The following is a 124,129-nucleotide window of genomic DNA, read 5'->3' as shown; positions in this document are numbered from 1 at the left end:
GAGACCATTTGGCAGCCCACACTGCACGGCAGCAGAGAGAAGGGCCTGGCTCAAAGCCCGTCTCTTTTTTTCCAGCCACATTCTTTGTTCAAATCAGAAGTATCACCTCTCCATACAAACCTTTCATCACTTAAGATACTTTCCCATAGAGATGACATGAGAGGAATGATAGGGAAATAAATGATCAAAGAACATTATTATCAGAATTTATGGCAGCTGAGCTATCATTCCAAACATAGGCACAGCAGACACTGCTCCAACACACTGTCAGGCTCATGACTTCATAGCAGCCCATGCAAGGCAAGGTGTCCTTAGAAAGCAGAGATCCTGTGCAAAGAAATCAGTGCTGGAAAAAGGAAAACTTCCCCCATCCCAAAATAAAGATGCCTGGACTGGGGTAGTTATGTGAGCTAGCCTAACAGAGAAGACACCATCATATGCATTTTAGCTTGGTTAAGTAACCAGCATGCAGCCCAGCACCCTCTGCAGATGAAGCTAACCTTAGGTTATCTGGACTTCGCAGATGTTTAACCCGAGGTTATTGCTCTTGGACTGGGGTCAGTGTACTCTAATAGAGCTTCAGAGCTGTGCTTACAGTAGCAGCATGTTTCTATTAAGTAGGAGTTAGTGCTGTAGCATGGAGCTTTCTCTTGCGTTTTCAAGTTTCCGTGGCTCTCGTGCTTCCTTCTTGCTGAGGTGTTTGTGCCAACCAATCCATGAAAATTTGGCACTAAAATGCTATGGTGCTGCATTGTTTTCTGACTGTATAGCTCAGGAACCCTCCTGTCCCTCACAAATCACAGTAATTTTAAGGACTGCCAAGCCTCAAAGCCAAAAGCAGCTTTGGGATATTTATTCCTCCTTGCTGTTTGACATCTTGTAGTTGATGTTGTAGCTACAATGGAAGTGGCAGTGAAGGCAAGCCTAGAGAATGAGGGGAGTATGAAATTACGTACTCAGGAGCATAAGAACTGCTGTAACAAAGGGTGGGTCTCATGTCAGCCATAAGAATGTGCAATGAGAGACATCAGGAGACAGGTTAAAATGGCTATGGCTTTGCAAACTACGAAGTTCTTTCTGCATTTCCATTTTGCAGAAATCAAGATTCATGCAGATGTGTTTCACTGGAAACTCAAAATTTCAGTGAGAAACCTGGATATAGGCAGTGTCAAATTTATTTCCTCTATGTTAAAAGCATCCATGAATGAAACCTAATTGTTGCCATGGATCTTTATATTTGTTTTATTTGTTTCCTTATGATCTCAGAAGCGCTAAATGTATTTGACAGATGAAGACAAGTATGGTGGGCAAAGGGCTAGAGATCACCCATGCCCTGGAACTAAGTGAAAAGTGATAAAATATTCTCTGCTAAGCAACCTCAGGTCCCCACATGCTGCCCTCTGGCAGCATCCCTACCACTGTCCTCCTTAATATCTACCTACAGATAGAAATGGGCAGGACAGTTCCTGTCTTGAAATAACTTGCTCTCCATCTAGGGCAGTCTTTCCAACATGATGCTACTCAAATTAAACCACAAATCTTCTCTTCTGGGGTTAATACCTTTGCTGTCTTCCCAAACCTGTTCTTGTTTTCTTCTGCTGTTTTGACACCATTAGCCTCCCTCAAGTGCCAGCACACACATGCACACAGAGAATACTGCTAATTTTATGGTGCTTGCAAAGGCACAGAACAGCCTAAACTCGGCCAAATGCTTGGCTTTGCCTTTTCCCTATTGTTTAATATCCTTTTGTACAGAGCTGTGCATGGCAACTCATTTATATCAAATCTTACCAGCTAAGGGTGGGAGGAAAGCGAGGCAATCAATAGTTATTTTGCCAAAGAGCTCTGAAGTCGATAGCTTCCTGCTTTCCTGCAAGCAGGGCTGGTATCAGAGCCTGTGCTGCATTGACATGGTGAGCGTGCCATGAAGCTTGCTACGCGGCAACCCAAAAGTCAGCCAGGAGACATAAACCTACAGAGAGGATAGTGCAGGACAGCCGGCTGCCTGCAGAGTGCTTTGCAGTCAGCTGCTGCCTTGGAGCTCCCTGGAAAACAAGAGAGTCTTGGGGCTGTTGTTTGTGGCTGTGGGTTGGAAACATGAAATTTTGTAGACCTCAGGGTTAGGGGAGACAGCAGAACAGGAGGGAAGCATGCACTTCCACAGTTTTAAGAGCAAGGGCTTTCCGGGAAAGAAAGAATGCTTTGTATTTAAGCCACAGGTGAGGAGCTGCTCTTCAGACACTAATTTCTCACACAGATTTTCATGCAGTCCATTACCCAGCCCTCATCAGTGGCTCACTGGGATCAGCCAACGAGGTGAATGCACAACGCAGCATCAGGAGCCATCAGGCAATGCTGAAAATGCTGCTGAGTGTGCTCCCAGCAATGGCATGCGGGGATCACTTCAGTGGGACTGAGGGCCCTTGTCCCAAGGTGGGGGACACCAGGTCATACAGGGATTTCAGAGAGCACTGGAGGCCACTTCCCACCACAGTCAGCCCCAGTGGGAGAAACAGGAAAAAAACAAACATTTGCCCCCCAGTCACTGACCAAGATTTTTTTAAACTAGTAGATCTCTTCTCTAAGCACAGTTTCTACTTCAAGCACTGAGTAGGGAAAAAAAAAATTGATTTGTTTTTCTCAGTCCAATTCCCTTCTGTCTAATAGGACTGTTGTAAATGCCAATTTTACTGTCATTTACACTGTGGTCATCTGAGCTATTTTATCAATAGTTAAATAAGAATACTTTAAAGTAATGTGAGCTTTTATTTGAATTCCAATTTATGTTCAGATAGTTTGACACAAATCTAGTGAGGAGGGCTCACTATTTTCATAGAACAAATTAAATTTTATGTTATATAGCCACACAAGTAAATACGTTACATAATTGGATAAATAAATACTTGGGATTAGATACACTATCTCATCCTTACGTACACATAATAGCAATGCTAGTGGAAATATTGTACAAATCACTGTGCTCTAATAGTTAGCAGCCCATGAAAATCGACCTGGAAGACAATAAGCAAGAACAACCACAAAAAAAGGCTAAACCTAGTTATCTTCCTGCTTGCTGTTTAAATGCAATTCAAATCAGCTTAGAGTAATTTTCACTTAAGCCAGTGCATTTGGCCAGGGAGGTCAAAGACTAATTACCTGTGCAGAAGATGTCAGTGGTGGATGAAAGGAGATGACGGACCCTGCCAATGGCATGGATGGTGGGGATGAGGATGGGGATGGATGAGGGGGATGAGGATGGACAGTGGGGATGGACAATGGGGATAGACAATGCAGATATGACACCAATTATGGGGCACAGTTAAAGCCTGCAAGAGCTGAAATCAGTACCTGGACAACCAAATGGTTGAAATTGCCCATTTGTGGGGAGTTTGAGAGAGAGCACTGATGGCAGTTCATGTTGTCAGACATGACATTCCTCCTGACTGTAGCAAAGAAAATCAGTTCTTTTTAAGCTGATAAGCACAGCCCAGCTGGAACCCAGTTTGTTGTTTGGATATTACAGACTGAGAGACAGACAGGAGTCCTGGCATGCTTTAAAGAAATTGCAGCTCCCTCGTGCAGCTAAATTAGTAATAGATAGCACATGGCTGAGATGGAAAATGAAGGCAGCTAATGGTAATCATTCCTCTCTTCCACTCACCCTCTGTCTTGCCCATGTTTTGCTTCAGATGAACCTGCACTACTTTTTAAGTGTTTCTACCGGGTTTTGTCTTCTAAAGAACCTCCTTCTCCTTCCCACAACTCCTGCAACTCGACGTCATAGTAAAGAGACACACTAAAAAATGGAGCAGTTGAGCATACACAAACATTTATTAAAGCAAGACAATAGCAATCCTGAAACCAAGCACCACACACAAGCTCTCCTCTTCCTGCCACCACCAAAATTATTCACTAATTAATGTTTGCTAACTTCTCACATGGAGGAAAGGCAGCCAGGGAGGCACAAGGTTTACATTTTCAAAGTGTGAAAGTCCATCTACATCATATTCTCTATATGATAGGAACTGACTCAAAACCAGCAGGCTGTGCAATGGGGTATTTACTGGCAGAGTGAAATAGAATATACCACCTCCAGCAGGTACTTTTAAGATGAAATGTAGGCATTCAGAGCCAAAGCTGAGTGTATTTCCAAGAATTATTCCCTAACAATTTTCACTGCTCTTCCTCATTTCACTTTGACAGTGGTTACTGACTTTGGTTCGGTATTTGATTTCAGCTTTGACTTCCACTGTGCCTAATCCAGCAGCTTTTTCCTCCATGTATGGGAGATGAAATCCCATTACCATTTGAAGAGAAAAGCTCTCTGACCAGTGGGTTACTGGGAAGCCTGAACTTCTTTTCCCTCATGCACAAGTCCAAGGTGGCCTCATGACAGCAATTGCTTCATGGCATGCAGGGTCCCAGGTGTACCCACAGCACCTGTCTACACCAGGTCAGTACTCTATGTATATTACATTTGCCATGCCTGGTACTTTAATGAGTGCTGATAATATCAATCATTTTTTCTAGCTTTTAAATCAACAGAAAGGTTTTGAGTAAAACCAGGTGCACAAGCCATGAAGTATGTGATAAAAGGGCTTAATTGGCAAGAAAAAAGAAAAAAGGCAAAAAAGCTCACACCATTGTTTGGAGCATAACCAGGTATTTATAGCATGTCTAAGTCCCACCCTGGTGAGCAATTCATTCTCTCTTCTGTGTGACAGTCTGTCACATGAAAACACAAGATGCTCTTCAATGCTTACATGACCTTTAGAGGTTCAGCCCAAAGCAGTTTTGATGACATCTGGCACACGAGGGACTTGCCATAAGACAGAATAACAACAATAACCCAGCTTCTTTAGGGCCATCATCTGTCAGTCCCAAGGCAAGGAAAGCAGCAGAGAGAAGGAGGGAGGCCAAAAGGCTGTACCTGAGCTTGCAATGCAGCACTGAAACTAACTCACACTTTTGCTAAGCCATGGTGGGGATGGAGCTAGGAGTAAAGGAGGCAGCCTGGAGAAAAGAGGGTTTAGTGGGAACACAATTCATCATTGATCTTTGGATGAAGAGTTGTCTCCTGCCCATTGCCATTGTGACTATATGAGCCGGGATATCCCTGCAATGAGAAGACGCTTTGTGAAGAATTTGACCTGAATTTGCAGTTAACTGGGAAGGGATTAAAAAAAAAAAAAAAAAAAAAAAAAGGCAAACCCAGAAATGGTTAAGCAAGGATTAAACAGAGGTCAACAAAGGTGAGAAGAAAGTCAGCTAATGAGAAAGACAAAGAACAGTTAAGCTGTAGTGGCAAGAAAGCAGTAACTTTTAAGAGGCATTTTTCATTAACTGACTGGAAAGCCTAAGACTCTTTCCTTGTCTGTAGTTGTTCAGATGGTGGGCAAGGCTGGACTTGCTGCAGTGTACTCAGGGAGCCAGAAGGCTTGTTTTTCTAGCTATGCTTAGAAAACATAACACATAGTCAAAGCATCTAAAAGCTGCTGGTGCACGTCTATTCCTGCAGTCCTACCCTCGAAACATCCCCTCTGCTTCAAGGGGTGATGATATTTGATAATTCAGAAATTATTTAGCAGAGAATATAACCAAAACTGTTTGTGCCTCAGAAATTAATTGCAACGCCAGCCAGAGAAGACTGATGCTGCTGCAGCAGCCTGCAAGACGGTGAAGCTCCTCTGCTCCACACAAGGTGAGGCATGGAAGGGAACTCGCTTGGGGTGGGGGATTTCCCCTCCCTGGTTGCTCTGTCAGTGGAAGGAATGTGATCCTGCTCCAGCAGGCTGGTATGGCAGTGAGGCTCTATATTTCAAACGGCAGGGGTTAAGCAAAGTGACCAATTTCCTTGGACTAATTGAGCATGCAATCTGCCTGCTTGTAAAGCCTGTATTTGGCCAGGAAGATTTATTACTTTTAGCAATGATGAATGTCCAAGAGCAGTGAGGGCAGACCTGAGCTGCAGTTCATTAACTGTATGTGGGATGATGTTGAAAAACCGTTTCTATTTTTGGTTACTTTGTTCTGAGTTAACTGTGAATTCAGACCGATTTCTGTAATAAAGTGCTCAGGGAGACCAGTGAATTTTGTTCTCTGTGGCAGATACTAAACCAGTATGGTTCTGTCCTTATCTTGATGAGTAAGCAGTGCTGGCTGGTCCTGAGAGGCTACAAAACACTAGAAGACTGCTCTGTACAGGAGTTTGAAGTTAAGCCTCCATCTATCTCAGAAGCAGAAACTGAAATGGAGGAGTGACATGCCTTTGTCATTGGATTTCAGACTAATACCTCTTTATTATCTTCAACTTCTCCCTCATATTCTCTGAAGTCACCATCAGTTCTGTACATTGTCTGTGCTCCTGAATGGCCATATCCATCACAGGGGTATGGTGGTATCTCCTAATTTCCCCTACAGGTGCTTTAAAATCAGTTCTTTTCATTTGTATAGGATGTACTACTCCTTACACTGAAAAGTGCTGGATGCTTTACTAAATTTAACGTAACCTCTGTCTTCTGCCACATTCATTATTTGTATATACTCTCCTTTTCTCCCTTTGCTTGGGATAATAGCCATTAGTGAATGTAGCTGCAAAGTCCCAGAGCGCACACAGTCCTCTTTTCTCCCCAGCAATAGTTGTGCTTTATGTCATACTTGTAAAGAACACACTCTCTGTATCCCTACACTTCAAGACCACACTGGTCCTCTAGAAATTGTCAGCAAACGTTTGATGCTGAAAGGTTATCTTGTTTAAGTCATTCCAGAGGTAGCTGTGGCCTGCAAAGCATACTTCTTTGTTGCTATTGCTCTCTTTACAGCTATGTGTAGACTGCATGTGTAGCTGTGTTTCCTTGCACTTTACTGGTGTCAGCAGTGTCAAGTGCTCCGTATTGCACTGTATGCATCCTGGCTCTGCCACACCTTACAGCCAAGTGCAAACCTTTCTTGATCTATATGGCACCTGTTCGCCCCTACAAACCCTAGCCCATGGGCAATAAACCTGTAGTGCTGCATGTCATCATAGTATCATAGTATCAGTCAGGGTTGGAAGGGACCACAAGGATCATCTAGTTCCAACCCCCCTGCCATGGGCAGGGACACCCCACACTAGATCAGGCTGGCCAGAGCCCCATCCAGCCTGGTCTTAAACACCTCCAGGGACAGCACCCCAACCACCTCCCTGGACAACCCATTCAGGAGTCCACTGCCCAGGATAACCAGCGTGGAGGCTGCAAAGCCAATGAATTTGCCTGTGTAGCTTAATTGTAAGAAAAGTAATTAATCTTGCTGGGTTTCACTCACCATCAAGCAAACTTTTCCTGATGAAGAACACTGCTGAGCACTCCAGTCCCCTAGTCAGCTTCCCCCTGTTGGGCTTGGTGGGTAATTGGCACATCATTACTATTCTATTTTCTACAGATTCCCCAAGAGGCAATGGTTAAAAAATGGGTGGATGTCAGTAATAGAAGGGTGCTCTGCAGCTCAGACTTTCACTCCTACTCCCAAAGAATTTCCAGTTTCCAAAACCAAGTAACAAAAAACCCACCACACCCATATGCAAAAAACCAGCAAAACCAACCAACCAATCAGAACCCCACCAAATAAAATCCAAAACCTGTATGAAAAGGAGGAATGTGTAAAACAGCTGTCAGAATGTTTCACAAGAGTTGTGTATGAGATGTTAACCCAGCCCAGCCACTGAGCCAGCATGAGTCCGGGATGAATCCAGTTCCCATCCATGTATGGTGTAAGCATCAGCGACGAGGCAAGAAATGAAGATGCCAAAGACACACAGCATTGAGCATAATCTCAAATTACTTCAGGCATCTGGCCTCTCCGAGGCATCTGTTGTAATTTGATATGAATTACTCTCTTGAGTTCTCTGTTATATGGAGAGCCTACACTGGCTGGCAGAGAAGCAGCAACTGCTGCCAAGATACCCTTTGCAAACTCATCAGTGAGGAAAGACTTTCAGAGAAGTGCTGAGGAGCTGGACAGAGAGTTGTGAGTGAGAGCAGGGGCTGGCAAGAATCAGCAGGGTGACAGACTATCATCCCTAAATGGACAGCAGGATCAGAGACATGCAATGAGCTGCCTAGCTATGAAACAGCAGTCTGGCTGATCTGAGGAACTAGATGCAATTCAGTACCACCAGCAGCACTCTCATCATTTAGGTTGAAAGTGCTGCCCAGGTGTCTGCTGGGAGCTGTTCATTAAGATCTGGTTAGTGCACTTTAGTTGCCTTATGAGGATTAGTTTATTCCCTAAAAGGCATATTGCTTGATTCTTTAGGCTTGATGCACAAGGGTGAGCAATCCAGTTCTAGGAAACATGCACGGGTGTGGAATGATATGATTTGGGGGAGCAAAAGCAGCTGATATGACACAAACATTAACACAAAGAGGAAAGAGAAGGATAGGAAAACAGATAAAGAAATGCATGAGTCAAACAGGAGACACTGAGATGGCTGCATTTGTATTGCTCATTATGTACTTTCTTACAGAAAGTATTTTACTTCTCCTAAGAGGAGCACAATAGCTGAACCTTTACACTTTTGCCTCAGAATCACTCATTGAAACACAGGAATTTTATCAAAATTCAAAATCCATTGTTTAGCTGAATTAAAATATCTTGAATTACCTGGTTTGATTTACATCTGCATATGGCAACCAAATGCATAGAAGATACTTTATTAAACACATTAAAATATTAAAACTCTGTGCAAAGGGGCTGGAGTTCAATTGTCAAAACATTATCAAAAAACAGTCCTCTACCTCAATATTTAGTGAAGTGAAACGAGAAGGATGTGATTGTGAGACAAGCCTTTTGCAACTCTACTGGTGAAGTGAAAAGCACTTCCATTTACTGCAAATAGAAACACTGGGTTTAAATTTCTCACCTTCCTCAAAAGCTTTAAATAGCAGAAAAATTCTGCTCCCAAAGGGACATGTAAAAGACTTCTTTAGTTGATCGAGCTTTCATATACTATCAGACTCTAAAAAACAAAAATAATTTCCAGAAATTATGTCAGTTGTACACTGCAGCCAGGATCAGGTAGGAGCAAAAAGCACAGTGCTGGCCCACAGCAGCCAGGGGAGAAATGGGCACGGGGAGAGAGGCAGCTGAGGCTACACTATGCTGCAGCCTTGAAGCTCCTGTTTGCAGGCAGGGCAGAAGAAAATGTACAGCTGAAGCAGAAAAAGAGCTGTGGTCCAAGCCGTAGTATGTGTTGCCAGTAAAGTAATATTTCATCACTTTAACTTGAGCTGCCCCCACCCCCTTTTTTTTTTAATGTCAAAAGTGTTTTTTCGGTTTATGTCAGAATATCTGTAATCAACAAAATAAAATGCAAAGTAAACCTGTAATCACCCTCTGCACTGTCTCTTGTAATTTTTGAGTGACTTAGATAAAACTCTGCATATTTAAATCAGTTCAGTGTGAGAAAACAAGACAAGAGCAGAACTAATTTAAACCATGCACTGGCATCCTCCAATGTAGCATCTGCACCAGTTAGGACTTCCCAGTGGAGTCTCTTGGGGTGGCCCTGCTAGGCTGCCTATAGAAATAAACCAGATTTAGAGTTTCAAATCTTGTTGTGTAGTGCCATCTTGAGGCTTTGTGAAATTAAAAGTAGTTTATTCAAGACCATTTATAGTTTTTATCTGATTGCTGTTTGAGCAGTTAATTCTTCAGGGTTTATGATTGGGTACATTCAACTGTATTTGTGAACTGGAGAAGATAAGGCTGGACTCAGCTGACCAGAGCATCACTGGCCTGTTACCTGCTCCTCTTTGAAATTTTTTTCCTAGAAAATGTTCACCTACCCAGCACATAAAACCTCTAGTGACAGATATCACTGGACATGGCACTGCATATGGGATTAAGGGCCACAGCACATGGCTGCTCCGCTTTTGATGAGATACAAACCCATAGCTACATCCTTATTACAAGAAAGATATTGAGGTGATGGAATGTGTCCAGACATGGGCAGCAAGGCTGGTGAGGAGTCTTGAGCACAAGTCCTGTGAGGAGCAGCTGAGGGAGCTGGGGTTGTTCAGCCTGGACAAGAGGAGGCTGAGGAGAGACCTCATTGCTCTCCACATCTACCTGAAATGAGGTTGTAGCAAGGTGGGGGGGCCAACCTCTTCTCCCAAGTAGCAAGTGATAGGAAAAGAGGAAACAGCCTCAAGTTGCACCAGAGGAGGTCTAGACTGAACATTAGGGAACATTTCTTCACCAAAAGGTTATCAGGCACCGGAACAGGCTGGCCAGGAAAGTGGTGGAGTCACCATACCTGGTGGTATTTAAAAGACATTTGGATAAGGAGCTTAGGGACACTGTCTAACAGTTTTGTACATGTAGATGTTAGATTATGGTTGACTCGATGATCTTAAGATCTTTTCCATACAGGCAATTTTATGATTCTGTCTTGTCCCCTGCCCGGTTGTGACAATGTCTGTCCCTTCTGAGAGTCGTCAAAGCTTAGGACTGAGTGCAACCTGCCACCTTGGCCACAGCTGCTCTGAAAACAGTGGTTTTACAGGTGTGGTGCCTGTTCTGCACTTCTGCCAAAACAGGTTTGTCCCTCCAGCATCAAGGAAAACCACCCGCTTAGGGTTGGAAGATTTAATGGGGTATTTGTGTCATGATGGAGCAGCAGTCACACCACACCTGTTTTTGGGCAAGCATGGGCCAGAGAAAGCAGCAAGCAGGATGGGAGTGGTGGCCCAGTGTAAGGACCTGGCAGGAGAGAGGTTTAGAGGCATGACCTGAAGGATGTGGGGTCTTCACTGCACAGGGGAGTGATGGGGGGGGGGGGGGGACATCAGGCAACCAACGACGTATTGAGGAGTGATGGCATGGCATTGACACCTCTTTTGCCATATAGTGCCTATGAAGAGAAGGGGTGGTCGAGCCTTGGGGTGAAAATTTGGGCAGAGAGGAAAGGGGTCTGGGAAAGGGGTCTGTGCTCATTCCCGGGCAGTGAGACGCGCATGGAGGGGATCGCCACTAGGGAGAAAGTCCTCCAGGGCCGGAGGCTCCAGGTTCCCCGGGGCGCTAATGCGTGCGCGGGGACCGGCGACTCGGAGGGATAGGAGCCCTCATTGTGGGGGACGCGGGTCTCTGGGGCACGCCGCTCAGCTCTCGGCCGGCAGCCTCCAGTTCGACTTAGCCGCTTCCGTGCGCGTTCGCGGCTTTCCTGCGGCCTGGACGTCGCTCGCGCACCCGGCGGGGTGGGGGTGGGGTAAGGGGGCGCGCACGCCCCCCCGTAGCCACACTTAGAGCTTTCCGCGCGGGCCGCCCCAGGCGGAAATACTGTTCGCGCCTTCCCGCGGCCGTTCGGCTCTTTTCGCCTTCCCTCCGGGGCGCTTCGTTCGTTTCCGCAGTCGCTCGGCTCTTTCCGCGGGGGCCGGTAGCGCGCTCGGCCGTTCCCGCCGCCTGCTGGGCGTTCGGCGTTTTCCGTGAGCGCTCGGCGTTTTCCGTGCGGGCCGTGGCGCGCTCGGCGCTTGCTCCCTGGCTGGCGCTCCTCAGTCGGCCGCTGCCTGCCTGTCGCCGGGCTGGGAGCGCCTGTGTGTGTGAGTGACGCGGCGGAGGTGTAGTTTGACGCGGTGTGTTACGTGGGGGAGAGAATAAAACTGCGGCGAGATCCTAGGCGCGAACGAAAGCAGTGACGGAGCAGCCTGGTAACCGGTAAGAGGAGGAAGGCGCCCAGCAAACAGGGGCGGGGGGGAGGGAAGGAAATGGAGCCCGGCGGGGACCAGGGGAGCCGCCGGGCGGCAGGACGCGGGGGCCCGGCCTTGCACCGCCCGCGGGAGGGGCGCCCGCTTTAAAGATGGAGCCGAGCCCTGCAACATCCCCGCCGCCGACGCGCCGCGAACAAAGGATAATGGCGGATGGGAGCCGGCCCCGGCGGCGGCGGCCGCCACGGCCGGGCGGCGGCGACTCTGGCGGCAGCCAGCGGCGGCGCTCACCGCGGTGGGGAAGGGGGATCGCAGCCCCCGGCCCCAGGAGGAGGCGGCGGCGGAGGAAGAGGACGAGGGGGGAGCGGCGGCGGGGGGGGGGGGGTGGCCGCGCACCCCTCGCGCCCCCTCCCCGCGCCGCCCTCCGTGTGCGCTTCATGCTTCCGCGCCCCGTTTCCTCCCCCTGGCGCTGCTCTCCTCGGTCGGCGGCGGCCTCCTGGCCGGCGCGGCCTCACTGGGCTCCGGGGACGCGGGGCCGGCCGTGGCGGGCGGGCAGCCCTCCTGCGGGGCCGTCCCGGCCCCTTGCGCCCGCTGCTCCGCGCCCGCAGAGTTTCGCTTCCCCGGTGACCCGACTGCGCTGTATAAATAAATAAACAAACTCTTGCCATGATGGGAACGAGTACGTGGGGTGCTCGTAGGTTCTGTAACATACCCCTGGGCTCTGTAACGAGAAGTTTTTAATAAAATCTGTGCACAGAAGCTCGGGCCAGCGCATGGTCTGGTGGTTTACTTTTATTTGCAGCGTGGGGCACTGCCGTCTCCAGGAGGTTGTAAAACGGGTAATGGTACTCGGTCACAGAACACCATCCTCCGGGGCAGTATCGGAGAGAAGAGCTTTAAGCCAGATGCGCAGATCACGTAGCAGAGATAGGGTTCCCTTTTGCTGCGTTATTTCTTTCCTGTTAGTATTTTTAACCCAAAGCGAACTTGAACCTGGCAGTGGCTTGTAAATCTCGGTTTGAGATTCGCCTTTTCCAGTTTTCCACAGACCCTTAGGTGCTGCACGGTGGGCAGTATTCGACCTCTGTCCCAGCTTTAATAGCAAATGTCAACTCAGCTGCCTTTTTCATCTTATACCAGCCTTGCCTTGCTGCAGTTATGGGGCTTTTTTTCCCCCCTTTTGTTGCCTAGAGCAGAAGACATTATTTTGACTTTATTTCTGGTTTCAAACCTGGATTTCTGCATTTTTGTGTACAGTAATACGTAAAAATTATGTGACAGTCTATTAAACTTATAACCAAAGATTGATATACAAATCGAATGTATATGAGGATCAAAAATTTTAATAGGTCATAGAACTTTTCTTCCCAAAACCATGCTTATTTTTTTTGTAGATCTTGTTTTCTTTTCCATCTTAAATATTGAAATGCCTGCACATAATCAGTTTCTGGAATAACACCTGTTGTGGATTTTTTTTTTTTCCTGGTCTTAGACACAAGTTTCTTAAGGGGCTGGAGACTTGCGTAGAGATACCAGATATTTGTTTATTCCCACTGTGACCACCAAACACTATTTCAGAATACAGCAATTTTGAGACTCTACCTGCTTCATTCACCACACCGACAAGTGTGGATTTTACAGTAGAATGTCACTGAAAAAGTTTTATTCAAGATTCATGTTTGTGATGCACATGTGTAAATAGGCCTGTTCTTATTTGTGAATTTCTGTTTTCTACCACTTTCACCACTGCTTTTGAAATTAAGGCCAAAGGTGCTCTACATCACTCTGAATAATATCAACATGAGAAGAGGGTTTCTAAGGTTGTCATGGCTTAATTGACATCTGAGAACTTCAGTAAGCAATGTAGCTGGTAATAGTGATTAAAGAGAGTGCAGTTTTTGGTGTATTTACGTCATTTTTAATTTGATGGATTATGCACTTCATTTTAAATACAAAAAATGCTACCATAAATCCTTGATTGTTGTTTATTTGTAGTTTTAGAGACACGTTTTATTTTATTCTCTTTCATAACAGAGTGGAAGACTCAGATCCATACTTTCTAAGACTGCATATCCATACTTTCTAAGACTGCATACCCTCACAAATTGTAGAGAAAAAGTAGAGAGGTGGTTGTATATTTGTTAAGCATCACTTACAGATGACCTAAAGCGAAGTATTTGCATATAGAAAAGAAAATTGTAGTAATTTTTAATGCTTTAAGACCACATGACCAAAAGCCAAGACCACAAATCTGACAGAAAGGGGTCTGTTGATACAGAAAATTTCAAAACATCTCATTTAGAGTACAAAGCCATCAGTCTGTTTCTTGGAAGCCTGCACCATTATCTGGTGTTGGTGCTGATGTCAAATATAAAATATTCTATAGAAACTGATCTTATTCTAGAAAGTAGCTGTTCTCCTGCAGTAAGAAGCAAACAGCTTCTTTTTGCATAAGTGCAGCTAGAGCTATATAGGTAGTTTTTGGTAGCAGACTAGGCCCTGACTAGGAATTTCTGTTGACACCGTTCTGAAACAAATGGGATATTCACACTTCACTTCTATTTTTGGGTCTCTCGAAGCAAGTGGAGATCACTTAACTCATGCCACACCTTTCACAGCTTTTATATAGTGAGAAGGCCATGCTCGCTTTCTGCCACTTACCTAAACTTAGTTTCTTGGGACATGACAACAAACCTCAACTACAGAAACACCATAATGAATTAAGTTTGAGCTCTCTGGTTCCCAGCCTGCATACAGTTGAAACTTCATAACAAGGCAATGATTTCTTTCTGAATTAAAAATAGTGTTGCCTCATCTGCAGACTGAGGTCATATTTCATGGTGCTTGTGAAAATCCGAGCAATATGGGGGTAGGGATCTTTGTGTATCACCCAACATGAAGACATTGATACCTGTTTTATTCTTCAAAACATTTAGATCATTTGGTTATACTGCAATTAAAAAGGTGAGTGAGAACAAATTTGGCACCTTTTTTTCCCTCCCCTTGTTTCTAAACCAACCATGTCAGTTGCTGGATTTAGAGTATCCTGTGCAAAGTGGAGAGAACAGAAAGCTAGATGGTGTAAAAGCCAGTTAAAGGGGAGAGGGTAAACAATTTTGAGGAAATGTATTCCTGTTTGGACGCATACATAAAAGTTTGAAGCACTATTGATGCTTGTTGGGTACTTTAAATTGACCGAAGTGAATGGGTACGGCATTTCTTTCGCCACTTAAGATAATAAGCATACCTGGTTTTCTTCCAAGTATTGTTAGATTTGACGTTTGTCATAGATCAGGGCTATTAGGTGAAATGGAAAAATAGTCCCAAAGACAGGAGAGTCCCGCCACTTGCTGTACTGGATTTCATTACTTTTCAGTTGGTCTCCAACACAAGACAACGCTAGCTAGTTTAGACAAAGCTGCATGAAGCCTTATAATGAAATACTTTGAAGCCATCTTCATGCAGGAAATTGAAACAAAAATGTCTACCCTTGGTGTTTTCACACTTTTTGGAGAGGAGAGTTCCAAGTCATGTAAAAAAATCTCTTGATTCTCTCAGTGTTGTTCCAGCAATAGCTGGAATGAGGTTATCAGCAAATTTTTTCCTGTGTTTAGAAGAACTGTAAAGGTGTTTGTATTTGTGTGTATTTTCCTCTTTTGGCAGAAACTTTTTCAGACTTTCCTAAACTTAAAAAGGAGCAGGTTCTTTTCTTGAGCAGACTCAAGAAAAACAAACAAAATAAACAAAAAACCCCTAGCCTGAGACATCCAGAAATTTCCAAAGTTTATCTACTGCCTGATAGACTGGAACCACAGTTCCACGTACTTTTGACTGTAATAGTGGCTGAAGCATCTTCTATGTCTGATGATTCATTCACATTGCATTAGCACAAATATTTGGGCTGCTGCATAGAGGACCTGACTGGGGAAATAATCCAGCAGGATGAGGGATGGGGAGTCTAACTATTTTTCACCTGGATCATTCCCTCCCATGAGTTGCTCATACCAGCACAATCAGAGCAAGGGATGAGGCTGGAATGAGCAGGAAGATAAGGGCAGCTCAAACAACAGTGCTGCTAAATGAGAAAGCATAGCCTACTTTAAAAAATTAAAATTATTGCTGTGTTAATGATTAAGATGGATGGCATAGATCCTGTTGTGTTTCTTCTTGCTGCAGCACTGGATCATTTAGCTGAGTTTCTATCTGTGCTAGATATGAGCAAATAAACATGAGCAGCAGCTGTTAATCAGACTTTGATATCATGTAGTTTGTTACATGATACATGTCTGTTTGTAGTATCATACTGCTTGTTATGTTAGTTATTTACTTGGCTTAAATGCCATTCGAGTGGGGTCCTTACCAGCATTATGTTCACTGCCTCAGTCCTGTTCTAGCATATTTTGTTCTAACTTGTATGCTTCTGTTGCCATTCTCTACATCTCCCTTTGCTGCAGTCTTAATCTTCTCTCCAGCAGCTCCTCAGCGTCCTGTGACGTTATGTCTCTGATACTGCGTGCATTTTCCTGATAGATGCTACCTGAAGTCTTCTCTCACTCTCTCCTGCTTCTGGCTTCTCTTACACCTTTCCTAGAGTTTGAATGTAAAATCCCATTTAATTTATCTTATACCCTATGGAATAATGGCTGTGAAGCATTATTTTTTATCTAATTATTCTTCCTGTTGCTTTACATAGCTTGACCCAGCCTCAAATTCTGCTGGTGTGTGTCCATTCCTTTAAGTGACATGCAATATGAGCAGGGTTTGCAAATGTATGCCTTTGTAAATAGATTTCTCTTGGAAAAAATCCCTAGGGCATTGCTGTAGAAGTAGGACCCCTGCCCCTCTTTGTGAAACAACCAAATTTTTCTCTGTTGTGCTGATAGGAAAGTTGTGAGATACTAAGGGAGGGAAGATGTAGGAAAGGGCACTGTGTGCTATTGCCACAGCATAATACCAACAGATGAAGTCTGTTGCTGTTGTTTCATCTGAGGTGATACATTATGTGGCTTTCAAGAGACAGGCATCTTAGTCCTTCCTTCTCTCCTGATCCTGGTTGGTTGGTGTTGGCCCTTACACGGGCTGTAGAGTTAATTGTATGTAAAACATAATGACCTAGTTCAAATCACTAACCCGGGAGAAAACTGCTTTTTTGCTAGGTTAGTTTTCTTCTGTGCAAGTGAGCTGAGTCAATTGGTGATTGAGATGTTGGTAGCATCAATACTGGTGCAAATTCTCAGGGAGAGTAGGGAAGGGAAGGAGGGGGATCCAGCTTTCTCCTTTCAGCAGCAGGGAGCTGGGTCAGCAGGGTCATCTTGGGGAACTACTGCACATCCATGATTTGGAGTGAAATAAGGAAGAGTCTGACTCTGTCCATGGTGATCAGAAGCCACATCAGTTTGTCTTTTTACCTAGGAGAACTGGAACACAACAAGTATCTCAGTTGAAGAAAAGAAAAAAAGGAAAGTTTCTGTCTTTTGAAAGCCTGGTGACACCTGTGTGGTTGAAATAGCTATTCTTATCAGAAGCAGATTTCAGTCTTCTCAAGTGGTTTGATCAGTATAACTCTTAGGTCCCTTTATTTATAAGGAGCCCAGTCAGATGGGGAGAATTATATATAACATCTTACCAAGCCCAAACTGAAAGGGTCTAGGTTCAGCACTTCATCATAAGTCCTGTCACTTGGCCCAAGGCCCTTACTTTAATTTTGGTGTTACCTCAAACTGATAGAGGACTTGGCCTGTCTTCAACATTTAAAAATAATAATTATGGCTGAAACTACTAGCATGAAAGGTGTAGCATAAGGTTACTGTGGAGTGTGTAACCAGTACACATTATCGTGGGCTGGGTAGGGGAACTATGTCACCTGCTGCAAACAACTGCTTTGTCAGTGACGTGGCCATTTGAAAAATGCATCTCTCTGCCCAATCCTCAGAAAGCTAGTGTTCCCTGTGTAACAAATAATGGTCCTGTTTCCAGCTTCTCACTCTTGGGCAGAGTCACCAGTAAACCAGTCAGATTACAGAATATGGATATTTTCTTCTCTTCAGCATCAATGTTGACTTTCAGCAGTCTGGACACCTATACCCATGATTTCCTCTACCCTGCTTTCATTGACAGGCCTGGCTGCAGCAGGGTAGACTGTTCCACCTTTTCCTGTGCTTACTCCTGTGCCAGTAGCACTGGTATGTGTCGCTGAGGAAGTGACATGAACTGGATTGGAGAACTGGTCCAGGATAAAAATAATTGAATTTTCCGCATTTCTGCAATTATTCTGGTCTGTCTAGTCCAAGTTGCTTGCCTAGCCCTGTTCACTACACCTCCTCACAGGCAGCTGTAAAGGTGTAAGTAAGAATCTGGAGGAAAGCAGAGCCTGAGCTGGTAGTGCTGCCAAGAGAAATGCTTATAAATAGTTGCTGAAAGCAAAATGGAGTTTGTGTGTGCGTGTGTGTGTGTGTGTGTGCGCGCGCGCGCGCGTGTGTGTGTGTGTGTGTGTGTGTGTGTGTGTGTGTGTGTGTGTGTGTGTGTGTTCGCAGCACAGTGATGCAAAATACCGGTTCATTCTTTCTCTGGCCCCTTCTGGTTCATCAGTGGCTCTCACTGCTTACTCAGGGTCATTGTTCTGACTGTCAGTATTTCCAGCAAGTTGCATCTCTGTTCTGTGGAGACATCTGTGTTGCCCAAACTCAAGTTAAGTGTTGGAGAACTAAGATAAATTAGTCTCTGTTCTGGAGATGTAGAGTAGGTCAGCCTGACAGGCATATCATAGATCTTTGTCTTTTAAGAATCTCTCCTGCACTGTCCTGGTAAATTGAAAAAAATTACAAAAAATTAACTAGAATCTGCTCAGCTGGTAACATTAGTCAAAATTACTACAAAATTTGGGCTTGTTTAATTTCAGCATGTTTTTATGGAGAGGATGGGTCATAGATTAAATTTTGGTGTATTAAACAAGGTAACATGTCTGCTGTTGCTTCAAGACTAGTGCTAATTGACAAAGCAACATGATTTCAATATAACTAGTAAAGCCAGAGCAATTTTAGTACTTAAAATATTTGTAAGTCTGAGCTGTGGCTTAAGCCCCAAATCTTTTGGTTTTAATGTTGCAATAAATTTTGTGAATAGGATGCATTCAGGAGTTGGACAAGGGCACAGTTTATAAGGAAGTGCTGTTTTTCTTGTGCATATCTGGGCATACTCTCTACTGTAGCACTCCAACTGCAGAAAGAATTCAAAGGTTGTCACTTGTTTGAGAGTGTTGAAGCAAAAAGTACTCTGTACTGCCTTGTTAAGAAAGAAAGAAACCCGTTAAATCATAACAAAGTGTGTTGCTTGTACAGACACAGGTTATTTTGAATTTGTTTCAGACAATTGACTACATGGTAATTGTCAGCTTTGTATATATAAATCAAGTCTTTCTTGCTTCCAGATGATCAGTTCTAAAGATAATCTATTAATAAAACAGTGAAAGCATTGGTCTGAAATATGCATTTTGTTGTGTTTTCTTTCTAAACTCAGGAGTGTTGTGTTGGGTTTTTTTAAGCAAGACTTTCTGATATTTGCCAACTTGTAAAACTTCATGCTCTCATACTATGGGTTGAACTCTAGAAATACCACCTATGTTCCAATTACTAAACAGAGCCATGTTTGTTTGAGTAGTTTATGCCTGAAAGCTTCCAGCATAAATACATGAAGTGGCATTTTTAATGAATTAATCCTTCAGCCACTGGCATTCAGAAGTGGGTTAGAAACATTAGCAATGGAGATGTTCCTTCTCACCAACAGACAAAATGTCAGTACAGGCATAATTTCTATCTAAAATTCTCTTGTCAAATTCAGCTATGCTTGAGATAATAGCTAAAATTCCACACTTGCCCTGAATTTCTTAACTGATTTGATAGTTCTCTGAAACAGAAGGCTGTCAAAGCACATGGTCTGTATCACTATGGGATTCCAATATCTGACCCTTTTCTATCTGCATTGTTTTGCTGAGGTCACCTACATTATTCAAACCTCAGGCTTCCCCCCCCATTTTTACATGAATAAGAAAAAAAATGAAGGATGATGAAATTCTGGTATCTAATTTAACACTTCAGACCAAACAGTAAATTTAAATACTGATAGTTGCCCTCCCTCATTATAGGATGGGAAAGGAGACATTTACTTCATTCATGGGGAAGTCCCCTGGATTTCTGTGACTTTACAGGAGATTATGTTTCAGAATATAAATTTACATTCAGATTACATTAGAATGTCAAATCTAATCTAAGGACCTTCAGTCCAGTCTTACAGCATTCTACCCTGATAAATGTGACATGTCTGTTGGTATTTTCACACTGCAAAATTATCACTCAGGCCAATCACTATGTAATAGAAAGATTTCAGGTAATAATAAACATGTTTATATAGTTATCTGTCTTTATCACATTCTTGCATATGTTTCCATTAAATCATATCTGGTATTTAAACTTTTACAGTCAAGGAAACATTTGTATGGAGGTAATTCCTTTCTCTGTTCCAGGTATACAATTACTATATGTTGTACTCTCGGCTCTTGGGCTTGGAGCGCTCAGATTAACTAGGCTGATGTGAAGTCTCTGTAATGCTCTGGAGTTTATTTTCATTTTTTAATAAGTTGGTCCTGATACGCTCTGAACATTAAAAGAGAGCTGGGAGATCTAATATATAATTTGAAAGTAGCTTTAGCATTCCCTGAAACACTGGTCACAGGCCCAGTGATTGGAGACTATGCTAAGCTCTGTACCACAGATAAAGAGCAAAGCCTGTGCAGGAGACAATCAACAACCTCATTTTGACATAATAGTCCACTCTCTTAAGAGAGTAGTTCTGTGAGCAGTCAAGTAATTGTTCCTGCAGTTGTTCAGTGTTTACAAAGTTTAAGTAGTTGGCAAGTTTTAGGTAGTTTCTCCACTTTGGAGTTAACCATTTATTTAATACAAATGTGTAGAGTCTCCCCTCACAGAGTTGCGTGCTGCCACAACTTTGGGATTGCATCAGTTCCTCCAGCTGATGCCTCTGACCTGGGACGTGTAAAGATTGCTTGGCGTGTGGACAAAGATCTTTACAATGTACCAAAACATTGCCAAATATTCCATGCAGCATTTAGGTAGTTGTGGCAGAATTCTGCCAGAATAAATGACGGGCCAGTAAAAGGCTGTAAGACACAGAAATGCATAGGGGGGAGAACAAATACCATCCATCTGAATGACTATGGCAGGTCATGTGGAAATCGCAAGTCCTGACAAGGTCTACCCAGTAGAAAAAAAAGGACACATGCATCTTCTTAGATGGATCTTAACCTTGCTAACTTGGCATTGTTTTCTGCTCTGAATACTCCTTTCATTGTTGGTAGGAACACTGTCCTCTTCTAACATCTCCTGTCTTCTCCCTATCATTGAGGAAGCCGAAGGTTTCTGTCCACCTGCTTTAGCTTTTCTGCTGGAACACCTTCACATACCAATGTTTGCTATGAAAGGTGGTGGCCCAAAACATCCTGCTTGTTGACCAACATAGCAGGATAATTTATTTGGCATACCTAGATGCCTGGGTGGTGCCAGAGCACTGTGACAGCGAGGTACAACCTATTCCCTTAAGCAGGGGTCGTGTAGCTGCTTTAGCATGGCACTAAGCCCGAACTAACAACACATACTAAGAGGTAGGGTGTATCGCCTTGTGCACGGGGCCTTGTTAGCAGAACAGAGATGTTAATTTATTGTACTTGTTGCTGTGCTCACATTACTTGAGGCTACATTAATACACCCCATGGCTTTTACATGGATGCTGGTTCCTATCCAGCAAGCTTTCATCGCAGGCTGAGCAGCAGCACTGCAAGGTACCTGCTGTTTGCAGAGGTGAGCACTTCAGAGAACTGCAGCATCTGGTTGTGTCACAGGGGCTCCCTTTTGCAGACACACACACAAAGAGAGATCACTGGTCTTGGTGTACATGTAATTGTATTTTCCTTTTTAAATTGTAAACTGCCACCAGACTAGTGAAGTGCAAATATGGGAAGTGCCTGGCTTCATGTCCCTGCAGTCAGTTATGCTGAGAAGTCAGCTTCAGGTCTCATGGGGTCATTCCTCAGTTTTCCACCCGCTGCTGTCAAAAGTAAAAGGAGCATTTGACTAGGGCCAGGAATTAAACCTCATCATGAGTGGCTATGCTAATTATTTATTTGCTAGAACTGTACCAATTGCAAAGATCCCATCCCATATGATACGAAAAATAATTTCATGTCCCTACTTGTGTTAAAGATATCTGCATACAAATGGTACAGTTCGGACACATCGTCGTGTTAATTTTTAACCAGCAGCTACACATTGTAGTGAACCACAGTATTTTGAGCAGACACGTGGAGAAAAGAGGCATGTGTTTTGACACTTCCACTTGGTTTCGTTTTTGTAGAAGTTTTCTACAGTTAGGAGGAATTACAAGAAAATTAGGTGCTTAAAATAATGTCAGAGAAAAGATGGTAAGAGGTAGTAAAGTGGTCGGTTTGTATGTAAAGGCACTACATAAATATACTAGCAACAAAATGTGTAAGGACTACAACGTGCTGAATTCTCAGAAACAAGTTCTTATGAAGTCTTTATGAATAGACTGTATATGCTGTTCAGGACATTCTGTTAGAAAACTTTTTTTTTCTCTAAAATTCAGTTTGCAGGCATGTTTCAAGATGGGGGGTTTTGTGCATCCTTTCCTACACTTGTTCACAAATGTTCATAAGAAGTCTTCACAATTCTCTTGCATGTTAAGGATCGCAGGCATAAAGCATGGGAGCTAGTCTTTTAATACTCTTAAGTACATTTGATACGAGGACAGCATTTATAAATAGAATATATTTATGGATTATATTTTCAATAGTGACTTTTTTCGGTGGAGGTAGTTGTTGAGGCCATTCTTCCACTCGGCCCTTGCACTGCCCAGACCCAGACTTGGCATGATCATTGACTGAATCCATGTGGTGAACCCATTCAGAAAAGCGATAAAAGATAGATTTAAGATGAAGCAGCAAACACAGGTTGTGTTCACAGTATGGTGCACCACCTTGTCACCCCGAGGAGAGGGTGAGGAGCAAATACCCAGGGGGCAGCAGTATGGGCATTGCTGGCTTGAGATGACAGAGAATCTGTGGTGTAAATTGCAATTCCTGTGTCAACCCCCTGTAGTTATTAGTGCCAGAAAGAGATAATTATGGGCCTCTCCTGTCCTGTTGAGCATTTATTACTGGTTATTTGAAGTCACATGTGTTAGCTGTAAATAAAATTATTTTTCTCTGAGCATTTTCAATCAGGCAGTCATTGAATGGAGTTCATAAAGCAGCTGTTGAGCTGTGGCTGAGGGGACTGCCGCACTGCAGTTTAACAGTGGAAATGTTACAAATTTTGTGTGAATGTTTTCGGTACTTAGCACTGGAAATGTGAAAACAAATACAAGAGTTGTGTTTGATGACCTTTTCAGTGCTTTCATGGTGGATCTGTGGCTTTATAAAGCCCTGTGTAGTAAATACAGAGTGAATCAAATTCCTGGAACTTTGGACAGTGGAGGTGTGTTTGCTTCCTGAACAACCATATTGGCACACTTGCTATGAACCAATCCAAATAATGCTCTAGAGAAACAGGCATTGCCTCTAGGTCCCTCCGCTCAGCCCCCTCTCTGCCCCAGTCCTGAGCAGCTGGGTGGCTGGGTATGGAACTGCATCAGGAACCTAATGGGACAATAGAGAGGGCCTTTGCAGATGATGCCTGACTGGATGTGACACAAGTCAGTCTCAAAATAGGCACAGGTTTGGGGGGGGGGTCTCGATTCTGCACTGTTCTTGGAGGCTGTCATGTTGTTCTTCAGAATCTTGGTGTGCACTTTAATAAAATAAAACCAGAAGTCATCGTTTAGCCATGGAAGAGAAGGAGACTGTAGAGCACATCACTTGTTACTTCATGTACAAAAGGATGGAAAGTTGGATGGAAAACTACCTCTGCTGTAACAGCCACAGGGAAGTATTTTAATTTTTGGATTTGGTCATGTTTGGGGAAGTACCTTCACTCTTTTTTTTTTTTTTCCTCCAGTCCATCCTGGGAGACAAAAAGCAGTCTTGTTTGAGAAACAGGAAAGCTCTATGGCTCCTGTGAACAAAGAGAGATCAAGGAGCAAAGCTTAACATCCAGGGGAGATGCTGGAGTTTGTGGGGATATTTGAGATAGGAGGTAGAAAAAGAAGTAAGAAAACAAGATAGAGCAGGTACACCACAGACTGTCAATGGGCGGGTACTAAAGAGTGAAGGGGATGTTATGAAAGCTATAGGAAGACAGACTTATGTCTTCTTGGCTCTGTAAGCAGGTGAGAGGGGGTGTAACTCTACTCCTGTTTTGAATTCGCAGCACTGATGGTCACAGAGATTAAAGGAGTTACCAGTATCTGTAGTGCACCTAGCTCAGCATCCTGTCTTTAAGGTACTGAAGATCAGACTGAGTATTACTAGTTGACTTTGCCTGTTACTATTTTAAATACAGTATTTTAGTGTTTGAAACATTTCCCTCCTTTGTGGTGACCCCACCATGACACTTTCAGATCCCCACCTCCATTGGAGAAGTCCCAGTGTGGTGGCTGCCAGGGAAATGAGTACCAGGAAGCAGGATGGACCACTGCAAATGGAGCAGGAGGAGTGGAGTGGTGAAGTGGTGCTAAGCATTCATAAGAACTGAAAGACACTGGGGTACTGCTCAGAAATGTTTGTCTGCACTAAGACTATATGAGATCATAGAAAGTAGGTGTGGTGTGAAGATTGGCACTCATTTGTCTATGTAGGGAGGTTAAGGTTTCAAACAAAACATCAATTCATCTGTTACATTGTAAATTGTAAGACCTAACAGGAATTTACAAACTTAATTTCAGCCATCACGGTGTTACCCGGGCACACAACTTAATCAGTATTTATGTTCCAGGTGCCTGGTGTTGTGTGTCTTGGCAGTCTTAATCATACCTACTGTTAAAGAAAACATGAAACAATGTAGCAATCAGTGTATCTGGAATATGGTGTCCTGACACTCAGAAATCTTATTCCTGCTTTTTCTCACAAGTTACAGTAGAAGGTAGTAGTGAAGATGTTAGAATGCAAATACTGTGATGTGCAAGTGCTAGGTAAATTGAACCAAACTCAAGGGTACTCGGAAGCTGCAAATAATAGGAGACTAAAGCCTTGTCCAAAAACTAAAAGTCATGTTGGAAACATGCTTAAACCATACGAGTCAAGGTGTAAATCTTAGAGGCAGCTTCCTGCATTGCTTGGTGCTTACTGTATGCTATGAGGAGGTTCCTTTTACATGTTTTGCAAGTAATGTTAAGAGTTTGATTTTCAAAATGTTGGTATTGGTGGAGGAGGAAGCACCTCAAAGAGTTAATGGTTTTGCTGATTAGATATGCATAAAATGATGCTGCAAAAGATGATGAAAGTGTGGCAATTAAGCTTGTAAACCTTGAAAATACTTAGCAAATTAGGATGTGAGAGGATTGGAAATTCTTTCCAGGAAAAGATTTCATTTATCAGGAGGCACTTGGCAACACTACTTCAAGAGACTCCTCTCACATTTCTTTGATTTTTGATCCTAGTTACGCCATATTGGAGTCAGACTTTCTGTCAGCAAACAAAAACCTTCTTAGTTTTGCAACATACTTGTATTTGTGTCTGAGAAATTGTTTCTTAAAATTCTTTACAGCTGCTTGGGTGGGAGATGCTGCTGATGCAAATGGTCAGCTTCTGAAATGGTTTCCGATGAGGTACTCTTTTGGCTGGAGTCTCCACGATACATTCATAAGGAATCGGGGGAAAAAAGTTGTTCATTTGCTTACCTTGGACAAACTGACTGATACTCAACCAAAAAAAAAAAAAAAAAAGTGATAAAACTAGATACTGCCTTAAAAATTCTAAAAACCAAAGGGAAGCCTGTGGTAATCTGGTTTGTAGTTTGCACTTTGGAAAATGCAGAGTACTTTTTAAAAATTTGTGTGCATAATAGGGAGAACTAAGACTGCTGAAATGTAACTTGTGTTAATGCTGGGATACAAAACCACTTAAACTGTTGTCATGAATGAAGTCTTTAAGAACTCTTTGATAATGTATGTTACAAATAGTAACAGTGCATGTGTTCTATGCTTTCGGGAAGATGAAATGCAACATTTGGAAAAGATACTGTAGAAAAGAATGAGGCTATTATATTTGCATGGACACGGATTATTCTCAAAATTCTTATAAAAATTGTAACATCTAGACTGTTTAAAATGCAGTGAGCTTACAATTAATTTCTTTTATGGCCAGTTTGCCTGTAGGGGAAAACATTGTTTATCTTTGAGCAGACTAATACCTGGTTTACGTGGGACAAAAGTCCTGGCAACAGGAGAGGCATAACAAAATTCCAGGTGCTTAGAAGAATTTAATTTGCTTTTTTTCCAAAGATTTTTTTCTTTCATTGTTTGTTTTTAAGGGAATTGGGGTTTAATTATTTTCCTTCTTTTAATTTCCTATGAAGTTTTAAGCTGATATTGGAACAAAATATTTGGTACTTAAATTTATTTCCATGTTCATACACACACACAAACGCAAAAGCTCACTTGAACCATCACTTTCCATACTAAATGTACAGATTTTGATATAGATACACTGACATGCTTTCTTTTGATGTGACGCAGCTACTATTTTGAAATGCTCTTTTATTTTTGTTGACAAGCAACAGTTTACTGTAAGACATAGATTTCAAGTTATACTTGGGCCACTTTAGGCAACACATCTCAAAGAATATTCTCTTTCCTTTAATACTGAAGCATGGTTTGCACTGAAATGGAGGTTTCCCTGTCTTTGTGTTCAGAATGAAATGTCTTGAATGTGGTCATGGTACCACCACCTCTATTGACACTTCTAAGTGTTCTCCTCAGGGGGCTAGTAAAGTTGAGCAAGGAGAAAGGCATTTCTCCTTTCTACCTTTCTTATCAGAATATCCTCTGCCTCCATGCCCTTTCCCAAAGAGAAATGCTTTACTGGTGGTTTTGCTCCAGCTCTGAAGAAAGGTATGCTGCCTTACAGTAGCCAGAAGCCTGACTAGATTGGGCAGCATGGAGTGGTGCACAGGATTACTATTGTGGCTATGAAAGTAATATCCATTCTTAATGTTTGGTATTTGGAGTTCTGTATAATACAATAGTATTGCTGTATCACTGTTGGGAGCATTTCCTTGTATTTTGATGTTCTTTTTTCATGTGTATATAGATTAAAAAAAAAATCATATCAGTGTTTTAAAAAGAACTGAAAATTTATTTTCACAGATTGGTGCAGAATTTAACATTCATTTCACTCTTCCTACATGCATGATTGTGGAAGTTATGCAACCTCTTTTTATAGAGTTGTGTGTTGTGGTGATCTAGGCTTCCTCAGATTTTGCTTAGACATACAAGTATATTAGGAGTTATATATGATACAAAGCTTAGATCATGGCAAACTACTATGTACTTCTAAATATAAAAATATTTACTTGCAGTGAGGTTCAAGTAGAAATGGCCTCTATCATTATGTATACTGACCTTAAAACCACTGAGTAGAAAAGACTGTGCTGTGCTGTAGGGCCATACACAGTCTGGCTGTGGAAGGAATTTGCATGTAGATCTTGCATATTTAATTCAGACAAAAGAGGACTGAAAACTAAGTGCCCAACGCAGAAGCAATTGCTATTGGTTATCTGTAAACCGCAGTTGCAGGGGAGAGGGAGGGCTGTAGCAGGGCATCTTGTCACCTTGGCACTGAGGGAGTGCCCTTCCTGACAGGCTGCTGGTTGTTATCCCAAATTGCGGAGGTACTGGATCATCATTATGCAATTGCTCAAGCAATTTTTTTGTAAGATGAGGAAACACATTTTTTTCTGATCTCATTACCGGAGGAGACTGGACCTGTTTTTCAGAAACATTGCACACAGAAAAGTCAACCTGAGGCAGACACCTGGCATGAATAAAATTTGCCTGAATGCTAATAGTTTGGCAACATTTTAATAAGCAAATGAAAACAGTATGTAGTAATGGGAATTCAGCTGCAGTGATTGCTACCAGATCCACCAAGAGTAATGGACTTGCATTCCAACCCAGACTTACAACAAATATTGTGATTGTAGGTAACTAAATGACCATGGAATCTGGAGCAGAGAACCAGCAGAGTGGAGATGCAGCCGTTACAGAGGCAGAAACCCAACAGATGACAGTACAGGCACAGCCACAGATTGCAACGTTAGCCCAGGTATAAAATCATATGGTGTAATAGTTGTACATATTGGATAATTTCTTTAAGAGGGATAATGTCTGCTTGTGGGCCTGAGAGCAGGTTCCATTAACACTATTCTAAACCAGGTGCGATGTATAGTTCCTTTAATATTTGTCTTCACATTCCTAAAGCTGCAGATATTTTTAGCATTGCATCACACTAGGCTGTGTTAGTTCTGAAGAACTGTATGTGTGTAAACTGTGTAAAGTTACCATAATAATAAGTTTTAAGTGTTTCTAGCATTCTTTACCACAACCATACCACTGAAAGGAATTTTTTTCAAAACATTTAATTTACTGTGTTTTGTAATTACTAGGTTGCTTTACTATTTTGTAACTGTTATGTTTTCTGTTAGAAACTTGTCCATAGCAATCAGTTTAATTCTGAAGAAAGCAAACTGAAAATATAGATAAATAATGCAGCAAACACAGCATTTTATCAGGTGGGATTAGTGTTATAGACATTATAATCAAGTGGAATAACCTGGCATTTGACAGCTCACGTTCCCATGTTGTCTCCAGGATTACTAGCTGTTTGGAGAGACAGTAATAGATTGTTTATTATCCACAAAGTATTTTGGAGAGTGAAGATATGTGATCCCATCTACATGTCTCATTTTGGAACCTGGTTTCATTCTTAAATGCACTGATAGTTGGCAGAAGCAACTCCGTTGCATAAATGAGGACAGAATCTGTCTTTCTTCTCTAACCATTCCATTTTAAAACTGCAGTCTGCAAAGAACAGTTTTTTAGATATCATAGTTTGGGGAATTGTGAATCTTTTAAGTAGCAAAAGCGTTAAATCACACTTTCATAAATTATTAATCTTTTAAAAGTCATCATACCTTTTGGTAAACCAGAGATAGAGACTTCCATTCAAGTGGTAGTACAGGGATTGAAGCTGTTAAAATGCAAAGGATGATTTTGTTGAGTGAAGCTGAAGCGTGAATTTACAGGCCACCAGCTGCCCTGCACCAGCTTGCCTCTTTGGGCAGTTTTCTCACTGTCTAAGTTAGGCACAGGATGTAGGTGGTGCGAATAACACTTCGGTGTGAACTGAGTGGAAGTAGTTTATTTCTCTTGCAACACCAGTAAACTGCTTCTCACTTGGTATGCATTAAGATTTGGTCCAGAGAAGCAAGAATGTTTTAAATTCGTGTGCTGACATACTAGCCTTCAGGTAGCTGAACTTTCAAGTGCGTAGTGGATTGAATGCACTTTACTCAGTTAAAATTGCCTTGAATGATAATTTTTTCCAAGTAGAAAAAGCTATGCAGCTATGGTTAAAATCCATGTATGTCACTAAGAAATGTTATGTTTTTCCCAATTCTTCTGTTGTCACTCACGGTATTGTTTGCACTTTAGCTTTCCCCCAGATTTTATATTCCTTGTGGAGGTGATATAACAATCTAAACATAACTTCTTGTCGTGTTCACATCAGTGTTATGTTATTCTGATATTTTTAATATGTGAATTGTCAGTATTTGGCACTTGAGGGTGCCCTCAGGGGCTTAGGAAAATCTAAGTAACTAATTACGTCAATGTAATTATTTCATTATCACTTGTAAGTTCACCCCTCCTGGAAGATTAGTTTAATAGCTGCATTTTTACTGAGTTCAGGGTAGTTTTCAGAGTCAAAAGGAAACTTGTTCCGGTTCCACAAGGTATGAGTCAGAGACATCTGCGGAAGTTGCACTCTGTTGTTGGCTTAAGCCAGCCACAGAGTGGCCTCCTGTTGATCAGCTTTGCTGTCATTGCCAAGGACTTAGTCAGACATGCATTCTTTAAAAAGGTTGCTTGGTAAAGGAATATAATTTGCCAGAGGAAAGTACACTCCTGTTAATCTCATCTCTGGTTTCTCTCAGATGCGAGTTAAGTACCACCATGTAATGCTGCAGCTGTTTCCTGAAAAAGGAAGGTAAAGGCAAGCACAAATTTGTGGATTAGGGTGAGACAGGTGTGGAGGAGAGAGGTCTAAATGTAATTCTCTTTAATTTTGTTGTTAAGCAAGATATCCTTGTAAGTGGTGGATGTTTATGGAATTTCAGAGATCGGCTCCTGCAGCTTTAGCAAACCACGTGTTCATGGGGATGGCAGAGGGTTTACTTCTGCATCTGGCACATAGCTCTTTGAGATTAGGTAGGACAGCAGTACAGCCCCTTCTTGTATTGTAGCTGCGTGGATCAAATTTTTTGAAAATGCCATTGAACACTGAAGGATTGTTAAATTTTCCAAACTTGGATGTCTAGAAGACAACTGGCTAGTCAGTCACTTGGCTGAGGTCTGCCAGAGCAGCTTATGCTTGTTTGCAGTCCTTCCCTGAGGGCTATGATGGTGCAAGGTGGGCACAAACTGAGGGCCATGTGTGCTGGTACAGCAGCTCTGCTGTCCTCCTGCCTTTCAAGACCCTCCCAGCCATGAACACATGTATCATGCCTGCCACCACACACTTGCTGAGTACTGGGCGTGCACTGGGGCATCTGTCTGGCCTTGGTGCATTGCCCTTCAGTTGCCCATAGTACTTCTTATGATCTGCCAGGGTAAAATTTCCCCTTGTGACACGAACAACTTTGGATATCAGTCCTTGGAGCCTGAATCCCTGTGCAGGATACACATAGCTGCACATGCAGCGTTGACGTACCATGATGAAGTTGTTAGCACATCCCTGTTGGCATAGTCACTATGCCTTCAGGTCAGTACTGCAGAAACAAAGTTGTATTTAGGAATGAGGGTTTAAAATGGGAGCAGCTTTTCCTCTTAAGGCTGGAGTTTGTGTTGACCCGTTATACTGAATTACAATAACTGCCTACAAACCATTGGTCTCCACTGCAAATCCATGGGTTTTCTGTCTGAACACATGGTCATTTTTCTTCATTTAAATGGACATTGCCAGATAATCAATATGGTCTAGTCTCCAGAAAGTCTGAAAGGTATGACTCCCTAAAAATGTTAACTTCTTACATCTGGCAAACATTTTGCATTTTCTCGAGTGCGAACAAAAATAGCTCCACTCCCATATGTTTCTGCCTTTGACTCAGCAGTGTCTGTAGGAGTACACCTAAGTCCTACCAATATCTAACTGAAGCAAGAGAAAGGTAATAATGTGGTTTTGTTAGGTTACCTGAAAATAGAGGCAGTTATGTTTTTCTTATTCTTGTCAGTGGTTTTACAAGCCATGTTTTGAGCCTGCAGAATTTCTGAATTAGATTAATTTATAAAGTAGGTCAGATATTGGGCTTAGGCAGTTCGAGGGGGTTTATATTACATAGAAGCATTTGGGTCATCTAACTGGGGTTTAGAAGAGACAGTTTTTTCAACAAATTGGTATCGAAATAAGATTTTGCAGTAACATAATTTGTGCTCATTGTCTCTTCTTTGCAGGTATCTATGCCAACAGCTCATGCAACATCTTCTGCACCCACGGTGACCCTAGTTCAGCTGCCCAATGGGCAGACAGTTCAAGTGCATGGAGTAATTCAGGCTGCCCAGCCATCAGTTATTCAGTCTCCGCAGGTCCAGACAGTTCAGGTATTGACTGAAGAAATTCCTAATACTTAGGTCTTCTGAATAGTCCTAGCAGTTCACTGATTTCTCATGTGTTTATGGCCCAAATTGTGTTTTTGTTGTATAAACATTAAGAGCCTGTGAAGGCAAAACCTGCAGTGTTTTCTTGTCTGTGACTTTTTTTTCTGTTTTGATATAAACACTTTTCACTTTCAAACATTGCTTAGTTTCATTTCCCTGTAGAATTTAATTGGTAAGTTTAACAGCTTCATGTTTTTTTCTTACAGTATTACTATAGTTCTTCTTTCTGTTTTCATATCTTTATTGAGTAAGCGTTCATACCAGACTGGAGTGAACAATAAGACTATTTTTTCCTAATAATGTGATCTTTAATCATTAATGAGGCTGATACTCTGGGATGGGAGTCTTTGCTACTTAGAAAATGTTTGCATTGATGTACAAAACAGATACCTGTATTATTATTGGTCCTTAACATAAACTTATCAGACCTCTTATAAAAGAGTTTTTTAAGTTTGTCTGTGGAATGTTGTTTGCTTTGTAAAGCCTTCACATCTTCCTCAAGTAAGACAGATAATGCAATATGATGAGGTAGCTTGAAGACATGGGAGACAAGTAGTCTGAAATCATTAAAACCTGTAGCTTTGGGGTTTTTTGGAACCACTCAGTGTTTCTGAATGCAGAAAGAGAGATTGGTTGGTGTACAGCATTCCTTTACTGTTAGTACACTGAGCTGAAAAATGCTTAATTTTTAAAAGTAGACATTGTGGCTATTTGATACAGATATTTAGCTGGGTATTTAAGAAAATGATAAGGGCATGCATGAATTAATACTAGGCCATTTTGATAATAATATTTGTTTATACTTTGTCAGCTTTAGTGCTGAGTTTCTGGTAGGCTTGCCCTCCTCAGCCATTGGAGTCAAAAGTTTAGGATTTTAATCTATCTAGGTGAGCGGTTTCCGGATAACTGCACAAGTTACTAGCCCAGAGGTGGAAGATAAGAGTCTGACAATGAAACCATGCTTGGAATTCACCTGGATTAGTGCAAAGCCAGTGTGTCTGGATGTTCAAAGCCCAGTAGTTCACAGTCAGCCTTGGACCTTTTCGGCCCCTCTATCTGATAACTGAGATTTAGGCGCCAGCAAGCTTTCTGAGCCTCTGGGAATCTTTCCTACAGTGCATACAGGCTGTGAGCTGTGTTTCTCACACAGGCACTTGTCTGTTCACTATCATTAGCTGTTGTATATTTGTCTTGTGACTATAGTCTTTTGGAAAACAGCCTCCATTTTTATGCATTGAAAACGTTTTTTAGAATTTTGGCACACTTTGAATTTAAAGTTATTGAAATATGATTGACATAAGCATTTTCTTTTCTTCATTAATCTTTGTCTTTTACTAGCACAGATGTTCAGAACTGCAGCACTGCATTGGTTTTTTACATCTTCATGTATTACATTTTCCTGACAATTCCGCCCCCCCTGCCACCCAAAGACTGTCTCTCTATAACATCTACCCAGTTATTTAAACTGATGTTCCTCAGCTTCAATGGTTTGCTCTTTGTTCTACAGGTTTCCCCTATTTTGGCTTTGTTTTAGTTGGTCTCTTCCTAAATTTTACTAAAAACCCCTTTGTTTCATTAAAATCGATGGAAACAAGGAATCATAGAAAGCCAAATGTGTGTAGAATTATTGTTTACATTTTTAAGATTGGGGCATTTAAATTATAAAGGGCATTCTCACAGGTAGATAAATGACTGTGGTCATTCTTCACCATATCTGTTACTGAAAAAGCTGCCATTTCTGTTCATTGCTGAAGTAGAAGCACTGTAGAATACTTGCATTATAGTGTTTTTCACAGGATGTCAACTTATGCTTAAAGATATTGGAAGTGTCATGTTAAGTCTGATTGCTGTTCTTATTTACAGATCTCCACTATAGCAGAAAGCGAAGATTCACAGGAATCAGTAGACAGTGTCACAGACTCACAGAAACGAAGAGAAATTCTTTCCAGGCGACCCTCCTACAGGTATGGAGGTCAGAACAAGCATTTTGCTTGATGGATGTGTTCTTCAGTTGGGGAGGCAGCGTGATTGTATAGTTACTTTCACATTTACCACTTAACTCAAATCTCTCTTCTGCAATGCCTTTGGTGGAAGAGGATCTAAAGAGGAAGATACTTCAGCTGTTACCTTGGGTTAAGACAGAAATGAGCTGAGAATAAGCTAATTGTCACATTTTTGAACCTTCAAGGTATCATTGTGCTAGATGCCTTAAGATACAGTTTTAATGGATACTTAATACATGAAACACACTGAAGCTTTGCAAGAAAGTCACTTTTTCATAATCTGTAGTCTGCAAAAAGTTGTTTTTCGTTATTGTTGAAATGCTGGCAGCAAGCTTACTTCCTTTCTCCCATGAGACTTTCAATGAACACGTGTTCTGTGGCTTAAAGAGAATTTCTGCCTGATCAGAATTGATAGTGTTTAAGAGCTCAGGGTATGAGTTGCATGTACTGATAGGCATCTAGTATCTTTAGTTGCCATGCCGAATACTTCTGTGGTAAGACCAACTGAGGTGCTCCTTCATATGGTACTAGTAATATATTAACTTTATTAATTAAGCCCTAGCACAGCTTTTTCTGGTGATACTAAATTTCAATTTTCATTCTTAAAACATCTAAATAGTGTTAAGGAATAGCTTTGGAGTTCAGCACATTTTAAGTGATTTGTGGATTCCAGCTGTTTCAGAAAATCCAGGTGTTCCTTTTTTCTGTATAAGCTTAGAAATATAATCTAGACTCTAGATCTGAGCACATGCAGATTATTTCTACTTTCTCCAGCAGCCTTCAAGGCTGTTCTGCTGAAGGTAGTGAAAATCATTGCTGAATATCCCTAGCCATAATAGGTCTGGGAAAATCTTATTTGTGGGGAGCAGTGTTGCTAAATTCAAACCTGCCAGACTTCCTTGCAGTCTACTTCTGCCGTGAGATGCTTGCTCTTACTGTGTATGGGAGAATGGCTGTATATTGTGAGACAACAGAGCTAAGTAAACAAGCAAAAACTTTGAGAAGGGAGTACTTGTGCATGGTAAATTCTCATTAGATGGACTCCTTTGCATGCGCTGATGCCACACCCCAGCCTCTGTCCTCAAAACAGAAACTGGTGGCTCAGCAAAACTTTGTAAAACTTGTATGTGCAGCTCATATTCTGTTGGCCTAGGGGTCACATTGGCATAGGGGTTATGTCAGAGGCTGGGCCAGACTACTGTTGCATTTAGTGACTTGCTAGTTGGCATTATTCAAGCTCTGTAACAGTTGTCCCCAGAGACAAGATAGGTTCATGGTGTTTAAAACTGCACTTCTTCCTCAGAAACTTCACTTTGATTCTACTACTCAAGTACATTATGTATTCTCCATGTGAGTTCATAACTCCTATATTTGTAAAGATGCCACCTTACCTTCTGTCTTAGATCTATCTTTATGATGGCAAAGGTAGGTTTTAATTACCAGATCATGTCTGACATGAACTTATAAAATGGTGAGCTGTAATTACTTCTATTTTAATCTTCTTAGGTTTTGTTCCTCATTCTTCCTGCTCTGTCCTTGTTTCTTCATCTGTTTTGTCCAGTAGTTTTTCTAGTCTTAAAACCTAGATTGCAAACTCTCTGGATGGGAATTTTTTATTACTCCAAGTGGTGCTTGGCACAATGGAGTGCTTTTGCAATGCTGGGGTCCTTGTATGCACACAGAGTCAAAACAGCAACAGCAATGCTCTGTTTGTCAAGTTGCTTAGCAGGATGACTGCACTCCCCAGATAGCTCCATACAGATGTTCTGGATTCCAAAGCCTTAGGAGCCTTATTTTTAAAAAAACAAGAGTTGTCTTAGAGCTTGACATCTACAGCTGTATTTGCTTCATCACACTTTGAGTTCTAGTGACAGGAAAACATATGAGGAGAATGACAAAAATGTCCTTTATGTAAGTGGCATTTTGCAGTGACAGAATATGCCAGCAGTGAAAGGGGCTTGACAGTCCTCCAAGGAACCCTGTTCGGTCTAAGTGATGCTAATTCCAGTAACTCCTATGGTCAGTCTTACAGTCATGTTCAGTGGGACCTGTGACAGTGATGTTTTAACAGTCTGGGCTTTGGATAATTAACCAAGGGTACTAATTAAACACTGTCCTTTCCTTTACCCATGCTAATCTCACAGTTTTTTAGGCAAGGCAGCATTAAATGTAACTGTATGACTTCACTCAAACACTTGGTATTGTCTCCTAGGCAGGTATTTCATTGCAGACTGATTACTCTTCACTGGCATTTCTGCTAATCTCCTTTATGCTCAGCTCTGTAGTGGAGACCTTTGTGGTCTCTGAAAGCAAGCAGTTTCCCTAGTGTAAGTGAGGAGACAAGTTTTTACATACTTCTTGTTCTTCAAGTCTTTGTGGCTAAAAGCAGGAAACAAGTAAGAATGGATGAGAGAGGAACATGTTTTAAAGAAAAGGGAAGGTTGTGTCAGCTGTATGTTGAGAAGAACTTGTTGACATGCACCTGTATCTTGTGTTGATAAGCACAGCTATTCTGTGCTGGTGCCTTTACCCATTTGTGCATGGCACTTTGAACAATCTTCCCAAAAAAAGAGTTGGAAGATAACGTGTGTTTTTCATTCTGCACCCATATTTTCCTTGTTGGCTTAGTGCACTTTTCAGTTTTCTCCAGCATCATGTATCAAATAGACCTTTTAAATTTTTTTTTCTTTTCCATTTTTATTAAAATCTCTACAACACACTGTCTTTGCCAGAAAAATTTTGAATGACTTGTCCTCAGACGCCCCAGGAGTGCCAAGGATTGAAGAAGAAAAGTCCGAAGAGGAAACAGCAGCACCTGCCATCGCCACTGTTACGGTGCCAACTCCCATTTACCAAACCAGCAGTGGGCAGTACAGTATGTAGTCTGAATTTCTCAGTGGTGCTAGTAAGTGGGGATGAGAAGATGAAGAACTACTATTTCAATAACTGTTTGGACTGGGACAAAGCAGGACATGAAAATAAGATTACTTTGCTAGATAATCTTGCCTTTTAAACACATTCCTGTTGCGTTTGAATTATTCAGTTAACATTCTGGGACTGCTTGATAGTTAGTGCAGCTAAGGCATCTTGAGGCAAAATATGAACTAACCACAATCCTGTTATAAACTTCTTCACTTCAGGAACCAGATGAGGTAATTCAGAAGTTTCTTTTTTTCCTGGCAGATTATTAATACTGGTTCACAAAGTTAGTTAAAATAACATTGTAGTCTGCACTTCCATCTTTAGAAAGTGCTGAAAAAAGGACTCGAGCAACCCTATTTAAAACATGTAATAAATGGGTTTATGTTTTTATTCATTAGATTTTAGATACAGTGCTTTGACTTAGAGGATTGAGGATACAGCAGTAAAGCTAGTATTCACAGCGTGTCTCATGCAAATAAGCACCATTAAACATACAAATGAGAGAAAGAACTACTTGTTCACATTTTTCTCTTAAAATGTCTCTAAAATTTTCTATCTTTGCTTTGCCTAATAGCTCAGTTAATTTTATTGAAACCAACATGGTTAATGCTGCCTTCCTACCATAATGGCAAAAATCCTGCTTCTGCAGGATTTTGAGATCTTGGTGTGTCTGTATGTATGAACATAGTGAAATTCTGTGGAATCATGAATGAGGGGTGATATCTCAGTACACCTGCATAGCAGGATTGAAGGAAAGAAAGGGAATAGAAAAACCACCAAATTAAGACTGAAGGGGTGGGGGGAAGTGAAACTGTGGACCTTCTTGAATTACGGCACTGCTAGGAGAATGCTAAGGAAGTTGCAGAGAAGGGGGGATATGATCAGAATTTTTAAAAAAATATGACCAAGCAAGACAAAGGTGAAACACAAGATAGATAGCAATAGCAGAAGAGGCTGAAGGGTGTAAAGCATGGAAGAGGAAAGGAAATTCAGATGAGAAGAAAAAAGAAAGGCTGAGAAAAAGACCTAAACCAATCAAGAAGAAAATCTTAACTAACAAATCAAAAAAGCATTTCCTGGAGGAGGATTGTAGCTCCTCTGTGTGATACTGTTTCAGCAGAGAAACTGATTTGTGTTTTAGGGTGTGGGGTTTGCCTCCTTCCCCCCCCTTAAAAAAAATATATTAAAATAAAGGTCTCACAAAACCAAGTGAAAACTTACTTTCAAAGCATGACTTCTTTAGTGTACCTGAAAGCCATGTCTCTGATTTAACTCGGATCAATATTTTTCCATATCTAGGTTTAATACTGCAAGTTAATGTGTTTGTTAGTGTCTTAAATGCCGTGTCATTTTTTTTTCTCAGTTGCTATTACCCAAGGAGGAGCAATACAGTTGTCTAACAATGGCACAGATGGGGTACAAGGTCTCCAGACGTTGACTATGACCAATGCAGCTGCAACCCAACCTGGCACCACTATTTTACAGTATGCACAGACCACAGATGGACAACAGATACTTGTACCCAGCAACCAAGTTGTTGTACAAGGTGAGAAACTTCACAGCCAGCCATTCTGTATAACATCTTCTCCGTCTGATGTAAGTTGCCAACCTAAATCTGTCAAACGTGTCAGGAAACGATATTAACAGCTTTGGCACAGATGAATCTCCAAACTGATTAAAGGAATTCTGGCCAAAGCTATTAGTCACAATTTCTTGGAGCGTTTCCCATCAGATTGATTACATTGTGGAAATTTTGGGTTTACTTCTTAGAACATTTTTCATTATTACTTTATTGGTTTTCCATGCTGTATTTACTGTATTTTGTCCTTGATTTATTTATATATATGTATGTTCTGCAAAAACCGATGCCATTTTAGAGTTGAGTTCTCCCAGACAGTCATATGCAACAACAGTACACTTAAAGTGAGGCAAGTCATACTTTATTCATATTGTGGGTCTTGTAACTAGTCACCAAATACTTAATCATCAAGTCTTACAGTCAAAGAATAATTTAGGAAAGTGTGTTAAGAGATCATTTGGTCTAGCCATTCTCTTAGAGCAAGTGGGACTACTTAGCTTAGAATAGGTTGAGGGTTTTATTGTATTAAAATACATGCTTGGATTTATTAAAAATTTGAGGGACAGTAAAAATTGTTTATTAAAAATAACAGAAAAGTATAGCCTTGCTCCTATGGTTGTAAAGCACGTGATTTGAAAGTTACCCAGTGAAGAGGTCTCTAGGTTTCAGTGAAAATACATAGCTGAGAAAAAAAACACATGTTGCATTGATCATGTGTTTTTTGTGTTCTTTTAAGGACATGCAATTTCTTTAGCTGGTATTCTCTTTTTTTACCAGCTCAGATAAAATATAACACACTATAAACACAAGAAACCCAAGACCTTGTTAATTTTACAGAAGTAATAAAACTGAGTGCCTGTTTGCACTGTCACTCTTGTAGTGTGGTAATGCCAGGGACAAGCAGTGTGAGCAATCTGGCAGTGCAGGCCTAGAGCCTGACATGGTGGTAGGCCATGCTCAGCATAAGTGCAGAGCCAGCTATCAGTGTACCAGAACAGTGCTGTCTTGCAGCATGTAACTAAAACAAGGCACTGGTAGCTATAAACACAGCAAGTTATCTTGGGACAACAGGACATGCACCTGCATCAACAAACCTCGGTGTCATCAGTAGTTGGACCAATAATCTATAATAGTGTGATGTGTGGTCACTCATAGGGAACCAATGAGTCCATGCCAACAAGGCACTCCGAGTTTATATAAGTTGTAGCAGTTCCCTTGCTAGGCACTTCTGCCTTTCCTATCCCTTCTTCTTCCATGCTATGCTTTATTGTGCTGTACTCTCACCATAGGCCTGTGCCATAGGCCTGCAATACTGGAACAATAAAGGACCGATACTAGATCATACTGATCAGCTGTATTGATTCCAATCTCCGCTGTCGATATTGTGGAGTAAATGTTACCTTTTTTTTTCTGTGCCAAATACTCACACATGCGGTTTCTCCTTTTGCAGATAGGCATTTGTACCATAGCTAGCAATAATGTCTACCATCCTTCATCTTCTTAAAACTGCCCCAAAAACAGAGAAGCAAAAAGCAGTATATTAAGGGGAAAAAGAAGCACAACAATACAGCAAGACAAATCAATTCATCAAGCATAGCAAAGACTTCTTCAGCAGGAATGCCCAATACCTTGCATATATTAATAAACTAAGACAGAGATAGCAGTGATCACCCCAGTGATGGTCATCCCTCCTGCACTGTAGCACATGGATAGATGAGTAGGTGCTCTTTGCACCACATTAAACAGTGCAGACATCATGCTCCCCTGTGTCTTTCAGCTGCTTCAGGAGATGTGCAGACCTACCAGATTCGCACTGCCCCTACCAGCACCATTGCACCAGGCGTAGTCATGGCATCCTCTCCAGCACTTCCAACCCAGCCAGCAGAAGAGGCCGCACGGAAGAGAGAAGTGCGTCTAATGAAGAACAGGCACGTACATTTAGATCACTTTTTTCCTGTCAGCTCTACATAGAGCTAGGATGCCAAGCACTAAGAATCCTAATCTTTCTTAGTCATTTTATGAAATACTTTCTGAAGAATTTGCCTTTATTTAAAGATGCAAAGCAGAGAAGCATATCTGCTAATGCCATGTATTATAACTGTGGAACCTTACGTGAAGATGTCAAACTCATTCTGTGAGGTGTGTGAATTTGTTTGTTGCATAAGGAGAAAAGTCATTGATGAGAGACTTGTATGACTGTAGATATGTTCTTAGAAACGCCAAGGTGAGTTGTTCTTGAATTAACACGTTCATGTAGTTTCCTTTCCTGGATTCTTTACCTTAGCCTTCTGCATGCATTCTCCTTGCTGCTGGCTCACCTGCACTCTTTGTGAGTACTTTCTTGATTGTCTAGCTTGTTCTCTTCAGCTGCTTGCCCTTCAGGTTTTAACCTCCAGGCACAGAAAGACTCAAGCAAAAAGCTAAATGAGCAGAGACTCTTTTTGAGGTCTTGTGGAGCCAGTAATAGCAGCAAAGCTGAAAGAGAGATAAAGAAGACTTGACCTTATAGTATTTACTGTGTGAGAAGGAACAGCCAAGCCTACTGAGGTGAGGCTTAGGGAGGCAGCAAAGGAAGGGAGCAGTAGAGAGAAATTGGGCATGATGCTCCTTAAGCCTAAGCAGGAAGTGGTGGGCCTGAGCTGACCCATCACAACTTGAACTCCATCCACAGGCCACAGATTTGAGCCCTTATGTTAAGTACACTATGACACTAGGAAACAGCAGTGCTTCCCTCCCTTCTGTGTAGGGAAAGCCCCATGAAATCACTGTTTTCCTCATGTGTCAGTCCGAAAAATGTGTTGTCAGGGGCATTGCTGAGCTGTGAGCTGTGATGACAGCAGAAAGTTACATGAGCAGATCCAGCCCTCATCTGAGGGACTTTAATGAACTAAATAATGCTGAACAGCAGAGCTCACTTTTAAAAAAGGTTTTGTACAAAATGCCACCCATCTCCCATTTTGTATGTATTTGTCAGTGAATAGTAGATGTCATCCTTTCATGCTCTGCATTTGAGGAAAAATCTAATTTGCATTCTGAATCCCTTTATTCAGCAGTTTTATTCCAGTAAAAGAAAGCTTTTGTGTTTGGGAAAGCCAAGAAAACACAACAGGGAATCAACCCCACTTGAGTAAAATTGACACCTTTTGCAACACTATCATGTTGCTACTGGTGCTTTTAAACTGCCATCTTAATAGATATTTGCACATTCAGGCTCCACAGAAAAGTAGGGGAAAGGGATATAGAGAGGTTGTATGAGGTGTGCGTATATATATATGTATAGTGAGCTGGTACTTATTGGAGGATTACAGTGTAAAGATAGATCTTAATGTGCAGATTTTCTGTCTGAATTTTACGTTGTGAAAGCTCTTGTGTAATTCCATGTAACTGTTGATGTTCATAACGAACAACTAATGCACACAGACTTGAGGTGGCTTAATATACAGCCCAAGCTGACACAAAAATCAAAGCAAAAAATGTAAAGTTGTCACCCAAGAGGACAAGTTAGTGGTTTGTACTGGGAGGCACTTCCTGATCCAGTAGTGCATAATATTTTGGTGACATAACTTGACAGCCCAAAATGACTTACATTCTAAATATTGCACCTGGCCCACTGGAATGCTGCAAGTATGTGAAATTGTTTTTGTAGGAGTGACGAATGGACACCTGAGTTCTTTCAGGGCTTACAAACTAGGTTTTCTTCATCCTGTCTCATTTGTGGAGCTGAATTTCAAAAACTACTTTTAGACTCTTCTTCCCAAGTAGGTCCTGGAACAGACATTGTTTTATACCTGGAACTACAACTACTATTTATCTAATAAGGGAAGAGCTGGATTCAATTTTGACCTGATTGTCCCGAATACTGACTTTATCACCAGTCTGTGTAGTATTTGCAATTAAGGGACACTCACAACTCTGTTTTTGAAGCTGCTTTGCACTTAAAGGTTTAGAGCAAACCAGCATGTACATTTATTTACATGTGTCTGGAGTATGCTGCTTTGACAAGCTGAGTTGCAGGAGGAGAGACCCCTGCCTGAATTCCCAAGCACCTGCAGCATTTAACCTTGTGCTTACTTTGCACATTTTATATCATTACACTTGCTGTGCAGGATAGGTTCATCATTAGTGTTACTGCCTTTGGGATGTTGAGCAGAACATTAACACTTTCAAAGGTATTTTTCATTGATGTTCTCTATGTTACCAAGTCATCTACAGGCAGCTCAGTCTTTAAAAGCAAGCCTGGAGGGTTTGGCTGTCTCAAAATCTGCTTCAGTACATTAACATTGCCATGTTATTGGCACAGCAGACGAGCTAAAGATTTATATGGTTGATAGCGACTGTTTATTTTGTCATTTTTGGGAGTCATCTATATTATCATTGTCATGATGCAGACATTGTTAATAAAATGTATTGCTTAAGAGCAAATACATGAATACTCTAAATACAGCTCTTTCTTTTTTGGCACCAATTGAACATCTTGGCCTGTAGTGTTTGGTTGGACTGCAGCAAAAGGAAGAGTTAAGACTATAAGGAGATTAATAGATGAACATTGGTTTTAGCCGTGTTTTCATTATGCATCTTTGTTATAACAAAATCAATTAAATTGTTGCAGCAGCAGCATTCAACTTAGCTTGAAGGTTCTTATGTAAATCTTGCAAGCAGAATGTTGTCATTGAGTAGGATCCTTTTCTCACAGCAGCAGAATTTTAATTGGTGCTGACTTACTGAGATCTGCATGTTGAAATGATCTGTGGATCTTCAGTGTATGTGAGGAGCAATTGTTACGAAGTTAGCATATTTTCCTAACTTGCATTTCTTAACAATACCTCCATATCCTAAAAATGGCAGTGCTAAGTAAAAGTTTGACATGAACAGTAAGTAGCAGATGTCTGCCAGTGATCATTCTAGGTTTAAATGGCCTTTTTTTCTTTGCAGAGAGGCAGCACGTGAATGCCGCAGGAAGAAAAAGGAGTATGTGAAATGTCTAGAAAATAGAGTGGCCGTGCTTGAAAACCAAAACAAGACACTGATTGAGGAGTTGAAAGCACTTAAGGACCTTTACTGCCACAAATCTGATTAATTTTGGATTCCCATTTTCACTTGTCCAGGTGGGATAGAGACTGGTTCTGGCTATACCCAGAAAGACAAAGTAAACTTTTTATTTTCTAAACATTTCTTTTTTTCTATGCGCAAAACTGCCTGAAGCAACTACAGGATATACTTCATCTGTGCTTTGCATCAAACTGTGAATGTTCAAGTATTTGCCTCCACTTCTCCCCCTACAAGATTATTTTCATCATCAGTCTCAGCGTGAAGAAGGAAAACAGGCTTTTTTTCTCGTCTCCCCATCCACTTCAAGGAGCAACAATGGTCACTTGGGAAGTTACTTTGGGGAAGGTTCTTTCCTAACGATTTGAAGAATTTGTGCTGAGCTCTTCCCATTGCCTTAGAGACAGAGCTACCCCAGCCTCTAGGTCCGGAGAACTGTGGGCCACATATGTGGAGCATTCATGGTGCAATGAAGAAGCAATGGTTGCCAAATTGGTTTCACTTGTTCATTATGAACTATAGAAATACACAGCTAAGCAGCATGCCAAATGAAAGGCACTCAACAGTCACATTCTTGGTGTGGAGATAACATGCCTTTTGCAAACTAGCCCAGGAAGGGTTTTTATTTGTATTCTGTATTAAGCCCTCCTGGACTAGTAAAAAACTCCAAACCTCAGAAACACCTCACTAGTTGGTTTCTTCTTGAAGCTTATGTGTTGCAAGCATGTTCAGCATTCTGAATGGACAAAAAGGAAACACCAGCTTCATAGGATATTGGTTGGGAGATTGAGTGGGAAAGGAATTCAGAACAAAAGGTAAAATAGCGATGCTTTTAAAACTGCCACATAATAAGCAAGGGTAACACATGAAAGCACTACCTGTTGGTATGCAGAACAGCTAAGCAATTGAAGCATGGCCAAACTCCACATATATGCTCCCTGATGACAATATAGTCTGTGTCCCAAGTCCTCATTTCCCAACCACTATCTTGTGTAATGGAAATAGTTGTAGTCAAAGGAAACATCAGTCTGGTTTGCTAGATTCCTTTTCAAACTTTGAGGCTGCGTAAATTAACTACCGGGACAACCTCAAACACTGAAAAAGACTTCAAACACAAATATTCCAACTTCTGCTTCACAAGGGAAGATAGTAATTATTTGAACCTGGCCAGGCTAGCTAAATTCTTAATTTATTCTATGGATTTTTTCATGTAAAGGGTCAGATTTACTGAGTAATTTATTTCTCCATGTAGAATTACTCACGCTTCTATTGTTTGCAAGATGGAATGTTTTGTGTGCACTGAGGAAATACAATCTTTCCCAGAGTTGCTTGTTAAAAATGTAGTTCATGTTTAAATCAACTCTGTACTAAGAAAGGACTTAAAAAGAATCAGGCTCAAAAAGAACCAAAAAAAGGAATGTCAAGAAGGTGTCAAAAAGAATCATGTGCAGTTTGTTTACTGCCCTTCTGATGCCAGTCCCTTGATCTTGGGTCATTTGATGGAGTCAAGTTTACTTTGGGCTTCTGGTCAAACTTTTATGTACAGTGATACAGGAATAAGACTCTGGTCTGTACTAATGCCTTGCCTGGCAAAAGTATGGAGAGTATTTTTTTTCCATGTTCACTCTTACCTGTTTTTAAGATAAATTTCAAACACAAGCTTCTAAAATGGTTTTACAATCCATGTGATGTTACAAGAACATTTGGAAAACTCTGGGCAGCTGAGTCTCAAACAGCTAAACAGTGTTAGAAGTTCTACTTTTCTCATTTGAGAGGGCATTCAGTTTCCAAGAGACAAGAGTTTAAAAGCAGTAGGATTGTTGTTAAATCTCGAGTTATCAATAATTTCAAATTATGTTTCTATTTCAGGAAGAGAACGTGAGTATCAGAATTATGAGACAAATAACTTTCACAGGTTTTGAGGGGATTTATAAGTGTCTATTTTTATCTGCCCTAGAGAATTGATGGATTTCATGTTTTTATTTAGTGGAGGAAGAATTTATTAGTTTAGCAATGCAAATTTAAAGAAGACCCTAAATTCTTAGCAGTGTTTTTATTAAAAATGTCTGATTCTTAAAAGCAGAGAATACAAACACATGCAACGGTTACCAGCTTTTCAGATCTAATGCTGAAGCAGAAATGTTGCTAATGCAGGAGTCGCTCTTGTAAAACATCAGGCTCACGATGGCCTTATTTACACAATGATACACAATGGTTCCTCCACCTTTGAGAAACACAGAAAAAGCTGCACATGCCTACACTAAAGCTTTTTCTTTTGCAAAAACTTGTGGTTTTGCAGTGAACCTGAATGAGGCTGGCTGTGATCTGAGAGCTGTTCCTGGTGGGTAACAAGCACTGCGTAGCGCTTGCTGATAGCCACTTGGCACAAAGCCTGGATGCCGAATGAATCAGGGAGCCTAAATTGGTACCCAGAGGGGGTTCTTCTAGTCTAGGGCTGGTGCAGATTTCTGTGGCAGTGAGAGAAGAACCGTGTTACTGGTGTGTCTGCGTGGTCTGCAAGGAGTCCGTAGTGTTATTAGTCAAGACCTCATTAGCAGTTAATGTTTCACTAAGAAAAAGAAAGTTATTTTAAAGTAGGTAGGGATCTGCAAGAATCTTTATTTTTAATTTATGCTGGACTGAGGATTTAGGGACTGGGATTTATTTAATGAAAATTTTAAATCACAGTAATAAAATATGTCAGAGCAAGTAGAGGGCTGGCTAGGGTTACCCATACTTTACTGTTCATATTGATCCACAAAGGGAAGAAATATGACACAGGAATGCATTCACATGTTACTTACTAGGTAGTGAGGTTGGGGTCATCAGCTTTTTTAAACTAAGGCCATTTGGAAGTAGGAAGGAAGTTATGCTGGCAAGGGGAAGGGAGGGAGAGTTAGTTTTATATCTCACAGTTGTGAGTTTTCAAGAATTGATAGCCTGTTTTACCTAAAGAAAGGGTTAGAAAGGGCTAGATCCATTATGCTCATAATAAACAAGAGTTGATTTGAAATATAATTTTTGTAATGTCATTATTTTGCAAAACAACAGCACCGGTCAGGCAGTTAAGATATTGTCAGAGGTGCTCTTTTAATTTAGATATTCTTGGAAAATACATATGTATAATATATGTACATATATATATATATACACACAGTATATAATCTACAGCTCTGAGAGCTTTTAAGTCAGGAATGCTGAGTATTATAGTATATGGAGGTCAAAAAAAAGTTTTTACTTTTCTGTGTGTGTCTGGGTGTGTGTGGATGTGTGCGCGTGTGAAAGCTTCCTCCCGTCACAGTAGTTCTGGGCTGCATTATTCTAGCGCTTATTGCTGATTTGTTTTGTGCTGTTTTTCAGTTACTCATTTTCAAGAATTTTATTTCATTTTTCACAGCTTTTGTGAGGTTTATTTTTGGGTTTTTTTCTTATTGATGGAGGTTTGTGAAATGGTGTAAAACAGTTGTTTTACAACTACCACCCCCCAGAATAATTCACTTTTGTGCTTTTTCTCTTTGGCAGCTATGTTATCAAAGGCAAAGCAATGGGAAGGTTGTTAAGGTGTTATTTTCTAAAGGAACCACTGGTAAGACTTCGGTTTTCCTCCTGGGGTAGTGGCGATGCAATTTTATTTAAGCAGCTATTTCACCGGAATCAGGTAGTTGCCAGCACCATTGCCTGTATCAGAAAGCACATTTTTAGCTTGTCAGGACTGTACAGGTACCAAGAGGTTCTGGCTACTCTGTAGCTGATATTTGCATTGTAGACCACTGTCCTCTTTGGTACTTGTACGTTGATCAGAAAATTTGTGGGGTGTTTGGAATCATTAAGAGGCTCAGGAAAAAAAAAAAATTAGTAAGGAAAAACAGCCCTAATAGTTTCTGATCCAAACCTGTACTACTTTTTTTGGTTTGCTTTTTTTAATCTGGGCTTCCAGAAGACTGTAGCTGCAAGTAGTCACCTGTTAGTGAAAACTGGCCTCTGCTTTTTTTTTTCTAATTTATGACAGACAGTGATGTTTGTGGGTTAAAGATAAGGCTCCCCATCAAAGCAAGTTCAGTATCAGTGGTTGCAAATCTGGTGATAATTCATAAAGGATTTCATGGTTTCCTAACCCTCTGTTTTTATTGTCATCTTTTCACCCTGAAGCTGGTTAGTGATGTAACATTTGCCAATGATCTAACTAAAAGGTCATGTATTTATTTTTGTTACACTATATTGTTTGTAAATGTTTAATTAAAATGTGCACTTTTAAAAATAATAATAAAAAAACAACAACAAACACAAGAACAACAAAACAAACAAACAAACAAAACCTAAGAGCAGTTGCTTGAGAAGCTTCCTGGCACAATTGTAATCCTGCTGCCTGCACACAATTCACTTAATTCCCCACAGCAGTTGACTCCTTTGCAAATTTAACTTGCTGGTTAGCACCTGGCATCCAGCAGGCATTGCTTCAGAAAGGCAGGAGATCCGAATTGGCAGTACCGAAGACTAGAAAGAATTGTGTGGTGTCTCAGAGCAGTATGTACAGGACAGATGTGAAATTATTTTTAGAATAGAACTAGTTCAGTGATCTCAAGTGGGTAAGGGAAGTTAATTTGGAAGGAAAGCTTCAGCCACTTTATTCCTGTTTTCTTAATTTGAGATTTGGTTGCAGGTTTTACAAGCTGCATTCCAAGAGAATAAATCAAAAAGCTTTTTGGTTTATTGATAGCAGGATCTAAGGGGGCATTGACAATGTGTCACTCTGCTTTAAAAGATTTTTTTAAAAAGCACAGCCACCTTTCTTTTGTAGGAACAATGATAATTTAGCTACAGCCCTGAAATCTGTCACTCTGAGCAGGTTTTAAAAGCACACAGTACATTGATGGTTCTCTGTACTGTGCCTGGGAACTCATTTCCCTGTGCTTTTGAATTTGCAAGCTGTGAAAGACACTGATTTTGCAGAAACCTGAATGCATCCTGAAGCTCAGTTGGTCTGGTAAGAGCCAGACTGGTGCTGAAATCCCATCTACTGTGTGCTTCTGACAGATTCAGGTCTGTGGATGGATATGGCTTAAATCTGTACATCTGTGGGGAAGAGGGACCAGATGCAGCTGGTGGAAAGGGTTTGCATTTTTAAGTGTTTTTAAACTTCTTTAAACTCTGGCCCACAAAGAGACTTGCTTGGGCTAGCTTGTGTAGCACAAATTGAAGGCAGTGACCTGTTTGTATTCTGGTACTACAAGTGCAGTTTGTGACTTGCTGTGTAAATTCAGGTCTCACTTTCACCAGCGAGAGGCAGAAGAAGTCAGCTGCCCTCAGGAGCTGTGTGCTGGCAGTAAAAGGGCCAGGGACAAGCTGATAACAATTCAGGGTTGGCACACTTTATAAGCTGACCACTTACTATACTCATAACTTGGGAGCAATCCGTTCACTCAGCCTCAGATACATACTTCTCTAAATTAGGGGACAACTGAGTGAGCATGGGCAAGGAAGGCCTTGTGCCAGTTAGTTATCTGCAGATGGCCACTCATAAGAACTAAGTGTGTTCAGATGCTCTCCACAAGTTGTGTTTTATCCAGGTGCCACTCCATTTTTTGTTTGTGTGATGACATTTATTTATATAAAAACGTTAATTTTAAAATTTTCTAGAACTTTGTATGAGATTAGAAACTGTGCTGCTTATATGGACTTCTAGGGATGGGATGGGGAATGGGGAAAGAAAAGGTGCTAGCTGGCAGCCAACCCCTCCACAGACTTGTCCACAGATTGGTAGTTCACTTCAAATATAAGTTGTTTCTACTCTGGATTTATAATTTGAAATTGTTTTGGAACAACATTTTTCAGGGAAGCTTCCAGAGCAAGGGTTATTTTTCTCCCTTTGTAATGTAAGCTGGAAAGAGTAAGTTCACCTCATCTGCATTTCCAATTCTTTTACCCAAACCACGTTACCACAGAACAGGGTATTTGAGCTTGATTCCCACATACTTGTGGAAGTTAAAAGGCTAAATGAAAATCCATTATTGGGGGAAAAGAAATTATTTACATCTCCCCAAAAATCTAGAAACATCCCTGTTGTTAGGGGGTTTGGGTTTTTTGGGGTTTTTTTACTTTATTTTTTTTGTGCTTTATCTGTGTTTAAAAAAAATTGTACTGGGTTATAATGCATTTTATTAACACTATGTACATATTAGCTGCTTTGTGTTTCAGAATGGTAGTAATTGCTTTGTATATTAAAGTGATTCTTGTGAATTTGTGGATTATTGTCATAAAGAAGTGCTTTTTCTTACTGTAACCTTTGTGTTATAAACTGTCATAACTCCCTTTTTACACAAACATTTATGTGCAGACACATAAACATGCTTTAAAAAACTCTAAAAAGTCTCTTTTTTGAGCAGAATATTCTGTTTACATTAATGTAGTGGCAAATGGTAGCTAGATAGAAATATAGGGAAATGGCATATTTTAAGGAGACTGTATTGTCCTCTCATGATCTGCCTGCTGGAAGTATTCATGAGACCTTTTTCCCAAAATGGAGTTAGTGAAAAGTTAAGTCATGAAAAACAAAGCTTCTCTTCCACTTCTGATATTTTTAAACTTGCTTTCCACAGTATCACAGTATCGCCAAGGTTGGAAGAGACCTCGAGGATCATCGAGTCCAACCTGTCACCACAAACCCCACAACTAGACCATGGCACCAAGTGCCACGTCCAATCTCCTCTTGAAGACCTAGAGGGATGGTGACTCCACCACCTCCCTGGGCAGCCCAGTATCCATTCTGGTGGCAATTAGTTCTTTTAGTTAATCATTTATGAAAGACTTTTCCCTTTCACAGTTCCAATATACTGTCTTTTTAAGCATTCCTGTAAACCATGTACTACTGATGTTAATAACAGAGCAGAAGGCAGCAAATGCTGCAAGGATTGCAACCCAATTATGTAATCTGCAAGGCTGGATCCAAACACTGGGATGAAAGCCAGAAGAACAAATTCAACACTGAGATAAACACACCTCCAGTGACATCAAGGGGAAACTGTAAGGTCAGCTCATTATGCCTGGGATTTTGTGGTTTTCACAATGGAGTGTTTTCATAATGCCATTCATGTACTTGCTCAGAAAAATCTACATCTCAGTAATGAGGGGGAATCCCAAACTGTTTGGCTTCAATTTTGCACTGAAAGTGGAGTAATGCAGATCTCTGTGCAGTCAGTAGGTCAGCCAGTAAACCTCATTCTTCTGACAACTGCTGCGCCTCAAAGTTCATTGTCTGTAAGATAGAGCTGGATGTCACACTCCATGTCTTAATCAGACATGACTTTAGTTGCAATGACATTTTAGAGAAGTTTGTTCCCTTGCAGAATGGTATGTTTCAGAAATGGTTTCACAGACTCCCAGCATGTCCGTGTCTTACCTGGTTACTTACGAATGACTTGGATCCTCTCTCTAGGGTATTTTATTTCACAAGAAACTATTTATGCCTTTCCCTTGTACTCAGGGACTCACGCCCAAACACCCTCCCTACAGGTAAGTTCACATCAGCTGTTAGAAAGTGCTTGGGCAGGGTGTTAGCCTAATTGCCAAGAGCCACTGAACCATTACTATGCATTGTATCATACTTGAGCAGCAGGCTCACCTGGAACCAGTCAGGACATCAGCATTTGCATGTGTCAGCACAGAAGGCTGCTTTCTTTGTGGTCATTCGCTAGGTGATTACACCTCTGCTACTTCTATCCTGCACGTGTGGCATGGTTTACTCCCAACATCTCCCTGAAGGTAAGTGTGATGAGAACATGAAAGAGCTGCAAAGCCTAACATAAGGCACTGCACTGTCTGGTGCAGGTGGATGTTAGCACTGCCCAGCAGGAATGGGCCGTACAGCTCAGTTACATTGTCATGGTTGCTGCTTGCTTCTATACACTGTAGCTTAAAAAAAAACAACCAGAACTAACATGCTTGCGGTGGTGGCCTGCCCACACACAATATTCCTGAGTCCAGTCTCCTGAATCTAAAGGATCACCCACCTCCCTGTAGCAGAGGAGGTGTCCCCTTGAAGAGGTGTCACATGCCAAACTGTGGAAAGGACCACCAAGATCTCGGCTCTGCAGGTCAGGGACAAGGCATGCTGCCAGTGTCATCTCACATTTTTCTTCACAAGTATTTTCTTACAGGTAGCAGCATTTGTTCAGCCAGCTGCTGTACAGCAGTAACAGCAAAAGAAGTAAGGCCTGGTCTCTTCTGGGACGTGTTGGCTCTTGTAGGAAGTCTACAGACTAACAGCAGCAATGAGAAAATGGACTGCTAAATGTTTAGAAAGAGATGCAATTAAACTGATTTGTTTCAGAAGTACAAAATATTTCCTATTCTCAAAGCAAGGCACCCTCCTTGGAAGTATGTAGGTTGCTGGACTGGGCTTTACTTTGTACTACACTGTACTTTGTGCTATTTAAGCAGACTTTTGAAGCATGCTCCTACTATGGCAACAGCACAGACTGCTAAACCACTGCAAAGCTGCAGCCTCTCGCAAGGGCCAAACATAGTCAGGTAACAGCTTCCCCCATGGACCAAATCACGTGCACTCACAAGCCCAAACAGCAGCATGCAGCTTTCTGCCAGCTCCAGCCTAACATACTGTGACTGCAGATGAGTCCAGAGAGAAGGAAACAGCAGTGCAGAGGAAAAGGGAGTGGCAAGAACTTAGATGCTCCAAAAACTAGAGCCAATGAGCATGGGGAAGAGCTTGTAATTTTTTTCAACCATTGTTCATCCAGTTGATAGGGCAGAAAAATCCCTGTCTGGCACATTAAAGCTCATATGATGGTCTGTTTTTAATTAAAGGTGCTGTCTTCTTTCCGTGGAAGGGACATCCACTCTACTTTCAGGCTGCAAATTCCCAGCCAGCTGCGTAAGTACTGTTTTAGTGACACCATGTGGCTTCCAAGGATACTGTTGTAAGCAACTAGTATAGAGTAGCAACGCTCAGGCCGAGTCCAGAGCCAGATGAGGAACTTGGCTGAAAACACAAAAGGCTCACTAGGGATGAAGCACACCACCTTTGGGCCTCATTCATGGGAGCAGTAATGATAAATGTGTCATCTCCAGATTACAGTGTGAACATCACTTCTGGACCACAGATGCACTGCATCTTTTCCAGTTGGAAAGTTTGATGGAAGTAGAAGTGATAAAGAACTGCTTACATCCATGGCATGAAGTAGCTGCTAGTGCTTGCTATAGCCAGTACCAAAGACATGCACACACTTAAAGCCTGAACCTGATGTGGGGCTTTGCAAGTTAAGTAAAACAAAAAAAAACACCAAAATATAGCAATTCCTGCACTTAGAACTGTCTTCTGTTAGCCCACTGTTTTCACCAGTTTCATTCTTCCACCACTAGAAACAGAAGGAAGTCGGCTACTGGTGTGAGCTGGATTCTAGGATAGAGCATTTTTCACATAGGATCTTGTGGGACAAACATACTGAGATGTTTTTTACAAACTCAAGGTATGAAACCAGTTACTTAGAATAGCATCTAACCCACTGTGCACAGAAAGCACACTGAAATCTAGACAGTGCGCCAAGGTTCCAAGTAATACAAGAGTAAGTATTCCCTCAGCTACAAAGACTTTACAGCAGCATATTCCTCTCCTAAAAAGCAGCTCTCAGAGACAGCCACAAAAAAAGGCAGAAAGTAAAACATTATTTAGTAGTACTTTTAAATATCAAATCAGTCCTTGACTTTTAAGAACAGTTTGACAATGTTTTACATTCCCTACTGGCACATGTATGTCTGTATCTGCTCCAAGGAGCCTTGATCTGTGCAAGGGAAAGTTTATCTTGTTGGAAACAACTGAAGAACCATGACTGCTTCAGTACTGCAGGCATAGCCTCCATGTTTGCAAGCCATGTAAAAACACCACTGATTTCTAAGTTAGCTTACCCTGCAATATTGATTCCTAACCCTCCCTAGAGATCTGGTTGTTTCCCTATGCCTCTTAAATTCAGCAGTGACAACAGAACAACTTTATTGCAGCTGCCTTTGTTGGTTTTACCCTTTAAGTGGTCTCTTTTACTACAACTTTTGAGATGCAGAAGGCCTGAAGAGTTAAAGAGATTTAATAGAGTTAACTGTTAACTTACATTTCATCTACTTTTATTCTTGAAGAGTTAATAAAAAAACCCCACTGTAATCTATGTCTCAGTTTTCCACAGAAATTAAGTGTAGTTTGATTTTAAACAGATCTTTTGATGACACTTGTGATGCCTGGAAATTTCTGCAACTTAAATCAGTTGCAATTACTAGTCTTGATAAAATGTCAGCGAAAGACCCTATACAACTTGACTGAGAAATGAAGCAGAGGTTCAATACGCAGAACAATACAGTCCTTGCTGTATCAGGCCAAGTGATCAGACAAGACCATCAGAACAAGAAGCCAGTGGGATAACACAACTGCAGTTACATGCTTAAGAACAAGTGTATTGAGTAGAAACAAGAAGATTGAACAGTACTTTACTAACAACACATAGAGTCAGAACTCATCCTTCCAACTACCCCTCTGTGCTTTGTAGATATGAACATCCTTACTGGCATCATAGTGGACCTCATACACAGAGAAACGGCCACTCAGCATCTTCAAGAATTTGTGGTCCCGTTCATAGCGGATACGACAGGAAAGAAGAATCACAGTTCGCTCTGAGCACAGGTGCTCCAGTGTCTGAAGCAGGTCTGCAAAAGTTTCTTCCAGGTAAACGATGTCTGCACCCAGGATGAAGTCAAATGCTCCTGGAGAGAAGTTACGTAGGTCTTTTCCCCAGGTCAGCTCTTTTACTACAGCTCTCGGACGTAGTTCTGAAGGCAAGTTAGCCTGTACATTTGACTCCAGGAACTCCAGTGCTGCTGCCCTGTCTGTGATGGTAACATGAGCACCTAAGCAGTACAGGAGTACACGTCCATAAATACAGCATTTGGAATACAGGCTCCTTAGTTCCTATTAAACACTAACAACTCCCCTGAGCTGTCCGGTTAAACATAAACAAAAGAATAAAGCCAAAAGTTCACTATCTACATACAGCCTACCCTTCATCAGTCACTTAAGAGTATGAAGATGAAGAATCTTCCATGCAAAGATTAAATTGTGTCTGGAGCTTTTTCTTGGTGCGTGAAAGCAGAAGACTTACTTTCTGTGTTTTCATAGGTGACAACATGGATTATTACAATCAACCTGCTCCAATTCTCTGTTTGTTCAGAAGGAGAGAGGTAGCTTAGTTTCTTTCACAGGTCAGAGAGAAGCTTTGCCTGCGTAATTTTACATTTTGTATTTTACCAAGCTGCTATGTTTCCATCACTTTGAATAGACACCTTCCATAACCACAAGAGCTTTGAATTACAAAGTTAACCTTGGACTATAAGCACAAAATTAACGTAGTACTCAGTCCCTGCTTCAGCCACAGCCAGATTGTTTCTCCAACCCTGCTTTCCTTGTCTCCAAGATAGGCTAGCAAGGCTTATGCAAGCTAAGACAGCAGCTTCTCTCTGTAGCTTTTTCTGTGCTGCATAGGAGAACAAGTGGAAGATAGCAAGTACAGCACCTGCACCCTGGGAGAGAACAGCTGCAGAACTGAATGCTGCTGAGCTGAGTACCATGGTAATAGGCATCAGCCTTAACAGGGTCCCACCATAAACTAAACTGCAGTGGCACCATCTCTTCAATAAAGAATGCAGTAGGCTCTGAAGTCTAACAAGAAGATGACTCAGGCAGGAAGTATCACAGTTCATGTATGTAGCATTGGTGCTAACTTCTACAACAGGCATGTAAAATTGCTAGTTTTACTGGTTAAACAAAGAAAAAGCCCTTACCCAATAATGTGGCTACTATTCCCAGCAATCCAGTCCCAGCTCCCAGCTCAATCACAGACCTATCCCGGAGCTCAATGCCTCCTATCTCCAGGTAAGCACATAGGACAACAGCCTAAGCCAAGAGACAAAGGTGATTAATTAAGCACAGGGCTCCTATCGGTCACACTGAACATAAATTTCTGATTTACACTGAGAGAGATGGTTATACAGATAGAGACAATACAGATAGTGGATGTGGAGAATTGGAGGAGTGAGATATGAAGGTATCTTTTCACTGTAACCTTCTCTTGGTTAATACATACATAGAATAAACTAGGTTGGAAGAGACCTTCAAGATCATCACATCCAACCCACCTAAACAACTAACCCATGGCACCAAGCACCCCATCAAGTCTCCTGAACACCTTCAATGATGGTGACTCCACCACCTCCCCCGGCAGCCCATTCCAATGGGCAATCACTCTCCCTGGATAGAACTTCTTCCCAACATCCAGCCTAAACCTCCCCTGGCGCAGCCTGAGACTGTGTCCTCTTGTTCTGGTACTGGCTGCCTGGGAGAAGAGACCAACATCTGCCTGTCTACAACCTCCCTTCAAGTAGTTGTAGAGAGTAATAAGGTCACCCCTGAGTCTCCTCCAGGCTAAGCAACCCCAGCTCCGTCAGCCCCTCCTCATAGGGCTTGTGTTCCAAACCCCACACCAACTTTGTTGCCCTTCTCTGGACTCGTTCCAGCAAGTCAACATCCTTCCTAAACTGAGGGGCCCAGAACTGGACACAGGACTCGAGGTGCGGCCCAACCAGTGCAGTGTACAGGGGCACAATGACCTCCCTGCTCCTGCTGGCCACAATGCTCCTGATGCAGATCAGGATGCCATTGGCCCTCTTGGCTGCCTGGGCACACTACTGGCTCGTGTTCAGCCTACCATCGACCAGCACCCCCAGGTCCCTCTCCACCTGGCTGCTCTCCAGCCACTCTGACCCCAGCCTGTAGCTCTGCATGGGGTTGTTGTGGCCAATGTGCAGAACCTGGCACTTGGATGTGTTCAATCTCATGCCGTTGGACTCTGCCCATCTGTCCAGCCTGTCGAGGTCCCTCTGCAGAGCCTCTCTACCCCCCAGCAGATCAACTCCTGCCCCCAGCTTGGTGTCGTCAGCAAATTTACTGATGATGGACTCAATGCCCTCATCCAGATCATCAGTAAAGATGTTAAAGAGCATGGGGCCCAGCACTGATCCCTGGGGCACACCACTGGTGACTGGCTGCCAGCTGGATGTGGCACCATTCACCACCACTCTTTGGGCTCGGCCCTCCAGCCAGTCCTAACCCAATGCAGTGTGCTCCCATCCAAGCCATGGGCTGACAGCTTGGCCAGGAGTTTGCTATGGGGAACAGTGTCAAAGGCCTTGCTGAGGTCCAGGTAGACTACATCCACAGCCTTCCCCACATCCACCAGGCGGGTCACCTGATCATAGAAGGAGATCAGGTTGGTCAGGCAGGACCTGCCCTTCCTAAATCCATGCTGGCTGGGTCTGATCCCTTGGCCATCCTCTAAGTGCTGTGTGACTGCACTCAAGATGACCTGTTCCAAAATCTTGCCTGGCACTGAGGTCAGGCTGACAGGCCTGTAATTCCCTGGCTCATCCAACTGGCCCTTCTTGTGGATGGGCACCACAATGGCCAGCTTCCAGTCTTCTGGGACCTATGAGAAGGATCAGGCACATCAGGTCTGTAGCAAGACTCTGTTCAGCTCTTCTCTGCCTCCTGTGTGTACATGTCTTTTTACAAGTTTTATGGAAGACTTTCAGAGAGGCAAAAGAAAAAAATAACCAGAGAGGCTACAGAACCACTGCTTCATAAATCCTCAAACAGGAGGCACAAAGAGCTGTATTTGGAAAGGAAAAGCTTTGGGGTGTGAAACATTGGTGAATGAACACAGCATTACAAAAGTCTAATACTGTGGTATTTCAAAAGGTTGCACATCATGAGCATGTCATCAGGAAGAACACAGGGAAAACAAAGCAGTAACACTTCTAGTTGGTGGTGACTAATGTGTTGTATTTTACAGAAACCTTGATAAGGAGTTCTCTCCATAGCAAGTTCTGTCAAAGCTGATGTTGGAAAAAAACAATGGCTCTGTGCACCAATTCATTTGAGAATTTTCCTAAAATGCTACAGCCAGCTGCCATGCAGCCTTGGGCCTGCCACAAACCTTTCCATTTTGGACAGTTCTTATCCCCAAGATAATATCTATCAGTCCTACATGCTATAAGCAGCAGGATCCATGCTGTGCTCTGAAAGACAAACATCATGGTCCACTGTTAAGAAATGGGTGAGAGTTGAGTAATTTGGAGTAATTCCTATATTTGACAATGGCTGTGCAGGGTTTAAGGTGGCCCTGTTTCCCTTACAGTCCTCCAGCAACTCCTGTGAGGGGAAAAAAAAAGTTAAAAGCAGAGTTTAGCTTTTTGGTTTTAATATAAAATCTTACAGGGAAAAAAAAAAAAAAAAAAAAAAAAAAAAGCTTTTCGTTAACAACTCATTGTTAAATAATTTTCTACGGTGATTCTGAGAGCTAGGGCAAGTGCAACAGGAACCTATAAAGTACAGAAACGTTTGCTGTGAACACCTACCGCATCCCAGACCACCGCCGCCACCCCCAGCTGCCGCCAGTCCTGCCTGATGCGGATGGTGTGGCTGGCGAAGCGGTACGTGGCCGAAGGATTGTGCAGCTGCCGCGCTCCCCAGCCAGCTCCCTCCTCGTAGGGGACTAAAGCCATTCCACTGGCGGCCGATCGCCTCCTGCGCTGCGGCGAGGAAGAACACAGGGAAAACAAAGCAGTAACACTTCTAGCTGGTGGAAATTAATGTGTTGTATTTTAAAGAAACCTTGGTAAGTAGTTCTCTCCACAGAAAGCTCTGTCAAAGCCTCGGCCGCCACCTCCCGCTCACCTCCCCCGCGGCCTCCGCGCCCAGCGGGCAGAAGCAGGCGCCGCCGCAGGGTCCACCCCGACCTGCCCGGGCCCGCGCCGCCCTGCGCCGCCGAGCCCGAGGCCGCCGCGGGGAAAGGCCCGGCTCGCCCCGGCGCAAGGCCCGGCTCGCCCCGGCGCAAGGCGCGGCTCGCCCCGGCGCGGCCCCTCGCCGGCTGGCCTGCTCGCTACTCACGCGGCGCAGGCCCAGAGCCACCGCGGAGCGCCCGGCCCGGCCCCCAGAGCTACGGCTTGGGGCGGGTGCGGCCTCCCCGAGCCGGGGGCGCTCAGCAACCTTCCCCGGTGAGCCGGGGCGGCGATCAAATCATGGGTCAAGAGGCCTGAGGGCGCGGCTGGGAGCTCTCCAGCGCGTTTCTGCTCTGCGGTGGGGTCAGGCAAGGCAGAACGCAAGCCATGGCTGTCCGCAGGGCCATGCCGGCGGCCCAGGGCTGGTGCCAGCCGTTACTGGCTTGGCAACCGGCAGCCGCTGGCTGGGTGCGAGCTAAGCTTGCGCCCGTCCCTGGCAGGCCCTCGAAGGATCCCGCAAGGAAAAATCATCGCGCTGCTTCCTCCAGGAGGCTGAGGCCGGGGAGGAGCTTCAAGTGTTTTCTATGTGCCACGGCAAAAGGGAGAAAGTGTGAAACAACTTGGGGAGCATTGTTTGCAGTCCCCCCAGCTTCTCTGTGTTTCTGGTCTGTGCCTTTCGTTTCATGAGTTTGGAAGTCAGTGCAAAGGAAAAGCATTTGTCCATAGCCTCATCCTCTACTGCCAGCATGGTGAACACCATGCAAGTGCTCAGCAGCAGCCTGGAAGCAGTCCCACAATAACTGAGTAACCACCACAGAAACACAGCACTTCTTGTTCATCTCGGTCAGAGCATTGACCAAAACAGTAAAGCCAAAATTGCTCCCAGCTGGTGGTGTGGCAGTAACACTCCTGTGGCATTGTTTGTGCATGGGTTTCTCTTTACCTTTGGCTCTGTTTAATTTCTTGTTTGGTAAAACAACATAATGCTCCTCTCTTTTGTGTGTCTCCAGTTACTTGATCCAAAGGCAGATAAAGGCCACAGGGAGGGCCAGGGAAGCATCCTGGTAGTGCTCTAGCTGCCTCTAGGCTCAAAGGTGCAGGACCTCCAGTCGTGCTTCTCAGCCTCTGAGAAGCTTGTAGGGGCCACAGGTAGAGCAGCAAGGCAGGGGAGCAGCAAGGCAGGGGAGCAGCATGCCTTTGCTGTACCCATGTCTACTGTCTGTGTGGCTCAGCAGGTCCCAGTGTCACCGCCCATAGGGCATGGCTCAAGGCTAAGGAGCATAACCAGCTCCTGGAAGTATCCCCACTTCCCACAGGGAGCAGCAAATCTGACTAGCAGACGAAAGTTAATGTGGTTACATCTAAAAGCTCTTGGTTTCAACAGAGTGGCTCAAGATACATGAAAGCCTTTGTATTACAGGCTGCACAGGGGTAGCAGGAACTAAAGCTTGGTTTTAGGGCTCTGATACCATAGGGGAATGAAAAACAGAATTTCACTTGCCCCAGACTGGTTCATACTTGTCTTATGGCATCTCAGACTTCCTTCATAAACATGCCAGAGCAGGTGCGATGATTCAGTTTACTGTGGTTTTATGTGCTAATGTGTTGGTCCCTTGCCACCACTCAGCTTTTGAGAGTCTGAAACTGCTTGTGCTATTATCTCGATTATTTTTTAAAATTATTTATATAGGCAGTGTGGGAGAGGCAATGAGAGTGATTACACTTGAAATGAGAACTCTGTTTGGATGAGTTTTTTTATCACTTACATTGTGCCTAAACTACACCATCAGACAAATGGAGGGAAATTCCTGAATGGCACAAAGCTTTTACCTGCACCTCCCACACCACATGCCAGCCCTGAGATCTCCAACCAAGATGTAGAGTGTGGCAGGCCCCCAGTGCTCCAAACTGCCTCCTTTCCCTACTCCCCCCCCAGATCAGTTTTCTTCTGCAGTATTTCATAAGACCAGTGGTTTGGCTGAATAGAGTGAAAAAAGGCTGTATGTGAAAATGCATACATTCCTTCCCAGAAAAGATAGTGCAGCAAGTGCTTTTATCCTAAGAATGTGTTTTGTATGTCAGATATCCCCTGAATCTTTGGAGCCCAGCACGTTCTCTACTGATCCTGCCCTGCTTCCCTTCATCCCTCCTAATGTTACTTTGATGCTGACTTCTAAGAGCAGATCAGAAATTACTTTCCAGATCATGATGGGATAATGAAGTTATTCAAAGGGAAGCAAGTCCCACTAGAAGCTCAGTAAGACCCCTGATTCAACATATTAATTCTAAGCCTACATTTGTCTCCTTTTCCCCTTTTCACATCCATTTTCTAAGAAAATAGAGTACCTGGATATTACAGGCAGAAAAAGAAACTTTGTTTCTTCCAACCCTTCCTGACTTACAGCTAAAACAGTTCCCATGAACTGAAATGCTTTTTCTCCAGTAGCACAACAATAAAGTTTCAAGAACTGGTTCAGCTTTTAAACACTGCAGAAAGCTATAAAGACGCCTAAGCTGGAAATGGCCATGGTGGGCTTAGGTAGATGTTTGGACTTGATGACCTTAGAGGTCTTTTCCAACTAAAACAATTATATGATTCTGTGGGTCTATGAAAGTGGGAAACAGCTGATTTTAAGGTAAACAAGAATGAGGTAAAATATAAACACTGATTCAAGTCCAGTCTTATTTCATTTACCTACTTGACAGAGCAGACATAATATAGTCCAGTTATAAGTGAATCCTGCTACCTGAGATGCAGCTAAGCTGCTGAGGGTACATAAGGAAAAGTGGTTAGGACAATGGTCCTTGTAAAACTTAGAAGATGAAAAAAAAAATCTTGTAGATGAGAAAGAAATTAATAGACATTATTTTGAAGCTATACTAACATACCTCCTTTTCTGAAATCTCTTTCCTGCTTAATATTTAAAATCCTTTCTTAGAAATCAGTGTGATAGTTCTGCAGACACTGCATGTAGCACATGGCTGTACATGGATTTTGGAGACATCCACAATGTGGGGAAAATACTACATCCCTCACAAAGTCTCTGGTTAACAAGGCAAAGGCAGGTATAAATAGAAACAATCTGAATTTTACTTGTTTGAACTCTATCTGGAAACCCATGTTGTTGATAGCCCTCTGAGAGCAACACTTTATTCCAAATGGCTCTGTTCTGCACTTGTCTAGAAATTTCTGGTCATACACTTTTAATCCTTTCCTCTAAATAAAGAGCAGCTCCTTTGCGTTGTCATTCCACTGAAGTATGAAACCTGTCTTTGAAATTAAGTTTGGGCAAATACCTGTTTTGCTAAGAGCTTTCATCAACCAAAACCAAACATGAGCTAACACAAAACTTGGAGGAAATCCCAGAAAACAGAGCAGTTTTTCTCCCTAAGTATCATCATAAATAGCCATTCAAATATGTATCAGTGAAATGATGTAACAATTTTTACAGTTTCATCTTCACCAGTAGCTTCCAGATTCTCCACACCGGTGAGATAGATGGGGTGGTGGATCACTTGCTGTTAAATACAAATGGAATAAACCAGAAATTAATTTGGCTGATGACAGCTTGCAGTTGCAGAATCAAGACAGCCTTGGCTTGAACTGATGTGGGTCATCTCTGAAACCAGTGAGGTGAATTAAAAAGACATTTCTGCAGAAACAGATGGGTTATCACTAGATGTTACAACTTGCCATTTCAGCAAGATCCTTCCAAAAAAATGGTAAATATTGAAGTAAATATTGAAGTCTGATCTAACATGTAATTTCCTTCACACTCGAAGTTACATTAAACAGTGGAAGCAGTGGTCAAAAATATGAAAACATATAATCTCCTAAGTGCTTGAGCTGAAATGCAGGAAGTTTCTAGAGCCTCTGAAGAGGGAATAGTTCCCATCAGTAACATCGCATTCATGCCTTCTGCCTCGCATCTTGATAAACTGTCACGTATAATCACCACATTTATTGAAATGTCTTGTTACAGAAAGATCACTTAGTTTTTAGTGGAATTGTGTGCCTGATCTCTCAAAGACCTTACAGGTCTGAAAGCCCGCATTATTCTGAACTTTTAATTAAGGAGCAAAAAGCAAAATGAATAAGCTCTTCTCCACAACCACTGCAGCTCCAGATGCACTTCATTTGCTGGAAACCTCCTCCACTTTTCACTGCACTTTCAGATGTTCAGGGACCTACTGCCTTACCTATGTCTTCAGCATCTTATGACAGGACTGGAGCACAACGGACAGGGGAGCAGGCATCACAGTGCACCAGGAAGGGCTGCTCTGGCAGTGCTCCTCTGAGCTTGGGGCTGTGATTTCCCTCCTCTGCCAGCAGCTTCTGTATTCCTTGCAGCTGGGTGATAGTGGAAGGACAGGGCAGCATTGCCTTGTTTCTGTGTTGAGGTAGCAGGGGGAAATGCTGCAAACTGCAAGAGCATCTGCCTCAGTACAAAAGTTGCCTTTTAAAACCAAGCAGAATCCAAGTTTATGAAAAAGGTGGTGGTGGTGGGAGGGTAGTGTTATTTGTAATGGTATGGGCAGTGTTTCTCTTCTCCACTCCTTGAAAGACAATGGAGAAGAAGAAAGAGTCAAGTCTAAGCAATTGCAGGTACCTTAATAGAAGTGTTCTCAGAGGCTCCTTCCAGGCTTCAGTGGCCCAGGGTCAGAATTAAACCTTTAGAAGTTTGCCCTAAATAAACTTAATGCACATGCATTTACACATGCAATTTAACTTTTCTAATTGAAGTCATGCATGTTTGTGTCATTAATGTTTGTGTTAAAATACTGGAAAGCATTTTCCTTCTTCTTATAGGAAATTTGTATCCATGAGCTGCAGTACCATCTATTTCTAACACTTACTACATGAGAATAGTAGTTCTTGCAGGCCTTTACCCAAAAGCACACCAAGCACAACTTTGCAAGCCTTCCTTCTTGCCTTCAGCACATCTGAAAGTCTCCATTAATTCTAATTTAGCCTTTGTTAACTGTGAATCGAGTTTTCTTTTACCTTAAGATAAAATGGATCAGAAGAGAAAATAAGGTAAAGAAATGTTAGCTCACATATATCTGTGCTGTTGGTATCCTAGGAGGGATCCAGATGCTTGCATGCTAGCCAAGAAGCCTCTGCAGTGCCTGTAATGATATCTTATATTGCTGCAGAGGCAAAAGGACAGATTTAATCAATGACACCAGCACTGCAGTCTGTCCTTATGCTATGAAACACAGGCTCCCAGCCCTGCTCTGCATGTATTTACTGCTAGCCAAGAGTAATACAGAAGATTTTAAAGTGTGAAAATTTGGGGCTATTAAAAATCCTGTTTATGTGTTCAGAACCACCTCACTGGCTAATTTTTCTTAAAAAAAAAAAAAAGGAATTTTCTGTTTCCCTAACTACTGTTTTGCTTCAGGCTTTTTCCCTTAAATGGCCATAGTCTTATGTTACTTGTCAGTTTCAAAAGACAATCACATGTGCAATATTTTTGTCCCCTCAGCTGGTAGCAGATTTCAAAACAGGATGCCTATTTTTCCCCCCATTATTCACAACAGTGAGACACAGAAGTCTAAGCTTTTGTTTTCAGATGGTTCTGCAGGTTCAACCTGGTGATTCACTCTTCCGGTAGCTACATTTCCAGGAAAAGACAAAGTCCTGGCTCTTCTCCAAGTTATCCATAGACTGCTTGAGAGTAAGATCAGAAGCACTTCCCCTGCAGCTGGAACACTTTCTAAGAAGGGAGAAATTGAACAAAATGCATCCTAGAACTGGTGTTACCACCCTGCAGATAGGCAAGGAGGCACATGGCCTTGGAAAAGCATGTGCAGTACTAAGGGTAAAGATAACAGCAGAATTTACAGGATTTAAGATTTTTGGCCCTATCAAATGCAACTGAGTATTTGCAAGCAGCCACTCTCCATTTCTGGGATGATGGTCACTGTGCAGCTGGGTAGCTTACAGAAAATCTTATAATTTAATTTCAAGCATTTTAGGAGACTTTCAGCTTCTTGTTGCAATTGCTGTGGGTAAGAACATACCCATGGATTTGGGAATTTTTCAAGAGTCATTATTCAGATAGAAGCTGGTAACTATGGTTTCAGATGTCTCCTCTCAAGGATACTGCTACTCACAGATGAAGGGAAGCCTGGTTTTGCATCAGGAAGCAAGGCACTACGGGGTTGTTTGGCTATGAACACAAGCACAAAGCTTTTAGAGTGGAGGTTAAATTTAAAAATGCACAAATCTACCTGCAAGTAACCATTGTGAGAAATGTAAAAACTTGCCTGAGAAGTGGAGTTCCTTTGAACACAAGCAGACAGCAGCTCACATGTATGGAGCAAATGGGCCAAATAAAGAGACAGAACTACCTTCCCTTGTGAGCCCACAAGCCAAAACACAGCTGGCAGCACCAATATTAGTCCTGTCAAGCCTGGAAGCCTTAATTTATTATGCATCCTGCAAATAATTATACATACAGTTAAGCTTCTAGCTTAGAAGTTGCATTCAGTAGTTGGCAGAACATGTTCCTCAGTAGCATAGATCTCCTGATCTCATTAGCCTCACATCAGGAATGAATCTAGTCCTCTGTTCAGAATAAATCTTTTTCATCTCCACAGCTCAGGAATATTGGTTGCTTCTCCTTCAGCTGTCATCACAATCTGACTTAGATTTTGCTTCAGGATCTCCCCTGGCCTTTGTTTTAAAGGCTGTGTGGACTTCTCCTGGCAGTTACAGCAAGTTCCCCAGAGAGTTTAAATTAGGATTAATTTCCCACATCTTTGAAAGTTGCTTTCCCTTTTGTGAGAAAGCAAACATGCTCTCTCCCCACCATGCATTATTAAAAGTTAAACATGAGCCATCACTTGGAGGAGAAATGAAGGCCTGTATAACAAACGTGCTCTCTTTACTGAATAGTGACATTGTCGAATTTATGAAGTGCCATCCACACTGGCATTAACACTTGCTGGGATCCATTTGGCAGCCCGTACCCTTGTGCTACTACTTTCTAGGTTACATTTAGGTCACATTTTCTTTGTGAACACAAATGGAAAAATTTCTTTTTATAAGAGCAAGGTTCAGACTGGGGGAAAAAAAAAAAGGCAAACCTACAATGCCACAAGTCAAAAGCTGCTCTGCTCCCCTCTGTTCCTGGAAGAAAGATGCACAGTGCTTTTGAGGAACAGTGAACAGATCTAGGGACCCTACTGAAGTTACTCAAGGTGCATCTTGCGCCTGGCATCTGTAGGCCATGTATCCCTGCCCTGACAATATCTGTTCATGTTCTGAGTGCTGCACATTCCAAGCCTACCCACCATAGCTCAGCTGGGCTGAACTTAACAAGAAAACCTGCCATAACCTACTCTCCAAGAAACTTTTGCCTTCACATTCAGACATAGCTACCAGGGACAAGAGGAGAAGGTTTCCCTAAAGCAAGCCTGGCACAGTGCATAGTCATTGGCTGAAGTGCAGTGGCAGCTCCTGCTGCATCACTCTGCTCTCTGCTCAGAGCCCCCCCAGGACACCAGGGCAGGGTGTTTTCCTGTGCCAACTTTCAGGACAACACTGATAGCTGGTCCTTCTTTTTCCTAGTGAGTAACTGAAACTTGTTAGGTGTGCAACTGAAACAAGACAGTGACATACAAAACCCAGAATGCCTTCATTTGAGGGTCATACCTACCTAAATTCTAGGACTTTGATCTGTGACCTCCTTGCCCGAGTTATCCTGGTTAAATGCAGCAGTGTTCAAATGAAACTAGATGTAATCTCAAAGAGGTCAATTGAGATCGAATGCTCAGTGCTAATCCAAACTACAGATACTGCATACATTTAAAGCTGAGTGATAAACTGTGTTCTTGTCTTATATAAAAAAAGTTCTCACCGTTTAGTAAGTGTTTGCCCAGTGCGGTAGATGACACAAATTCTTTCTGATTAATTTGACTTTTTTCTGTGAACAGGCAGGTTCAGGCCTCATTCAGAACAGGACACAGATCATAATCAGGCTTCTTCCAAAGTGTCTGCTTTTGGCTTTAAGTGAGCAAGAAAATACTCCTGTGGATCCCATTTCCATCAACTTGCAAGTCTCTCTTTCAAGGCGATTTTTCACCTTAAAGCTGGAGTACCCTTCCCAAGTGAGGTGCATAAACGGCATGCTGCCATCAGTGGGACTGGTGCTTGCCAATGTTATCATCAGCTCCTCCCCAGTGATTGCTCTCCGTTACTTGGAACATGGTGATCGCTACTGCACAGCAGGACTTAATAATCTTTAAGGGCCAGCAGTGTAATCAGGAGAGCTCAGTAAAACTGACCCATCCTCCTGCATTGTCATCTACATTGACAATTGCCCTGTCTTGACTGCAGCCCTGATGAACCACGACAGCCTTGAAAACAGGTAAGGATTGAATGCTGCAAGTACTGGGAAAAGCTTCAAGCAGAATGGTAAACCAATTCAGTCAAATGGGTTATGTGTAAACATGGCATTTAGGGTCTGTAAATGTGGGGAGGTTGCTGCCACTGGGTGCCCTGCTCAGAGAGAAGGGGCAGTAACTGAGGGTCTCATGGAACAGACCCTCTCCTGTGCTCTTCCCATAGCAGTAGGAAAGTTCATCTCAATGGCTGGTAGTAAGCTATTTTCAACTTATGGATTCGTTATTGCCAAGATCTGCCATCCAAAATGTGGAACTATGTGTGTGCTGTCTGTCATACATCAAAGTAACTGATTTCCTTATAATGGAAACTGCATGACGATTCACTGGGGTACATCAAGCAAAACAGCTGAAAGAAGAGATGGAAAATAGGAAGAGAACCTGGACTCATAATAAATCATGGTAGATGATTTTCAGTATATTGCTATAGCAGTAAGTCAATAGAGTGCTAAGCTGCATAAATAAAAGATAATGTGTCTCATCTTTGCAGGGTGTTGCTCAGGCTATATCTACTAGCAGGATCACCTAGTCTGCAGAAAATACACAGAGCAACAGATTTTGTCATATTACCCTGATAATTCAGATTTTAAGATTTTAAGAGTTACTTTGCCAAAATGGAGGAGAAAATTATTATTCCTCATTACTGAAGCTATAGGAAAACATGCACAGATATGGAAAAATACTCTTTACTGGCATGGTAAGATATGTGGAAGCAGAAGCTTAAATTCCCCTGGAATGCTGGGGAGGTGGGATAGTTTGCTGGTTTTAGAATTTCCAGAGATTAAAGTCAGCTTCCTCTTATTTAAGACCTACAGGAATAAGGCTATGCAGGGAAACAGACTACTGATTGCTTTCCTCCCTCTGCCTGGTTGTATAAATCCTGATGCTCTACAACAGCGCTAGTGCAGGGGAAAAGCAGCCATCCTCTTTTCCTTTGCAGCATTACACACTGAAAACAAGTATGAGACCATTGGGAAACCTCAGCCCCAGCCTCTGGGAGGCAGAGGAACCAAAACGTTGATGCCCAAATAGCAGTGAGACACATCACATGCTCCAACCCACTCAGAGTTCCCAGCATGTATCATCTATCGGGACAAGTATGTGGGGTTTTGGCTGTTGCCCTCAGTGGCTGGGTCCAGGTGCTCAGCTGAGCCATTCCTGTTCACTTCTTTACCCTTGAACATTGATTTCCCAGTGCCCCAAACTGAAGCTTTGGCAAAGGGCTTCCTGAGGCTGCTTTGAAGCCCAGACCTAACAGAGGTCCAGCTTGCTTTGGGGATCCCACAAGGCAGTTGCTGCAGTTGTACCCCCTCTCCGCTGAAGCCAGGCAGCCCTATCACATGCACTGGCATGGCTGCAAGGAACAAGTTGGACGTAGTTTAAGAAGCAGCCACTTAGCATCATGGCTGCCTGGCTGAGATGTGCAGGTCTGCATGCGGCTCCTACAACTGTGCTAGCAGGCCCATCTCTGTGGCACTGAGCTGTAGGACAGGGCCCACAGTGCAGCGGGAGCACAGTTTGCTCAGATGCGATTGTTGCTTTCGAAAATACAGTCAGCCAGGTACAAACAAGTCAGAGTACTGCTTTTCTGGCATGAGACAGTAAATTATGTCAGGTTTAATATTAAATAGCACAGATACAAGCCAGCTCTTACTCTTGAGAATTAATTACTGCACTAAACCACATCAACCCTCAAGCTTTCTTCCCTTCCCCAACCACCCTCACCAAAAATCAGTGGATGCAATACCAGAGGGAAAAACCCACCAACTTTTGAATGACTGGTTTGTGTGAAACCTGTTTTTTCAGCTCCCTGAGCCAAGTGAATCTCCTGTCCCATCCAATAGTTAAGTCCCAGTCCTAGTCCTGAGAGTAGGACCTGGCTGTCCTACAGCTTTTCAAGCAGAGTACAGTCTGTGGAGGAACACTGAAGTGCCTCCTAAAGTGCTGAAAGTAAATCTTCTCTAAGGCTCCTGTGTAATCCACAGCAAGGTCAGATTTGTCTGGAGTAACAAGGCTTTGCAAACTGTCAGTAGTGTATAGAGAGGCTTAGCTAACACAGCTTCAAACACTTGCCAGCAAGTGAAAAAGTGTAATTCATCACTCTGAGGGAGTAATCCTCATATAAATTATTTAGTTCCTCCCTTTATCATGCCTGGGATTAAGTTGTACAGATTCTAGAAATGCAGCATCTGTGACTTCCTCTCTTCAAAGAGAGTAGGCATGGTTTTATCTGAAAACTCTGTGCCTACGATCGCAAGGGAGAGACAAAATTAGGATTTGTCCTGCAAAATTAGGGTAAAACCCTGACTCTGTCCACCTTTGGAATAACTGCCAGCATAATAGCAGCATTTTGTAATATTTTGTGTGTTCCTAAGTCTTCTGCAGAGCCATTCTTCTTATCAGGGTCTGGAGTTAAATTTTTATAGCCTTAGTGAGGAGATCCATTGCAGAACGATATATTTGTGCTTATTAGGGCCTCTGACTTCTATGGGTATCATGCCCCTTAATCCATCTTCTTCGCAGTGCATTTGAACATTCCAATCCTCTGAGAAGCTCATGGGGAGCTGAGACCCATCAAGCGAAAACGCTGCTGCTGGAGACCTTCAAGCCGGGGAATCAATTCTCCGGGAATCCCAGCAGCCACGTGTAATGTTTCCTTCGCAGGCTACGTGCAGGCACTGCGCAAAGCAGCAGATTTAAGCCAGAAGCGAGCGGCAGGATGCAGCACGGCTTACACTCAGCTGCTTGAGGAACTTCACTAGAAAGGCATCAGAACCAATCACAGAGCTCACATACAGCTGCTGCGACCCCCAGCCCAGCGCTGGAGCTGCCTGCTTAGCACTTACGGGGTGAGGAGGGCACAATGCTCCGGACCCACCTAGAAACCCTTAAAACCTTTAATAGTGATGCGAAAGAGCCAGCAAGACGCGCAAAACACTGCCTTTTCAACTTGGAAGCACAGCCCGCAGCCCTACCGAAGCCTCTAGCTGCGCAGAGGCACGGAAGCACCGTGGAGACAGCGCACGGCAGGCAGGCGGGACATCAGCAATGTCCTCCGCTGTTCCTATCGCCTTACCATTTCGCTGCTGCTGCTACTGCTGCACGTGCGCGCCGGGCCAGTACAGCTCACGCCCCCGGGGCGGGCCCGGGGTGGGGCCTAGGGGCGGTGGCCGGCTCTGCGTCTGCGTGTGCGTGTGCGCGTGTGGAAGGAAGGGGCCAGTCCAGTAAGGGGGCGGCGGCGGCCGCGTGATGAACCCCAGAGCCATTGGCGAAGCAGCGTCATGCGGCATCCCGAAGGGAGGCGATTGGGTGGGAGCAAGGCGGGGCCGGGCCTCCCTCCCGCTCCCCTTTCGGCCTTCCCCCGCCCCCATATCGGCCTTCCTCTGCCCCTCCCCCGGCCAGGGGGAAGGTGGCCGCTTACGCGAGGTCCGTTGCTAGCCGCGCACAGGAGGTGGTGGCTGGGTTGCGCGGCCGCTGGGGCGGGCGGGGGCCGCGCCTGGCCGGGCCTGGCCTGGCCTAGCCTGGCCTAGCCGGGGTGGAGGCGACGGTGATGCAGCACTGAGACCCGCCCTCCTTCGGTCCCTCCTTCTCTCAGAGCGGCGCCTCGGCTCCCCCTCCCCCGCCCCAACCCGGGAGCCGCGTTAGCCGGGGCCCGGCGGGGGAGCTGCGAGCTCCATGGGCAACACCGTCACCTGCTGCGTATCCCCGGACGCCAGCCCCAAGCTCAGCCGGGCCCGCGGCAGCGGCGGGGCAGCGGCGGGGCCCGACCGTTGGGCAGATACATATCAGGCGGCGGCGGCGGGCGGCGGCTCGGGATCGGCGGAGGCCGAGTCGGCGGATTCGGATCCTGGCAGCAGCGGCCCCCATCTCCAGCACATCAGCGACCGGGAGTTCCCGGATGGTGAGCGGCGGGGCCGGTGGTCAGCGGGGAGTTCTGGGCACCACATCCCTGCTCCGCCGGCGGCTCTCCTCTTGGTAGCCGTGCTCCGCCGCGGGTGGGTGCCCGGTGGGGGTGGACTGGCAGCGCAGGGCGCGGCGCTTTCTCCTTCGCTGCGTGCCCCCTTTGTCCCACCGGCGGGGCGAGCGTGCGATCCGGCGAGCCCCTCGGGGGTTGCGGGTTGGGTTGCCACCGTTCAGCCCTGCGCCGCGCCCCAAGCAAAGTTCCCCGCGGCTGTCACCGCGCCGACAGCTTCGGGGTTTCCTGGGGGCGCCCCGCCTTGCTGCCGCCGGACGGGGGAACCTAATTGCGGGTGCGGCACATCTTCACGAAGTACAAGACGTGGGGCTACCGCAGCGGCTGCTTAACAAGTAACCCTTCCAAGAGCAGAAGAGCGGCTCGGGGAGTGCCCTGTGTGGGTCTTTGGCTGTCCCGCTGGGTGCTTCTAGCCCGCTGCGGAGAAGAGTTGAGGAGCCCGAAAGAATCATGACAGAGTCCCTGGGTGCTCCCTTTTGAGGTGGAAGTCTGGCTGCTTGTTTCTCCTTAACTATGCAGTCATTAGTTGTAGCATTCAGAGAGTTAGCAAAAGCTGCTGCTTTTCCAGTCTCTGTTGAACAGGAGGAAGGAAGAGGGTGTGTGTGGAATAAGAGAATTAAGAATTACAAAGATTGTGTGCGTATGACATCATTGTGGCTGGATGTGGGTAATTTGTAATCTAGCTATGCAGGGTGCTCTATTATAGCTGTGAACTCATTACACTGATGTTCTTTGTCATGTAGCTCTCAGTGTTCAGATTTGCTTTCATTGAGCTCACGGGAATGTACATGTTTGCTGTTCAGCTTCCTTCCAGTTATACCTGGAACACTGGTGTCACACGGACTTGGTCTGTATTGCTTTGCCTTTGCAGACATGCCTAGGAAGAGCTTGCAGGTTTATGCTTCAGTGAGAGTTACCCAAACAACATGTAACAGGTTAGGAATGTTCCTGTCTGTATGTTCGCGTGATACTCTTAAGTATATGGCACAGTGTAATAGCTTATAATATTCAAAACCTAGTTTAATGAACAAGTGTCTTGCTATTGCTTTTCATAACCACATGGAATATAGTCAGTTGAAAAAAAGATGATCTGACATCTTTAATGTATGGTGCATACAATAACAGTTATCACTGGCCTGCCATGTTGTGAACTTAGGAAAAGGCACTTTCAGAGGAACTGCAGAAGACTGTGCAGAAACTTTTAGAATTGGAATTACTAAACTTGAATGCTTCTGCGCAGCACCATACAGTGCAGTTGTTACAGAAATGAGATAGAACAGTCAGCTTTGAGGTAGCTGTGCAGTACAGCAGTAGGAGAAATTATATTTGCTATCTAGGAGAACTGTGGTTTTGTTTGGGTTTTTTGTGAGAAGGTATTGCAGAAGTCTCTCAACTTTCCCATACTCCAATGAAGTAGAAGGAGCTAAACTTCCTAAGGAGTCTAATAAGCCAAGCAAAAATGCCTAAGCTAAGTAAATCTCAGGAGTAAGGGTGTTTTCAGTCTTTAGTATGTGATCATGTCAGCAGTGCTAAGTAACTAGGTTTAATTGTGAATTAAAAAACCCAGATGTCAAAACTGGCTTTGAATTAGGGAAGTGTTTTAAGTTTTTGAATTCACAGGTGTGAATAGAAGTGTAAGTCCAAGAACAGCATCATAGCTATCACAAATTTTACTTTTGTGGCTATGGAAACTTTAGTCTTGAGGCAGGAGATGTTCCTAAAATTAGAATTGTGTAATTAGTATTCACTTTAGATGATTTTAAATATCATTTTTACGGTGATATGTGGTTCACTATTGTATGGCCTCAGAAAATCCACTACAAATGATAGATTCCATTTGTCTACAGTTTTCTGATTGATATAACTGTTTAGGGCTTCCTAAAGCATCAAAGTTTGATATCTTTATGAAAATGCAGTTCTGGATGGTCAATGTGAAACTTACTGTGTTCATTTTCAAACACTGAAGTGCTGTCTGGGTGGGATTGAAGGAGTTCAAAACACAAAGCATTACTTGTGAAGTCTGAAATGAAGCGTTGGGAGACACGTTATAATGAAATGTTAAGTGATACTGCTATCTGTTTAAGACCTTCCATGAAAATAATAAATCTGTAAACATAGCACTTGCATATACCAGATAGCTATGCTTATCCCTCTTATACACTAGGGTATAAAAGCTGCTAGCATACCCAAACCATGCAGGCAGCCTACATGTTTTTGTGCTGCTGGCTACTGCAGAGCATTAGCTTGTTGATACAGTGTTAAGTAGCCCAGCAGTTTCATTTGTAACAGCAGGTAATACTATAATTTGTTTAAATTCTATTATTTATTAATGTATAGTATCATAGGTTAACTAAGGTGCCATTTTCATCAGTATCAGAAGGTTGAGAACCTATCAACTGGCCTTTTCTTGACTGCTTTGGCAGGGGGAAGAGAGAAAAAGCTGTAAGGAAAAAAAGGCAAGATCATGTTAGCTATTTTTGTTACATGCTGCTTAGTTCTAGGAGTTTCTAAGAACACAGCTAAATATATCAGAAAGCTAGCATCCAAATGTGATTCAGATGCTTCATTCCTTACATTTCTATCTTTTAGTTGTTTGTTGTTCTTAAGCCTGTCTTAATACTATTGCACATTTTGCTAAAATTGAATGTTTTGATTTTATCAGGAATGCAGAAGTTAGCAACTGAGCTTTGGACTTCTTTTGTAGTGTTTTGTCATGAATTTTTGTAGCAAGTGGAATGTGGTCCTACCAGGTCTGTGCTCTTAAATAAGGACTTTAGTCTTGTAGCTTTTCCATCATGCTACTTAAGGGGCACTCTTCTCCAGTCAGCACTGCTTAGATTGTCTGTGTCACATCAGAATTAAACAAGAAAAATCTCACTTTCTTAAAATGTGTAAGTTATGAAGTGGTATTTGTGTGAGACAAAAAAGGAGTGGTAAGTGGGATGGAGATTAAACACACTGTGAACTGAAAGTGTAATGTTTCAGCAGAAATTAATGCAAATGGGAAGGGATTGTCAGATCCACTGCTAAAAGACAATTTAAAAGGTGAGTTTGTATTTTATGGTTCTCAAGATCCTCAGCCATAATCTGTTCAGTGCACACTTTTTCAGAATGAGAAATGAGCCTGCATTTGTGGTGTGGTATGGTAAGCCAAATTTTACTAAATAGATGGGAATGAACTTAACTGGGAAAACAACAATTTCTTCCAAATAGGTTCATGCCTACTATTAAATATCAAAAGCTAAAAGGAAACTAGAGCTGCTAGAAGACTGTTCAGTTGAGCACTAGTGTTCCTTCTTCAGTGTGCAAGCAGCAGTCCAAAGCAGTTTAATTTGACCAAAAAGGCTTTCCTATCTAGTTTTAGAAATAACAGCTCTTTGATCTTAATGTGCCATTTGGGCTGTGCTGATTACTGGGTTTTTAGTTGTTTGTGGTTTTGATATATTTGTTTGCTGGTTAGTATTTTTTGGTTGGTTGGATTGTTTCTTTGATTGTTTTTGTTTTCCAAATAAGTGTTTGCTAATCTTTATTTTGGATTATTTATTTCCTGTGATTTTATTTTTTTTTCTGGTCGTCTGGGAGAGAGCTTCTTATTGCTGACACTATCTTGCCAGGTCTCTGTTTAAACAGACTAATTTTTCATAAATTCTTTGATCCTTGGGTAAAACTAGGACAAGGCCTTGCTTGACATGCTTTTCTTACTTGTACTTGGAAACATCTCCCTCTACCACTGCTGTTTACAGAGTTCAGCAGTTTTGAGCGGAGATTTGCCTGATTTACATGAAATGTGGGGAAGATTATTGACATACTGAATTGGTGGGACAAGACCTGGTATCATTGTCTGGAAAACTTGCAGGGGGTGGTGGTGGAGAATGCCAAAGGAAAGGACAGGCAGGGATGAGAGGTGCTGAGTGGGATGAAGTCATCACACAGAGATTAGATGGGAAAAAACTGAAGGGAACTTTGAAGAGGAGAGTTAATAGAGAATGATGTGAGATTTAGCTGAACAGGCTCAGATGGTCATGCCTAGAATGACTCTTCAAGCAACTCAGAGCCTATACTCTTTTTTTTCAACAGGCCCCTGACTCTCTAGAGTCTATGTCATGCTGAAAGGGGTGAGCTTCAAGTTGCCTGCATGCCACAGTTATTAAACAGTGTTGAAGATGAACCGATACTCTAATGTATTGATTGTGAACTGATTTCACCAACAGCTTGTCTTCATATGTCTTTGCAGAAGGTTCATTTGTTTCTCCATCAGAGGATGTCAGCTTACTTCAAGCATCCATGTGGTTAGAGGGGTTTTTTAATATTTATTTTTTATATATATCCTGATTAAAATGTTGGTAAAGTAAATTGAACTAGGCCAAAAAGAAAAGTTAGATGCAAGGGGTCAATTTTTTTGTGCCAGTATTTTTAGCACAGTAATAGCTTAGCCATCTCATTTTGAGATTTGTGCCTTGCGATTTGAAAATCTATAGCTGAATAGCCTGGCAAATACTGTTGTCCAGTTAGTCAAATATGAAACTAGGGTGAAAACCAACTGATTCTTTGGTTCATTTAAGGGTGTTCCACCTTTTTTCTTTTTTCCTTTAGGTTCACTTTTCTTTCCCCTAGAACTTTCAATATCTCTTTCCTATAACTGACTAGGAATTAATTACTAAGATAATTGTAGCAGTTACAAGTAGTACGGATCTTGACAATGTTAAAGAATTGACTCTATAAGCCTGAAACATCTTCTATGTTGTTTCTATGTAGTGGAAGTGTCTGAATTTCTAAGTTGTTCAGAAATAATGCTGTAATTGAAAACCTGAGGGTTTTGATAAAACTTATGGAACTTAGACATTTTTATTTATTTTTTTTCTTCACTGTTTCTATGTAACTTCTCTCTAGGATCATTTCCACTTCTGGCTTTCATTAGGAAGCTTACTCTTTTCTCTCCTACCTGCCAAGGTAGATGTTGTAGCTGAAAGTGTCTGTTCTATCAAGCATGATCTGTGTGGTGAGGTCGTACCAAAAAGCTGACTAACAGAGGGACAAACACTTGCACAAGCCAACAAAACACAAGAGCCTACTCCTCCCAAATTTGCCTTATCCATTGAATTAAGGTTTCTAACAATATTTCTTCCACATACAGGAAGAAGTGACTTTGGGAGGCAGGAAGAAAATTCTGTCAAACATTAAGAACCCAAACCTTTGATTTGCAGATCCTTGCAAACAAGCTCCACTTGAGATTTCTAAATGTTTGTTTTTTCTTAAATATAGCTAGAGCTTGAATGTCCACTCATATTTCACTCACTGGAAAAAGTGTTTTTTTCACTCACTAGAAAAAGAGTGTTTTCAGAAGAAGACTCTCAAGTGTTTCGACTTGAAGGGACAAACAAACAAGGATGAAAGTGGTGGAAATAGCTTGTTGCTATTTGTGTAGTAAAGCCACATTAATAAAACTGAGGATTGTACTTGCATGTGATGCTAAAGCCCCACTGTCAACCAGGAGCATTCTGCAGTGTTGGATGAGCTGTGTGTGTATAGCACAGCTTTTCTTCTGTTTGGAGATCTGAAAGGGTCTCGAGTCATACAGTAATGAAACATAGTTGTTGGGTGTTTCCCGGTGTGAAAAGTAACACTGGCTTGCATCCAATGTGTCAATCAGACTTGGATAATAAATTGTCGGATACCAGCTTCTCAAAGCAAAAAGCCAACAACACGAAAGTATTCTGGAAAACTATTGGACATGTTTTATAATGCAGGTAGTTATTCCTCTTTTATAGAAAAAGAATGCAGGTAAGCTGAGAATCCAGAAAGCCACTGTAAAGAATGACTGTCCTTGAGCTTATGCCTGAAATAGCACAAAACTTGATGACACTGTTAACTTTCATAAAAGCCCAAACTTCATTTGATATTTGCATTCATGTGAGGAATTGGAAGAAAAGAAAAAACTTAACATGTGTCAGTCTATCAGGTGGCATTTGACAGCTAGCATCTTATGCTGATTACCTGGGGACACTGGACAAGACTAATTTCTGGTAATGGTCTATTTCTGAACCAGACTCTGTGAGGCAGAGGGCAGTTACAGAGTTGGTGCCAGGAAGGCTTTCCTTAAATTTGCAGTGATTCGCATTCAACTAGAATTCTAAAATATGGTCAGTCTTTAATGTGGGCACTTAGAATGCCATTTTGGTTTGGCTTAGCTTATCAATTAAAAAAATACAGCTGTGGAGTTCTACTTTATTTTTGCATGGTAGTTAATGGTACTGTGTGTGAAGGCTTGTATGGGAAATAAAAAATGGACAGTGTGGAACCAATTCTTAGGTTTTTTTTCAATGGTCCTGCCTTAAATGCAGTACAGAAAAACATCTCTAGCAAAACATTAGTTACTTTTAAGATTTAGCTTGCAAACTACTGTTTTCTTTCTAGTTCCAAGATAAAATCCTAGGGGCTTCTAGTTTTGTACCCTTTTAATTGGTCCTCCCTTCACTGTGGTATTCAGGGCACTCCTGACATCTGGCTGTTCCACCCAGCTAAAATGTGTAGTAGAAGTGATTATAGCCCTGGCAGATACCTAATGAAATACATAGAAGCATACTTTATTCAGTCCCAGAAAAGCTAGGTATTTATGGTTAAACAGATCTCTTTGTATGTTTCCCCAGTGAGTGCACATGGGATCAAGTTGAGATTTGTTGTGGAAGCTGAGCATAGCAGTGTGGATCCTTCTATAAGAAATCTGAGAACACTAACACTATATTGTGGGGTGGTTTGTTTTTTTGTTGTTGATGTTGTTTTGGTTTGTTTTTTAAAGCATAGAAATAAATAGTTAAATTAAACCTTGGATAGCCCAGAATATTTAATGGTTGGCCTACACTTCTGCTTTCTAAATTCTCCTGGGTTTTAGTAGCAAATTTGAAATGCTTACTGTGTCAGTTTCTTGTTGAGCCAGCCCAGTTCAGGAGAGTGGTGGAACACAGCTCTTTATGAATTAAGAGAGCTTGTATGTTGAAGTAATTTCTGATGCTTTCTAAAGGATAATAGTGTGCTTAACTATGTGCTAGGTATTAGTAATGATGTTGCTGTTCTCACAGTAGTGCCATTAAAGAACTGTCAGATTTTAAATAGCTTTACAACATCCTTCTGTGCATATTGTGTCAAGTCACGATCTTCAGAAGTAATCAGTGGTCAAACACTAGTACAGGCTGTCCAAAGAGGTGGTGAGGTCTGTGTGAAGATATTCAAAACTTGGCCTGGACACAATCCTGGACAGATTGCTCTAGCTGACCCTGCTTGAACAGGGTGTTGGACATAAGTGATCTCAAGAGATCGCTTCCAGCCTCAAGGATTCTGTCTTTCTGTGAACAAAGGTCAACTGTGTGGGTTGGTTTTCATTGTTTCTTTTTAAATAGTTGATTTCCTCTGGGTGGTTAGGAGTGTTTGTAAGGGACCTGTGTATATGCGAGCATTGGTTGAGATTGCTTTCACCAAGATTCTTCACCAAAACTGTTCCTTTCTGACAACTGGTTCTGTTTAAAAGCACTTTGTTGCACAACAGATCTAGTCCTTTATGTATTTAAATTTGCTTGTCTTACTTAAGAAAACAAAGCAAGTTTCATGTCTTTTGAGTCCATCCCTATCTGGAAGAGAGATGTATTCTGTTGAAAATGAATAATTGGGAAATCAAGTGCTTTCATTCTGTTCGGGTCTGGTGAAGAAGCTGCCCATGGAACATTTGAAGGATAGACTAGCCTCTGTATAACCAAGAACATAATAGGAGAAGACAAATGGAAAACAGATTAGGTGTGCTGGATTCTGTGGTGCATTCAGTGTAAATGATGAGGAGTAGAAGCAGGTTGGATTGAGAAACCAGAATTGTAACCTTTGGGAAAGTTTTTTAGGAATATAAATAGAATAGCATAATTTAAAGGACAAATAATTTTATATGAAGTTACTGTTAGGAATAACAGGCATTTTAAAATGTATTGGCATACTTTAATTTGTTTTAGTTTTTAAATATTATATGGGAATGTTAAGTAACTTGCATCTTTCACACTGTGAGGTAATGAGATGGAAGCTCAAGCATTAAAGCTTGGAGCAGGGAAAGAAAATTTGTGGCAAAGATGATTTTATTTAATTCTTTAGGTATGTGCAGTATCAAAGTGTTACTGCTGTCTAGTAAAGCAGAGGAAAGGGCTAAAAATACTGAAGGAAACACAGTATTATATTGTTCTTAAGTAGTGAAATCATCAAAGGACTGCTTCTTAGTAACAGTGACATCTTTGAGTGTCAGTTATATTTATGAGATAATGTATGTAGCACAATGCAGTGTGTAACGTGTCCTTAGAAATCACCAATGCAGGTGTGTAAATAAGTAGACAAGTAGCTAGCATTATAAATTTCTAAAACCCACGCATTCTTATATGGCATACATGAGTACAAGTAAATTTTTGAGTGGATTTTATGTTGAGGAAGAGATGTAAGATCTTGAGGTTTGCTTTTAAAAGTAGTATGATCTGCCCTGTATGCTCTTTAACAGCCTATGAAGTGCGCAGCAGCAGCAGAGGTAGCTGGGATTGTCTGAAGGGCGAGAAGTCTCCCAAGGGTTCTTTAAAATGAGCATGATGAGAGAGGGAATGAAGTTCAGGCTTCTCTATGCTCCTGTTGAAGATAGGATTGATTTGACAAGCTTCTTAGTACCATGTGAATGAATGGCATGGAGAGATCTTGAGAAATAAGGGGGAAGGATGTATCTAATGCACAGTTCTCAGAGATAGAGGGCCATTGAAGCATCACAGTATTACTGTGCTGCTCCCACAGATTTATTTGGTGGTGGGAATCCCCCTCACCTGGACTGAGGGTCCAGTAGAAATGTGTTTTGGCTTCTATTGATAGCCTTTAGAACAAAGTTGTTTTCTCGCTTTTTATGCCATCCTGTTGCTTCTGTCATTTCTCTGATTTGCGTGTTTTAATTCCCATTATTTCCGATCATCGTGTGGCATACCATGCATCTTTATTTTGCTCTTAATTTTGTGAACCTTGAGCTTTCTGTCATATGTCTTCTGATGCAGCTCCTAATCAAGACTCATCCTTGTTTTCAGGGCTAGATATCTTGGGTTTGGACTCGTCAGTGCTACCCGGATAAAGTAATTGTAATTATGCTTGGTTGTGAGTCAGATTGTTTGCAGGCAGATTAGTCTTCTCCTCTGGCTTTTGTTTTGCTGTGTTTCCCATTAACGTTTTGCCGCTTCTCGTGTCCTTATCTGCCTTTTGCCTTCGTCAGCTGTATTGCTGTTGCTTTTTGGTATTCCACAAGCAGCGCTGGCAGTTTATGAAGAGAAAACTGTGGACTAAGTTTTCCATTGCTTGGAAAAAGCATTGTCCTGGGAGAACAGCATGGAAAGGATGGTTAAACTTCTCTGGCTGGTTAGAAGGGGAAAGCTACAGGGAGACAGTCTACTGAATGAATCTTTGCAGTCTCTTGCAGTACAAAATCAGATGTAGTGTTTCTGCTAATGCCATGTTACTCTAGGATAAGAAGCCTAGCTACAGTTGATCTTGACCACTTCTTGGATTTTGTGCCGGGGACTGTACAATGTGTCTTGGACCTCATTAGTACCATAACTCTGGTTGTGTGATCTGTATTGTGCTATGGATGCTGATAACCTGCTTTTTCCAGCAGAAGGGATCTTGTGTCTGGCAGAGCACTGTGGAACTGGAGCCAGTAAAGTCAATTTTAATTTCACTGTTATTCCCAAATGCATGGGTCTGCTTGGGTTCAGGAAGGCAGGTTTGCCTTGTGTAGCCATGTCTCAAGTATGTCCCTTGGTGCATCCTGTAGTGCTGCAGATCTTAGATCCTTCTTGTCTGGGATGAAAGGTGGTTGTATTTGCATGTGTGTAATTGTAGTGCTTTTAACACTAGATCTGGTTTCTGGCATCTAAGAAGCATGGATAGAGGGTCTGACAGAGCACAAGAGGAGGCAAAAACCTTATGTGAAGCAAGCTTTAAGTCATAGTTTCAAAGTAAATAAAAAACCTCAAGGATGTCAAGATGTTGGTGGGTCTTTTCATGGGGTGAAGGAGCATGGGCATTATGCCATACAGTATCTTCCCTGGGGGAAAAAAAAAGCAGCTGTCCTGTTCCTAACATTTATCAATGACCTGGAGGAGGCAATGGAGTGAACCCAAACTGCAGATGTCACCCTGTTGGGCAACAGTTGATATGAAGGCTGCTAGATAGGTTGGAGCCTTGTGAAATTCAGCAAGGAGAAACACATAGTCCTGTGTTAGGAGTTACTCGGTAACTCCGAGGTATTAGTCTCCCTCAGCTGGAAAGGTGATCTGAGCTCTGTGGGCCGTCTTGGGATGCTTTTAAAACTCAGCTGAATAAACCCTTGAGCAGCCTAGGTCTTCTTAGCTGACCATGTTTCTGGCAAGAGTTTGAACTAGAGACCTCCTGAGGTCCGTTCGAACCTGACTTACCCAGTTGCTCTAAAAATTGCAGCTGAACCGTAAAAGGTACATTCTGAAATGTTTGCTCTGCTTGCATCATAACTCGCTAATAATAATCTGTGTTTTTAAGCCACTTACTGCAGTCATGTTCTGTCTCTTGATAATATTTGTTAGTTAGACTAGCAAAATATTTCCATTTCTGAATCACTCTTCCCTCAAATCTAAACAATTGTTTAGTACTTTCCATTACTAGTGAATTCCCTAATTTGTTGTCAAATTTTGTTGGTTTGGGTTTTTTTTTAATAGAGTGCTGGTGTTAGAAACGAGAATTGATCTCTATACTGTCACTTAAAAGTGATAATGCTGGATCAATGTTAGAAATTTTAAACAATTACACTGGTTTTGTTGAGACATTAAAATGGTAATTAAAATGTGCCAGTATGGCATACTATTGTGTGCTAGATTTTTTTTTTTCCCAGAGAATTAGTGTATTAGTCGTACTTCAGATATGAGCAATTCCATTCTAGAGCTTCTAAACCAAGATTTCTTACATTTTAAACCACAGGATTAAATTCAAGCATCTGTTCACTGTGTACATACCATGAATGAGTACAGTAAGGTGAAAATAGAAATACTGGGTTTGTAAGTTAGCTTTTATAAACTGACTGAGGTGGTCTGCATTTGTAGCTGACTGGCCCTTTTTGAGAGGGGAGGAAATTCCTGACAGAACAATTTTTGTGTTCCTAAATAGATCTTGGTTACCTTACTTATACAGCAGAGATTCAAAATTAGTGGTCTTCATCCTGGACCAGTTTCAGAGTAGTACTGTTAGACTAAGATCAGTGATGTTGTAAGACAAGTGCTTGGAAAACATCCAGGTCTGGATACCAATGTTTTGTACCAGTGGGAATCTGGAATGAGAAGTCTTGGAAACACACATACTTGTGCAATTACAGTCACTTGTTGACGCATGAGGGGCTGTGGCTGTACTATGGGTTAGGTGCAGCGGCAAAACTCATTCACATAGCTGAGACTTACAGCATCAAGACAGTTTCTGTGTACTTTGGCTACTGTTTAACCAGAGTTCTGTTGGTTGAATGCATAAAAAGCTCTTAAGACTAGTTTTGTTTTGTTAAAAGTCAGTGGCGAATCTCAGATGACTTTGTTTTCTAAGGGTGTGGCAACTGCATTGGCGCACCACCTTGAACCACTGACATGCAACTTTGCAAGCTTGCATGCTTTTATGGTTAGCGTGGCATGAGTAGTATACAGAAAGGTCAGACTGACAAATGTAAATGGATGTGAATTTGCTCTTTCCAGAATGTACAGGATGACAGTGCTAGATTGTTCATGTGTTCACAAAGTCAGTGTCTGTAGTATGACTTCCGCAGAACAGCTGTTTGTTGTCGCAATGCTAACGCAGGTCAAAATTTCGTTACGATGTTTACAGTTTCTTCAACAGTCTTTGTAGTGATCACTCCATCGTAATCTAAGGGAGTAATGTGTCCTGATAGAACGTCATCACTGGTTCGTTGTGGCAAAGAATAAAGCAATAATTTTGGTTTTCAGTAATTCTATATTAGCTGGACATGGTTTTGCTTGAAATTCCAAAAGAACAGAATAGTGTAAAATCCATGTTTTGACACTTATCAGCACTGTAGAATTTACTAGGTTATAAGACCACAGAGATTATTTCCTGTCTCTATTGAAGTTCAAGCTTTCTGCCCTCTACTGAGCACAGGTTCCACATCCAGCTATCCTAACAAGGAGTGCATACTGATTTCTGAAGTTGTGTGTTGTTTTCTGAGACTTCCCTTTGCAGATTCTGTTTTGATGGAAGCTATAAGCTACTTGAGAGCTTCATGGCAGTAGGAATAAGTCCCCAGGCTTGCCTTTTTTTTCCTTCCCCCTCCAGTGAGGAAAATGTCAGATTTGTATTTATCTTGGCAAAAGTAAGATGTTGCTTTAGAGACAGCCTGTTCTATGTATTTCTGATAGTGTTCTCCATAACTCTGCTTGAGCATTTTAAGGCTGTGTGGGCATTGTTGCACTAATCATCTTCTTCTGTTAAAGGTCTCTCCTTTTTTGTAAATTCTGTTTCAGATTTAGCCTTGGAATCTAATCCATCTGATCATCCCAGAGCAAGCACAATTTTCCTGAGCAAGTCACAAACAGATGGTAAGTGTGGTTTATTGGTTTTTGTTTGTTTGTTTGTTTTTTTTTTTTTTTGTTTTGTTTTTGTTTTGTTTTTTTCCCTGATTTTAAAAAGAGGTGGGAGAAAAACTGGAAAAATAACAGCCCATTTTAATGATACAACTTGGGGACACTTAAATTGCTTTAATTCTTTCGAAGCACAGGGACTGGTAATTTGTATGTTGATATAAACATGTTCATAGGTTGTTTTACTTAATGCTTAGAATCACTTGATCTTCTAAACACTTAAATATCAGAAGATTTCAAAAGCAGAGATTGTAGTAGCCTGAAGGAGAAAAGCTTTCTTCACTTGTGTAATTCAAGCTTCAAGCAGTGGGTTGTTTTTTTTATGACCAGTTCCTAAATGTATGTGCATATGGGAAGCTGGAAGTAGTATTTTTAACTGAAACTACTTTTTCAGACACCTAAAATAAAATTTGAAACTTTTAATACTCATACATTTGAGAAGACTAGGTTAATAGAATTGCTTTTATTGAATGTAAATTGGGGAATGTATTTAGAAGCCTTTCAAGTCATGCTGTTTCTCCCTTTTCAGTGCGAGAAAAGAGGAAGAGTAACCACATCAATCATGTAAGTAAAACAAAATCTTTATAGATAATATTAGCATGCTGAGACAAATTCAAGAAACAACTGCAGTACTTCTAGGTACACGTGTTCCAAATCCTCCTTAGTGAGATAAAACTGAATTATCTTTGTCTGCCTTTAAAAGATAAACAGGCACAGCATTACAGGGGAGGTTTAGGCTGGGTGTTAGGAAGAAATTCTTCACAGAAAGTGATTGCCCATTGGAATGGGCTGCCCAGGGAGGTGGTGGAGTCACCATCATTGGAGGTGTTTAGGAAGAGACTGGATGGGGTGCTTGTTGCCATGGTTTAGTTGATTAGATGGTGTTGGATGATAGGCTGGACTCAATGATCTCAAAGGTCACTTCCAACCTGGTTAATTCTATTCTATTCTGAAAGATTAAGAATGGATTTTTTTTTTTGTTCTTGTATCAGTCTTGAGCATTTCAGAACAGCAAAGGAGAAAAATATAACTCTACATTTTTTTTAGACAGAAGTAAAACTGGATTAACTTCTCATCTGAGATTACAAGTCTTAAATGACTTACTGTTTGAGCATTACTACAGGAGTTATTGTAAGAAATGTATCCAGCATGAGAAAAGATTGATGAACAAACATTATCATCAGCATGATAAACAAGTGATAAATCATCAGTTTTAATATCTGAAAATGTGCTTGGAGCTTCTTCCACACATAACAGGAGTACTCATCTATCAAGGCCTCTGCAGCAGCTAGTTGAGATGTAAATCCAGTATTTAGTGTGGTAAACCAATGTTTTTCTGTTCACTTTATCTTTTTTTTTTTTTCCCCCCCCTAAGATTTCTCCTGGACAGCTTACAAAAAAATACAGCTCATGCTCAACAATATTTATAGATGACAGCACTGTCAGTCAGCCTAACCTTAGAAGCACAATAAAGTGGTAAGAATCAAATTTATCATCATCAAGGGGATGAGAAGCACTGCAAGATTTATTTGGGATTTTGTGGTGATCTTGCCTGTTATAAAGCCAGTTGCACGCTTGAATGAGAGGACCACAGCACTGTTTATTCAGGCCTGTCATGGAAGGGTTGGAGAGGTCTGGTTAACTATGGCTGCTGAAGCGAGATTGTTTCTTCTGAGTTACAGAGTTAATGTACTGTTGTATTTCAAAGTAGTTTACTTGAGAATCTGAGGCAGTGCAGAAGTGTGTCAGCATTTTGGGTTTAAAGGTGTGTGTTGGCATGGGGAGCTCAAAGGCTTCACATTGAAACCCAAATCCAGAAACTCCCAAGCTGGGAAAACTTGAAATGGATTTTTTATGGAGTTGCAGGTAAAGCTTGCAGGACTGGGGTTTGCTATTTGCCGGTGGTGTTCTTCTGCCCTCTAGCTGTGGAGAGCAGCGTGTTGCCAGCTTCCAGTTTAATTCTAGCCTTTCTGCCTTTTTTTAGTGTTTCTTATTTTAGGTAGTTTGATAATTCCTTGGTAGTCTTGGTTCTCCAATGGATATGGTTGTTTGACCTATTGTTCTGGGTACCACAGAGACTGTTCTTTGTTCGTAGATGACACCAGCTGAGAATTCAGAGTTTTACTGTGTGTGAAGGGAAAGGAAAGCAAAGTATCTTCACACCCAGAGGGCTTTACTGTTTTAACAGTTTTGTAGAGTTAAAAAATGTCTAGGTCTATTCATTGCTTTAAAATTCGGTTTCAGATGAAAGTATCTAGCACATCACTCTTCCTTTTCTAGAGAAGAAAGAGCCTACAAATTCCATTTGGGAACCAAGTGCCATTTTGAAGTGGTGTACAGCTGACAACAGATCAGATCATGATGGATTCCTGTGATGGCAGTGTTCCTGCTGCCAGTAAATTACCTGAAATTTGGCCACAGTAGATGATTTAAATCTGTGGCCTTGCTTGGCTTAGCAGAGACTGAGTTCTTTTCATGTCCCCTTGTTGAGTTATGCTAGCATAATATCTCAATTATTCTCTTTTTTTTTTTTGGACAGATCCTAAATTAGACAGAGATACAGAATTAAAACAGAAGCAGCAGCTCTAGAATGGTATATGTATCATTAGGGAGAACTTCTATTATATTTCAGTTGTCAGTAGTCCACATTTTCAATAAATGTCACCTAATCAGGCAATAGAAGTGGTGTGTATTTAAAATGTGGTGTAACACTTATTCCACAGCACAAATACCTGTGCCATGAATGTAAAAGTAGTTGGCTAGCAAGTTTTATTTGTCCAGTATCTTTTCAGACACAAAGTACTTGAGAACATGAGAGGAAGCCAGTGCTTACTGCATTCTGATACACAGAATATTGTTTTAAGTATTTTTCTTTTTTTTTTTTTTTCTCCAGTGTAACATTAGCAATATTCTACCATATAAAGAACAGGTGAGTGAACTGGCTTTGCTGAAATGCAACAGCTTTTGTTTTGAGCTAAGGCTATGGCTCAGTCACTTCAGCTAGTATAACTTAAAGGAGTTGAAAAATCTGGCACTTCATGCTGTACCTGCTGCTTCTTTGTACTCCCTGTTGAGCTGATATGGAAAGGTCAGTAATACATCACAGAATTTCGGAGGCTGGAAGGGCTCTCGAAAGATCATCTACTCCAACCCCCCCTGCCAGAGCAGGATCACGTACACCAGATTACACAGGAACGCATCCAGGCGAGTTTTGAATATCTCCAGAGAGGGAGACTCCACAACCTCCCTGGCCAGCCTGTTCCAGTGCTCTGTCACCCTCATAGTGAAAAACTTCTTACTCATATTTACATGAAACTTACTATGCCTCAACTACCACCCATTGCCACTTGTGCTGTCATTGGGCACCACTGAGAAGAGCCTGGCTCCTTCCTCTTGGGACTCACCCTTTACATATTTATAAACATTGATGAGGTCACCTCTCAGTCTCCTATGAGCTAAAGAGTCCCAGTTCCCTCAGTCTCTCTTCGTATGGAAGATGTTCCACCCCCTTAATCATCCTCATGGCTCTGCACTGGACTCATTCAAGTAGCACCATCCGAGAGATGTGCTTCATCAAGAATGAGGCATAAAAAGTGAAAACAAAGGGAGCTAGAAAAATGCACTTCACTTGCCACAAATTAGTCTTTGGACTTTGTTTAGCTTTTCCTGAGTACAGAGCTACAGATTAGTTTTGATGGGCACAGAAGCACTCTGTCCCAGGTACAAATAATCCTTGCCTCTGTAGCTTGTTATATAACACACTTCAAAATTGCAGCAACCTATTACTGAGACCCTTTCACATTTTAAGGGAGAACTGTACTAAGCATAATATGAGAACATGGATGGCTGCTCATTGTTAAGCTTCTTAAATATTCAGTTGTAAGACCTCATCTATAAATACTTTGCAACAATGCACTACAGCTTCATAACATACTCTAGAAAAAGATGAACTATAAAATAAGTCCCTTATCTTCTTTAATGAATTGTACTTTCTAGTGGACCATGGCATTACCTATGAACTTCTTTTGATAAAACAGAGATTTTTTTTTTTGCTTTCTAGAGATTCTGACAGATCGTTGGATATTTTTGATGAAAAATCTCATCCTCTCACAGTAAGTGTAACGTTTTTGTCCTCTGAATGTTTATCAATGTACATATTTTTGTATCTTTACATACAAAATGCAGTGAAAACTATGCTCTGAACTTTTGATATCAGCTCGATCATGAATAGAACCCAGTCCTTCTAAATGTGGCAAAACATGTTTGGTTTTCTGTATAGAAAGCAAGCACACGCTGATTCTTGCATGTTTCATATCTGAGTTTTGTCTGACTCCTTTCTTCCTCTCTCTTAACACTACTTTAGAAGTCTGTCCTATGTCTTTAGGAAGACATGGTTAGTAGATCTGTAACTAACCTCTTCAAATGACTGCAAACAGGAGAACATAATACACAAAACCTCACACAAAGCAGGAGACAGTGAGGTGGGTCTTTACAAAACCTGAAAGGCACAATTTTAAAGCAAATATGCTTAATGCTGCTTGCAGTAACAGCTAGGAGTATTCAGCGTGTGATTTTAATATGACTGGTTCTGGTACATGTTTTGAAACAATCTTAAAATGCAAAACCTGCTAGTACAAGCAAGTTCAAGACTGTAATGTTGTGCTTTTTATGTCCAGTTTGAACAGTCAGCTTAATGGCCATCCTACAGAACTGCTTCCTTTGTTTTAAATTTGAAGATAATTTAGCAACGCTCTATTGTCTATGAAAATTCAGTTTGCTCTGAGACTTACCTGTGTAAATGCAGCTCAATCTCTCGCACAGATCTGACTTGTTAATAAACAGGCTTTAAAACACAACAAAATATTTTAAGTTTCTTAGCATTTTATTCCTAAACGTGGAATTGTCCACCTAAATAAATGCAGGTTTTTTCGATGAACTTCGGAAGAGCTATGTAGAAGACTTATTGTATGAACTGTGCCACTTCAAGAGAAAAGTCTGACCTTAACTGTTTTGACAGTGAATCTGTTGTTTCACATTGAAAATTATTTATGTAAGATGAACTCTACTTCATCAGTCAATTTCTTTTCATTATGTAACAATCTGACATCTTTTGCTGCTTTTGCAGAGCCAACCTCCTATTTAATGATTATGAACAGAGGAAAATCATGTCCTTTAGGGAATGCTACAGGCCTCTAACCTTACTGCAGTATACAGACAGAAATTTGGTAATGACTGTACATCATACTTCTGAGGGGGAAGATACAAATGGCTTGTAGTGATGGCTGGTTGCCTACAGTTCCTTTTAAAAGGTTCATTAGGTCTAAGAAATCTCTGAACGCCTTGTCCTGTAAAAATTCAGTCACAAGCAATCCAAATCCAGGTTCTATTGACCCTAGTAGCAAGAAATAACTTGAAAGTCCTTTCCTCCTCAGAAAAATGTACTTCCAGATGTGCTTTTGTACTGCTCATAGCACAGGAATTGTGCAAAGGGGATCCTGCTCATATTATTCCTGATGTTTCATGCTCACTCTGAAAAAGAACCTCCATTAATTAGTGGTATATTAGAAAGCCATGAGGGGAGTACAAAGTTAACTTAACCTCTTCATTATATTTGACACTGTTACCTGCTTATTTTAAGCTGCAAAACTGTATGAAAATGCTTGCTTCGCTTATGCTTATGACTACTGATTTAATGTCAAGGAGTTGTGCTGTTCTCCCTGGTACCTTTACTATACTATAGGTCTAACTTGGACTGTAGATAGAAACCTGAGTATGAGTCTTGCAGAACCAGTACATAAAGCTGGAGCTCTTGAAGTTTCATCCTTCCAGCAAGAGTGCTGGATATCAGAATATCTAGGGAACCTGGGTCAGAATTCTCAAACACTCACTTTAGAATTGCATTTATAGGCTGTTTATTTCTAAGCTTTTATTTTCCCCTGTATTTAGAAACAGTTTAGCACTGTGTCAGTGTTAAATCCAACTGTTCATTAGCTCTGTCTTTCTGGAATCTTCCAAGAACAAGGCATATGAAGACAGCGTAAGTTATCTTTCACTTCTGCCTGTAATGGAATTATTGACACACATTTTCTCACTCTTCCTCAGCTGTAAGGAGAATCTCAAAGTCTCTTAGTTTTCCCTTTTAAAGAGCCAGTGCTTCTCCGGTGTGTATGTATCTGTGATTTTCTTGCAGAGAGAAACCTTTCTTTAAGAAAATTCTTTTAATCTGTAGCATGTTCCACGGACAGTAGTTAGCACCTGTAATAATGATGGTAGTTCATGGTTGAGGCATTGCAGATTTAAAAAGTTTTTGATGAAAAAAAAACCAAACCACAACAAAAGCTTTTGTGTTTTGTTTTGCATTTTCACAATACTGCAAGGCTGCTTGCTTCTCTCAGCATACAACTTTTGTCCTGCCTCTGTGATAGGGAATGGTTTTATACACTTCTACTTAGCGAGAAGAAACAACTGTGTGTGGCTGTTCTGTCTTACTTAATACTGACTTTAAAGATTTTCAGTAAATCAGAGAACTTTCTTTCAGCGGGAGGAAGTTCCAGATGACTACTACAAGCATGACCCTGATCACAAGCACATCTACCGGTTTGTTCGGACACTTTTCAGTGCTGCACAGTTGACAGCTGAATGTGCAATAGTGACACTGGTAAGAGATACCTGATTACTGATACTGAAGTTTTTGGACCAGTTTTTTTTTCCTCCCATCAATGACTGAGCTGAAATGACATTTAATTAGTTAGAGTATCTCATGAAACTATGTTAATTATGAAGACACTGTACAAGTGAGGACATTACTCATACAAGTGAGTCACAGAAGTGGTTAACTAAAAAGGAACTTGCTTACCTTTCTATCTATGAATATGTAATGCTTAATTTGTCAAAAAATTGCTTGTTTCATAATACATAACTTGCTGTAGAAGTTTCAGAAAGGCAGAACAGTGGGATATAATAAGGTCATATGCAAAGACATCTTTTGTTTTGGTTGTGTGGGAGTTTTGAATTTGTTAATCAGAACAGTGCAAGTAACAGTGCTTAGGGGGTAGAGGGATCAATACTACAGGAACTCCATGAAATGAACTTTCCCATTATTACATCTTCCAGTTGTTGCCACCTGTCTATCAATTTATTTATTTTTTTTTTTATTAAACCAAAGAGGCTATAACTTTTTTCCCAGGTGACATGGAGTTTCTTGTAACTCAAGAACAAGGTTAAGAAAATCTCATATTCTGTTATTTGATTTCAGAAAGCAAGATGGATAGAAAAAATTGACAGTGATACTGATTTTATATATATATACACACACATATATGCATACATGTACATATGCTGAAAAAGGAGGGAAAAAAAGTATGGCTGCATTAGACAATCTCTTAAACTGCACTTTGACTCCTAGATTTCAGTTTTCATTGTGGCTTCTGCCTGAAAGAGTCTAAAAGGAGAACAGAAGAGAACTGTCACCAAAAGACAATGTGGCAATTGAGCAAACTCAACTTGAAGGACTCCCTTCAATCAGGATGTTAGTAATAAATGGGTCAGCTAGTTAGAGCTTTTGAAACTCTGAAAGTATTTTGATGTTTTGGCCTTTTCCAAAGACATAAAAACAATTTTGACAGAACAAGATGATGTCTAACCCTGGCCAATCTAGTCAGCCAAGGTATTCACAACAAATAGTAGCGAGAGTTAGTTTTTAAAGTGACTTTTACCACTAGATGGCTCTGTTATTATAGCAACACCTTTAGTCCACTTGATGGCTAAAAGAACGGGATGAAGGTGCAGGGTAACCCTAGTAATAATGATCGATTCTGCCTTTCGACTTGTACAACAGCTTCCTGCACCCACTAGCTTATCTAAAGTTTCATTAGGACTTTGGACTTTGTTGTTGTGTCCCTTAAACTATCTGTATGCAAATTTGAAGGTGCAAATTACTTAGTTCATGGATCATTATAGGAGTGTGAAATAGCAGAAAACTTTCAAGGGACTCATTCAACATCTTTGGGCTGATTTAAGATTATGTGGGAGGAATGCATGAAAGACCAAGACATATCTTGGCCTTGGATATCTTTCAGTAGCAAAGCAGTTGGTGATCTTGATGAAAGAGGAGATGAAGGCTGTTGCAGGTGGAGTGAAGACTGTTCTTTACAGGGTGAAGTAGAAATAGCACTATGATGACTTTCATTCAGAAAGACAGTAATGAATCCATCTTCGTCCCATAATTAGAAATCACAGTGAAGATTTTAGTACTTCCTGTTAAGCTCTAACTGCTGAGCCTTAACCATGATGAAAGGCTGGAGTGATGTTGAGTGACTATGGGAACTGGTGACAAAAAGAAACAGCAGAGCTTATTGCTCAGAAATGATTCTTCAGTATCTTTATTATATACCTTGGCGGTGCAGTTCTTGTGTTATAATAGAAATGGAAGCTGTAACTCCTGTAAGTTTGGATTCTAAAGTGTAAGTAGTAATTACTGATATTAGTTTTGATACACTTAATGGTAATGGGATAAAACAGTTGTATTGGACTAGCATGCTTGCTGCTCAGAACTCAGCTCCAGGTCCTGTTTTGTTGTGGTTTTTTTTCTTATAGGTTTATTTGGAAAGGCTTTTAACCTATGCAGAGATTGACATATGCCCTAGTAACTGGAAGAGGATAGTCCTGGGAGCTATTCTGCTGGCTTCTAAAGTCTGGGATGATCAGGCTGTGTGGAATGTCGATTATTGCCAAATACTGAAGGACATTACTGTTGAAGACATGTAAGTTGCAAGGTTTGGCTATTACGCCATGGTGGGCTTTTTGTCTTGGTGTGGGATTTTTGTTGTGTATGGTTGGTTGGTGTGTTTTTTTAAATGGCAGCATTGGTGATCATACTGAAAAAGTGTCTGTCTCTGGTGCTATGATATATGTACATGATATATATATGGTGTCGAGCCTCATTCCCTTTTTTAACCTAGGAAACTTTGGATAACCCTACTTTGAGACAAACCTGTAGTAGTATTTCTAATTACTTAGGTGAGTAACTTCCAAGTTAGTTTTCTTCACTTTCTTCCCCAGTGATAAACTATAGCCATTTACATTAATTTTTTGCAGTGGTGTAACACTGAAGTACCCAATTTGAAATGTTTCCAGAAGTCCTGGTTTTTGGGGGGTGGGAGGGAAGTAGGTGTAGCAAATCTGTTCCCTGCCTCTTCTCATTGAGAATTTCAAAAAATTGCAGGGTAATCTTATGGCTTATGTTTCTGCTCTGGTATCTAGCTAAGGCCTAAATATCTCCAGGTCTGAATTCCTAGCTGCTGCTGCTGGATGACAGGTGCCATTTGTGTGTGTTTGTGTGGTAACATCTAGCTACTACTACCGCTTATCTTCTTCGGGTGAGTTCTCAGACTTACCTACAGTGTTGAGAACAAGGTTCTCAATCTTCTGCTTGTTTACAGCTGTTCCTTGTACATATTCTTGTCTCAGCTGTAGATATATTTATTTTTTTTCAGAAACTTTGAATCTGCAGTCTTTTCTTGGTGTACTCAACTTTAAGCCCTACAGTTTCTGCAGTTTGAGGATGTTCATCCTTGTGGCTCCAGGGCCGTACTGTGGGCTGGAGATGTATTTATGTAGAGTGGATTTGGCCCATTAAGATTTTTTTGTTAAATTCCTCCTCACAAAGTTCTCTCTCTGAGAGCTTCAAGATGTCAACCAAGGTAGTAGAGGTTTGCACACAGTACTGGGAGGCTACATTATGTGAGAGGGTCTGTTCTTGCCCCAAGCTCTCTCCCCTGGATTCAAGCCCGAAGCTAATGTTTTAAATACAATATATAATCACTTACCTGGGACTCTTTATGAGGAGAAATATCCAGTTTTGCTTATTTTAGATGGGGACAGCTTTTCTGAAAATCAGGGGTTATCTGCACCAAACCGGTTTTTGTTGTTCAAGTCATTTCACATTGCAAAAGCAAGAGAAAACATAGTACTGTTTTACACATGCCCTTTGCTGTGTGTTCTCAGTCTCCAAATGCAGGGCTGTGCCAGCCCTGCTGTCAGGAAAGCACAATTAGTGATTTTACACAACATCATCAACCTGGCTCAGAGTGCTCATCTATCTGAGGAACATACTTGAAGTGCTGCTGCAAATAACTCTGAGGTTGACTGAAGTGGGGTCAGTGATGGTAGGAGTGCTCTTTTTGATGTCTCCTCTTCTAGCCCTATTTGAGACAAATCAAACTGATAGCACTGAAAATATATGTAACAAGTAGGATGTTTATTCTCTGTTGCTGATGCTGAATCTCCTGAAATCGTCAATACTTACATTTTCAAAGCAGTGGTCGTAGTAAGGAAAATAGACTAAATTTAGGCTTGTTTATTCTTCCAATTTGAACATGAGATTTTTGTGATCTCATCTGATTTCAAATTACTCAGACCTTTGAATTTAGGTGTGGGCAGAAAATGTACAACCCCTGTCTGACAGTGGTGCAGGAGTCTCCATCCCAGGCCTCACCCTGCTGCAGTTTGGCAGCCTTCACCACTCCTGTGTTGGATAACATCACTGTAACGAGGACCTTGGAAAACTACTTAAAATAGTCAGCAAACCTGAGTTTTAAGCTTATAAGTCTGCTTTCAATTAATAGTTGGTACTGTGGTTAATTGTGAATTTTAGTAATTCCAATATTTTTCAAACCATTTACTTGATGACAAGTATTCCGAATACAAGCAGTACTGGGAGAAAGCAATTGGCAGAGGATTTCAGGCATAGTTGCATTCTAATATTGGAGATGGCTGCTGATGCTCCCAAAAAGTTCACCCAACCCTGCAGTAGTTGCCCGGCTAAAGACTGCTTGGCGAGACTCAACCAGGTATACTCCTTGGGTGGGCCATTCCTGTGCACAGTAAAGGCCTATCTGGACTGGTGCCAAGTTTGGTTTGGGAACGTTTGGTGCATCTGCTTCTTGGCCCATATTTTGAATGATATCCCTAACCTGATGGATACTCTTGTTGAGCCACTGCAAGTCAAAAATGAGAATTATACCCCAAAAGGTTTTATACCAGGGTCAGTTCACCCAGTTTGCAAATCTGTGTGTGCACGTGGATGGATGTGTACAAGCCAGGCACTTTTTCTGAAGGCAGTGTAGGTGCACCTTGTCCCCACCAAACGCTCTCTTTAGTGCTTGTTTGGCATCCCCACCTTGCTGCTCTGTAGCTCTCACAGAAACTGCTGGTGGGTTAAAGTTTATTAAGATACGAGATTCAAGTTTTGCAACTAGCGTATGAGTTTGTTTGCCTTATTCTTTTCCTGCTCAGCAAAGGTAAAGCATTCATCTTACTTTCTTTTTCACAAGCCCTTTCTCATTTGACCAAAGCAAAAGTGGATGTTTTACTAAAAGGATTTTTTTGCTTTTGGGTAGCAGAGTTTTTTGTTTTACTGATTTCTACTGGGGGGAAGCGGGGAGTGGATATAAGGAAGGGGAAGTTGTCCTTTGTCAAAACTTGCTTTGAGTGTGAAGCCATAATTGCTAATAAATCAGCTGTGCAGCTGCTGATCTCACTATGATTGCTTGTAGGGGGACACATGCTGTTCATTCTTTTGGCTACATCTATTTGTAAATAAGACACAGAAGACGCATGGGCATTGTCCTTTTCGGGTTTTCAACCACTGTTAACTGACTTGTTAATCCAATGAAGAATTGTATTTTTACACAATTAAAATGTATTAGCCTAGTGAGTACAAAAAGGACGTTTATTCAAAGGGTAAATCAAGCTCTGATCAGCTGATCATCAAAACATTATCTGATTTACATTTCTATAGGCTTATGACCATATGAACAGGAAATTAATTTTGGCACTAGGTTCAATGATACTCAAGTCCACTATGCTAGAAGCAAGCACAAAGCCACTATTCATATTGGGACCCACCATCCAGTACAGGACACAACCTGGATGAATCCTTAATTCATTCCTCCCCCTCTGATAGGCAAAACATCCATTTTTAAAACCTTGCCAAAAGCAAGAACAGCCTTGGAACTGAATTGTGCAACTTACCTTCTAGTATATTTACAGTTGACCCGTATGGCTGCTGGTGTACTACCAGTACGAACAATCATTCAGTGTTGAACTGAATTGCTTGTTCTGGGTACCAGTGGTTTCTTTTAGGATCATTTGTACAACATTGGTTTACTTCTGTAGAATATCTCTGATTTAGCTGACCATGGTACAGTAGCAGAAGCAGCTTTTTTCATGTCATGGCACTCTCCTCACTTTCCTCCAAATATTTTGCCCAGTGTGTAAAAACTGGACAGTGCCCTTTGACATAGTACTTTGTTATCCTGCCTAATGCTATTGAGGAGAAAATTCCTTCTCCCACCTAATGCTGCTTATTTATTTATTTATTGGAGATGAATCCATGTTGCTTCAAGAGCCTTTTTTCTGTGAGATAATAGCAGCAGCTCTTCATAGATCCATTTGTTGCCGTGGTGATCTGCCTACTCCTTTTGTTAGTCCGCCTCTACTTCAATAAACCCCCTTCCTGTTATCAGCCTGGTGAAAATGTCTGCAAGTTCTTCAGAGCTAATAAACAGCATACATCATTCCTTTCATCTGATCACTATAGTGTGGGGCCGTACAAGAGTGAGAATGGTGCATGAATTGTACAGCTGCACTAATGGAACTCCGAAGAATGAACCTCCCCGGTCAGCCAAGCGAGTGCATGACAGGGCACTACCTTTCTCTCTGAGCTGGAGGTGCCAAGACTCAAAAGCTGCACCTTGTTTTGAGCACAAATGAATGACCTGTCTCTCAAAACTAATAATGCAAAGCTCTTGATGACTATTTCAAAGTTGCTGGGTTTAAAAACAAGATTGAAGTCTCTTCAGTGTTTTCAGCCAGCTAATATAATCTTTTTTTCCTTTGTCTTCTGTCCCTTATGCCTCCTAGGAATGAGATGGAAAGACACTTCTTGGAGCTATTGCAGTTTAATATCAATGTTCCTGCCAGTGTTTACGCCAAATACTACTTTGATCTTCGCTCCCTAGCAGATGACAATAACCTGAGCTTTCTGCTGGAGCCTCTCAGTAAAGAGAGAGCACAGAAACTGGAGGTAATGGTCTGAGACTGGCTGAGTAGGGAACGCTATCTGTATGTGTAGCAGGAGCATCTGTTGCTAATCGTAAGTGGCAGTTAGAACAACTGGAAAGTTATTACACTGGTGTCTTAAAGGCAAATTTAACCCCTTTATAACTACAGTTAGCACTTCTAAAGCCGCACATAAGCTAAGGTAGCATTCTGAGGAAGAGAAAGGACAGATTATGGAAGTCTAGCAGATTGCAAAATAAAATGGATATTATTTTGGGAACCGTAGCTCAATTAGGCTACTTAAGATTGAAAGGATTAATGTAACGGATTGTCTGTCCTTCTCTGGTCATAGTCTGTATTCCAACCACCTAGAGACAGTCACACTCAGATTTTCTAAATGCTACCACCTGAAGGTTTCCCACTGCATCCCACTGCACAGCTGCTTTTAGATTTAGAGGAGGACTCTTACTGCTCTCATGGTTTAATAAACCATTTGTCTGGGGACTGCTTCAGAAATAATGTTTGTGTTCACAACTTTTAGAACCTCACCTTTCCAAAGACGCATTGCTTTAAGATAAACTTTTGGATTATTCTATTCTATTATATATTGTCTATATCTATACATATCTATTCTCTTCTATTAGTCACTTCTTAGGAGTCCAGAATGTCCAGAGGAGTCCTTGCTCCTTCTGCTCAATGGGAAAGGCTGCCCATCTGTGAGTGCCTGTGGTTGTCTTTGGTGTGAAGGCATAGTTTTTAAAAAGTGGAACTTTTGTGGAGTCAGTTTTACTAGTTGCTGGAGATGTCTAAGGGATTTCAAAAAGACCTAAACTACATGGATTCCCAGGCAAAATTTTGTGTTGGATCAATGTAACCTTTCATCTGTCCAGATTTAATTGATGACTCTGCATGTTGTTCTGTTGACCTTTCAACAAAGGCATTACCACAGGCCCTGTGTACACGGATACCGTAGGCCCTTTCAAAGAGGGATGTGCTACAGTATACTTGGCTTAGATTGTTCTGTTGTCCACCCCCAATAATTCTGCCCAGTGCCAGGCTTTTTTATTTTATCACTGCCAGAAGTGTCTGAGCTTTGCGAATCAGTGTGATCCTCCTGCTCATTTCAAATGATAGGTATGGCATGCTCATGAATTCCTTTAAAGTTAAGCAGTGCAACTCTTCTGCTTTGTTTGTCATACCCTTTCTTCTTGCACTTTAAGCTAACACTGTCACTAATTGTAAATGTGATTGCAGGGCAGTTCATATTCCACAGGAAACTGTTTACTGAACTGCTCAGTGCCCAGGCATAAGTGGATGATTTACAGATTATGAGCCTGGGTTTTTTTTGTCTTTGCTAGCATGTGGGGGCTTGGTACTTAAAACCAGAGTACTGTTCAGTGCAGTTTCTGATTTGGCATAATGCATTTAATAATGCATATATTCTGGGCATTCTGGGGTTTAATGCTAAAATGTAATAAATATTTAAACCATTTGCTATTTTTTTTAATTGGACCTTTTGGCTAGAAGCACACAAGCAGTTGACAGAAGCCTGTGTGGAGCAATGAATTAGTATTCCAGGAACTGAAAACTGATTTATACCATATGGGTGACTGTGGCTAGATGTGTCAACACAGGTCGCTTTATGATTGAGGTGCTAGCATTAAAACAGGATGGCGAGTCTGTCTGGTCTTGCACTGGAAGCTCATGCTGCCAGTGTCAAAGAATGCCACTCTTGAGCCAAATGCATGCCTCCGGAAGGTCAGCAGAAATAAATGTAAATAATTATTTTAAAATATACTTAGATGGTTATTCACATTTGGAGTGCTTTTCACCTTTTGAACTTCCAGAACACAGGGCTGTGCTGAATAGGTGCAGCCTTAAAGGGAAGGCGTAGGCTTGTAGCTGATTGCAGGACTAAAAGTTCATCTGGAGATAGGTGGTGAATTATTAATGGAAGTTAATGTTCAGGACTGAAATTCAGTTCAGTCTTTCATTACGGGTATCCTTGTTTGTTTGTATTGATAATGCCTGAAGGCTCCAGTCAGAAATGGTCCTTACACAGGGGAGGACACACTGTTTTCTGGACAACATTGTGTTATTTGGATTTAAATAATTAGGCTTGTTACTAGAATAGCTGCACCAGAATAAAAGCTGCTTGACTAGCTAGCAGAGGCAAGCCAATAATTGGGTGAAAAAGCAGTTAAATACTAAGTTGTTCACATGTACTGATATTTAATAACTGTATTAGAGTGCCATGGCCATTGCCATGCCATCAAGCAGTGGGCTGACCTCCCTTCTCAGACTTATTCAGGAGCCTGATCCCAGGAAGAGCATGTTGGGGCTGAGAGCACAGAGAACTCCTAACAGACATCCTAGTAGAACTTCATTTCTTAGGCTCACTTGCACTGAGTGGCCAAGGGCAGGGTGCCTAAGGGATTGCAGAGACCTTTTCAGTTTGAACTTTTTCTCTCTCAGAAATGACTGTGTGCATCTTTGCACGTTTCAAATAAAATTTTTGTGCTATTGCATGCAGCGGAACTAGCTACTAGGTGCAATTTTGAGCATAACTTGCACAAACTCCTATGTCTGAAATGGATCCAAGTTTTCCATTAGACAGCGAGACTGATAAAAGAATGAGAGTCCTTGGATATGGAAACAGCTCACCTTTAACTTTCTGATGGATAGGGTTCTTGCTGGTATGGGGACAGACCCTTTTAATATTTTCCCTCCAAAGTAGTTATTTCCTCTTATTCTAGGTGAAAAAGCAATAGTGTCACTGCTGCAGAGTGCCTGCTGTATGGTGTTAGATTTGCCAAACCTCCCTTGCAAGGTTCAGACTTCCCTAATGCGTACTTTCCATTTTGTATCTGCCCGCGGTGTGCAGGCTATCTCCCGGCTGTGCGAAGATAAATACAAAGACTTGTCAAAAGCTGCTATGAGACGATCTTTCAGCGCTGATAACTTAGTGGGTATCCGCCGTTCTAATGCCATACTCTCCTGAGGAGAGAGAAAGGTGCAGCACCAGAAACCAGCATCCAGATGAGTTGGAGGAATACCACCACTCCATGCACACAGGCCAGCGGTGATGGTGTCTTCCAGCAAGAGGAGAGGAGGGAAAACTTAGCCAATGGAGCCCGGAGCTTGAGGAGCATACTCGGTGCAAGAGACAAGACCTTTGTCAAATCAACTTTCTCCTCCTTCTAATGTATCCAGAGGTGCAAAAACAGACTTTTCTCCTTCTCTCCCCCACAGATGTTTGCTTACTATGTAGGCCTATAGCTGTGAACTCTTGAGGTTTTGAATAATAAAAGTAGTTTTAAATTTTAGAATTTAAACACTAACCACATGAGTATAGTTAAGACGTTCTTCCCTCCTCTCCCCTGTCATCCAGAGTCTTGCTGCAATTGTATTTCAGGTCGATGCAGTGTTAACAAAACCAAAACAAAACACGGGACTCTTAAAGTATAAAGCCACTCTGGAGCTGAAAACAGTAGCATAAACACATGTTGACAGCTTTTCCCTGGTTTGGCTACTAAAAGCTGCTATTATTGGTGATCTGTTCATAACCAAGAAACTGCCTAGCAGGAAGGAATTCCAACTCTGCACCCACAACTTCACTCTAGTAGAGATTGTCAGAAGACTGAATGTTTTGACTGCAGGCAGAGATACGGTTTTATGTATTGTCAAAATGTATAGGGTCCATGCTGCATTTCTTGTGAATTATGGTGCTTCTCTCATTTTCTAATACTTACATTGCTCTGGAAGAGATGCAATCTGTATATTTTTCTGAGGCATTGAATGGGAAAGTTAGTCTGGAAACATCATCACCATCCCAAACAGTGTAGCAATCCAGTGGTGAATGGTGTGTATGCAGCACCGCTTGTCTGAGTTCTACTGCAGATCTCTTGTGCTATATACAGTGGAGTTCCTAAAGCTGATATTGTGCATCCATTTGGCTCTCCTCAGGTTTTTGTTTCCTGGGAGGGATTTACATTCATAATGAGACAGTAATGAGTTTGAGAATCTTTGACTACCTAACGTGGTAGGTTGAAAAATAATTGTATTCATTTGAGAATTATCAAAAAACTTTCTATAAAGATCATTTTTTTTAGTTTTGTTGGGTTTCAAAGTGAATTTTATCTTGTGCAACTGCTCTAGAGGTTTGGGTTTTTCTGAGACTTTGGAATGGAGCTTACTTTCAGACTCTGGAACTAAACTCTAAACAGGATAAGTATTATTAGACTCTTCCTGTTACAAGTCTTTTGTAGTATCTTCCCTTCTTGGATCCAAATAGATTCTAGGCGGTTTGTCCTAGGAGCAGATCTCCCTCGGAAAGGCATGGGTTCTGTGCACTTCCTCTTCCAGCCAAGGCCCAGAAACTTACACTGAACAGCAAGTCCATGTGCCTTTGAGAGTGGGGCTGTCTGAGTGCAATCATCAGTTTGGCTGCACTCAGCTCTCAAAATGATGCATATAGCCTTTTGTGGTATGCAAACATGCCAGCCCTTGGCTCCCAAACCCATGGAACTTGGCATTTCAGGTATTGATCACAATTCAGTTTTGAAAATAACACTACATCTTCAGGTGGTTTTCCTTTCTCATGTTTCTATTAAAAGAAAAGCTAATAAACTCTATTTTAATTAAAGCTAAAGGTGAAATGTGTGTTGTGTATAGCTGTCCAATTTCATTCCCCCCTCACAAGTATTTGGTGCTGTGCTGTTTCTCTCAAGCATGAAAAAAAGAGAAGAAAAGAAAAAACCCCAGTGGTAAGCCTTAAAGCCCTTCCATTCCTTGTACTAGCTCCTTGCCTTCACTTTATCACAGTGACTTGTGAATGTCTGGGGAGCCAGCAGCAGAGGTCATGTGGCAACTACGAGCTGCCTGGTTGGCAATGTGGGGCAAGGCCCTGGCAGCCTGCTTCAGCTGAAGGCAGGGCAGAGTCTTGTGCAGCTGCCTGGCTGTTCCCACATGTTGTTTGGATTTAGAATTTGACTTGGGCTGCTCAAGTAACTATTCCCAGTTTCTTTGCACTTAAATGGCCTTTAAGTAGGGCCAGTCTCCCTGGAGGTGATTTGATGTTTCAGTCTTCTCTTGAGAGGCACTAAATTGGAAACTACAAGTGACCAGCTCCTGGATTGACTTGTGACCTAATTGCTAACGAGCTTTTCTTTCCTTAGCACTGCCAGATGCCTTTAACTTTGTGGGATCGGTCTGGATGCAACTTTGCTGAGGGCTGGCACACAGCTTCTGCACATTCAGCAGCGAGGTGCTCAGCAGAAACTTGGGGCAGTCATTTATCTTTTTTGCCAAATGAGAGTGAGGCTTTTCCTGCTGCTCTGGATGGCAGCGAATGACAGCTTGAGCTGACAGCTGCTTCTGCAATATATCCTGCAGGAGACTGCTGCTCCCAACTTAATTTTGCCTTGAACCGTAGCTGGGTTTAGTTTTACTGTAGCATAGCCCAGAGCACATTGTCAATGGGATTTTGATCTGTTTAGCTGACGCTAAACGGGGCTCAACTACAACTCAGCATCTTAAGAGAGGAAAAATAGCAATTTTGTTTAACATTTAACATTCTGGTCCCCCTTAAAGAGTTAGGTCCTGACCCATGCAGTTAGTGCATGTCCTAGGTACACAAAAGTGAACATACAGCTCCCTTTTGAAGGGCTGAGCAGTGCTTGTGTCAGAAGGAATTGGGTTTGGGTGGTTCTGCTGGAAGACAAACGGGTGGGGGAGCGATACACTGTCATTTTCACTGTTGATTTGTTGGCAACACTTTTCTCAAAAAGGCAGAAGGGAAATTACAGTCCTGGAATATTCAAGTTGCAGAGATTGTTGCCTGCCTGTGCTCCCAGGGAAGAGCAACTAGCTACAGGGTCAGTGTACCTTGTTTCTCTTAACAGCTGAATAATATTTAATCTGTGTTGAGGTGACCTCTACCTGCATCCAGTTCCAGGACAGCACTCCCCTTTTAACAGTAAACACCATAACACCATCTGCAGAGACAATAGCTATGTTGCAGCCCAGCAAGAGTAATATGCACATCATGTATCAATGGTAAGCAGGGGCAGGAAGTTATGGATGTGTTTGTGAGCTTAACATGATGGCCTTGGGCTTCAGCAGCCCTTTCCCCTTGTGTACAGGGAACTGTGTATTCTGTTTCTAAGGGAATTTTACAAGAACTGCTTCAGTGTGGGTTTGGCAATTAAGAGGACAAGCACTTGAGGGATGGAATAAATGTCAAGACCATCGCTTTTGGATAAGAGTATAGGCACCAAGCATAACATAAGCAAGCAGAAGAGCAATTGAGGCAAGAGCTTGCACAGGGTGTTGGCAAGGTGTGCATGGGGCAGGGTGAGCTGGTGTGTTTGAGGCCAGGCAGCTGCTGCCCCTGGCCTGCACTGGATTTCCCACAGGACACTTACAGTACTGTTATGCAGGACTGACTTTCTGTAATGTTATCTGGGAAAACATTTGCACCAAGGAAGTTGCTTGACCATCTACAGTGAACTGCAAGGTGCGTCCAAAGTGATTTGTAGTGCACTTAATAATGCCTCCCCCCTGCCACCAACCCCAAATGTTTAGCTCAAGAAAGCTGAATGTGGACTCTCTTTGTCACAGGGTTAGAACAGCCTCAGGCTGCTTTTGTAGAAAAGGTAGGCTGTTTGTTCTAGTTTGCTGTGTGTTGGTTTTTTTCTGATGAAACTAGTACTTTGGCTTTTACTCTGTGACATTACAAATTATTTGAAAAGCTGCATGGTCCCTGTGCTGTTAGACACTGACATTCCCTATGCCACTCACACTGAAATTGTGCTACTTGGGCACTGTTAAGCAAACAGCAAAAGCCCAAAGCTGCCAGTTAACAGCCTCAAGGATGGCTTAAGTTGACCAAATGGGATACGGAGAGCACAACTGACACAGCAGTACAAGCATTAGGCTGGGCTCTGTCTGTGTGCATACATGTGCTCACAGGAATGGTCCTGCAGGTGATTTGCAAACAGCTGCCTACATTAATGGCCCTTCCCCTGCTTGGAAACAGTAGGTGGTGGATGGCAGTTCTGCCAGACTCCTGTTTACTGAGGAGCTGAGGACACAGTGACTTCCTGCTTAGGGAGGATGACAAGGTTACTAGCGAAGTGTGGGGAGTTACTTCCGGAGGCAGGTAGGGAGTATCCACAGCTCCCCTATAAGAACTGCCTGCTGAAATGGTGCATGTCTTCTCCACACTCCAGAACGGCTGCCCTGTGTCTGACAGCATGAATTGCCTGTACTTGAGCAGGGGGGAGGCAGATCACCAGGCACTGAGGAACTGGGTGAGTCAGTGTGGCTGCTGGGTTTATTACTAGGTGCTGGAATGCTGCTTCCAGGTAAGAGATCCTATCTAGTGGGACCTGATGTGTGCCTACACACCTAACTAGATAGCAAAATCTTACACCATTAGTCACCAGGGAGCCAGCCTTTAACCCCTTGTTCTTCCTAAAGTGCTCCTCCCAACATGAGAGCACACAGCAGATGGCAACATGGACACTCAAATCAGAGCACAGCTCCTGTTTGGCTGAGAGCCGTCATCTGCATGGCCTGACAAGTATCAAAGGGCACCACTTCAGAGTCTGATCTCAGTGCAGGGCAAAGGACTGATAGTGTGCAAAGTGCAGCACACCAATAAAAGCTGGTAGTTAACCCTCTTCTACCAGCGAGGTGTGACCTTGGCCTGTCAAGAAAATGTCACAGGCAGCAGCGAGACGCTGAGGCAGCCCCCAAGGACTGACCGCTGTGGAGTACAGGGCCAGGCTGTGACCCCCAGGCTGGGGCACAGCATACAAGCACTGAGGGCACAGGTGAGTGACATGCCCCGTGCTGAGAGCAGCGCTGCGTGGGGTTCGTGCACACATAGCACACTACTCCTGTACCATGCAAGGATGGCTGTCTTACCTGCGCCCCCATGCTTCCCAGGGAGAGGGGCCCTGCACGACCCTCCACCACAGGCCTCCCTGTTCCCCCCACAGTTAAGTTTTCATAGCAATTAATATTCTAACAGAAGCAAAGAAAACAGCACGCACTTTTGTAATTGTCATCATTTGCCTTTTTTTTTGTCCTCATAAATAACTGATCTCAATACTTCTCTTTGAATAAAATTTCTTCATCTTTTCACAAAATATAGTACAGTTATTTAAACAACATTGAACAGCATCCGTAATGTAAGAGACAAAACCCAACACGTAAATTGGCTACAGCAGACAGAGCACTTGTTGCTGAGAAGCCAGGCTCAGACAGAAGTTGATTGTATGAACCTACCCTTAGATCAAAGCTGTAATGCTCTTGTGTTTTGCAGGGGGCAAGCTTCTAGCTCATGGTGCAGTTCTTTTTTCTTAAAAAAAACCCAAACAAACAACTTTACAGGCAGTTGCACTTTGGAGAAAAAAATGCAACAACATACCAACTTTGACATGGTTTTCTTCATTCTATTGCATGATGTGAGTTTATCTGTATCTACAAAAGGCACTGTAAGAGAGAAGAGTCCAGCAAGGCATGGATTGGAGCAGCTTGGAGTCATTTAATGCCCTGGATTACAACATGAGACTACCCACAGCGTCACTGCACCTTACCTGCCTCACTGATGAGAACACACCTGCCTCAAACCCGTATCAAAGGTCACTACAACTTCTGTATGTACAAAGCAGGCTATAATACAACTATTTACAGTTTGTAACACACCATGGTGCAATTCTGTCCACAATGAAGTGCTGCAGCATGCAGGAGGGAGCGAGCACTCTGTCGCAAGAGTGCTGATATGTGCAGCAAAGAAATCCCTGTGAGCCCTCAGTCTTTGCGCCACTAGCTCTGCTGGCCACAGTGCACCAGAGACACTCGTGGTACCTTGGCAGTACCTTTATCAGTAGATATGCCACTTGAATGTCCCGTCACTTCCCAGGCTTTGGTTTTAAAATGAAGTGGAAACCTTCTTGACTGAAGTGGTCCAAAGGTGTTGAGAACAACCTCGAATCCTTGCAGTCCAGTGGGAGCAAACCCAGCAATTGCTCTCCAGTGCTCAAGCAGCAGCCAGGTCATGTTGCCACACTTGCAGGAGGGCAAAAAGACCTTGAGCAATGGGTAGGTGGGAACATAAATGATTGCCACGTAGGACAGGGAAGAAAAAAAAAATTAAACCCCCAGGTGCTGTCACAAGTGAGATGAAGCCAGAGGCAGCTGTCACTCGCCAGCTGTGTCGCAGCTGGAGCCACTGGCCCTCACTGCATTTGGTGAGGATAACAACAGGGCCCTCCTGCCATCACTCTACTTATTGAAACACAGCCATCACCACCACTTAATGCCAGGCACCACTTCTGTCAGTGCTGTGCTGCTGTCTGACCTGGGGAAGTGGAGAAGGCTTTTGGAAGCTGGAGGAAAGGGAGTATAAGTGCTCTGCTGAGTTTTCCTAAATTAACTGCTCATTCTCAAACCTGGCACTGTCTCCAGGAAAGAAGCAGCAAGAAGTAGTAAAGCTGCTCACTGGAAAAACCCAGCTGCTCCCCAGGGACTGCAGACTGCTGCCTGGCTCACCCCCATCCCCATGCTCACATTACCCACTACAGAAGTGCAAACACCCTTTTAGGGTTGGTGCTGCCACATTCAGCTGCTGTGTCTTGTGTCGCTGGCAGGCAGGATGCTGGGGCTGCCTATCTCACCCAGGATAACCTGCAAGGCACGAGGGAGACGCAAAAAAACTCATCCTGCTACAGAGGTGAGAAGCACAGAGCAGCACCAACCCCTTCTCAAAGCACAGGGCACCTCAGAAGGAGGCTGCTCTCAGTGCCAGAGCAAACAGTACCCTGGGCTCCTTGCAAACCCTGTGCTGGGATGGCAGCCTTGTCACTCAAGCATCCCCTCAGCTCTCCAGAACAAGTTGCTCTCCAGGCAGCAGAGCTGGCTACACACTGCAGAGCAGTGGGTTGAACCTGGGAGTTGGTGCCACAGAGCTGAGCCCCCCCAGCACCAGACTCAGGGACAGCCAGCATGTACTTGCCCTGATGAGACAGGACCTCCAGGGTCACCATCTGGTCCTTGCCCATGCTGCAGACAGTTGGGACCCAGCAGCCCTAGGAGCATCATTCTGCCTGGGAAGCCCTTGGTGCGGTGCAACAGAAATGCAGCCCCCACTGCCAGCTCTTTCCAGCCCACTCACATTCTCCCCTGGTCTCTGCTGAGTGTCTGGGTGCAGGTGCCACCACCCACCCTACCTGCTGCAACTCACCCCTTCAACCCAGCACCAGTAAGCCCTACCCAGAGGCTCACTGTAGAACACAAATCAGCACTTGAAGGCTATCTGCCACCTGACTGGCCTGCAAATAGAGGCAAATCAGGACCTCAACCAGGGCACGGGAACCCAAATGGGGCATACATGGTGGCATCAGGCTCCAGGCCTCCCTTTCCCTCTAGCCCTGCATTGCTGGCAGCATGTCTCCCTGCCTTGCCTGGAGCTGTGGCTGCCCTGTGCCCCACAGGTGCACAACCTTGGTCCCAGGTAGCACCGCCATGGTGGAGCTGAGGATGCTGGGGATGACTCAGTGGCCAACCCCCCTTCCATGGCCCAGGGTCTTTGCAACCCTATCCTCCCTGTGGCTGGGGTCACTGAGGTTCCCTCTGGTCACACATGGGACAGTGGGACCTGCTTGTGGTAGGAGGCCATGCTGGGCAGCACCATCCTGCCCGCCAGTGCTGGGCTGGCCTCACCATACATAGAGGCACCTGCAGGTTTCCTGGCCCGGCAGCAGTGGGCTGTGAAGCGTCTCCAGGACTCAAGTGTCTTGCCAGACCAGATCCAGACACCAGAAGTGATGCCCACCACAAGGCACATGAAGTACTTGAGCATGAAGACAGCATAGTCGGGCTTGGGGTGGTGGGAGTCCCCTGGGCAGGAACAGTTCTGCGCCTGCTCCCATGCCTCCCGGTTGTGCTGCTCGTAGATGTAGCAGGCGATAACGATGGTGGCAGGCACAGTGTAGAGCACAGTGAAGATGCCAATGCGGATCATGAGCTTCTCCAGCTTGTCAGTCTTGGTGCCGCCCTGCTTGATCACACTGCGAATGCGAAAGAGCGAGATGAAGCCAGCCAGCAGAAAGAGGCTGCCAGTGAAGAGATAAACCACAAGTGGTGCCAGCACAAAGCCCCTCAGGTTCTCCAGGCTCTGGTTGCCCACATAGCAAACCCCAGCCACTGGGTCACCATCCACAGAACTGAGCGCCAGTACAGCAATGGATTTGGCACTGGGGATGAGCCAGGCAGCCAAGTGGAAGTACTGAGCATAGCTAGCAATGGCCTCATTGCCCCACTTCATACCAGCAGCCAGAAACCAGGTGAGGGACAGGATGACCCACCAGATGGAGCTGGCCATGCCAAAGAAGTAGAGGAGAAGAAAAACTATGGTGCAGAGGGCAGGGCCTGTGGTCTCATAGTGGATGTGGTGGTGTTCTGAGTTGCAAGCCACGTTGGCATGGCCTGCCACCAACCGCACAATGTAGCCCATGGAGACAAACAGATAGCAAGCGGAGAGAAAGATGATGGGGCGCTCAGGGTACTTGAAGCGCTCCATGTCGATGAGGAAGGTGGCCACAGTGGTTGAGGTGGAGAGGAAGCAGAGGATAGACCAGAGACCAATCCAAAAGGTAGCAAAGGTCTTCTCATCTTGAGTAAAGTAGGGCTGGTAGCAGGGGATGGCACAGTTGGGTACCTGCCCAGTCCTGATGCGGTTGTACAGCGGATGGGATTCCTTGGAGATGGGGATCAGGGGCGCTTTGCACTTGCAAGTCCGGCCACAGTCCAGTCCTGAGGGGCGCTGCCCATCGAGTGGCGTCAGGTTTTTGGCTGCGTCCTTGGCCGGGCGTGTGGGTTTCCCGAAGAAAGGCGGCAGGGTGGTGACTTCCGTGCGGTTGTATCCCATGCAGAGCACCTCGGTGTCCCCCAGCACCGGCAGCCTGTCGCAGCTCATCCTCTCGGGCCAGGCGAAGCCGTACTGCTGCATGATGGGCGAACAGCCGGCCTTGGCCCGCTCGCAGACGGAGCGACACGGGGGCAGCGGCTTGGTGTAGTCGGGCAGGCAGATGGGGGTATACATGCTGCAGAGGAAGAAGCGCAGGTCCGGGGAGCACTGAATCTCCACCAGCGGCCAGAACTGGTGCACCTCCAGCCCGGCCTCATCCTGTGTGTCGTGGTTGAACTGGTTGGGCATGTAGGTGAGGTTGTAGCCGATGCCCTTGCACATCGGCACGGTGATCTCCTGGCACACCAGCGCCTTAGAGGCGGCGCGCCCCGCCGCCGGTAGCCCCAGCAGCAGCGGCAGCACCAGCGCCAGCGGCACCGGCAGCCCCCGGCCGCCCATTGCCGCCGCGCGTCCTACCGCCGCCGCATGCCCCGAGGACCTGTGGCCGCCGCCGCGCTGGGAGCGAGGCCGCGCCGGGACCGCCGCCGCCGCCTCCACCGCCACTCGCGCTCTGGTGCGAGCGGGCGCCCCCGCGCCGAGCCGCGCCCAAGCTCCGCCCTTAGCCCCGCCCGGGAACGCCCCGGGGCCGCCCCCATCCCGGTGCCCCGCCGCCGCCGGCGGCTCCGCCTCCAACCCGGTGGCCCGCCGCCGGGCCCACCCCCGCTCGGGCAGCTAGTCCCAATGCGGCGAGAAGAAGTGCTGCCGCGGTGGCCTCGACCCGGGGGGAAGCGGGGCAGTGAAAAAGTGACGGTGCTGCCTGACCACTAGCCGCTCAGCACTCTACCCTGGCTCCCTGTCTACAGCGGGGAGCCTGGACGGATCCTGGTTCCTTCCCCTCTCGCCCCCTGGGCCCCTCTCGAGACCCAGGACCAACCCCCTCCCCAGCGCCGGCCCGAGCCGGCTTCCCCTTGCCGTCGTGGAAAGCAAAGCGGGATGGGGACAGCGGAGGAGAAGGCAGGAGGCGTCTGCGGTGCAACTACCGCTTCGCCTCTTCGGGCCCTTCGGCTTCTCTCAGTGGGAAGAGGCCGGGGCCTCATCCCGCTGTAACTTGATGGGGCGGGAAAGGCGAGAAACGCGGGGGTTGGGGGAGGCGCGCAGGGTCCTGCTCCGCGTTTGCCTTGCTCCGGCAACCGCACATCAGCCGGGTACAAGGGTCACGGCAGCACCTCCCGCTGCCGCCGCTCCCCTGCTGCCAGCCGGGCCAGCGCTCCAGCCTCCCGGGAAGCTGAGACGCGGCGGGGAAGAGAAACCGGGCCGAGCTGTGCCCGCCCAGCTGGCAGAGTGCAGCCAGCGGCTCTAGCACATTCCCGGCCTGCGCTCCCGCCGGCTCGCCGCTCTGGAGCCGCGGGGTGATGGTTCAGAACCGCTTTCCTCACTAGCCGGCGGCGAATGGACCAAGGTGGCTCTTTGAAAGACCTTACTCGTGCCAAAGCCCCCTTCCCAGAGCTCAGAGAAACGCGGGCTCCTGCGGGAGCTACCCAACGTCAGGAACTGCAACCTGTGCACTAGCGAACATCTAAATTATCAGCCCGGTTTTCAACGGTCTCCACTGCTCCTGAAGCTCTGGGCACCCAGGAGAACAGACCTGCTTCAGAAGCCAAATTTGGGGATCACAGGCTGCAACCACTCCAGCAGTGCTCATATTCTAGCCAAGGAGGAAGGCTGGTCCCAAGTCCTTGAACCACAAGCTCCTCACTCCTCAGTGGATGCAGACGGAAGGGCAATCTGAACCACAATACTCACACCCCAGCATTGGATCAGCTAGTCAAGACATACCCGCAGCACACCACCCACAGGGGCTGCTCACATTCAGGCCTGGTGCTGTGGAACACCAGCACCTAAAATCCCATGCACCCAATATATCTCCAGCTGCATCCAGAGCACAAAGAGCAGACTCAAAGCATGACTTAGCTCCTGCCCTCCTCCAAGAGGTAAAATCTGGCTTGCCTACCAATCTGTGGCCACCAGCTCTCATGCCACCAAATGCTGCTACCACAGCTACCACAGTCCTGAGGGATTTTAAGGCCAGAGATCTCATTACCACTTCCAAAAACCTCTGTGTCCACAAGTCCACCCAGCCTAGGTGTGCATATCATTTGGCACTCTTTTTAAAAAAGACAAAATATCTCCAGTCCCTACACCTCTGCTTTACACTTTCAGTTCTGCCCATCACAAAGCCATAGTGAAGAGAATTTCAAGTCACATGTTCCTTTGGAACATGGTAGCACAGCCCTGTAGCAGGAGTCATAACTTTTAATTCTCCCCAACAATGAGTTTCTGTGAACTAGCAGCCCAGCAGAAAGCAATCATGGACAGTTTCATTATGGCTCTCAGATGATTATCCAAATTACAGCTGAGAGCAGAGGACAGCCTTTTTATTATCATCATTGCTGTACAATTAGAAAATGCTGATGAAGGTCCACAAGAGCAAAAATTACCTCTTTTTTTTTTTTGCTATTTTTCATTTTTATACACCTTTCCTTGGGCAATATCTTCATTTGATTCAACACACAATGGGGAACAGGTACATAGGTAGTAAGGGAGGAGATGAGGGGGAAATGGGGCAGCTCTTCAGTTCATCTATCAACTCTTGTAGCCTGGTTCAGGTTTTACCACTCCTCCAGATGTATCTAATTCTTAGAGCCTGGCTGTAAATAACGCTGTATTTGCTACACTGGGGACACATAAAATCCAATTAAAAGCCAGGTAGACATCTGTTGGCTTGCTCTGTGCTTCTGTTTCCCTTTTGTTTTTTCTATGAATACATAGCAGAGCAACCAGAGCAGCCCTGTTATTCATCTACAGCACAGTATGAGAGCACAGTGCTTTATGTGCATCCAGCAGTATCAGTGACAGAAGCTGTGCTTACACAAACCCTACCCTGACAAACCCTGGAGACGAAAGAGAAACTGTTTCCTGTCCCTAAGAACTTGCTGTTGCTTAAAAAATGTTACAAATTACTCAGAAATCACTTTACCTTTAATCCGTATGCAGCGGTGTTCAAGAAGTTCCACCACGCTAGACAAGTCTGCTTGAGAGTCCATCTGGTCCCTGCTCCTGGCTCCAGCCCAGAAGACATGGTCATGGTCTGAGAACATGCCCTTACAGACATACCTTCTACCTGTTGAGGCATTTTCAGCTGGGGTACAGTGGTTCCTGGTAGAAGCAGGAAGTTAAAACCGTGGTAAATATTCCTGTATTTGTTTTTTTCACTGCTATATTGTCAGGACTGTTTACCTGGACAAACTGTCTTTGTTAAGGATATTGTGACTCTTAAACGACTTTAGAAAAAGGACTAAGTGAGCTTCTTTTGTAGCTGTTGCCCTTGCCCTTGTTAGAGAACTCAGCAGACTTTTGCAAAGAGCTTTTCAGCCCAAGCTCTGGACAGAAACAAAGCCAGGGAGAACTAATCTTGGCTCTTGGCTTTGCCTGTACCAAAGCAGGGCAGGAACCGTCTGCCCCTCTTGTTGTAGGTCCAGCCTGCTGTCCCTGGCCCTCGACCCTCACTGCTTGGAGTAGCAAATCCTGGCTTTGTCTGCACTGCTGACAAGTCTTCAGCTCCCAGGAAGGGAGCAGTGGGGGCCCAGCACAGGTGACTATGGGCTACTGGTGCTGGTAGGCAGCCTGCCAGTCACCCCAGCTGGAGGCTGCACTAGCTTAGGCACTACTTGGATTAGCAGTGACCCCTGATAATGAACTGCATCAGTGAGGGGGTGCTTGGGACACAGAGTGGTTTGCAGCAGCACAAGACTGGCATGGTTGTGCCTTACTGCCTGCCATGGGTGCAAGGATGGACATCCATCATGTCTGGCATCACAATGCAGCCCCCAGCAAGCTCCAGCACAGTACTGCTACAAAAGGACATCAATGTTTCCCCTGTATGCAGGACATGGTTACATGCTGCATCAAGACAGGCGTGTTTCTGCTTCGACCCGTGGCAAGTGTTTGCATTCCCACCATTCTCCCAAGGCTGCCAAAACTGCAAACCCTGGCACTGAGACTGACCTCATGTAACTGGACCTGGAGAGGGGCTCCTAAATAAGACACCAAGATCCCTGCTGCCCCACAGGTAGGAGGGACCCAGCAGGCAGGGAGGCACATACCTTCACAAGTGGGCAGAGCACAATGAGAATCACTGCTGCCATTTGCAGAGGGACCCTAAACCCCAAATCCTACAGAAGTACAACAGCAGCAAGGGCAACCTTTTTCTCATGTGCCCAAATGATTTACAAGCTGTGGGCTGGGAACAGGAATTCAGTTTTAAATCAGTTAAGTGCTTTTCACCATGGATGCCTTGTTGAAATCCCCTCCACAGCCCTCACCTACATCAGTACTGTTTGGTTTTACACATACCCATACAATCACACACCTTAACATTGCAGGAAAACAAAACCATTCCAAACCACAGTGGCATCCAAAAAGCTACATGGAACTAGACAACTTCTGAGTGAATTAATGCAAAAGTTTATTTTGAAGAGTGACAGAGACTTTAGCAACACCTGACACAAGTGCTGCAGTCTGTAAAATGCTACCAGAAGTTCAGATAAGGCTAAAATAAATTCAGGAAGAGTGGCTGCACTCGAAACTCATCAGACTCATCAACTATTCCTTAACACTATTTGTACATTTAAGTGCACAGAAAATGTACAGAATTAGTTTCCATTGGTCTCCCTCGGAGACTGGGACCCCTTTCTGTGAAGCACAGTTGGTAAACAAAAGGGGTGTTCCTGTCCCAAGGTGCCACCACCACAAGCACACAGAAAGCAGAGGCAGGATCAGGGCCCTCACCCAAAGCCACAAGCAGGTCACTGAAGATAAGGAAGAGTCTCTGCCATGCCACAGCCTGGCCATCAGCACCACAGCCACAGATCTTCAGATCTCCTTGCTGCAATTCATGCACTGCTGAGATACGGAGGAGGTGTTTGATTTTCTTGGGGAGGCATACTGCAGCCTGCAACTTTTCAGATATGTAGTTTTTGAAACATACCACACTCTGCACTTTCTTTCTTTTTTTTTTCTTTTTTTTTTTTTCTTTTTTTTTTTTTTTGTTTTTTTAAACATGAACCCTTAAAAAAAAGAAGTCCCTATAGTGAAGCTGACATGATAAATTATGGCCTTGGCAAAGCCCTCACTCTTCATTGGGCAAATACTTATTTATGGAGTTTCAAATTGTGGCTTATGTAACAACAGGGTGACTTTCAAAAAAACTCCACTATGTATTGACCTGATAGAGCCTAATGGGTCCTTCAGAGCAATTAGGATTTATTGTGTTAGTGTCTATTGTGTACAGAGACCATTTAAAAAACATGTGTTATTTACCCAGAAGGCAGTAATGACTGTTTAAACACACAGCTAGGTTGTTTTTTTAAATGCTTGCTGCTCTATACATTGCAAAGAAGTTCCTTCAAGTATTTTTCAGAGTTAAATACTTTGCTCCACTGGGATGTCCAAGCCGAGTGATTGTACCACACATACATTTGTATGCTTATAGCTGTAAGTGACTTGAGCTCTCAGGAAAGCTGCCAAATGAGCAAACTTGAAGCATGAAATCTGAGATTTAGTCTTGACCGAGGGGCCAGTTCTTGCCACTCTAGTACTCTGAGCAGCTCAAGCCATTTCCCAGCTGAGAGAGCAGAGCATTTCTCACAAGCTCTGTCTGATCTGACTGTCCAGCAAAGGTGACCCTAACAGCCTGAAGCTGTGGTTTCCATAACGGCACATCTGACTCTTCATGTGCATGTGAGGTGGGACCATCAGCATGTTTCTGTAACCTACTTGGGGCCAGCATGCAAAAATGTAAGGGTTAGGCTTCTGAACACTGATGTAGATTTGAGAGGCCTAACCCCTGGCCATGTTTCTTGGCAGCAAAGCTTCACTGCCCAGCAAAGACCGCTGCTAGCATACACCAGCTTTGACCACAAGTGAAACAAAACCCCAACTTATAAATGGGAGTTATCAAATGCCTCTGTGAACTAATAATAATATAGTCTAATTACTGCTTACTTTATCTTCAGACCAATGCTGTTATGACCAACTCCATCTCTAAAAGGTATTTCCCATTTCTACCCTCTCTTTTGCTATAAGATACCTCCAAGGTGAAACTGCTCAAAGTAGTTCACCTTTGACACAATGTTTTTCTTGCCCTGCCTCAGCTCACATCCTTTGGGAACTTGTTTCTATTTGCTTGTTTTACACCCAAACTAAACTGATACCTGTTACAGTACATTATTTCCAGGAACAAAAGTATTAAGCGGTTTTCTAGTCCAGCGGAGAGACAGGTGAGAGGAATCTCTGGCTGAAAATGTTTTAGCAAATACTTTGGAGTTAGGATGCAAGTTTCTAATGGCTGAAGTGCAAAATTCTCTTGAGAAAGCATTCAAGCAGCCTGGACTGAAGCTGGTTGAAACTTGCAATTACTGTTTTGTGGAAAATTCCAACACTAAAACCAACGTAAAACACAGAAGTTTGTGCCAAACAGGGCAAACTACCTGTACTTCTGAGAAATCCCGCAGCATCAGGAAAAGCCAGGAGGTTTCCTGTCCCAGTGTGGAAAATTCCTAGAAGCCCCTTGCCCGAGGATGCCTTGGGAGCACAGGATGGGGGAGGTCCTGAAGGGATACATGTGGAAATCCTGGAGCTCCAGGAGCTTGCTGCAAAACCAGGCAGAATTCAGTCAGGAATCAGCCCAGTGAGCACTTGCCCCATCAGTCCTGCCTGGTTTTCATAGAAAGTTGGTCAGTCAGAACAGAAATGTTCCCAACAAACTTTGTTTATGCCAAACCAGCATTTTACAAAGAAACTGCTGCAAGTGTGAACATCTAGGGTTATGGGTGGGCCCTCCTAGTCTTAAAATTCTACGAATTGCTGAAAAACATATGATAACAGCTGTCACTGTTAAGAACAACTTCAGTCTGTGTCCAAAATAGTCCAAGCTCAGTCTGGCCTTTCCTGAAAATACGAAGCTTCATACAATCAGAATAACTTTGAAACATAAACTGCTTTGACTGCTTTTCTCTACTAACCTCTCAAGATGCTGCAATCAAAGTTTTCTAGATGCAGCCATTCTGAACTCTCTTGAGGCAACCTCAGGGGATCTTTATTTCCAGAAATTATTACAGACCTGTACTCTGGAAATTGGACTCCTTTATGACATACCACATTGCCCTGTCAAGATTAGAATCAATCAAAGATCACACCGTGTTTGAAAGCTTTGTCCCATATGCATACTTACCTATAGCACCTTAGGAGAAAGTTCATATACAATACAGACCTGCTGTGTTTTCAGGTTTCCATGAGCTAGTAAGTATCAAGGCTAGAGACCTCCTAAAACAATGTCCTCTCCCTGACCTTTTGGGCATTCTTGCTACGACCAGGCACTTCAAATTCTCCATATCTGCTTTTGACACTCTTGAAGTGCTTGACATGGGGCAGAAGAAATACTTGTAGCTGAGGCTTAGTGGGTCATGTCATTCATATCAAATGAACCAAATTATGTTGTAATGCAGATTTAAATCCCTGTATAATCAACATGTATTGGACACAAGTAAAAAGAGACAGAAACAGATGAAAAGGCAATTAGCACTATATATGTTTTGATTACTTCCTTCTGCAAGTCGTTCATGGGATAATGTAATAGGTCAAAGTGATTTTGGACAGGATATTGATAGCAACCTTCACATTGAGGCATTAGTTAGACGTCAAAAATTAACAATTTGCAAGTGATCCAGAGAGCTAAATCTTAAACAGAAACAGCTTCAGCAGAGAGTAGTGTTACAGAATTGGAGCACATCACGGCACTGGGCAAAACAAGGAATCCAGTCTAAATCCTGAACCTCACTGCTATGTGCAGCACCATCATGCAGACAATGATGATACTCTGCTTGGGGTATGCCCTGCTGATGCAAGACAGTGCTTCAAAATATTTTTCAATCCTTCTAGAAGTGCTAGCACGTGGTTGCCAAAAATCTGTGATGAGCAGATTGCATAGTTAGTTCTCTGACAAGCTCTTTTTAGGAAATTGAAACAATCAAACTGATTGTATCAAAAAAGGTGACAAAAAAGTTGGCACAGCTACTGCAAAGGTGGGGTTCAGGCCAGCACCTTCCTTATCACCTGAAAATGGTGGAGTAGCTTGATTCAGCTTTTTCTTCAGAGAAGTTTGTCCAGCTGCAGCAATATTCACTCTCTGTATGCATTTCCCTTATGCTGGTGAACTTTTCCACTATTTGGGACAAGGGGGCAGCTGAGCTCTTCTCCATGGCTCCCACAGGCTGGCACTGCCAGCCCACCAGCTGTTATGCCATCACAGGCAGACAGGATCCCACTGGGTGCATGCAGAGAAATTGCTGTGTGAGCTTCCACCACACAGCTTCATCATTTGTCCCTCACTGTGCTAGGTGCTGAATGTACCTGCAGCACAAACAACTCTCAGCCTTAGCAGTGAAGGATAAGTAATTTTCCCTGCTTTTGCAGACAGGAAAGTTGCCTTATGCAAACAGCACTGGGAAATCAACCCTTCAGTCCTGAGCTGGAAAAAGACCATTATGGCTCCTGCTGCAGATGCTGCTCTCTGTTTCTGTTCCAGTAGAGCACATTAGGCTAACAACCTCTGGTGCTAAGCTGGAGGGATGCAAGGCTGTGCTGGCCATTCAGGCAGGGCCAGACTGATTGTTCTGGAGAGGCTGAGGGAGCTGGGGTTGCTTAGCCTGGAGAAGAGGAGGCTCAGGGGAAACCTAATTGCTGTCTACAACTACCTGAAGGGAGGCTGTAGCCAGATGGGGGTTGGTCTCTTCTCCCAGGCAACCAGCACCAGAACAAGAGGACACAGTCTCAAGCTGCACCAGGGGAGGTTTAGGCTGGATGTTAGGAAGAAGTTCTTCACAGAAAGAGTGATTTGCCATTGGGATGGGCTGCCCGGGGAGGTGGTGGAGTCACCATCACTGGAAGTGTTTAAGAAGAGACTGGATGGGGCACTTAGTGCCATGGTTCAGTTGATTAGATGGTGTTGGGTGATAGGTGGGACTTGATAATCTCGAAGGTCTTTTCCAACTTGGTTAGTTCTATTCTATTCTATTCTAAAATATCTTTCTGGTAGAGGAGTATTCTGTAAGGGAACCAGGCTGATTTCTTACCTGGGATGGTCAGGCTGCATCCTGATAGGACTAAACATCCCTCTTTGAGAGAGGAAGGGACAGGAGTGAGGTGAGAAAACAGTGTAATCCTTTCAGCTGAGACTCTGCCAGGGACGTTGCTAATTAGCAGAGAGAGGATGTCTTCTAGCTGGTGAGAGACAGACACGTTCTGTGTTGTGAGACAGTGCCTTCAACCCACTCTATCTGTGAGACAAACGCTGTGAGCTCCCTGATGGTGTTTGCGTTGTGGGAGCCATCCCAGCAATGCCAGCCGAGTCCTTGATGCCCGCTGTGCTGCCCTCAGCCCTGTCAGAAACCTGTGATGGGATTTTGGATGGATCAAAAGCCTTGGTTGTGAATCTCATTTTCATTGTTTTGATACAATCAATCCTACTTTGTGTAGACATACAGTGGCTGTGGCTTCCAAGTTGTGGAAAAAGATTGGTACTAGAGCAGCAACTCCATTTCCTAAGCTTGCTCAGGTATCTTAGAGAGAGGAGTGTTGTACCCATAGCTAACAAAGGAAATGAGGAAGTATTTTCAGTCTCAAACAGATGAGAGACAGTGGGTATGTGTGTGTGCATGTATCACTTTCACATGCTGAAGTTTGGAAATGTTTCCAGCAGAGACTACTAAATTTGGTCAGTTTGTGTCTGGTCTAATTTATACTGAGCTGAATCCACAAGAGCCCACTTTAGGTAGTGGAGTTGTGTGTAGTTTTGCTTGAGATCAGCATCTGTTCCAGCACTTCCAAGGATAGCCAAAACACGCATCCATTAGCTGAGAAGAGCCAACAAACTAACCATTAGGCCCTGCAGCTTTCCTCCATAGATTTTGTTTAGATTCCCTGGCAATATAAAAGGATTTATTCATAATTTTGTGTCACTGTGTACTTTCCATTTGGGCTGAGGTGCCCTGAATTTCTCAGTACTTAAGGACTTTTATGTGAGGTCAAATCTACTTTACGGGTCTTTCAACTTGGTGTGTTCCTCAGACACAGATAACCCTGCTGGGCACATAAGCTCCTAGTACAAGTAGTTCAGGATATGAGCTGAGGGTGGTAAGAGCAACAAGCCGATCTCTATAGAGTAGAGATTAAACAAACATTCAGTTGCACACTAAAGAAGCTACCCAAGACAAGCCCAAGCTGTGACAGGCTAAAATGGGCTTTAAGAAATTCTGTATGTACCAATGAAGGTCTCAGTGTGCCTGAGAGCTGGCACTGAAATAAGGGGAGAGGAATGGATGCATTTTTCATACTTTCATGGAGAAGGGAGGAGGAAGTTTGGTCTTCAGCATGAGCAGATTCCTCACCACTGCTAAGCTGACAGAGCTGCTACCAGGCCTTGCCCTAAAAAGATCATAAACACCTGTATGGGTGATTATTTTATGGGCAAAGAGAGAAATAACAAAAGCAGAAGAGAACTGTAGTAATCTTCTAGGCTCTGCTGGGGGAAGACCGAGAGGCCATAGACCAACAGCCCAGCTGCAAGGTGTGTCATGGCAGGCTGCAAAAAGGGACAGGGCTGCTTTAAAGCTCCTTGACAGGAGCACAGCGCTAATCCCAAAACCATACCCCTGTGCTCTGCTCTGTCTGCAAAGCACCTCCTGTAATTGGCTACAAGCTTTAAAGAATGAATCCAATTTACCTGCCACAAAGAAGAGCTAGATGAGGCCTCCCCTGACCACGGTGGGGAAAGAAGGGCTGCCAATTCCCATCCCCAAGCCGCTCCCCTCCTGGCCGGATCTGGAGGGAAGGGGGAAGGGGCAGAGGTGGCAGTAAGTGCAGAAACAATTCACTGGAGAGCCACAGCGCTCTTTGCAGTTTGCCCACTAATTACTATTAAGCACTGGTTCCTTTTTGTGTTCCAAGGGGCGTCTTCAATGTGGCACTGCTTCTTGGGCCTTTCATGCGGCTGGGCTAACCCTTCAATAGCAACTTCAGCCCCCGCCTTGCTACCTCCCTCTCTCTCGCTCTCTCCCTTTTTCTTTTCCCCTTTTGCTTTTCTGATAGTATTTTCTGTCCATGTTGTGTAAGGCCCTAAATGAATCTTGACTGCCCCTACAGCCGACTGGAGACGCACAAAAGCGGCCCATTCCAGTGGCCACAGCGACATTGTGTGCCCTAACAATGCACTAATTGGCGGTGACAAATGTGCGGCTGGGGAGGAAGAGGGGGCCGGGGACACACACACACACACAAGAAGAGGAGTGTGAGGAAACTAGAAACATGCTCTGCTTCGCATCTCCAGTGTCTCTGCCGGTCCCAAGTTTCCTCAAAGGTGCCCCTCAAATTCTTGCTGAGAAGGGCAAGGCAAAACATTCTAAACGGGTGGCTCTGCAGAGCAAGAGATATACAAACTCTCAGTCACCTCAATCTCTCATGCTGTCTCAGGCTGAAGAGCTCATGTGATGAGGACACCACTGAGATATTCATGGGAAAAGATCGTACACAAAGCCAAGGGGGTGCTGGTGCTGCAGCAGCCACATTCCAGTACCAGCTGAGCTGAGGACCAGAGGAATGAAAGGGTATCCGGTGCTATGGGACTGAAACTGTTTGTTGCCACGGTAGACCCACCCAGGACTTCAGGGGAGAGACCAATCCAGTCTCACGCTAAAATTCATCTGCTGTGAGCCCATGGACTCTGAAGAGCTGCTCCAGTTAGTCCTGGAGTTCAAGGACTAATGTATCTTATGAGTGAGGAATATACCTCAGCCCTACTTACTTGCTTTTAAGATAAAAACTCAGACAGGAAATGGCATGATCAATGCTTCCAGGAAACAGCTATGGAAGGCTCATCCAGTTGCCTAAGCTCAAAATTAATTCAGGCAGTTGAGGGATGTGGGGTCAGATGCTGAAGTGCTCAATACCCCCCCAAGCAGTGCATGTCATCTTCCTCAGAGAACACAGCAGGTATGGAGCACCCTGGCTCCTGACAGGGAAAGAAAGGCAAGCTGGCAGCAACACTCAGGTTTATGAAGGGCTCTGAAACACCCCTTCTCAACAGAGAGGCCTCCATTTCTTGAAGATGGCTGGTTTTTGAGAAGCATTTTCCAGAGGAGGTAACTCTCCTATCTCTTGCAGAACAGCTGTGGAACTGCCATGGTGGGAAACACTTCTGCTAAGTGCTTTGATGGAAAAGAATTACCGTCTCCTGCATCTGGAAAGAAGCTGAAAACGACCACAGTGGCATCTGAAGAGAGAACAACCATACAAGACCACCTCTAGGGAAAGAGCCATATTTTTCTGCAGCAAGACTAACAAGTGCCATGTATCAACATGGCTTGGAGAATAAATCTTGCCATAATCTCATGAAGACCAGACTATGTGCAGGGAAGACAAATTGGAGTGCAGACCCATGGACACTAGGCCTAGATCTAAACTTCTTGGTGTTCTGATTGATGTGGACTGGTATTTCAGTTTGGTCCTCTACTTATAAACACTGAGTTCAGCTGCAAAGTCTGATCCTCCAGCCAAAATGTTGAGGGGAAGTCTATGTGAGCCCAGTGTGAGAAGCAGAGCTGCAACAGCCTAGAGCTAAGTGTGCTGAGTCCAAGGCATGCCATGTAGAAAGCCTGGGACACTTGGGTCTTGCTCTTTTCACCTCATGGACAGCCTGAGCACAATATTTTTCTTCATGTCATCTCTAAGCTTTTATGGGCCCTTGTCAGCATTACAATGAAATACCAAAGGACAATTCATAGTATCATTGTATCAGTCAGGGTTGGAAGGGACCACAAGGATCATCTAGTTCCAACCCCCCCTGCCATTGGCAGGGCCACCCCACACTAGATCAGGCTGGCCAGAGCCTCATCCAGCCTGGTCTTAAACACCTCCAGGGACGGGGCCTCAACCACCTCCCTGGACAACCCATTCCTGGGCTTTACCACTCTCATGGTGAAGAACTTCCTCCTCACCTCCAGCCTGAATCTCCCCACCTCCAGCTTCATTCCATTCCCCCTATCACTACCTGATATCCTGAGAAGTCCCTCCCCAGCCTTCTTGTAGGCCCCCTTCAGATACTGGAAGGCCACAATTAGGTCACCTCAGGGTCTTCTCTTCTCCAGACTGAACAGCCCCAACTCTTTCAGTCTGTCCTCACAGGAGAGGTGCTCCAGCCCTCTGTTCATCCTCGTGGCCCTTCTCTGGACACATTCCAGCACCTCCAGATCCCTCTTGTATAGGGGCTCCAGAACTGGACACAGTACTCCAGGTGGGGTCTCACCAGAGCTGAATAGAGGGGGAGAATCACCTCCCTTGACCTGCTGGCCACACTTCTCTTGATGCAGTTCAGTGACGCACACTTATCTTGATGCAGTTCTGACACATGCCTACTCCCAGAAGGAACCCTCATCTCTCTTCACTGCTTGTGTTAGACTCCTAAAATTTGCTAGTGGCAATACCCTCCCTGAGTCAAATCATTAGTTACCTGCTCTAAACCAAGGAAACATGCTGCTTCTGCTCACCCACCCAGAGCAGGTGTCTACACAGCTCCTGTCCACAGGTATGGAAACATTCACATTAATTACCATGGGTGCTGGAGAAGGGCCTTATAGAGTGAGACTTCTCTGCCTTCCCTTTGCCCTAAGCTCTCCACAGAAGTACTTTATTGTTTTATGACAGCACAGTAACACTTGACATAAATCTCTAAGCACAGCTAACAATATCAATACTGTGTAAATACCTACAGTAGAGACCCGTATTTCATTATGCTTTTCCCCTCTTCTACTTGTTATCACCCAGAGCTGACTCTGTGCTAGATGCACATACATTTCTCAAGGAGTCTGACAGTTTTGTATGCTGCCACAGCTCACATCCCTAAACACTGAGAGCCCAGCTCTGGTTCTTTCATTAAGACATGAGTGCTCTTCAGAAGTGCAGAGTCCAAGCCAGAACAGGACACTTTGCAATATATACACAACAAACAACATCCACCAGTATCACAAGCAATTGCATGCTGAAGTCTGATGACAGAATGGTGCTGGGGTCCCCGATTTTCCACTCTAACCTTGCTCCCATGGAAGTCTGTGTCCTCTACTCACAGAGATCAGTGGGACTACCTTGCAGGGCAAGGCACAATTCAGTGGAGAGACACCATCATGTTTCATAACTTTGTTGCTGCACTTCAGTTATGCACATTATTACATCTGTGAATGCTACACAGATTCAGTAACTTGTATTTTTTCATTTTTAAACAACATTTATTCACCTGTAAATCAGAGATTTACAGAGTCGTTCTGGTTGGAAGAGAGCTTTCAGAACATCTAGTTCAACCATTAACCTTGCACCATTAACCTACTAATTCACCACTAAACCATGTGCCTCAGCAATACTTCTGTATGTCTTTTACCTACCATATTATACTTACATTAAAAACATCTGGGAACTTAAAAGTCAGTGAAAATTCAGCCCTTAACACAATCTCTTATCCAACTTCTCTTGCTTTCCAAATGAGCCTCACAACTTAATTTTTAGTATCTGAGGCTAATGCCTCAAATTCAATTGCAGAAAAATTTTTTACTATAACTAATAACTGATTTTTTAGTATGTTTACAGCCTTAATGCCAAGTTTTATATTTGTCCACGGTTAAAATGGTTGGAATTTACTCCCACTTGCCTTGGAGGCTTTGTCTGGTTTTACTTGCAACACCTGGTTATCTGAGATGCTTTTCACCACCTTCACATACTGGTAATGCTTAGGCCTCTAGATGGGACCAGTATGTTGGAGAGTGTTTAGTTGAACAAGAACTATAAAAGGCAGTCTACACACACTCCAGAATATTGTAGTTTACCTTCAGTGTGCCTTTCACTGAAAAGGTATAGTAGGCCTCAGACCTGGAAGATCCCTCTCTCCATCCCTAAGAAAGGAAGGAGGTAGCTAGCTCAATTTGGGTTAATCTGTTCCTATACTATAATTGGGATTGTATCATAGACATTATGGACAAGTTGAAAGAAAAACCCCAGCATTTCCTTGAGCCTGGAGTACAGTTCTGCACAAGGAACTTGTACAGTTTCATTTATTTTAGACAATGGCCCAGAATTTCATGAACTTGTAGACACTGTCACTTATTCCTAGAAGAGCTGCGTTCTAGTCCTGCCACCTTTTAGAATACCAGTCAGCTTCCCATATTAAACTAAGCCATTAATTTTGCTCAAAGAGCTGCAAGAGTAACTTTTCAAAATGAACTGTCCTGTCCTTCCTGAGCTGGAGCTTGGTTTCGTATGCTTGTATGAATCATATTACAAACCAAGACCCACTCATGGGACTTGGCCATAGGAGGAAAACAACTCTCCTAAATCAACCCATTATAAAGCATTTAACAAGCAATAGGAACATGAAAGTACAAAATCCAAAAGACCAGCAGTCAGACCTAAGGTGTTACAAGATCTGCCTATGATCTGATACTCCCAAACACATAAGCTTACATGGTTATAAAACACTGACTTGTCCCACAAGCATAAGGTATATCAACCATGAAGAGAACAAGGTGGGAGGATACTCTGTACCAGTTTGCCCTCCTTGCTAAAGCATAAGAGATGCCACTTTGCTACTCTTCACCAAGGGACATGGAGGGGGCACTGCCACTCGCAGTCTGGTATTTTCTGTGGCCTGCTGTATTAAAGGCTATCTGATAAATGAACACCAACAGCTAACCAAACAACCCTAAAAGCAGGTCTTACAGGAGTGTGTGTGCAAGAGTTAAGGGCTACCAATGTAAGGTTTTATTGGCAGTTACACTTCACTAGAGGGCACAGCTTTCATGTAATGACAATGTACAACAGGGAGAAAAATCCCACCACTCACTCCCAACTGAAACCAAAAGAAATGTTGCTTGAGACTCCAGCCTCAAGTTGCCCATGACAGCTATTGGAGTATGTCTATGACAACTATTGGAGTATGTCCTTTCAGCAGCTCATTTCAGTGACAGCTCATACACTGTAACAGAGCACAACATAG

The 124,129-nt window shown here is 43.1% G+C and overlaps 4 protein-coding genes across 4 annotated transcripts; 2 read left to right on the top strand and 2 right to left on the bottom strand.

Annotated features, from left to right (window-relative positions):
• Nucleotides 1–11,496: 11,496 nt before the first annotated feature.
• CREB1 (cAMP responsive element binding protein 1) lies at nucleotides 11,497–47,026 on the top strand. Its single transcript, XM_054173142.1, has 8 exons — nucleotides 11,497–11,694; nucleotides 27,851–27,972; nucleotides 31,377–31,523; nucleotides 33,444–33,544; nucleotides 36,316–36,458; nucleotides 37,869–38,051; nucleotides 39,862–40,012; nucleotides 43,017–47,026. The coding sequence occupies exons 2-8, from the start codon at nucleotides 27,859–27,861 to the stop codon at nucleotides 43,159–43,161; spliced, it is 984 nt and encodes a 327-aa protein (XP_054029117.1). The 5' UTR covers nucleotides 11,497–11,694; nucleotides 27,851–27,858; the 3' UTR covers nucleotides 43,162–47,026.
• Nucleotides 47,027–52,853: 5,827 nt separating this feature from the next.
• Nucleotides 52,854–58,392, bottom strand: METTL21A (methyltransferase 21A, HSPA lysine). Its single transcript, XM_054173102.1, has 4 exons — nucleotides 58,129–58,392; nucleotides 57,597–57,765; nucleotides 54,966–55,077; nucleotides 52,854–54,035 (listed from the first exon to the last, which is right to left on the bottom strand). Exons 2-4 carry the CDS (start codon nucleotides 57,741–57,743, stop codon nucleotides 53,638–53,640), a joined length of 657 nt encoding a protein of 218 aa, XP_054029077.1. The 5' UTR covers nucleotides 57,744–57,765; nucleotides 58,129–58,392; the 3' UTR covers nucleotides 52,854–53,637.
• Nucleotides 58,393–69,965: 11,573 nt separating this feature from the next.
• CCNYL1 (cyclin Y like 1) lies at nucleotides 69,966–100,711 on the top strand. The gene is made up of 10 exons (XM_054173029.1): nucleotides 69,966–70,272; nucleotides 82,884–82,958; nucleotides 83,530–83,564; nucleotides 84,376–84,476; nucleotides 85,894–85,929; nucleotides 87,061–87,112; nucleotides 89,539–89,658; nucleotides 91,596–91,762; nucleotides 95,925–96,087; nucleotides 98,947–100,711. Exons 1-10 carry the CDS (start codon nucleotides 70,047–70,049, stop codon nucleotides 99,061–99,063), a joined length of 1,092 nt encoding a protein of 363 aa, XP_054029004.1. The 5' UTR covers nucleotides 69,966–70,046; the 3' UTR covers nucleotides 99,064–100,711.
• Nucleotides 100,712–106,284: 5,573 nt separating this feature from the next.
• FZD5 (frizzled class receptor 5) lies at nucleotides 106,285–108,531 on the bottom strand. The gene has a single exon (XM_009899082.2). It carries the CDS (start codon nucleotides 108,436–108,438, stop codon nucleotides 106,708–106,710), a length of 1,731 nt encoding a protein of 576 aa, XP_009897384.2. The 5' UTR covers nucleotides 108,439–108,531; the 3' UTR covers nucleotides 106,285–106,707.
• Between the last annotated feature and the right edge of the window lie 15,598 nt (nucleotides 108,532–124,129).

The sequence above is a fragment of the Dryobates pubescens genome, chromosome 2 (genome assembly GCF_014839835.1).
Source record: "Dryobates pubescens isolate bDryPub1 chromosome 2, bDryPub1.pri, whole genome shotgun sequence".
In the NCBI taxonomy this organism is placed as follows: Eukaryota; Metazoa; Chordata; class Aves; order Piciformes; family Picidae; genus Dryobates; species Dryobates pubescens.
This window is presented reverse-complemented; position numbering and strand designations above follow the sequence as displayed.

Bases quoted from the DNA above. Each gene is read 5' to 3' on its own strand.
- CREB1 (XM_054173142.1), top strand. From the start codon at position 27,859: ATGACCATGGAATCTGGAGCAGAGAACCAGCAGAGTGGAGATGCAGCC. The intron at 27,973-31,376 runs GTATAAAATCAT...TCTTCTTTGCAG, and splicing joins AGATTGCAACGTTAGCCCAG to GTATCTATGCCAACAGCTCA. The intron at 33,545-36,315 runs GTATGGAGGTCA...TGTCTTTGCCAG, and splicing joins TCCAGGCGACCCTCCTACAG to AAAAATTTTGAATGACTTGT.
- METTL21A (XM_054173102.1), bottom strand. From the start codon at position 57,743: ATGGCTTTAGTCCCCTACGAGGAGGGAGCTGGCTGGGGAGCGCGGCAG. The intron at 55,078-57,596 runs GTAGGTGTTCAC...CTCTTGGCTTAG, and splicing joins CGGCGGTGGTCTGGGATGCG to GCTGTTGTCCTATGTGCTTA. The intron at 54,036-54,965 runs GTAAGGGCTTTT...TGTACTGCTTAG, and splicing joins AATAGTAGCCACATTATTGG to GTGCTCATGTTACCATCACA.
- CCNYL1 (XM_054173029.1), top strand. From the start codon at position 70,047: ATGGGCAACACCGTCACCTGCTGCGTATCCCCGGACGCCAGCCCCAAG. The intron at 83,565-84,375 runs GTAAGTAAAACA...CCCCCCCCTAAG, and splicing joins AGAGTAACCACATCAATCAT to ATTTCTCCTGGACAGCTTAC. The intron at 96,088-98,946 runs GTAATGGTCTGA...CGCGGTGTGCAG, and splicing joins AGAGAGCACAGAAACTGGAG to GCTATCTCCCGGCTGTGCGA.
- FZD5 (XM_009899082.2), bottom strand. From the start codon at position 108,438: ATGGGCGGCCGGGGGCTGCCGGTGCCGCTGGCGCTGGTGCTGCCGCTG.